Here is a 144179-nt window from a genome sequence, read left to right on the forward strand (position 1 = left end):
AGTAGAAGAAAATAGAAAACCTATTATAATACAAATATGTAATGTTTAATTGCATCAGTTGTTTTAAGAGGACAGATCACATAGTGCTGACTAAATTTTAACATTATTTAGAAGAACATAACATTATTACTGGTTTTTATTTTAGCACCCCATTAATACTGCAGGCAACACTTCAACACTAGTTTCATGCATCATCACACAACAAAGGTGTTTATTAATAGACCATTAAAATATCCATGCCATTTTTATCTTAATAATTTATTTACAATATATGTATGCTTGCCTCTGACAAGTAGGGAAGAGCCATTAATTAAACTGATCATAAATGATGCAAATGTTGCTTTAAGAAATATAACAAATGAAAGCATTTTTCCTCAAATGTGATATCTGTTCTTGGTCTGTTTATTCCTTTCAGTACTTCTAGGCTCATTATTTTGACTATATATGTTCTCCATAATGAACCCAATGTACATCTTAGACATTTATTCCTACAAATAGCTGACATTTGATTAATGTCTTTTAAAAATAGTTATATTTAGAAATGTTAATATTTTACTATATATTAATAACTTTATAATATAAAACAATCTAATTATAATACATAAGGATAGAACATATCCTCCATAAGCCATTAACTCAATTCAAAAGTAAACTTGACTTATATTACTCTTTATTTATGTAAATATCCTTGCTTTATTTATGTAAATATTGAAAAAAATACATTTATTTTCCATATTTCAGACGTGTTACAAATGTAAAAAATGAATTCATGTCCCATATATGTCCCATTCCAGCATTTTGGGGAGCCAAGGCAGGCGATCTCTTGAGGCCAGGAGTTTGAAACCAGTCTGGGCAATATAGTGAGACCCCATCTCTACAAATTAAAATGCATTCATGTAAATCCATCATTAATAGAAACTCTCACCATTAAACAGTACATGTGACGCCAAGAAAGTACATTGACATTATCATCACTTTTAAAGTTGAATGTAATTTTTACAATGCCATTGCATAATTTGGTCATCTTATAATTAATTTATTTTGAGAATGTTCTAGGAAAGATGTTGAGGCACTGAAGGGAACAAGTATTATGTATTTACATGATTAGTTTAAATACTTAAGGGGACTATAGACTCAGAAATGTGAAAAAAAAGAAAAATAGAGATATGAAAAAACTAAAAAATAAGTAAAGAAATTCTAACAAATACTTGAATGACTATCAAAGTATAGCATAGGCCCTCCAAGAAGCAAAACCAAGACGGTATTAGCTGTGCAAGAGGTTTACTGAGGGAAATGGCAGGGAGGAAAAATGAAAAGTGCCCACAGAAGGCTAACACACCTTCAGAGTGTCAATTATGATTTTTACAGGAGATTTGAATGGTATATTTCCATTGTCACCATACTACACTTCTTATCTCAAACAAGTTCAGGGCCACCTACTCCATGATCCCCCAGGGCCTCTCTTTCTAAGAAGAAATAAGAAAAGAAATGACAGGATAAACTACAGCCCTTTGGCTGCAGTTGATCTCAGACCAGCAACTCCTTCTCTATTTCTTCCACAATTCTTCTATTTCTCAGAGGTTGAAACTCTCGGATAACATATTTTTTTTTTCTGGTTGGGATTTCTGTATGAATTTGTTCACAGGTATAATGGGGAGAGGGAGTTGCAGGGCATATAGATGTGAATCACCTAGGTTCCAAATATCCTTATTATTGTTCCTACTGTGAAAAGCAGTCCTACATACTCTTGTAAATGAGGGTTGATTACTCCTGCCAGATGATGACTCCTCTTCTTGTCTCCAAATCTCTAGGAACATGTGTCCAAAGTGCCCTGGCAGCATGGTGATGTATAATTCTATAGGCACTGTACTGTGTCTGCTGTCAGGAAGGTAACTATAGGGACCAGATTTGAGGGGCAGGAAGAACAAAATCTTCCAGTGAATCATTGGAAGTGATGGTAATTGCAAACACTAGCACTTTCCCCCTTAATTACCAGATTATATATTCTTTCTATTGGGAACAATGTACCATATAGAGATATCTAATTTCATGCATATACTGCATCCTGAAGGGTGGCACCCATCCTTTCAGCATGTTGCCTCTGAACTGGTGCTTAAGCTGTAAAAGGCTTTCCTAGAATTGTGTGAGAGAGACTGCTTCTGCATAGGGAGATATACAACACAGCTAGTGAATCTTACGGTTTTTGTCTGTTTCATGCATGTCTTTCACTGCAAAGTCTGTCTCCTGGTTAGATGGTATGATATGCTTCTGTATCATACATTCTATAAGTACCTACACAGCAGTGATGGCTGAAGCTTAGTAGGAAAGGCAAATCAATACCCGGAATAGGTGTCTATCCTTAGGACAAACTGATGGCCTTTCCAGAAGGGAAGGAGTACAATAAAGGTGGCTTAAATAGCTGGTTGGTCTCCGTTAGAAGAGCATATTTCTCTGTTTCTGTGAAGTTGTATCAACCTTGGTAAGTTGGAGGCCATGCTATTCGGCTAATGCTAGGCGCCAGCCATCTCTGCCACTGTAGCCATTATGCTCATACACCCATCATATCCGTTTTGGAGCACTCAATGATAAAGGGTTAATAATGTCAACTGACTCAGTCATTTTGTCTACTGCCTTCTCCACTAGAAGGTTGTCTAGTGCCTTCTCCACAGTGAATGGATGCTTTGTGTGGGTGTTAACACGTGAAACAAAAATATTCATATGTTATGTTCACTTCTATACATTCATTTTTATGCCTCTCCCTCAGACCTCCTTGCTTTTGAATTTCCAGGTTTTATTCTTCCACACCCCTAACTAGGTGACCATACCATTACCCACTTCCTAAACACACACACACACACACACACACACACACACACACACACACACACACTAACTTCAGGCCACTTCTCTTTCCACACAAACTGAATAAACAGTTTCCTAGTAGCTCAGTTGCGAATCTACTGCATGGAAAAAATTTTCCCTCCTCACCATTTTATACTGTGTTTTGTTTGTGTGTTTGTTTGTTTGAGAGATGGGGTCTCATTATGTTGCCCAGGCTAGAGTGGAGTGATTATTCACAAATGTGATCATAGCATACTATAGCCCTAAACTCCTGGGCTCAGGCAATCCTCTTGCCTTAGCATCCTGGGTAGCTAGAATTACAGGCAAATGCTACTGCTCAGCTTCCAATGTCTTTTCAAAACCACCCCTGAATAGTGTTACAATGCAACCACCGTCCACTTATAGTTTGCATTGAAACCATATCTAAACTCAACATGTTTTTTTGTTGTTGTTGTTATTGTTGGTCATTTCCTCTATGTGATCTCCTCTATGTCCATGGGTATGAGCTTGCCATAAAATGTATACCATGTATTTTTCCACCACTGACATTTCCCAAGCCAGAAATATGGTCCAAGCAACAGGTTTATTGTGTTGCAACTGTACCCGCAGCAGAGCCTTTCCTCCTCCAGACTTCACTAGAAACCCTTTCCTCCTCCAGATTTCACTGGAAGCTGGCAGACTTCTGTGCTACCCAGAATGTAGGCTAGAGCCACATATCTACACATAGAATGTGTTATCTCTAGAACCCAAATAGTCCAATGAGATTCTGTGTTTCCTTCTTTTTGGTAGAAGATACATACAAAGCAATTTCTCTTTTGCTTTGACTGTGGTATCCTGGCATCCCTTGACCGTTCGACCTCCTAAACACATTACTGAAAATAGGTAATCCCTGAATCTTCATAGAGTTTATCTCTCACCTTTTGGAGCTACTGTATGTTAAGGAATCCTTGCACCAATACATATATTTTTTGCCCCATCCACTTAGCATGATACCATCAATGCCAGTATGATATTCTGCAGTATGTCCAGGCAGTCCAGATCCTTCCAGATTATATTATGACATAGGGAGGGAGAATTTGCTTAGACATGCGGTAAAACTGTAAATAAATATTCTTTTGTGTTTCACTTAAATGTATGTTATTTGTGATACTCCTTTCTCATTAGAATCGAGTACACAAGTATACTCTATAGGAATAGAATATAAGAATATAATTGCAAATCACTGGCCATATCTCGCGTGCCTGAGATCTTATTAATCTGCTCTAAAATGATACCATGTTTAGCACAACAACTGGGACAAAGGCCACTATTTAATTGATGCTGTGAGAGTCTACAGTCATTCTCCCAGGTTCATCCGGTTTCTGTAGGGCAAGACCGGTATATTTCATAAAGATATAACGTGATAGGAACCACAAATCGTGCATGCTTGTGCAATATAATAGAGTTACTTACCTCAATTTTTTCCCATTTCCAGGAGTTAATATTGTTTTTGATTTACTATCTTGGATAGGGCAGTTTGAGAGGTTTTTCATCCAACTTTCCCACTATGATCAATCACTCTTACCTCATAAGTCAGGGGAATCATGTGGGGGCTACTCCAATCGCCAAGTATATAAATTCTAATTATATCCTTTAAAAATGGGAAAATTATCCTGGTGCAGGTTCATGAATCCAGTGAGGATATTGCGAGTTGGTCTTTGGTCAGGAGTTAAGATTCCAGTTATTGTCTGGATCCTATAAGCTCACGCTAATATGGGTGGAAGTGAAATAATGATGCTTTGCGTCTGCAGGTACCAATGTCAGCTCAGACCTTTTATCTAATAACTCTCAAAATGTCTCCATGTCCCCCTTCTCCTAGTGTAGTATATGCTCGCAATAGCATAGTTGTGTAATATCACCTAGTGACCCAGTGGATTTCTGATTTGAAAACTACCTCAGTATTAGAAACTTGACAAGAGATTGCACATATTATTGGTATTTTCATCACTATACTTTTACTTTTTGCTTCTTGACTTTTTGTTATTTTTAATGTTATAAATATTAATCTCATTTATTTTGTCCTTAGGAACACCAAGCTCTTCTAGCCATCTCTACAACTAGCTGAAGGTTAAGATCCCTTGCTTGGTCCTCTGACTTTGCCAGTCTTTTAGGTAATTGTAGCCTCCTGCTTCTCTGTGTTAAGCTGATGCTCCCTAGCTTGTGTTGCTACAGGGCTATATTATCCATATGGGTATTAATTAGCCCAGCTCTGACTATTTGTCCCATTGTCAGTACTGTACTGCAGAAGAGACACACGACAGCATCTCAGGGATGCTGGTGCCCCCTCACTAGCACTTTTCTAGTGGCCTTGATGAATGTTGTGTTCTTTGGGCCCTCCCATGTGATATAATCTTCCGATGAGTTTTCTAGCCTAACGTCCATTCCCAATTGCCCGATTTCCTCAGCCTCTCTAATTTTCCCTTTACTACCTTCTGGGACAACTCGGGCATTTCCACTACTTTAGGCTTTGCCAGTATCTCCTCCAGATTTCAAAGAGCTACCACCACAGCAGCAAGTTTGACCCACCACCAGGAAACTTTTCCATAATGTCAAATTCTGTATCTTGAGAAAGTTCCCCAAACCTAATACATTCTGGCTTATTCAAATATTTAGGCTTTCTCTGGTCAAGCAATCTCATAACCCAATCCCAATATTACTGCTTTGATTTTTGCTTGTACATGTTACCAAATTCTTACAATCCTTTTAGAACATAATCATTTTCAGGACCGTAATGTTCCCAGGTGAGTTATGCTTAAACTTACTCCTACTTTTCAGCCTGAGAGCTAAGAGAAGAGGTTGAGAAAGGTCTTGAGGTGATAAAACGATGTACTTGTTTCCTGCTGGAAGAGGCCTCTGCGGTGTCTTGGAGCACAGGATGATAGTCTGGTAGAGAAAACCTGGGGTTGTAAAACATGGGATGGGTTTATCTAAAGGGATGCCTCTGAGCATGCTGTATGCAGATCCCCGTGAATGTTCTGGGTCTGCAAGAGTAGACCCACCTGTTCCTAGTAACTGTTGGCATGCTTTCTGTGCTTCAAGATATCCTAGTGGCTGAACACTCAAATATCTCTTGAGCTTTGCAACTCTATTGTATTTACATCCTGTTGCTCAGCATTGTCAGCTCTTCTCTGGGGAGAAATAAGGCCTGTTTTGTAAGCTACCGTGGGGAACTCCTTACTCTCACACAAGTAGCCATTATCTGATTGTAAGTGACCCTCAGTTCTTAGTTTTTGAAGGGAAGAGGTTAAAGACAACTTGGTAGTCAGCTAACTCCACTGTAGCTATAAGCATTGCTTACCCAATTATCATTCAAACGCCCAAATGATCACACTTGTGAGAACATTCCCCTCAACCTGAATATTTTCCAAGGCACCTTTGGTAAAATTTTTAGCAACTGGGGCCCTACTTTAGGCAAGAAACTCTCCTGCCTCACCTAACAACTTAAATGGTGTTCTTTTTGCCTGTTGGCTAATAAGTGAGCTGGTCCCAAATTCCAATCTTAATATCTGTTTTCACATATCCACTTGTGTTTTTCTGGGTCCTCCCAAAAGTAGACGACAAGACAGGATTATATGTACAAGATTTTTTTGGATGAAATGCTAGTGAGGGAAAATAGGGAGGTACATAATGAATGCTGTGAGAGCCATTAGATCCTGTTACAGGTCTGTTCATTGACAAGAGAAAAGAAGGAGAAAAAAGGCTTCATGGAAGACTCAGACTGCAGTGCATTTCTAAGAAATTTTCTGCAATGCCAAGTCTCTAAGCCAAAGTTGTCCATCAGAGGAGTTCTGTGTCTCACAGAAACTAGCCTACCTTAGTATGCCATCTGTTTTAGTCCATTTTCTTTGCTTATAACAGAATACCTGAAACTGCATAATTTGTAAAGAAAAGAAATTTACTTCTTACAGTTATTGGAATGAGAAATTCAGGTTGCAATTTATGAGATCCTTCTTGCTGTAGGGACTCTGTGTAGAGTCCCAAAGAAGCACAGGGTATTGCATGAGGAAGGGACTAAGCATCCTAGCTCATATTTTACTTCCTTTTCTTATAAAACCACTAATTTGACTCCCATGATAATCTAGTCATTCATTAACTCAGTAATCCAGTAATCCAATAACCCATGCATGGATTAATCCATTAATTCAGTAACCCATTAATGGAGTAATCTATTCATGAAGGTAGAGCCCTCCTTACCCCATCACCCTTTTAAGGCCCCACCTCTCATTGGGGAATGAATGTCAACATAAGTTTTGGAAGGAACAAATATTCAAAGCATTTCACCATCTACAAACTTTCACTGCCCGAGAGCAGCCCTTGAGAAGTATGGCCTCAACATCAATGTGGCAGTGGAATTTAGAGTGCAGCAGCTGGGGCCATCAGTCAACTATGCAAGCACTACTATGAAGCCTGAGAGGGATATTTTCATGGGTACCACATATTTATGCCATTTATATAAAGACATTGTTTTTTAATAATATAGACAATTTTCTTTTTGCATAATGGAGGAAAGTTTTCTATCTTGGTCTATAGACACAGCTAGGATTAACCCTGTTGGTTTCATAAACATGATTAAATAGCATTTACAGCGGAAAGCACTGATGTTGAAATAATAATATGTGATGTATAATAAGAGGGAGAAAAAATGATAAAATTTGATTGATGAGCTTAAAATGACAGAATGGAAGATATGCAGGTAAATGTAGCACTTAAAATGTGAATGGATAGTAAATTTTTCTAACGCTGTTTCTGACATTTCTAAATGCAGTTTTTGTCCTTCATTTAGCAGGTCATGATATCAAAGATAAAAGAATAAAAGAACTCAGAACCATTATGCATACTATATTAAGAGTTTAGTTAACCTCTAATTTCAGTTATCTCAAGCTATCCAAAATAACACAAGTAAGTTATAACTTACTGGAAAGTTTATATTTTCCAAAATTAGCCCTATTTAATCGGACAAAAAATTTATCATTTCAATCTTATAATCAGAGAGTTTCTGTGTCAAATTATGTTTCATTAAACATAAAGTGTGTATTAAAATTATTTTATGTGCAAACAGGAGGCAGTTTGTCCTGAATAAAATTCCCTTTCAACTATATGTCCTATCATACTCTGCCAAGATACTAACATTCTGCCCACATAGTATTTTTTTAAATAAATGCTGAAGAGCCAATTAGCCCATCTGGCATGAAAGGGAAAAAATAGAAATGAATAGATGCCTAAGTAATAGATATGGAATGAACAAGTACATATTCACTTCAGAATTCAGGTATCTCAAAAAATGTCTACAACTGGCTTTTATGAATAATATCAACTTCATTTTATTTAGCTGAAATGCAATGGAAATTGTTCCTTCTATAAAAATATTCTAATAGTGGTCTTAAGAGAATATGGTTTTGTTATACATCTGGATGTAATATATTGCTATTGTGAAAGGATAATAACTTTGTTCTCTTAGAGGCATTTTAATAATGAATGAGTTATATATTGTTCATGTGATTTGTTTGTTTTAACAGTGTGTCACCGAAGGCTTATGATCACAGAGAGCCTAGGAATACATTTAAATACAGGTCATTAGCGTCATAAAGAAATTGAGTTCTGGGTGCTGTGTATTGTGTCTGTATGATGTTTTCATACTATGCATATAAATATTCAATGGTAACTGAGCTCACTGGCTTACGTCTCAGGATCAATGCCATAAAAGCCACTTTTCTCTACTGAAATTGATAAGTAGGAGATGCATATTTAATACAAATTTATTTTTCACTATTGTAGAAGGAAACAAAAGGAGTTACATTATAATAATGTAAAGAATCTGTATAAAATGTGCAAACTTTTAGCTTTTCAAGCTGCAAATATACAGCTATACTAATATCAGGGTTTATTGTGGTTCCTTAGCAGAGGGCAAATTGTGTCTTTTCCTTAAAATATTGCACAACTATAACAGGTACAATAACCATAGGTGGAGTAAAATTTTACTTGTAAAATTAAAAACACCAATAAAAGATATCTTTGGGTGGGTTTAATTAGAATTATGCCAAAGATTATATAATTTTATATAAATAAATAAAAACATGAATATAGATACATATCCATACAATTTTTGTTCTAAAATTGTATTTTTACAGTAAAGTGTTTTTTGGACTAAAACTTGGCTGACAAGCTTTCAGTCCATATGATAAAGGAATTTTAAAATTAGGTATAAAAATAAAACATTGTTTAGAAAAGCATTTAAAATAAAAGAACTTTGTAATTTTAGAATGCTTTCTTCTATTGTTTTTGAAGAAAATTCTACCCCATAAAATCATGGTTCTTAATTCAAAATGCAGTTTCTCTGTAAGCAAATTTGAATAGATGGTAAGGACTATTATTTAGGTAATCAAAATAAATAAACATTCAAAATAAAAGTGGTTTTATTGGTTCAAATTTTTTAGAGTGAATACATAAATTAATTAAATTAGTTAGAAATTTGTCCAACACTTCTCTTTGCATGAGTGGATAAAATCTGAATAATAAAATAATAAGGATATATAAACGGTATACCACAAAAATATGTGCCTCCCTACAAAGAAAGTTTGGGGGAATGTGAAACTGCACAATCATATTTTAACAAATGAGTGAGTCAAGTAAAAATAAACTAGTAAATATGCCCATAATCTTAATAAATCGTGTCCATTACACCGACTCCTACCCAAGGTTTTAATTTTCTTTAACCTAGGATATAACAGAATAAATGTAACCAAATAATGTTCAAATAACTATACTTTCAACGTTACAGAAAATTGCAAGTCAAACAGGCTCTAGGTCACAGTGTTGTATTCTAAATATAAATTTAAGATTCACTTACTGTGACTCTGAAAGCATTTTCTCAGGCCAATATTTTAAAATGATTGACTCAGCCTTATTTACTTGTTAACATTGTTTCCCCTTAGGCTGCACACATACTTTTGCCAACTCTTTTTAAATCATTTGTTATGGTCTGAATGTTTGTGTCCTCTAAAATTTAATGTTGAAATCCTAACCTTGAAAGACGTGGTATTAAAAGGTAGAGCACTGGGGAGGTGATTAGATCATGAAGCAGAATCCTAAGGACTGCGATTAGTGCCCTTACAAAAGAGACCCTAGAGAGCTAGTCTGCACCTACCACCGTTTGAGGACACAGTAGAAGTCAACCATCTATGAACCAGAAAGCAGGCCTTCACCTTCACTAGCCTTGAATTTGCCAGCACCTTAATCTTGGACTTCCAGCCTCCAGAACTGTAAAAAAATAAATTTCTATTATTGACAAGCTACCTAGTTTATAGCATATTTTTACAACAGTCCATATGGATTAATGCACCATTGGAGTACACAAGGGAGATCAGAGCAACAGTTCTGAATTTCAGTCCCCACTCTGTTACTTAATGTTATGTAAAATTAAGCAATGTCTCATTATTTTATTTGTGAATATTAAATTATATTATCTACAGTCATTTTAAAATATTTATTTTTATCATTAAAATAAAAATAGCAAGCATTTTAAAGAAAACAAAGTTGGAAACAGTAATTGTTCAAAAAATTATTTATTGTAAAGATTTATTTAATTTCCTATTGTTTTATCAAGATAATCTTATTGAAGACTATAGAGATTAAGTGTATAGAAACATAATTCTGAAACACAAAAAACATAGTTACTATAGTCACATAAAATCAATGAAAAATAATATTGTTTGTTTGTTTTGTTTTTCTCTATCTGCAAATAAATAGTAAACTCTGCCATGTTGAAAGGAATACAACCCAACATGGAGTAGAAACAAGAAATCAAGATATACACTCTAGGAAAATCAGCAATAAGAATTTGACTTAAAATCGTTATTTAGCATGTATTATAGTTAGAGTTGCAACTGGATTTTATGTAGTTATGAGGGAACCCTGAAAAAAGTACCATTGAACAGAAATGAGATTTGGTTTCAGGACTTCAGCCCAAATGCTATTAAATCTTTTGCATTTCTTGAACTATACCCCTTGTGTCTTTCTCATAATTTTTCAGAGGTCTTCTCAGTCAATATGGGTTCAGTTTACATAATCCTGTCAACTGAATAAAGTAAATACGCATGAGGCTTCTAAGTAAAGTGTAATCATAAGCATTGCATTGATATAAGATACATAAACTCAAGGATATAAAGAAACAATTTTTTTGTTCGTTTTGTTTTGGTTTTGTTTTAAGTCAAAGGAAAGGTGTGGTTCAGGAGTGATAAATTGCAACCTGGTGACCAAGAAGATTTAAAATTTATCTCAACTTTACTAAAGTCTTCCTGACTATAGGCCCCTGACCACTCTTTTCTTAGAGCACTTACTTCAGAAAAATTGCAAATGTTAATTTTTTATTTGCTGATGATGTAATTCTTCTAGAACCCAGGAATATCTGTCTCAAGTATCTGGGAATCAACAATTTGAAAAGTAATAAGAAGGAAAGAGTCCTTATCTCCTAGTTTCAGTGAAATGATAGGCGTCTTAGATAAATACCAACTAGCAACACAAATGGCCTAATAACATTGCACAATCTATTCGATAATATCATTGTCTTCCAGTACTTTTCCAGTAGCTTCCCCTGGTGCTTAAGAATTCACCCAACTTCTGTTTGAGTGGAATTGAGTCATTCTTTCTCCTTCACAATAGTGTTGAATAAAGCCTCACTTGACTCTTTAACTGGTCTGGTAAAATTTTTCTTTAACACTGGGTGGAGATTGCTATAAAACCAACCATCTCCTCTTCCTTTGTCTCTCAGTCAATGAAAAGAAAGTATAAATTGGTTAAATAAAACTGAAGAAGTAAAGAAAACATAGATTGCATTACTGCATCTCACGAAATGATTTCTATGTACTTTGTGATTAAAAATAACTCAACAGCCTCTTGTAGGTAGAAGATTATAGAGAAACTGAGTATCCATTTTAACTACTTTTCTTCATTGTATATGCATATATATTTAAATAACCAACATAAACAACACCCTGCTGGTGAAGTGGAAAGAGTAAAAAATCTGGTGTAGTTTACTACAGGTTTAAGAGCTAGCATTTGTGCTTGATGGCTGCCTTTTAAATAGTGTTTAAATACTTACTTGAAGAGATGCATACAGATGTGCACTGCATCTAATTATTTAGTACACAGTCTACCACTGAGAGAAATTTTCCAATGTTTATAACTTTCATTCAAAACGCTGCAAAAACAATTTTGTTCTCTTACTTGAAAAGTTTATATACTAAAAGGAAGATTAGCATCTAAGGAGATAAGGTAAAATAAGATATGCAATAAAAATCTTGTCAAAAGAAGGGATAATGCCAGAAGAAACAGCAAGTGAGAATAGGTCAGTTTCTAAGTAGAGGTTCTAATTGTTCTATATTGTTTTCTTCTGATTATAAAATATATTTACCCTATATTTGTGAAAAATTTGAAATGCACAGAAAATTCTAAAGAAAAAGTAAAAATATTTACACATTAATGTAACATACATGTATTGAAAAATTATGGTGTAACGAATCTTGTGTTTAACTCTGTGGATGCTATAATAAATGACAATAGATGGACTCTGCCCCTAGGGACTTACATATAACAGTGGCAACAGCTGGATGAATATATATAGTGTCATATAATAATTGCACTTTGTTTTAGATAGGCTTCCTTAGGGAGATGAATCTCAAATTATTTCTTATAAAATAGGTAGTGGCTGATCAGATAGAAGAACAATGTAAATACATTTCCAAAAATTTAGTTGTACTGTATCTTTCTGTCTTTAAGTATAATACATAACTCTCATATAAATTTTCCACCAAGGTAATGCCAATGTACTTCAATATAATGCAAGAAGAATGGCTAATCCCATCATTATGAACAAAATTTTCCAGGGGGGAAGTACTGTATGTAATACAGCCACATCTTAGAGCTGTGGAAGAAGGACATTCCTCCCATTACAGACTCCTCTTGTCATCTTGTCACTGCCTGAAGTGGAAAGGGTGGGAGCTATAAAGAAGAAGCTCTGTAAAAATCTAGGCCAGAGATTTAATTGGAAAGTTATAAAATACACCCCCTCTCCCACAATTTATCACCACACCAACGTTGCATCATTGAACTAAAAATAAAAGAGATGCATGACACAGACTCTTTTTCAACAAGAAGACTTAGGGAAGACTGGAAAGGAAGTAAGCACAAGGACATTATAGGAATTTGAAATCTCTGACACCTACAGTTGTAGGAAACATTAAATCAACTCATAGGCAGATTAACATAAAACTTTATACTATAGTTCTACATTACTCAGTTCCTACCACCCAATGCAACATGTCTGGCTCTTAATAAAAAGTTAACAAGGCTAACCAAAAAGCAAAAACAAAAACAAAAACATAGTTTAAAGAGTCAGAACAAGATTTTGATATGACACAGGTTTTAGAACTATTGGACAAGGAAGCTGAAGTAGCTATGATTAATACATTAAGGGCTTTACTGGAGAAAGTAGATACCATGCAAAAACAGATGGATATTGTAGATAAAGAGATGCAAAGCCAAGGAAGGATGAGACACAAATATTAGAGGTCAAAATCACTGTAGCAAAAATGATGAATACCTGTGATGGACCCATTAGTAGACTAGATACAACTGAGGTGAAAATCAGCATGCTTAAGGTGTGTCAATAGAAACTTCTGACTAAAATGTAAGTAGAAAAAATGATGAAAAAGAAACCAGAACATTCAAGCATTGTGTCACAATTTCAATAGATGTAATATATGCATAATTGGAATACTATTGGGAACAGAAAGAATGAAGTAGAAGAAATACTGAAAGGATAATACTTGAGAATTTTCAAAAGTTAGTGAGACACACCAAAACAAAAATACAGAATGCTCAGAAAACACCAAGTAAAATAAATGCCACAAAAGCTATACTGAGCCATATTACATTAAAAATGCAGAAAAATAGTATCTTAAGCTAGAAGGGGGAAAATGATTTATCTATACAGTAACAAGAATAGAGAATTACAAAACACTTTTCATCAGTAATCATGGAAGCAAAAAAAGTATAGTGAAATATTGAAAGTGTTGGAAGAAGACAGCAATAACATCTGAGAAGTATATATCCAGCAAAATTATACCATAAAAGTGAAGGGAAAATTAAAACCTCCTCAGACAAACAAAATGGGAGGTAACTCTTCACCAAAAGACCTACCTTACAAGAATTATTAAAATACCTTCTTCAGGTAGTATAAAAATGACATTTTTCAGAAACTTAACGGTACATATAGAAAGGAAGATTTTGTTATAAGGTACTTGCACTGCACATGAGGCATTATAGTGCTATTTGAAGATAGGTTACCTGTAAATATAAACTGAAAACTCTGGTATAAACAATAAATTTTAAAAAAATAATTTGGCTGATATACCAGGGAAGAAGATAAAATTAGTGGAAGAAAAATTAGAAACAAATAACAAATGGAACACATATAAAACAATTACATACCACAGTAGATATTACCGCAAATGAATTAATAATTGCATCAATAATTATTTTAATTTCAACTTGTCTAAATATCCCAATTAAAAGACAGAGGTTTTCAGAGTGGTTTAAACAAAGTAACCAACTCTGTGTTTTCTACAAGAAATCCATCGTAAATATAAAGACTCTGATAGATTAAAAGTACAGAGATTAAAAAATACCTACTATGCAAACACTAATCAAGAGAAAGATAGAGTAGATATATTGCTCAAATTAAGCAGATTTCAGAAAAAAAAATGAAAACTATAAAAAAGAAAGGTGTTACCTGATAATAAAGAAGTCAGTTCTTCAAGAAATCTTAACAAACCTAAATATTTAAAAATCTAATAGTGGAAAATCAAAATACAATGCAGCAAAGACTAGTAACTGATAGATTAAACATATGGAAACAATTGAGATTTGAAATTTTTGAAAGTAACCTTTCTAATACACTCCCCAAGTTAAATGCTTAGGTATAAATCTAACAAAATGTAAGCAGGATCTACATGCAAAAAATCTACAGAATTCTGACAAAAAAGTCAAATAAAATCTAAGTAAATTGAAAGATATTCCATATTCACAGAATGAAAGACTTAATTGTGAAGATGTCGATTTTTTTTTAAATTGATGTATACATTTGATAAGGTTTGGCTTTGTCCCCACCCGAAATCTTATCTTGAATTTTAATGCCCATAACCCCCACATGTCTAGGGCAGGACCAAGGGTGGAGGTAACTGGGTCATGGAGGCAGTTTCCCCCATGCTGTTCTCATGTTAATGAATGAGTCTCTTGAGATTTGACGGTCTTATAAGATGCTGGCATTTCGCCTGCTTGCACTCATTCTGTCATGCCATCCTGTGAGGAAGGTGCCTGCTTCTCCTTTGCCTCCTACCGTGATTGTAAGTTTCCTGAAGCCTCCTCAGCAATACAGAACTGTGAGTCAATTAAACCTCTTTCCTTTATAAAATATCCAGTCTCAGGTATTTCCTCATAGCAGTGTGAGAACAGACTAATACAACATTCAATTGCAATCCCTCTCAACATCCCAGAAAGCTATTTTGTAAACATAGACAAACTGATTCTAAGTTTTATATGGAAAGTAAAATGTACTAGAATAGCCAAGAAAATAGTGAAGAATAACAAAGTTGAAAGATTATACTTTAAGATTCCCAGGCATAGTTTATGGCTACAGATTAAAAGACAGTGTGGTATTGAAAAAATAGACACATAAGTTAAGGCAACAGATTAGAAAGAGCAGAAATAGAGCCATACACAAACAGTCATCAGATGTTTAACAAAAGAGAGAAATCAATTTGATGGAGAAAGGATAGTATTTTCAACAAATTGTACCAGAAAATTAACAACCATATATTTGTTTAAAAGAGAGGCTTTATACTTCACAAAAATTAACTCAAAATGGACTATGGAACTAAATGTAAAAGGAAAAACTGAAATATTCTTGAAGAAAAAAGGAGAAAAACCTACATACCTTGGAATTGGTTGTAAGTTTCTTAATACAAACCAATAGAACAAGCTATGAAGAAAACAATGATAAGGAATTTATTAAAGTTAAACCTGCCTGTTATGTGAAAAGCATATTTAAAAGAAGATTTAAAAACAAGCCACAGGCTGAGAGAAAATGTTTGCAAAAACACATAGCTGATGAAGAACTTGTATGAAAACACACAAAGAACTCTTAAAACTCTTTACTAAGAAAAGAAGTCCAGTGCAGTAGCTCACACCTGTAATCTCAGCCCTTTGGGAGGCTGTCAGGAGACTCACTTGAGGACAGAAATTTGAGATCAGCCTGGGCAACATAGGGCGCCCCATCTCAAAAAAATAAAAAATAAAAATAAATAAATTAGCCAATCATGGTGGCATGCATCTGTAATCCCAGTACACTTTGGGAGGCCAAGGACGGGAGGATTGCTTGGGCCTAGGAGTTTCAGGCTGCAGTGAGCTATGATCACACTATGGCATTTCAACCTGGGCAACAGAGTGAGACCCAGTCTCTTAAAAATGAACAAAGGGAAAAAAACCACGAAATTTTAGAACAGGCTAAAGACTTGAACAGAAGGAATACCAAAGAAAATATTTAAGCAATAAATCAGCACGTAAAAAAATACTCAACATCATTTGTCCAGAGAAACTGCAAATTGAAACAAGGATCAATCAGTACATGGCTATTAGATGGTTAAAAAAAAAATCGACAATAGGAATAGCTCTTGAATATTCAGAGCAACAGGAACTCTTATTCATTGCAGGTGAGAATGCAAATTGATTCAGACACTTTTAGAAGACTGATAATTTCTAACAAAACTAAACACATTCTTACCCTGTGAAATAAGAATTGCACCCTAGGTAGATGTTGAACTGACTAAAATCTTATGTTGACAGAAACAAAGAAAAAAACAACATGTGAATGTTTATAGCAGATTTATTTATAATTACCCAAAATTAGAAGCAAACAAGATGCCATTTAATTAGGTAAATGGACAAACCGTGGTCCATACATACAATGGAAATAATATTCAGAAATAAAAATAATGGGTATAGGAAGAAAAACCCCCAAAGAAATATACAATACTATGAAATATAACAAAAGTCAGAGAATAGTGTATTAACCAGCAAAGTCAATAAGTGATAATAATGTAATCAGGCCAGGTGCAGTGGCTCATGCCTGTAATCCTAGCACTCTGGGATGCCGAGGCCAGTGAATCACTTGAGGTCAGGAGTTCGAGACCAGCCTGGCCAACATAACAAAACCCTGTCTCTACTAAAAATACAAATATTAGCTGGGTGTGATGGCATGTGCCTGTAATCCCAGCTACTCGGAAGCCAGGAGAATCGCTTGGACCTGGGAGGTGGAGGTTGCAGCGAGCCAAGGCCACACCACAGAGTGAGAGTACATCTCAAGAAAAGAAAATAATGTAATCAACTAAGATTTGGAAGGAAAATTATTTAATGCATTTACTGCAAAAAATTACTGCAATTGTACTTTTAGTAAAGTATAGTAGAGAAACAGACACCAGATTCCTGAAGTTCGATAGAAAACAAAGTACCAACTGTAGTAGATGCTCTAATGTACCAATCAGATCCACAATCACAAGAGAAAAGGGAGTTACTCTCCCACCTCTTCGTAGTGTTGACGAAAAAGCCTTCAGACAGACGCAGAAGGCTTTCAGATATTAGTCTTCTTTGAGGATTTCCTCCACAGAAGAAAACTACTTTGCCCAAGTTCTCCATAAAATCTATATCTAGTGACTGATCAATGTGAGGTATAATGCCGGATAGTTGCTCAAACTGCATCAACTCTGTAACTGTATCCCAGTTGCAATGATTTCCATGAAGTTGGCTGAGAGCTTCATCATAGTTTACTCTCTCTTTCTGCCAAATTCTACTATCATCCTCTGTCTTTCACAGATGTTAATCTCAAGTGGACTCCCTCATAGACATTAAACTCTAACTTGTTTCTTAGACTGCTATCCAGGGAATTCAACCTGTGAAAGTTATTGTCAGCAGTGATATGGGACAGCAATGTAAGATGGGCTTTTGAAGCAGATCACCTGATGTAGTTGTAAATGAAGACCTCTTCATTGGTGGTGAATAAGGCACAAATAATCCTCAGTAAAATGTAGTAGTGAAATTGCTAAATGAACTGTTTTCTCTTGTATACAAAGGGAAATGCATTTGCTCATTTGATGTTTCAGGTATTTGAAAACTATGGGGGAAATAATTACTACATAGACAGTAGAATTGACTCATGCTGAACTTACTTGATGCTCTGGTAAACGAATCAAAAACTGGGAGCTATTAACTCAATTAAAAGCTATATATAAAAATCAGAGGAATATCTTGGTAACATGAAAAGAGGCTCTCATCTCCTGCAGTAGGAGGACATGTTTCAGGAGATTCACAAAAGGTTAAACTCTCAAGGGAGGGAGATGAGTAATAGCCAGGTCAGGGTCTTAGTTGGGAAAAAAATAAAAACATAGCTCTAGATATTTTAATTAAGGCACCCCCAAATCTTTTAAGTCCCACAATTCCCTGGATCCTGAGAGTCCTTTAAATTTCTCAGCTATTTGATAGCGGAATTAATGCTCTCGACTTGATTCAAGACTATACAGAGATTTCCCCCCTAACTGACTACACATACTCCACATCCTATCCTACTAGGACAGTATGAAAAGTCACAAAACACAAAGCCAGGGACTTTCTAAGCTTACTAACAAGGAGATAACCTTTTCCCAGTGGAGCTATAAGACATAGACATGTACAAGCAGATGCTAAAGGAGTAATGATGGATCAAGAGAAGTTGGGACATCCACTTGAGTAAGAGTATTTTTCAATATGGAAGCCCTCTTTCTAGATACAGAATTTAATGCCTTGACCAGTTTCCAAAATAATGGTTCAAACATGCTGCTAGAAAGGCACCTAGAAACATGAGATGCAATGCCCCTACACCAATTGACATAGCAAATGGTGGAAGAAGGTATTAAAAGCAAAGAAGTGATCATGTCTGAGCAGATACATTAAGCTGAAAACTCACCATATGGTTTATTTCATGAAAAGTCTTGAATGTTGTATCATCATACCATTTCTAATGTGATAAGAAATGTTCTGGTGAGGATAAAGCAGCATCACTAAGAAGTTTAGTAGTGGTTCTCCTTGGTAGTCCAGGGATGACCATAAAATAATTTGTTTGAGGACTGAGCTTAGCAATGGGAATCATGTTACCAAAAAAACCCCAAATCAAACAAAAACAAAACAAAAAAACAAAAATCCTAAAAACAACAACAAATAACAAACAAACAAAAAAACAGAGTCCAGGTGATGATGCTCAACTGTTAGACATCAAGTATATAGAATTATTGTAATAAGAAGTAAAGTCCAAGGGGCAGACAAGGAAAGTGGGCATTTAGAAAGCTAAACACATAAAAATCCCTAGACTCAGAAGAGTATTGCTCAATCTGCACAATAAGGAATTACTAAGGATGGGTAGGCAACAAGCTGAGGGCAACGTTCCTAATAGAGACTCATAAGCCATTATCCTGTTTGTAGACTTGATCCAATTTTATAACTGGACCACATTGAATGAGAGGCCAGGTCTTTAGGAGTAAGGATCCTAAAATACTGTGGCAGTGTACATAATATTGATTCTCCAATAATTCCCTAAAACAATTTACAACTAATGATTTGGGTAACTGACCATTTGGAAAAATGATTATTCAAGTATTGTAAAACTTTTTGGACACAGTGTTCTATTTGATATTTATACCTGGAGATCAGAACATTACTATGGGCCCTGTTAGAGTGGAGGTATATGGAAGTCAGATAATAAATGGAGTCCAGGCCAAGGTTCATGTCACAGTGGGTCCACTGAATGTGTAGGTTCACCTGCTAGTCATTTTCCCAATCCCCAAATGTATTATTGCAATAGACATATTTGGCAGTTGTCATAGCCTCTACAGTGGGTCATAGACATTCATAGTGAGTGGGAATCTCAAAAATTCTCTCTCCCAACTACTGGCCAAATAATATCATACTCCAGGCAGAATGGTAAAAAATTAGCACCACCCATAAAGACCTAAAGAATGCTGGCAAAATGGTCCACTTTATTTTATATTATTTACTTTATCAGTTTGCCCTACAAAAATCACACAGATCCTGAAGGTCTGTTTGTGTTTGCAAGGACACAGATGATGATGACTGCAAACCCAACCAAGAAGTAGCATTGATTACTGCCTCTATGCTAAATATGGTATCCTTGCTACAGGCGATTAATACCTTCTCAAGCACATGGTATGTGGCTACTGATATGATGAATGCATTTTTCTATGGTGGTAGAAAAGAGGATCAGCAATCCTTCGCATTCCCTTGAAATGAAGGACTGTGTGTATTCAAAAATTTTTCTTTAGGCTATTTTAAACTTCTTTCCTTCTTTTGTAATAGAATCTTATCATATCTGGATACTTGAAACATCCCACAGAACATCAAGTGGTCTGCTATATTAAAGACATAATGCAGAGCAAAAAAGACTAGCACACTAGAAGTCTTGGTAAGACACAAGTATTGCAGATATTTGTCTATAAACCTTATAAAATGCTATGGTTTGAATGTGTCCCCAAAGTTCATATGTTGGAAACTTGATCCCCAATGTGGTAGTGTTGGGAGGTATAGCCTAATGGAAGGTGGTTGAGTCATGAGGGCACTGGCTTCTTGAGTGGATTAATACCACCATTGTAAGAGAGGGTTTGTTATCACTGGAGGGAGTTTCTCGTAGAACATGTTCAGTCCCTTCTTCCTTTCTCTCCTAGCTTATGTGTACCATTCTGTCTTTCATCATGGGATAACGCAGCAAGAAAACCCTGGCCAGATTTTGGACCCCTATTCTTGTACTTCCCAGCCTTCAAAATTGTAACCGAAAAAATTTCTGTTTATTTTAAATTACCCAGTCTGTGGTATTCTGATCTAGTAGCACAAAATTGACTAATACATAAATATTTAAAGACCTGGCATAATAGAAATTTTTTTTTAGAAATTCAGTAGTCTGAAGCATGCACAGACATCCCTTCCATAGTAAAGAACAAATAATTGCATTTTGCAACTCCCACACAATTCCAGACACAATACTGTCTGGAAGGGTTATTTTGGTTATGGAAGTAGTATATTTCACACCTGGGAAAACTAGGTCAAAAAACATACCAATCCATATGTAAAAAAAAAAATCTGCTAGCTTTAGTAGGGTGCAGTGTAGAAGTCCTTGGTTATGTCTGATCTGCCAAGTTTTAAGGTCAGAGAGACCTAGCACAACCACCTATAAAATGGAAGCACCATATCCACGATCAGAGGGCACAGGCAAGCTACCCAGTGGGCAGTTCAAAACCCTATGTCATATACCATTGTTGCATCAGTATCTCTTCCTCACACCTGCATGAGAAATTCTTTATGACTCTGAAGGAAGAGAAAAAAGACCAAATTTAGTTGATTAATAGGTCAGATTAGTATGTAGGTACAGGCCAAATGCGGACAGCTATTAAACTAGAGTTTTACTCAGGGAAGTCTTGAAAGACAGTTAAAAAAAAATCATCCAATGGGCAGAGCTTTGTCTTGTGCACCTGTTTATCCAGTGTGTGACAAAGGAAGTGATTCAAGGTTAAGGTATATATGGATTCATTAGAAAATCAGGGTCATGAAAATATGAGGTACAGGCAGGTGGTTGGACACATGGGAGTGAGTATACCTGAGGACATTTGTATTGCACAGTAACATGCAATGTATATCTTAAAATTTTTTAAAAAATATATGGTACAGTGTCTCTAGTAGGTACACTATTTTGCTCCTGTAAACAGGGGCTAAAAGCAGAAGTGGTTCCACTTACCATCACTGCCAATAACTCACTTGGAGAATTTATGCTTCCCATTTAGGCTCCATGAGTTCAGAAGTTCTGGTTCTCAAAGAGAGAACATGTCCACCAAAAGCACTGCAAGAATCCCATTGAATTACAAGTCATAGCTGCCACTTGAGATTTTGGGATTTTCATGACAGAAAATCAGCAGGGAAGAAGAGTCAACATCTTGGTATCAATAATTAAGGTGATAGAGAGGCAATTGAAAACATGGATGACGTTACACAGTGGAAGCAGAAAAAATAGGTTTGATATATAGATAATTTACTTGTGTACTTCTTGGTGCTCTCTTGCGCATTTGACAGTAAGTGAACAAGTGTGGACACCCTGTTTGAGAAGGGTACTGTGACAAAGGGTACAGATAACTTAAGGATGAGAATTTGAATCACACTACGAAGAAGACCATTAAGACCAGTAGGGGTGCTACCTGAGGATGAGGCAAATATAGAATGGATAGTAGATAAGAAAGTGGATGAATATAATTTGAAGTCTTGTGACCAGTAGCAGTAGCTGGGACTGTAGTTCATCCTGTTCATCTTTCTTTTCTAAGATTCTTTCAGGAAGAGAAGCACTCTGGAATCCTAGAGGAACTACTTAAACTCCTGCAGAAGAAAGTGGATCTTAGCAACATAAGAATCAACTATGGTGGTACCTGTGATGCCCCCTCCTGAAAAAAAGCCAGCACTAATTTGAAGTGACGAAGCACATAGGGCACAGAATTTAAGGAGATACACCCTCTCAAGGTCATACGAATGAGCATTTCCTTGAATTTGTTCCTTAGGCACTTCAGTCGATTCACCCTAGTCCCTGCTTGTTCCAGAATTGTCTTTCAAAATGGAAGACTTATCCCTTAGCTACTGGGAGTGTTGTCAGAAGAAAATCTTTATCTAAGCAATCCATAGGATGGGCTTTGGTTGAAAAAGTGTCCATCCAAAAGTCAGAACCGCTACCATTGGCAGCCCATAACCCAAAACTACTGATCAACTAAAAAAAGTAAATGCCTGGCTTCCTCTCCCCAAATCAAGACAATTCTGTTGGGCCATCTCAGCATCAAAGCTTACTGTGAGGTTGCTGAAAGCATCACTGGGACTGCATCACAGCTCAACTTTTTCTTCATCTTAATACTGCTTCCTTATCCTCCGCACAGGTGTTCATCACAAGAGAAATTTCTAATTACTTTCCTTTTCACTAACCTGTATTTCAGAGTCTACTTCTTGGAGGAAATTTTGTGAAACCAAAAATAAATAACAAATACATTATGTTGTTCTGTTAATAATTTTCAAGAGTTTAAGGCAAAAAATATTATCACTCATCAAAACATCCTATGTACTGGATCCACTCAATTTTATTCATTGTAATTTTTCCCTCACACTCTCCCACCTCCCTTCCTCTCCTCTCTCCTCTCCTCCTCTCTCTCCCCCAGTTTCTCTTTTCCTCCCCCTTTCTTCCTTTTTTTTTTCTTTTTCTAAAGGTGGCTACATGGCTATATAGGCAGTTCTCAGATCAAAACAGGTACATTATACGTCTAACTATAATTCCATTACAGGTACAATCTACATTACTCAAGTGCCTGGACATACTCAGCCTTAATATTAAATATAAGAGCTATTTAATTTGCTAAAACTTGTAAGTCTGTAAGGACATATGAACTTATTCATGAAAATCCTCCTTATGAGGAGAATTCATCTCTTTCAGTCATATGTATGTAACAGTGATCTCTCGATCTATTTCTTATGTAATTTTTATGCCCTATTTTTTCAAGGTTCTATGTACAGACAACACAAATATTAGCTAAAGTTGAACAGCTAGATGTAACTAAATTGACACTCTCCCCAGAATAAAACTAGTTAGAAAAAGATTTGCTCTCTAGACTGAATAATTAAGAAAATGCTCTACTTCTTTTAGGCTAAGCTAGCTTGGAGACATGGCCATGGCTGGGAGCAGGTTTCTTGCTAGCTTTCATGTACTGTGGCTAGAATGATTTGTTCAAATACATACAGCACAGCATCAGAGCGTATCTGATTCCTATTATCCCTTCTAAAAATTCTGCTTATAGACAGCCATAGAAGTTTATTGGATTATATCTGGGTGATAAAATATGGTTAGATGCATTCAAACAAAGCCTTCATTAATATTCTAGCAAGCTGTACCTGTGACTTTATGTGTGTCCAATTATGGAGGCCTTTATAAAAATATATATTTATAGTGTGGTTTGAAGTCAGCTTTTCCAAAAATCAATAATTTTTGTTCAAAAATTTTTTTTTGCTATCACATTGTTTTGGAAATCAGATTTTTAAAAGACTGGACTGTGAGGCTTAGTGTGATGTAGTTATTATTTAAACCATTCAGAAAAACAAACAAACAAACAAACAAAACTAATGTTGCTTCATGATTTTATTTCCCGTAGAAATCTCCCAGGAAAGATTGCAAAAAAGAACATGGATTCTAGTGAAAATATAAGCTCTTAGCTTTGTTAATCAACCAGAAAAAAATGAAAATGTTTCTGTTATAAAGCACAAAAACAGATTTTCTGTCTATAAAAAATTTGCAGTCTAGACTGAAATTTTTAACTTGAAAGTTGTAACCATTATTTGAATTTTCTCCTGCTTTGCAATTAGTCATAGATAGACTTACAGAGTTGGAGGAGCTGAAGTTTGGCTTAGTTGACCATATGAAAAATTGGATATTCGCCAGTTGCCGCTCTGAATTATCCTGACATTTGAAATGTTTATCCAAACCAAAATTATGTTTCAGCAGGTGCAGATACCCTTATTTACCAGATAAATGAGCTTTTCCTTTTCCCTTGTCTTTTATTATCCTTTAGCAAATATCTTTTAGGTTCTACCCATCTCTCCAATCAGTAGCTTGACAGGAGAAGAAAATCAGTTGATCTATGTATCATATGACAACACTTAAGGGCTCTGCCTGTGTTCATTACAGGGTGATTCCTGTTTATATTTCCAGCTGAGATTGTGAAAGTCTGGCATGAGCAAAACTTTTACTGAGAGGTCTTACATCACAAGGAAATTGGTTTTAGCTTTATTTGGGATATATTTTTAAGAGAATCACACTAATATTCTAAGCTTTGTGAAGGTTGAGACGGTGTTTAATTTGGTTGTTGTTGTTTACTTTTATATCCTCAGTGTCTTGCACAGTGACATCTAGCAGATGCTCAGTAAATACGTGACACTCAATGAATATATGCCTTCTTTTTATTTATCTTCAAAGGTTGAGTACTGCTTTAGAATTAGATTCATATTCCACTCAATATTTTTCAGTCCCTCTATGCATCATGTAGTTTTTGAGGTGTGGTCATATATATTTACTCTTTAAGTCTCCCCGAATGCTTCAAAAGAAAGATATTCTTGAGTTTAAGACTAGACATAAGAACCACAGCAATAGTACGTTATGGCCTCAAGTGATCATAGTCAGGATACAAACCCAGGTTTTTATTTTTATTAAAAAGAGAAACTGTAATGGTTTCTCTTTTTAATGTGCGAATTTTGTTTTATTTTAACATTTTTTAATTTTATTTTTTTGTAGTTACATAGTAGGTATATATATATTTATGGGGTACATGAGATGTTTTGATATAGGCATGTGATGCCTAATCATCTCATCACGGAGAATGGGTTATCTACCTTCTCAAGCATTTATCCTTTGTGTTAGAAATAATTACATTATGTTATTTTAGTTATCTTAAAATGTATAATTAAATTGTTATTGACTATTGTTATCCTATGTACTACCAATACTGTCTTATTTATTTAAACTATTTTTCTTTTACCCATTAATCATCCCCACCTCTTCCTCACTCCCACTGCCACTCCCAGTACCCTTCCCAGCTTCTGACAACCCTCCTTCTATTCTTTATCTCCATTAGTTCAATTGTTTTGACTTTTAGATCCCACAAAGTAAGTGAGAACATGTGATATTTGTCTTTCTCTGCCTGGCTTATTTCATTTCACATAATGACTTCCAGTTCCCTCCATGTTGTTGCAAATGAAGATCTCATTCTTTTTTATTGCTGAATATGTAATGGCTTCTGAAAGGAATATAGAGAGTCTAAAAAGGATATGAATCCACTATTTTATTTAATATTAAGGAAGTTATGGAATGGCAATATTAAGGTAACAAAAGGAGAAAACTTTGATGGAGTTAGGTTTTAAAAATAGGGAGAGGGAAATACAGATGGGACTAAAGCACTCAAAGTTAAAAGGTGTAAGAAATGAAGATCTTGGAATGATAATCTACCAGTAGGTGGAAACGTTCAGAAAATATATAATTGAAAGGTGGAAGTAAAATGCTAAAATGAATATTTGGCAAAATAATAGTTTAGAAAGAATTTGATAAAAATGCCTTGGAAATAATCTATGGTAGAAATAACTAGTTGTAATTTTCTCTTCTGTCTCACTCTGAGCAGCAAATGCTTTCAGGTTCTTCATTATGTCCACAGGTGATTCAGATGCCTATATAACCTCATGGTGGTTGTATTAGTCAGGGTTCTCTAGAGGGACAGAACTAATAGGATATATATATATCCTATTAAAAAATCAGGAAACCTATCTATCATATGACAACCCTTAAGGGCTTATGTAGATATAAGATATATCTATATCTATATCTATCTGTCTATTTATCTGTCTATATATATAGAGAGAGATATCTCTAAAGAGGAGTTTATTAAGTATTAACTCACATGATCACAAGATCCCATAATAGGACCTCTGCAAGCTGAGTATCAAGGAGAGCCAGTTTGAGTCCCAAAACTGAAGAACTTGGAGTCCTATGTCCAAGGGCAGGAAGCATCCAGCAGGGGAGAAAGATGTAGGCTGGGAGGCTAGGCCGGTCTACTCTTTTCACATTTTTCTGCCTGCTTCATATTCTAGCTGTCATGGCAGCTGATTAGATGGTGCCCACCCAGATTAAGGGTGGGTCTGCCTTTCCCAGCCCACTGACTCAAATGTTAATCTCTTTTGGCAACACCCTCACAGACACACCCAGGATCAATACTTTACATCCTTCAATCCAATCAAGTTGACACACAGTATTAACCCTCACAATGTTATTGAGAAGAGTCTTTAATGTGTGCTCTGGTTTTGGGGTTCTAAACTTCTGCCTGAGTAAAAATTAATGTCTGCTTATGAGTGCTATAATTTCTCCCATGCCAACTGGTCTCTTACTAACTTTCTTTCCTACGGCATGTATAGTTTCACCAGATTTACTGAACTCTTGGGTATTTTGATCATCTAACACTTCCCTTTTTTGGGGATCCCCATTCTCCTCTTATATAAGGCTACCACAGAACACATTTTCCAGGGCCCTCCCTCTTTTGATACCCTAACTTGAGCTACACAGGCCAACATGGTCTCCATGTTACTATTTCACCCTATGTGTTAGACAACATGCCATGTAAGTATACTTTTACCCTTAGTTTACTTTGGCAACTTTCAGATCTCAAATTCTAACTTTGCCATTGTCTAAGAGTTTAAATAAAACATAGGATAATCTGACTGACTTAATCCATATCATATTCCCACTTACCTAACTTTCTAAACAAAATAAAATAAGCACTCTGAGTATTTCTACCTCCAGCAGGGCCTCAGCTTGGTTGCAATGTGGTCATTTGGCTGAATGCTACACCTCCAATGTAGGAGAATGTCACCACATTCAGTGGCTGCATAAGGCACGGATGCATGATGGAGATACTAATATTGGAGTCACAGGAAGTATGAGGACTCAGTAATAAATAACATTATGAGTATAAGAGATAGCATCAAATATCCAGGAACTCTACTTTTATTGTGGCCATTGAGGACACCATGTAGAATCTTGCTATAAATGTTTTTCCATTTTAGAATCTGATTCTACTTCAAACAATTTTTTTAAAATTTCTACTTCTAGGATTTGGCTGACAAACCACCTTGTTGGTTTCACAGATTTAGATTCTCCCATAGATAGAAGAACCTCCATATTGTTGCAATTTGGCTGGGGAGTCCCATTTTACAACTCTTGTCCTATTGTCGCATCAAGTTTAGAATGTATTTCAGATTTTTTTCATTTGAAATTAATAGACATTAATAACAAAGCACTTTTAATTAATAGTAAATCTGAGTTTTATAAACATCCATTTTGTCCTTTCAGCTTCTGCCTAGTGGTCTTGTATACTAATGGGAGATACAAATACATTGAACAAAGTTTTCAATTTTACAGATGTCAAACCTGAAAGTATAAATTGCCCATTTCCTTTTTCTCACCCTTTCTAGACACTACATTACTAACACCTCTCTTCCAAGAATAACATGAAAGAGCATCACTCAAAAGGGTTTGTGCTCAGATGTAAGCAGCTCAGCACTGCTAAGTCCTTCTATTGTCTAAGCTGGTGGGAAAAGTAATTTATGCTGTGGCTTCTGCAGGAAATATGTTGTACCAACCAGTGGGCACATGTCCCATGCCTTGGCCTTTAAAGTGTGTGCAGCCACCATGCCAACATTCAGCAGTCAGTGAGAAAAATGAGGAATTATAGGTTAGGTGTGTATGAAATATGTTTGGTAAATAGGATTTCAGTAGTTCTGTCTTAGAACCTATAGAAAATATTCTGGATGCTATTGCTACAGAGATTTTGACTTTTACAAAATGCTGTAAGACTATTTATTTATTTTTACTGATTGTAATGTTATTTTTAAATGTTATAACTTTTTAGGTAGTAATAAATTAAAAATATAAAAGGGCATATTTAATGAAAAAATCAAACACTAAGTTTGTCTCCTAAAACATATTAAAAATAAATGAATAACTGTCTTTAAATGTATGCTGACATTTATTATCCACCGTTGGTACCAGAGTGACATCATTAATCACATAAAGCTCATAAGACACCCAATTTCACAATTTGTCTATATAATAAACTTACTTATGTAACCCTGAACCTAAAATAAGTTTTTATATATATATATATAGAGAGAGAGAGAGAGATCCAGGTATGACTATATGATTATATTTTAAAAAAAGAAACAAAAAGACCATAAGAAACAAAAATGCTGAAGCAATATTAGCATCTGATTCATATGTTAGAAATTATTTTTAAACAATTGCATTCAAAGACATGATTTAACATATCCAGCTACAGAAGTTGCGTATAGGAAAAGTATGACTTTAAATTAAATGACCATGGTTCTAAATGACTACTGTACACTTTTTATTAAAAGTTTTAAATACATTTTTATAATATGAAATGATGGCTTTTAAGGTATTAGCTACAGAAACAGAAGAATACTTTTTCAAATAGTTAAATAATGTCAAAATTGTATAAGTATTATCAGGTAACTAAATAGGAAATTAGTAATTTCTAAGATTAGCTTGACTTTTATGTTTTAAGAGTTACTACAGTTGACATAAACTGCAGATATTATTGTGATTGTACTACTGCAAAAAAAGTTAAATTCAACATTGAAGATAAAATTGTCTTTATAGTGATTATATAAATACACATTTTATTAAAGCATATTGTTATGATAAAAGCAATAATCCTACTAAATTAAGAAGGTTTCAGAGCAGAAATATACTTAAAATTGATTACAGTAAACATATACATGTATAATTATATTCACATAGGCTTTAATAATCTATCAATTAAAATCCAAGTTTATAGATGTAAAACATTTAAAACATTATGTACATAAAGAAACTGAACTAAAATATTTTGTGATATTTGATGTAAAATTTCATAAGTATGTAAGTACATAATCAGTAAGATAGTATATCATTTGTTGTTTTAGGACCATCTCTAAGATTATAGAAAAGTCTAGGCAGTTGAAAAACTACTTTGCATATTAACTTAAATGTCATACAGTGGTATTGGACCTCATTAGATCTATCTAGGTTCCCTTTGTAACCCTACTATTTTAATCTACCGGGTACCTTATAAACTAATACTCAGATTTAATCATTGATATCATCAGTCCTGGATTTCTCTACTTTTGAATGATGAGGATGTCAAAAGTAGTTAATTAAAAGGATGCTAATATTGCTGTCACCTAAGTTCAGTCTCTTGACTTTTAGCCAAGCCTCCTGGGTTCTCATGAGTCCTACACTACCATTAATGGCAAGAATTTAAGATTTTGCCATGAAAACCACAGAAAAAATTTATTTGTGGCCCCTTTTCTCAAAAGTCTTCCATATATTTATGTTTTAATTCTTATCCTCTACCCTCAGTGAAATAATCTTTAAGCATAGATCATTTCTCTTTAAACATTGTACTCCTCTCATTCAAAGGGAGCATTAATCATAATCACATGAATAATTTTCCATGTCTGGACCAGTAAACTAGATTTCCTCAAGGTAGTTACCCAAGTTATTTTTTAAAAAATATGTCCCCTCCCTGACCAGAGCACTACAAGATATGTGCACTGCTCTGAAGAATGCCAAGAAGCAGTAATTATACAGATGTGAGGATGATCTGGCCAAAGCATCTGGTACCCAGTGATCCATAACGCTCCATGTGTGTTCGTCTGGAACCACTCCGCTTAGTCAATGAGGACTAGACAATAATATATAAATTGCAATAACATACAAATTGTTTTTCTTCTAGAACTCCTAAGATTGAAAAATACACATAGACACAAAAGAAACTCTAATAATACACCCCCATTAGAATCCCCATGCTCAGCTGCACAACAGTTGATATTCCCCTCATTCAGCATATTATCTCAGAGTGTCAGATGTGATGAGCATTAAAGGGTAACTGCAACAAAGAGATTTCCTCTTTCTTTTTTTTATTTTATTTTATTTTTGCCAGAGTCTCGCTCTGACGCCCAGGCTGGAGTGCAGTGGCACAATCTCAGCTCACCGCAACCTCCGCCTCCAGGGTTCAAGCAATTCTCCTGCCTCAGCCTCTGGAGTAGCTGGGATTACAGGCGCAGGCCGCCATGCCCGGCTAATTTTTTGTATTTTAATAGAGAGGGGGTTTCACCGTGTTGCCCGGGCTTGTCTAGAACTCCTGAGCTCAGGTAATCTGCCTGCCTAGTCCTCCCAAACTATTAGGATTACAGGCGTGAGTCACCGAGCTTGGACCAAGAAGTTTCCTCTTTCATTCATTCACTTAGTTAAGTAGTCAATAAGTTTTTATAGAGCACCTAAAAATGTTACTCACTTTACCAGAACTAAGAATATTATATTGAATAAGAAATACTTGGTTTCTATCCTTCTTGTTTAGTGAATAGAGTAAATAAACTAATAAATTCCAATGAAGGAAAAGATCAAAGAGTCAGAGAATAAAAATATAAAGGTGTACATTTGTGTTGGGAAAATGAACTACTTAACACTGAGTGATGAGAAAAGGCTTCTCTGACAAGGTGATCTTAAATTTGGAAATGAAGGGTGAGATGAAGCCAGCCATGCTATAGCACGAGAAGAGTTTTTTAGCAAAGAGATTGATTTGTGTAAAGGCCGTGAGGTTGAAAAGAGTTTGCACTATATTAAAAACTGAAAAATGCTTGTTAGGCTGAGGCGTAGTAAACAAGGTGGATTTGTGGCATGAGATGAGGCCAGAGAGTTGAGCAGGAATCACATGAAGTAGAATCCTGTGAGCAATGGAAGAAGAATGTGATGTGTATTTTAAGCAGGGAATTGATACAAACTTGTTTACATTATTGAAAGATTCCTTATTACCGTGTAGAAAATAAACTAGGGGAGATGATGGACATGGCAAGAGAGGTACTTAATGGAATAAGCCCATCCAGCGATAGAAAATTAATCTCTGCTTAAAACCAAACTGAGAGTCCTTCTTTAGTACGTTTATTTACAGTCTTATTCCATTTAGAGATCTGAGTTATCTGTTATGTATTTATATAACAGGTAAAATGATAAAATTGAAAATAAGTTACCATTCACACTTCTATTTATTTATGTAGAAATATTTTCACAATATAAATACTGCAGATACAAGCTGTGTTGTTTTTCCTATTGCAAACACTTTGTAATTCAAACACATCTGATTTATATTGATTTTAAATTTAGCACTGAGAGAAAACACTTACATGCTCTATAACATTGTTAAGCATCACAAATAAAATTAGAAGATGAATTATCATTGCTTTTCTAAGTTGTAAATTAGATGACTCACCATGTAGGAAAATGACTCCATGATCATTGACTAGTTTATAATTTGAATTATAAGTTAGGCACCATGATGTGTTTTCTGTTACAAAATTCATGGTCTGGCATTAGATCATGTATTCTTATCTTGCGTTCAGTTAAGCAATAAAATACTGAATTTATTTATTGAATAAAACTTAAGATATAGCAGCTGGCTTTCCCCCAAATTATGGTGGTTGTCGACTGTGCTGATGCTGTATCATCTATGAACCTCCTGTTTCATTTCATTACCTGATCATTTCAAGTCATGCAGGTCCAAAATTTCCCCACTGTTATATTTATACACTCTTTTCAACTGTATTTAAAAGTCCTCATTTATTCTAGAATATAAGATTGATAATAGACATGTGTCATTATGAAAATTTGCTTGGCTGAAAAAAACAAAGTCCAAAAAAAGGACTGTGTTTAATTTAATCCCCCAGCCAGAGAGATTTAATTAAAAATAGTCAGAGTTACCTAATCCTGTATCTCTAAGTTAAGTTGCCATGAGAATGTCTAGTGCTTAGATACTGTTAATTTTTTAAGAAAGTATTGTTTGCTTTAGAAAACTGTGGATCTCTCTTTGCTTTGGTTCCATAGATCAATGTTTTTCTTCATGGCCAGGCAGCCGATATTTTTCTAGGGCACTAGATAAGGTGCTGTTAGGAAATCAAAAAATAGACCCAGCCCATGACTCAAAATATTTTTGCTGTTGGTAGAAATAACTTTTTTTCACATATAAAAAAAATTACGTCATTTCATAGAGTGTTCACAGAGTTTATATTTAGAGCCCAGTGTTTGTTACCACTAATATGTATGAGTGTATATACCTTTTTGCAATGAAAGATAATACATAGAGATCATGATACATACTTTTAGTTTATTTCCATATGTCAGTAGGATATGTAGGAAATGAGGTGACTAACTGAAACCACATCAACTTTCCATGCATCAGACTTTGAAGCTTCAGACAATGGTTTTCTCTGCCTGAAATGCCTTCTCACCCAGTTTCACTTTCTTAGTCAATTGCTAATGATTTTTTGGATCTCAACTCGGTTGTCTCTTGCTCAGGGGAGCCTTTCATGCTTATTCAAACTAGGTCAATGCTTCTGTTTTAGATTCATATAACAACACTGTAGTTTTCTTTAGCATGTTTTATGAAAGTTTTCAGTGTGTGTAAATATTTGTTTATTGCTTTCTCCCTCTCTTGACCATAAGCTCCATAAAAGCAGTGGCCAGGATTCTTTTTACACACCTCTGAAACGCTAGCTGTTAGCATTATGCTCAACACATAATGAGCACTCAACAGTTGGGCTAAATGCTGAAGGACAGACACTTGTAGAGCCAGAAGTGAAAGAATACATTTAAAGAATATGTTTTATAAGGCATAATGGAGAGAAACATAGCCTGATTAAATCAGCTAATGGAGGTTCCATTATTTAAAATCTGAAATCAGAATAAATGTACATTAAATATTCCGTGCTACAGGTATAAAGGCTATTTTTGAATTCCAACCTTGTAGGATAAAAATAGTATGAGGCCGGGCGCGGTGGCTCAAGCCTGTAATCCCAGCACTTTGGGAGGCCGAGGCGGGTGGATCACGAGGTCAGGAGATCGAGACCATCCTGGCTAACACGGTGAAACCCCATCTCTACTAAAAATACAAAAAAATTAGCCAGGCGCTGTGGCAGGCGTCTGTAGTCCCAGCTATTCGGGAGGCTGAGGCAGGAGAATGGCATGAACCCGGGAGGTGGAGCTTGCCGTGAGCCAAAATCGCGCCATTGCACTCCAGCCTGGGCGACAGTGTGAGACTCTGTCTCAAAAACAACAACAACAACAACAACAACAACAAAATAGTATGAGACACACAAAATTATATATGTATGTATATATATATGAAAGATAATACATAGAGATAATGATAAATACTTTTAGTTTATTTCCATGTGTCAGTAGGATATATATATCACTAATGCGGGAAGAATTTTTAAAAAACAATAATATACATGATCAGAACATTAACAGATCTTAATCTTAATCCTACCAGAATAAGACTTTATACAGGTTTTTAGTGAAAACAGAAAAGGAAAAGAGCTACTGGCATCTCAATGTAGGACGTAAGGTCTTTGGTCAGAATATTACATTAGACATACATTTCAGCACCAAATTAAGATATTCATCTTTTCTCTTTTGTATGCAAAAGTCTCTACTTTAATAACCTCTACAATTTGTTTTCTAAATAGATACTTAGCTAATATGGAAATTTGTCACCAACATCCTTGGACCTAGAGTAAGTAATAGTACCTACTGTCATTAGTATCAGCAAAAATCTAGATTTCAGTCGTAAGCGACCTTCATTCACAGAAGCTCTTGGTGGTGCTGAAGGTCATCTTTCACATGCAATGTACACTGCAAGGTAGCAAGGGCAGTGATGGTGACAGGAAGGCCTATCTATCCTCCATAGTGAGGTTTGCGGATAATAGTGGCATGGCTTTTGAAAAGCTGGACTTTAAGGACTTGGAAATGTACTGGATAGGCATGAAATTCTGTGTGTGTTCCAGTTGTTAAATGGCAGTGAGTAGTGAGGCAATGGGAGAGGCGACCTAAATGAGTGTATCAACTAGACAGGAAGCAATAATAATGCTGCGTTAAGTTAGCCTTGACTTCATACTGTGTAGTCAAATGCATTTCTCACCAATTTAGTTATCTGAGGAAAGAATAGTATGGTAGGCTGTATAAAGGTCCACCAAAAATGTCCATGTCCTAATGTTTCTTAATCGTTGGTATCTGTGAACATGTTACCTTACATGGCAAAAGGTACTTTGTAGATGTAAGTAAATTAAGGACCAGGAGATAGATAGGATGATTACTTTTAGTTTGCACAATCTAAGGCTCCTTACAAGAAAGAAGTAAGAAGGTCATAATTAGAGTCAGAGATGGAGAAGAACACAAAAAAACAGAGGGGTGTGTGTGTGAGACAGAGACAGAGAGAGAAAAAACAAGAAAGAAAATAGGATTTGAAGATGCTCCACTGCAGGCTTTGAAGACAGAAAATTCGAAGATAGAAAAAAGAGCCAAAAACTAAGGAACTGGGGTGGCTACTATAAGCTGGAAAAGACAAGGAACAAAATTCTCATCTAGAGCCTTTAGGAGAAATGCAACCATGCTAACCTATTTTGGATTTCTGACCTCCAGAACTATAAAATTTTTAAAAAGTATGTATTTATTTAGCCACTAAGTTTGTTAAGATTTGTTAAAGCAGCTGTAAGGGACCTAATACAGAGAGAAAGAGTTTCTGTGAGATTTATATGGAATACAACAGAAAAAGGAATAGTGAGCTCAAAGTTGTTATGTCTTCAGGACCTGATTACCATGCCATGAATCTTTCTAGCTAACAGAGTGCAGGCAGCAGAAACCGGCAGAGTCTTTTCTCAGCGTAGAATAAAGAGACAAAGAGAGATGCATAGCCATGTTTTAGAAAGCCAGATAATTATGAATATGAAAGAAATGAAAATGAGATTAAAGTTGTTTGATACGGATGTAGTTTTGAAAACTAATATTTGATGTGTGCTGTGTTTCTTTGAAACTTCAGAGTTTGCTGTCTTAGGTTCCACAGAAATTTTTGAGAAAGAAGCATGATTAGAATTCCAGCCTTAATAAGTAAACAAACTGAAGCCCAGAAAGAGTAAGACATTTGTGCAAAAGTGCAAAATGGCTTTCTTCTGACTCAAAATAGAATGATATTTCTAACAGAGAATAATTATCTCTGAAACGATTTTAAACTATGATTTACAATGCAATAGGTATGTAGCCAATATGTAAGCATTAAAGGGGTATGAAATAAGTGAATTGTCATAATGAGGATTAGCTGGAATGAGTATTCGGTGGGGGATGAGTTTTGAATTACTAGCAAGTATAGTACAAAGAAAATGACAGTTGGCTCTCCTTGGAGTACCATCATTAAGTTTGCAGTGAAATATGCAGCATAACATTCTTTTTGTTTGAGTTTTCCCAGATTTAACTGTGAAAATTATCCCAGTCTATGAATTTTTCTTTAAGTTATACCTCTGCCAGCCCCTTACCCATTCCTGGTAGTCCCCTGGAACACTACTGAATGTCTGAGTCAGTCTGGATGTCTCCCAGCCCAGCTGCCCAGAGTCTGACATGCCAAAGGGCACAAGACATCATGTTCTCAGGTGACTGTCACTCTCAGGATGTGATAAAGGCAAAACCAAGACCCTCTGAACCGGCATCAGGACGTGAGGGCCTGTGTTGGTTTCTCAACGTATGAGCAGGAGAAAGAGACCAAAGGAGTTTCTTGGCACGACTTGAATCATATTCATTCCAGAGATGCAAAAAAAAAGAGCCATAGTCTATCAATTTCATTGATACATCTGGAAATTGAAAGACTCTATTTATTTACTTAATTGCTGCACATTTCTTGGCCAGACCTGATGTGACATGACTTTACAGTAATAATAAACAAAACAGACAAGGTCCTTGATCTCCTATAGTTTACAGTCTCATTGGGAAGAAAGTTAATAAACAGGAGAATGGTTAAATAAATACATAGTTACCATTGAGGAAAATAATTGAGCAGATTGATAGGAGAGAATATATAGGAATAGAAACCCAATTTAGCTTGCATGGTCAGAAAGGACTATTCTGAGAGAAAGACATTAAAATTGGGACCCAGTAGGGAAAGAGGAAACAAGTAATGTCAAGATGCCTGGAAAGATATCAGAAAGAGGGGCTAGCATTTTCAAAGGCCTGAAGAAGGGGCTTGAGGTTTTAAAAAATATTCTGTGTGAAAAAGAACATAGTGAGAAAAGGTAAAAGTGGTATGATAAAAGATCAAAGAGTAGGTAAAGATGAGTTCATGAGAGGTTATTGTAAAAATGTAAATAAACTAGGATTTATTCCAAGTTCAGTGGAAAGTAACGGACAGTTTTTAGGCACAGCCTTCACTTCTAAAAATGAGGTTCTAATTAAAATTCGTAAGAGTTGTGATTAGTCAATGTGCAACTTGTGGTGGTAGAAAGTAAAGGTGCCTTATAAACTATTTTTAATGTTTTAAATTTCAGTGCATAGTGAAGTACCTAGCAAAATGTATTAAATATTATATGATTAATGAAGTAAAGTAAAAAGGAAGGAAAGAAGTAAAGATAGAAGGAAGGAAGGGAGGGAAGGGAAGGGAAGGGAAGGGAAGGGAGGGGAGGGGAGGGGAGGGGAGGGGAGGGGAAGGGAAGGGAAGGGAAGGGAAGGGAAGGGAAGGGGGAAGGAAAGAAGGAAGGAAGAAAGGAAGCAAGGAAGAGAGGGAGGGAGGGAGACAGAGAGGGAGGAAGAAAGGAAGGAAGGAAAGAAGGAAGGAGAGAAAGAAGGGAAGAAAGGAAGAGACAAAGAACGAAGTGAGGTTCTTCTAAGCACAAATTGGTAAAACCAAAGTAACAACAAAAACCAAAACTTAGTAAAGTTAAATTGAGATAGAAATAAACAAATTAGGCAATATATACTGAACTGTTCACTACCACAGGAAAGGAAGGGAAAATGACAAAATAATTTGATAAATATACTTATGCATCACCTTTAAAAGCATTCAGGTTTTGATCTTTCAGTCACTCAACAACTACTTACCAAACATTTAGTAAATGTCAGATAGTATGTTAAATATGCCCTGTCTTTAAGAAACGTATAATTTGGGAAAGAAAATTAATCATGAATAACTACTGTAACATTGGGCTAAAGAGCTGAAATCAATGGCATTGTTACTATCATGAAAGAACTGAAAGACATTCCATATGAAGAGAGGAGAAATAGCAAAAAAAGAAGGATGTGAGTGATGAAATGTTAAAGATAGGTCTTGTAAGTAATGGTCACATTTTTATAACTTAAGGGAAATAGAAAAACATAAAATGGACTTAAATAGTGGAGTGACAAAATTAGATTTCTGTTTTCAAAAGATACATTTGTCTTTAGGGGGCAGTATTAAAAATGTAAGTAAGAAAGTAAGAGGGCTGGGCATCGTGGCTCACACCTATCACCCTGGCACTTTGGGAGGCCGAGGAGGGTGGATCACTTGAGGTCAGGAGTTCTAGATCAGCCTGGCCAACATGGTGAAACCCCATTTCTACTAAAAATACAAAAATTAGCCTGGTGTGGCCGTGCACACCTGTAATCCCAGCTACTCCAGAGGTTGAGGCAGAAGAATCTCTTGAACCCAGGAGGCAGAGGTGGCAGTGAGCCAAGATCACGCCATTGCACTCCAGCCTGGGTGACAGAGCAAGACTTTGTCTCAAAAAATAAATAAATACAGTGAAATGCTGATGCTGTGGAGTGGAGTGGTGGCTGTGGATTCGGTCAACAGGAGAGCAGGTTGAAAAAGGACTGTCAAAGTGTCTCTGACTGAGGAACTAAAAGGATGTTCCTGCGTTTCTAAATGGTGGAAATGCAGAGGAAAAACAGGCTAAATGAGTACATGTTTAAATGCGTGTTTTTTTTTTTTAAGTTTCCTGAGAGCTATCCAGAAGGATGTCTCACATGCCTACAGCTCAGGAGGGATGTCTGAGTAGCAAATATAATTTGTTAGCCATCAACACAGTGAAAAAAAGAAAGTTAAAGCCATATTTTGGATTAGTTCTGCCACAAAAGGAGTTCAGTGAAACCAGGTTGTAGATCAAGTCTCCATGATTCATCAGTATGTAATGTTTTGATAGATGAAGTATTAGAATAGCCAGGACCACAAAAAAAGACACTATTATTACAGTATGAGATATGCCAGAGATCATAAGTTCTTAGAAACCAAACAAAGAAAAATGTGTAATCAGAAATATGTAGTCAACTGTTAACTGTTGTTTTAAAAAAGTAAAGATATTAATTGAAATTGGTACCTTCAATTAGCAAATATCAGGGAAAACAAAGAATTGGAATTTAAAATTTAAAAATAGCATGTAAAAAAGCATAATTTTTAAAAATAACTACAAACCCTTGGCTATGGGGAGTGTTATGAAATTGTGAGAAAGTGAGATGCTGATGCTTTGGAGTGGGCTAGTGGCCATGAGTTCAGTCAACAGAAGAGCAGGGTGAAGGAGAGGGAGTGTTAAAAGTTTTCTTTGTATGTAGGGTAGTGAAATAGCTAGAACCAGAGGAAAGAACAGGGAAATAAGCTAGAGATATAGCCTGGAACTCATGTGCTAACACAGTGACTTTTCTTAATTTCAAATATAATGGATATGTTACAGTTGGGATGTGCCGCAATTATACTTGTATTTTTAAAAAATTACTCTAATTAATCTGAAAAAAATTTGGAAGATTGTGTCTGGAGTGAGCAAAAGGGGTGTCTGAACCAATTTTAATAAATCAGATGAGTAGTTAGAGGGACACAAAATAAGTCAAAGCATATAAGAAAGTAAGAGGAGGGGCCGGAATGACAAATGGTAGGCAGGAATGTCAAAAATGAGTCTTGGTTTTAAAACTTGGTACAGACTAGAATATAGCATTGCTACTCACCAGCACTGGGAACCAGAGATCATAAAGTTCATTGATTTCTTCATTCAGCAAATGTTTATGGAGCTGCCGCAGTGTTCAAGGCAACAGTGTACAACAGTGAATAAAATACAAAAAATTTACTAAACACATGATATTTTCATATGATAGGCAGGAAAAGCAGTACCGTTTTATTGATCTCAAATTGGTCAAATAACATCCCTACTTTGTTAATATCTCAAAATGAATGGCTCTTTGGGAGAAGTTTTGGAAATTGAAGATTTCCCTTACACAGTTCAATGTTTTACCATGCCATTTTATTTGGAATAATTGCAAGCAAATCAACTTTAAATACGTTTTAATAACTGAAAAAGGGCCAAATATTCTGAAGCTAAAACAAAAATTATACTTGCCTTAAATATACATTGAATTCAATCTGCCCTGATCCTACACAAATAGTCAGTAACTAATAATGGTAAACCAGAAACCCCTCAACTTCTTTCAGAGCCTATGGTGTTGGCATTTGCTTTCTCTGTCTTTTACTCTCTGATGCTTTTATTCTTTTATGCTATGCTTTCTGCATAATTTGAATAAGTTTCTAATTCTGGCTCTGTTAAAATACACTGATTTTAACATTCAAGGCGGTATCTTAAGAATTCAAGGTATCCACTATCCCTAATCCTTAACACGGGAGAGTTCAGGCAAATAGTGTCTATATAAATCACAAAGGACATTCTCTTCTTGACACCACTAGTGGTCAAATATTTATTAGCATAGTGGGTTGCATTTAAACATCCCTAACTGAGTCATGATAAAGAGAATTTGGAAAGAAACCAAAGAGGAGTAATAAAAATGATTAACAATTTAAGAAATGTGTCGTAGGAGAAAAGGCTAAAGGAACCAGGTTTGTAAAGCCTGGAGAAATAAATGTTAGAGCTAGAAGGGCAGCTTAAGCACTATAAATAATCAAAAGACTCTTTGTAGTGATACAGAGCAAGTGTTATTTCCAAGAAGTAACCGTAGGTATAGAGATTACAGTAAGGCATTTAGCCTGAGAAGAGCCTTATTGATTTAATGGATTCTAAGAGTTAGGTATATTTTCTAGTTTCCTAGTGGGACTATGTTCTTTTTCCCATTACAGGCATACATTTATATTGACAGTTATCCTACAATTGTGTAACTAAAGGCACAGAGGGACATCTAGAATATTTGGAATCCCTATAAATATCCATAATATTTAATTGAATAGATGTGGTTTGACAACTAGTAAGGGAGGGGAAAATATCTCTCAAGAAAAAATAATATTTAACTATTTTCATTTAAATATCTTGGCCTTCCAATTATCTTGGAGCTATTGTTGTACTACAAATGCCGTAAACTTCATGACTTTTAAAATGTCTCTCATATATTTGTGACTTTAGGAAAGAATTTATTTGGTATTAAATGGCAAAATGTTTGGGAATTTAAGAATACCTTAAATGTAAAAAAAAAATATCTTTTTTCCTTTATAATATTACTAAACAATATTCAATGCAATTTATTTTCTGTTTTAGCCCTTGACTTGAAATGTGGGCATTCAGTGTCTACATTTAAAGAAAGCATATCGTGTGTTTATAATCCAAATGGCAATCTTAGTGCCTCGTATAAAAATACCTAAGCAGCCAATTCTGCATGCTGAAGCAATTAATAATATTACATATTTTACTTAATAGTTTTGGGCCTCTTTATTAACATTAATGATATATTGATGCTATATCCCAGCATGGAATTATTCCTATTTGCAAGTGTTTTTAACAGCCGAATTAATATATTTATTTTCTTAAAAGTATACCTATGGGGGCATTATATTAATTTTATGATAGTAGGCTATAGAATCAGATATTACATGAATATGGAGTGTTCATGCAATTTATTCCATGCTCAAATCCAATTTACTGCATTCAAAGTAACAGAACAATATTGAAGGAAGCACTATGCAAAATTACTCAGTCACAGAAATTGTTTGATGATATTATCGGCATTTGTTAGTTGTACCTCCGCCTGTATTACCACCATGTAGCGAAGCTAACATTAATCCATTTAGAATGTTAGTCGAGTCCCAGAAGAGCCCTGACATTAATTATTCAGAACAAAGTAAAAATTTGCTCCATTTTAAATATTTTTCAAAAATGCTTATAAAATGTGATTTTATAAAATCTCCAATGTTTAACAATGTCGGATTCAAGAATTCTCCCCAATATTACAAAGTCCTTTTGCTCAGTGGGAAATGACACTTTCTGACTATAGCCAATAAGAGTTCTTCAAATTATTGACAAACACTGGTAAATGGAAAATTGGTAGCGTTATATATTTTATAAAGTGGCATAATCACTCCTTCTTTATTTGTGCTTTTTGGCGTAAGTATCCAGCTCTCTTGTAAGCCCTCAAGACAGGGCTTCACCATGTCCTTTGTAAACACACTTTCAGTAAGAGATTAACAAGAAGAAATATAAAGGGAGAAATATAAAGGGAGAGTTACATTTATTGAAAAATTATGTATCAAATATCTAATATACAATTATGATATTAGTTAATAAGAGGAAAACAAAGAAAAAAGTAACAGTACTGTTCTTGTCCTTAGAATATTGTGTGTAAGTTTGAAAAATAAAGCATATACAAATTAAGCAATTAGTTATAACATATGTAGTGAGGACCTATTATGTGCAAGATAGTATAATGAAAAGATCACTTTCATTCTCTCATTAAATCCTTACAATGACATTTTGAGATATTTATTATTGTTGATATTTTGAAGATAAAAGGGAAAAAGGCTAACTTTTATAAGATTATACAATGAATAATTAGATGATTTGGATTTGAAACACAGATTTGAGTCCCACACTTGGGCTTTCCATAGAAGACTATGCCATCTCCCCTACTAATTAAGAAACAAAAAGCTTAAGAAATTATGGAAGAGGAAAGGACAATCTTCCAGTAGCTAGATGAATTCAACTCATCTTACAACTGAGGTCTCCTTTTCTTATCTTTCTGAAGACTAAATTGTTGCTGGGTGTTCCTAAAGTTTCCTTCCATCTCTAGAATTTAATAATTCTATAATTCTATGGTCTCCATGTGACTAGATTTATTGGAGTGGTATTTCTGAAATAAGCAAGACCCAAGCTAATTCTTGAAGAATAGGAATTTTGGGGACTGGTGGAGGGAAATCCACGACATTTCAAAGGGGTTTGAAAAACAGAAGGAATTCAAGCTCAGCAGCAAGAAAAAACAGAAAAAGGCACATATAACTTGATCACTATGTTTTTGTTGGAGCAGAAGATGGTATTGTTGGCTAGGTAATGTGCAGTCACATTTATAAAAAGTTTGAAAGCAAGGCTGAGGAGTCCCAAGATCAAACAAAAAATGTTAATACGGTGGTTGGCCTTGAGATGGTGATGAACAGATACTACAGACCTCAAAAGCAGCCTGTAGTAAAATGCAGAGTATTTGGAGATGATTAATCCTAGTGAGAACAAGCTGAATCAAGAAAAGGAAAGTGTCCAAAACAAGGGCATTGATGAGAAAGGATCAAGGTACTAGACAATTAGAATCTGGGCTAGAAACATGCAGAAGGGAATTAAGAAGAAAGAAGATGAAGAATAAGTATAAGGTCTCTAGATTTCATCTACATAAAGGAGTGCCTTGATGTTATCCTAAGAATTCCTTTCTCTACATACTAATACTGTTGCCGTTTTGTATTTTTTCAATTTACATAACCATATATATATATATATATATGGTTAATATGTAACTGATCTTTGCTTTAATTTCTATTTATGATATATTTTGTCTAACTCAGATGAAATATCTAACATGTATTTATTGTTCATGCCCCACTACCTCACCCTTTGCTTCAGATCACTGTTCAAATTTCAAAAGGCTACTTTCACTGCTGATTTTACCTATTATTCAGCCTTCCTCATGCATCTTCAGATGTTTTTCAAACTTAGCCCATCCTAGTCACTGAAGAGAATGTTAGCCCCCTGTGAATTCACAATTGCCTTCTAGTAACTACGTTTTCCTCTATATCTCCTTTGACAGAGATCCTAGAATAAATAGTTCTGATTGCAGTTCTGCCTATTTATTATGTGTAACTCTACAGCTCTGTAATTTCAGACCTTCGAATGATAATAACAATATATGAGAAAGTTGAACATTTTCCTAAGCTAAGAGCAACTAATTCATGTGATGCTTAACCATAACATATATACAGTTATTTCACTCAGAAATGATTGTTTGAGAAATTCTCCCTATTTTGGAATTTGACAATCTGCAAGGTGTACTTCACATATATTTAAGAAAATGTTGTTGAATGCAACTTTGTATTTCATGGACATTTATAAGAAATATTTATTAGCAACTAATATATGACATGGTATGTTACTTTGCACAGCTGTATTTCATTTAGGTTATATTTTTCATTATTTTCCCATATTTTTAAAGTAGGTTTTTAGGATTTTCAGATAATGACAATAGCATGTCACTCTCAATAAACTGCTCTTACAGGAGATAAACTCTCTCTTTTCTCTTGAGACCCTTGTAGCGTAATGTAGAAGGTGTCAAAAATAATTAAGATGAATGAATGTATATCCAATCAAATGAAATTTATATTTGGAATTTTGACATTTTTTCTATGCTGTGCACGATTTTAATAAGAGCAAATCAAGCTTGCATTTTCTCAACAGGAGTAGAAAGAATATTATATATAGCAGTTTTGAGTAATTAGTTGGTAGAATAATATAGGGAGTTCAAATCATTAGCAGCCTCTCTGTTTCAACTGTTACATAAACATGGTTAGGGCTTACCGCCTTTGATATTGGTAATTTGATAATCTTGCCAAATGAAAAGAATTTCTGTGACTTACATGAACATAAAACTAAGTCTGTCTGAAAAAGAATGCTGTTGGGTAATAAAAACAAGTTTTGTAATTTAACTTATGTATTGCAACCCTCTATTTGTTCAGGAAATTATAGATATCTCTAAAAGCTTCAGTAAAAATGGTCAAAATACTTCCAGAGAATATCTTTTTCTATTGACGTGAGTATGTTTTACTATGAATATTTTACTCAGTAGTTAGTTTTCTGAAAAGGACTCCCTGCAACTACAGTTTCCTAAGATTTAGATTTGGTCATATCATTAACTCATTCATTCAGTTATCCAAAAGTCATTTGATATGCATAGGAACATTTCTTCAAAGTAAGTATGCTCATATTTGTTTTATATAAGGTCACTGTCTTGTGGATCACAAATTTGGGGATTCATTTGCCCCCATTTTCAAGCTGTATCATTAAAGTCCTCATGTACTGAGAAGGTGATAACATTAGAAAAATTTGCATGTTCATGCTGGTATTTAAAGCTGTGGTATCACTCTAATTCCTTGCTATCCAAGTTTCTCCAAATCTAGAGGTATGTCCCCAAGGAAAGAATCTAAATTCTATGATAGTGCATTCTAGCCAAGAAGTTGAGGCAGCCAAATTGTTCTCTGGTTTTCAAAATTTTATTTCAAATGGTCTCAGGTGTCATATGTAAAAATTGGTCTTCTACTTTCAAGGAAAAGATGTTGCATTTTTTATCAGCATAGAAAAATTATATCTTGTCCACCACATATAGCCAGAATCTGAGAAATGATATAGAGCTCCTGATTCATTTTCTCCACATTGCTGGAAATTCTCTAATTAGGTACATGTACTCATCATCTCACACCATCAGCATGTGGATAAAGAGAGGATCCTAGTCAGAGGAGGTAACTAGCCAAGGCCATGCCAGGATAAGAAATGCATACACTCCTGCAGCTGCCTTATGGGATCCCAACGAGTCTGCCTTTTTAGAAATGTTATGATAGTGTCAGTTTGAGTCACTAATGGCTACACAGAGAACGTACATGATACTAGCAACGTGACTAAGAGTGGTAATTAAATTTTATTTTCTGATGTCAGTATAAAATGATATAAACTACTATAGAGTAAAATAATATCTCATAAAATATGTTTTGCATCATAGCTAATATTTTAACAATCAGCAATAGTTACACTGAAGAATTTGGCAACTTACTAGCCAAAGTGAGCTTAGCAAGTATGTCAGAGTGAGGTGAGACTTACATGAGCTAATGCTTGTAAAGTGGTCTAGTGCAAGGTGTAGCACTTCTGAAGCACTCAGCAAATATTGATTTCATTATTACATGTATTAGGCCTTCCTCAAACTATACTTTCAAAGCTTCCTATCTTCTGGCCTATAATTCTCCACGCTTGATAAGCACTACTTCAAATTTTTGTGACATAAAGTGGCAGAATTTTGCACTTATTAAACTGGTCACAGGAGTGCTTTATTACCTTTATTTCTGGGTTCTCATTCTGCACCTTTGGTTTATATGTCTTTATGTCTATACCATAGTGCTTTTATTATTATAGCTTTGTAATATATTTTGAAAGTAGAATGTGAAATGCCTCAAAACAAATTAAAAACTGAAATGTAAGACCTGAAACTGTGATATGCTTACAAGAAAACAGTGAAGATACTTCATGAGTTTGGTCTTGGCAATGATTTTATCAATATGACACCAAAAGCACAGGCAACAAAAATGAAAATGAACAAGTGGGACTACATCAAACTACAAAGCCTTTGCATTGCAAAGGACATAAGTCACAGAATTTGAAAAGGCAGCCTCTGAAATGGGAGAAAATATTTACAAACCACATACCTGATAATAAAAATATTTCCAAAATATATAAGGAATTCCTACAAGTCAATAAGATAAAATAATCCAATAAAAATGGACTTGAATAGGCATTTCTTTAAAAAACATACAAATGGTAAACAGGTATATTTTAAAAATGCACAATGTCATTGATCATCAGATAAATGCAAATCAAAATTACAGTATATCATCTTATAGCTGACAGGATAAATAGACACTATCAAAAAACAAAAGACAAAAAGTGTATTCAAGAATATGGAGAAATTGAAACTCTTTCACACTGTTGGAGGAATTGCAAAATGGTTCAGCTGCTATGAAAATAGCATGGAGGTTTCTCAAAAAAATAAAAATAGAAATACCATATGTTCCCACTTTTGAGTATTTATGCAAAAGAGTTGAAAATGGATCTCAAAGCAATATGAGAATTCTTATGTTTGTTGGAGCACTATTCACAATAGCTAAAACGTGGAAATAATCTAAATGTCTATCAGCAGATGATGGATAAAGAAAATAAAATGTTATTTATTCTGCTTAAAAAACGAAGGAAATTCTGCAATATGAAACAAAACAGATGAAGCTTAAAGAAATCATTCTTTTTTATTATTATTATACTTTAAGTTCTGGGATACACCTGCAGAACATGCAGTTTTGTTACATAAGTATACACGTGCCATGGTGGTTTGCTGCACCCATCAACCGGTCATCTACATTAGATATTTCCCCTAAAGCTATCCCTCCCCTAACCCCCCACCCCCCAACAGGCCCCGGTGTGTGATATTCCCTTCCCTGTGCCCATGTGTTCTCATTGTTCAGCTCCCACTTATGAGTGAGAACATGAAGTGTTTGGTTTTCTGTTCTTGTGTTAGTTTGCTGAGAATGATGGTTTCTAGCTTCATCCATGTCCCTGCAAAGGACATGAATTGATCCTTTTTTTATGGCTGCATAGTATTCCATGGTGTATATGTGCCACATTTTCTTTATCCAGTCTATCATTGATGGGCATTTGGATTGGTTCCAAGTCTTTGCTATTGTGAATAGTGCTGCAATAAACATACATATGCATGTGTAGAACGATTTATAATCCTTTGGGTATATACCCAGTAATGGGATTGCTGGGTCAAATGGTATTTCTAGTTCTAGATCCTTGAGGAATCACCACACAGTCCTCCACAACGTTTGAACTAATTTACCCTCCCACCAACAGTGTAAAGCATTCCTATTTCTCCACATCCTCTCCAGTATCTGTGGTTTCCTAACTTTTTAGTGATCACCATTCTAACTGGCATGAGATGGTATCTAATTGTGGTTTTGATTTGAATTTCTCTAATGACCAGTGATGATGAGCTTTTTCACATATGTTTGTTGACTGCATAAATGTCTTCTTTTGAGAAGTGTCTATTCATATCCTTTGCCCCCTTTTTGATAGGATTGTTTTTGTTTTTTACTTGTAAATTTGTTTAAGTTCTTTGTAGATTCTGTATATTAGCCCTTTTAGATAAATTGCAAAAATGTTCTCCCATTCTGTAGGTTGCCTGTTCACTCTGATCATGGTTATTTTGCTGTGCAGAAGCTCTTTAGTTTAATTAGTCCCATTTGTCAATTTTGGCTTTTGTTACCATTGATTTTGGTGTTTTACTCATGAAGCCTTTGCCCATGCCTATGTCCTTATTGCCTAGGTTTTCTTCTAGGGTTTTGATGGTTTAAGTCTTTAATCCATCTTGAGTTAATTTTTCTATAAGGTATAAGGAAGGGGTTCAGTTCCACTTTTCAGCATATGGCTAGCCAGTTTTCCGAACACCATTTATTAAATAGGGAATTCTTTCCCCATTGCTTGCTTTTGTCAGGTTTTTCAAAGATCACATAGTTATAGATGTGTGGTGTTATTTCTGAGGCCTCTGTTCTGTTCCATTGTTCTATATATCTGTTTTGGTACTAGTACCATGCTGTTTTGGTTACTGTAGCCTTGTAGTATAGTTTGAAGTCAAGTAGCGTGATGCCTCCGGCTTTGTGCTTTTTGCTTAGGATTGTCTTGGCTATGTGGGCTTTTTTTTAGTTCCATATAAAATTTAAAGTAGTTTTTTTTCAATTCTGTGAAGAAAGGCAATGGTAGCTTGATTGGTATAGCATTGAATCTATAAATTACTTTGGGCAGTATGGCCATTTTCGTGATATTGATTCTTCCTATCCATGAGCATGGATGTTTTTCCATTTTTTGTGTCCTCTCTTATATCCGTGAGCAGTGGTTTGTAGTTCTCCTTGAAGAGGTCCTTCACATCCCTTATAAGTTCTATTCCAAGGTATTTTATTCTCTTTGTAGCAATTGTGAATGGGAGTTCACTCATGATTTTGCTGTTTGTCTGTTATTGGTGTATAGGAATGCGTGTGATTTTTGCACATTGATTTTGTATCTTGACACTTTGCTGAAGTTGTTTATCTGCTTAAGAAGATTTTGGGCTGAGGCTATGGGGTTTTCCAAATAAGCAAACATGTCATCTGCAAACAGAGACAATTTGACTTCCTCTTTTCCTAAGTGAATACCCTTTATTTCTTTCTCTCACCTGACTGCCGTGGCCAGAACTTCCAATAGTATGTTGAATAGGAGTAGTGAGAGAGGGTATCCTTGTCTTGTGCTGGTTTTCAAAGGGAACGCTTCCAGTTTTCGCCTATTCAGCATGATATAGGCTGTGTATTTGTCATAAACAGCTCTTATTATTTTGAGATATGTTCCATCAATACCTAGTTTATTGAGAGTTTTTAACATGAAGGGGTGTTGAAAGCCAGCTGTGGAAAGACAAATACTGCATAAGTCCAGTCATACAAGGTCTCTAAAATAGTCAAATGGATAGAATCAATGAGTGGAATGGTAGTAACCAGAGGCTGAGAGGAGGGGGAAATGAGGATCCCTACTCAATTAGTATAAAATTTATATGAAGCAAAATAAATAAACTTTACATGTCTGCTGTGTGTCATTGTACTTATAGTCTACAATTAGGTATTGTACACTTAGAAATTTGTTAAGAGGGTTGGTCTCGTATTAAATGTTTTTAACATAATAAATATAAATCTCTCTCTCACTATCTCTCTCTCTCTATATGTAATTCTGATGATAATGACATTGAACATTTATTTCATATACCTGTTGACCATTTGTTTTTGTTATTTTTAAGAAATGCCTATTTGAGCCTCTCTCTCTATCTCTCTCTCTCTTTCAGAGAGAGAAAATGGTACAATAAAGGTAATAAAATTCATTCCTTATGCTTACATAGGGATGTACAACAAATTAGAAAAATTAATCTAGAACAAGGAACAACATACTTTTTCTGTTTAGGTCTAGATATTAAAAGTTTTCAGTTTTGTTATAGTGAAAAAGAGTTTTCTAAAAGGACAAAATTAAGGTCGACTATGAAGAGTGTTTTGGGGGGCTCCCCTTGAAATCCTGCTGTGGAGGTTTAGTAGTTCCTTTGGGAATTAATCCCAAGAAACTAAAGTAAGAGACCTAGAAGAGTGAGTCAGGGGAGAATGAAAACACAATTCAAGAGTGCATTTTTATTTTTACTGCTGTGTGCAACAGAAGGGACTCTGCCAGACATCCTGAAATGTACAGTTGCTTTACAGAATTCTCTGCTTGAAAGGCTAATTAATCCTTTAGCTCCTACCTCCTGTTCATTGAGGGCACCCCCAAGAACATTAACTCCAGTACTTCCAGGCTGAAGTGCATATGAGTCAAGGAGGCTCCTACGGCATTAGAGAAGGACAAGAGGCAGAAAAGTGTATCTGTGCCTCTGGTGTTGTGCTGTAAGTTTGAGATAAGCCTGACTTACATAGAGCAGTTCAGCATTGCTGCTACTGAAATAAAAGGTGAACCAAAGAAAATAAAGGAAATAAAGACTGCTATCATCTACTGGTAACACAGTTCAAATTTACAAATGGGGAAACACTTACTGTACATTCTTTTTTCCCTGCTCAAATTTATTGAGGTATAATTGATATATAAAAATTGTATATATTTAAGGTGTACAATGTGACGTTTGGATATATGTATATACTGAAATAACAAAACCGAACTAATTAACCTAATTAACCTATCACCTCATATAGTTTCAATTTTGTGTGTCTATTTGTGATGATACAATCAAGGTTGACTTTCTTAGCAAGTTTCAATTACCTTGCATTATTATTAACTGTTCTTGAAGTGTCTTTGTCAGGTCCTCCTTCAATAATCTCCTTTTAGATCAGCAAGATCTTAATCTAAAAATAGGCTCAGAATTGGAACTGGTAGGGAAATCACAATATTGACACTATGGTATCTGACATCAATTAATTTTTGCCAATATAATAGGTAAAAAGCAACGACAGTATTAGTTTATTATTTTTTTCTCTTATGAGGAGAATCCAGAATATTTTCGTAAGTTTAACAGTTAGTTGTATATCTGTTTTTGCGAATTGTTTATTCATGGCTTTTGCCCATTTTTCTATCAGGCTTTGAGAGTTATTTTTGCTATCAAATTATAGGAATTATTTTTAGGACGTGTGAATGGCTCATACCTGTAATCCTAGAAATTTGAGTGGATCTGGGGAAGAGACTGCTTAGGTCCGGGAGTTTGAGACCAGCCTGGGCAACATGGTAAAAACCTGTGTCTACAAAAGAATACAAAAACTAGATGGGCATGGTGGTGCATGCCTATAATTCCAGCTATTCAGAAGGCTGAGGTGAGAGGATTGATTGAGCCCAGGAAGTCGGAGCTTCAGTGATCCATGATAGTGCCACTGCACTCCAGCCTAGGTGACAAAGCAAGACCCTGTCTCAAATAAATAAATAAATAAATAAATAAATAAATAAATAAATAAATAAGAATGATTTATATACTGGAGAGATTACCCTTTTGCACATAATCTGTATTGCAAATACTCTCATTTTGACATCTCTTTTTAAATATTGTTTATGGTATTTGTTGCTACCATACAAACTTTTTTTAAAAAAAGTAATGTAATTTGATTTTGAATTTGAATTTCGAAGCACAGTTAAGTTTTTCCCAGGACACTTAATAGTACTTGTATGTTTGACATGTCTTAAACTAACAGCATTAAAATTCATTTTTAATATATTTTGTCAGTCTCTCTGTATTTTCTGTAGCATCAGATTGTAAGAAATATATACATTTTTTAATATGGCCCAAAGATCTTCAAAATCATTTATACCACATGAGAAATCTGACCTTTACTTTGTAAAGCATCTTTCTCTTCTTTCATTTCTTTTGGCTTCAATTCAATCTTGTATGCGACTAGGTTCACAATCGATGCTTTTTTACTATCTCCATTTGCCATGCACACTCTTGCCTACAGAACATCTCTGATCTGAATTTCTGTAATAGCATCCTGACTGGTCTTTTGTGAACTACTGATTGTCCCCTAAACTTTGTTTTCAAAGCATCAGCTGGAGCAATCTTTGTAAAAGTTAAATCATAGTATGCCATTCCTCTCCTTAAAGGTTTGCAACAGCTTCTTGTGCCACTTGGAGTAAAACTCAAATTCCTTAAAGATGGCTTGAAATATCCTAAGTGTTCTGGTCCCTCACTGCCTCTCTGGAATCTTCATCTACTCCTTGCTGTTCCTGATCCAACTACATCAGCGACCTTACTGATCTTTGGGATTCCCAGTCACATTCTCACCTCAGGGAATTTACACTAGCTATGCTCTTTAGTTACCACACCTCTCACATATCTGAATAGCTGATTCCCTCAATATCTTCAGATCTTTGCTGAAATATAAAATTTAAATTCTTCCTTCATCCCCTTTTTCAATATTACAACATGACCCTGATCCCTCTCACCCTGATCTACGTTTGCTAATTTATTATGGTTATTGTTACTGTGCCTCTCCCTACTAGAATGAAGGCACCAGGAGGAGAGGGATCTCACACAATTTGTTCACTGACGTGTCCTAAGAACTTAGAAAGACACCAGAATGTAGTTGGACTCTGAATAATATGTGTTACATGAAGGTCTTTTTCCCCCTCCTACTAATCTTGCATCATACAGATATATTCTTCTTAATAATGCCAGTGATCTTTCAAAGCATCATAGAACCACACTATCTCCTTTATTTAAAACCTTCTAGTGACATCCCATCACCTTTAAAGTGAAACTAACTCCCCTAGCCTGAGGAGCAAGGCCCTTTATACTTTATTCCCAGGCTCTCTAATCTTTCACAATTCCCATCTCACATTCTGAATTCTAGCCATGATAAATTGCTCGCATTTTGCCAAATATGCTATGTTTTCTCACAACTCTCTGTCCCTGCCCTTAGGTAGGGTGGCTATATAATTTATCGTCTAAACCAGGACACTTCTGAGAGTTAAAGTGGGTGTTATTCATAATTGCACCAGAACATCAGGCACAAAGTAGGACATTCTCAGACAAACAGGGATGAATGGTCAGGTATGTTACCCTCAGGTTTCTGCCTGAAATGTCCTTCCCAATTTCTTCGCCTGATACTGTCAAAACATCTTTCGTGTTTTCAGCTTCTATATCACATCCTTAAATAAGCCTTTTCAGATCTCTGATTCACATCAGACATCCTTCATTCATACCTGATAATACCAATCACTCCTTTTATCATAATTACCATTTACTTATCTGGGGGTCCATATGAGTGTACGTGTGCTTCTTGAAGGCAAGGAGCTTCTATCCCTGGCACTAGACACAGAGTATACCAAATAATAGATAATATATTGTGAGAGTGTAAGCTTAGGAGTTGAGTTTATGGGCTGTGGTGCCAGATTAATGAGTTTAAATTTGGGATTTTCCAAATTTTAGCTGGGTGTCCTTGAGCAATTAAATAGTCTGCCCGTAGAATGGTTGTGGAAACCAAATGAGATAATACCAAAATGAATAAGCATAATGTAAGAACTCAGTAAACCTTAAATACTTCAGCAGTAATTCAGTAACAATTCAGTGAATAAATAACTTTTCTACCAAAAAAATTAATCATATAAATATTATAACTAATATTCTCACTGGAATCTTAGATAGAACACCTATGCACATAATATTTCAACTGATCACTCCCTCAAGAAAACTGCTAGAAAGAACTAGCTCATACATTATAGTATTTTCTATTCATAGTGAGAAAGCTCATTCAAAGCATTAAATGACTTGCACAGAAATTGAGAGAATTGGGAGTTAGTATGCAAATTAACTGCAACACAATCCTGTGTCTTCACCCTCATCCATGTGCTCTCACGGCCTAAAATATTCCTCCCTTTTCCCCCAGCCAATCTTCACAATGCTTTAGGATGAGATTTCACTTCATCCGGGAACTTTTCTAGTTTTGCTCTTGCCTCCTCCCAGCCAGGCAAGGTGCCCGTCTCCTGGGCAGCGCTGTGCTGGACTTTGCTATCTGTGCTGTTTTGCCATCTAGGCCAGGAATTGTGTCTTTTTTGTTTTTCTCAGAATCTGTCTCTAGGAGCTAGCTGCTATGCTTGATATTTAGTAGCTGCTTCACTAAACCTGACTCTAAATCTAGTTATAATTTCAATATTCCAAGTGGCTGCTGAAAATTGGCCTTAGAAATTTTTGCTACAAAATGAACATGTGCATGCACACACACACACACTCACACACACACACTCACACACACACATGCACAAAAAACTGCATGTTAAACAGAAAATGAGATGTTAGTTGGAAATACTGATTTGAAAAATAATACTGGCATTTATTAAATGTTTGTTCTGTGCCCAGCACTCTGCTAAGAACATCATACATGTTTTTGTTGTTGTTGTTGTTGATTTTCCATTTTTGACTTACAGTAACCCTATGGACAAAGTATGGCCTTCCACCTTATAATTACACTATCATTCTCATTCTACACATGAAGAAAATATATTTATACCATTCTTTATGTTTTGTTTGTTGCAAAACTTTAGGTCTATATAGAAGAAAATATTTAAAAAGAAAAGATGCAATTCTAACATATATCCATTTATCTTAGAAAAATTATCAGATGATACATTAGTAGTAGGGGGTAGGGAGAAGTTTTAGAATGAAATACATGACTGCGCCATTTCTATTTTCTCATATACATAAGGAAAGTCTTTATGTTCTACAAACACATTACAAAAGAAATATCTCCTCACATTATTATGTAGAGATGGTTCATTCATATACTTTTGCTCTCCAAAATCATCTTTTATTATAGAGTCCCCTAATGAATAGTATTGAATACATCTGATTTTTCTTTTCAAGACATTTCTTTGATTCTTCCAGGATTCTTAGTTTATTCCTCAAAATCATATATTTTCTACTAAAACTTTTAGAAGTTAATTTAGGTTTTCCTTTATATTTTGCAATATAAAACATCTGATTTACTAAAATTAAGTGTATCATTTACTACATACTGTTTATTTTTACAAACATTTCAGAGTGGTACACCTAATACTTTTCCTATGCACACCTATACATCTATTTCTAAGATTTTATGTAATGTGTATATGTGTAAAAATACCATTAACATTTTTTCTCCGAGATCACATAGAGTATTTGAATCTGTTTAGATAGTGACATACGGGCTGCTGACATGTGACAGTGGATTCAGAAGTATATGGTAATAGCCTTTGTTGACTTCCATGACTATACTCACTAGAAATAACTAAAATTTATTGCATTACAGTGAGTTGAAAATGATACTAGCATTTAGTTTGGATTTGACATCTTATTGCCCTTTTTTATATGGATTCATATTAACTTTAAGACTCTTCCTAGAGCAGCAAATCAGCCCCATAATTTCCTCCTTGGTGCTTTGCAATGGCTCTTGAGCCTTTTTTCCCCCCATCAATATTGCAAGTAAGTTTGTGCTTCCAGGAAAGAAGAAAATTAAACTCTAGCATCACGATGGCCTCTGTCTCTCTTTCTCCAGCCTTATAGTTCTTATATCCCAACAGTTTGATCTTTCAGTGATTTTAGAATACATAATTTAATTTACACAATCCACAACAATTTCATGACTTTGGAAATCCTTCAGAATTCAAGACTAACACTACTCCTATCATTGCTGCTGTGGCAGGAACTGCTGACTATTAGAAAATGAAAACAACAAATGAAGAGGGATTCTTTTGCTCCAAAATTTGAGAAGAGTAAGAAAGAAAATCTGTTTCTATTGCTTTATGATTCTTTTCATGGTTTATGTGTAAATTTGTTAGAAAATGATTAGATAATTTAGAAATGACTTATTTTAACATCTATAGATGTCAGTTAGCAGACATGTTATAAGAAACTTCACAAAGACATAAATAGGAATTATGTAAAAGTTAATGAAACATAAAAAGTATGTTTGTTGGCCGGGCGCAGTGGCTCACGCCTGTAATCCCAGCACTTTGGGAGGCCGAGGTGGGCGGATCACGAGGTCAGGAGATCGAGACCATCCTGGCTAACACAGTGAAACCCCGTCTCTACTAAAAATACATAAAAAATATCCAGGAGTGGTGGCAGGTGCCTGTAGTCCCAGCTACTCGGGAGGCTGGGCAGGAGAATGGCGTGAACCTGGGAGGCGGAGCTTGCAGTGAGCCGAGATCGCTCCACTGCACTCCAGCCTGGGCGACAGAGCGAGACTCCATCTCAAAAAAAATAAAAAGTAAATTTAAAAAGTATGGTTTTTTTTTTCTCCATGTATGTATGCATGCTCTTATTTTAGAGAAGACTTAATTAGGCCAGGTGCAGTGGCTTATGCCTGTAATCCCAACACTTTTGGAGGCCAAGGTGGGCAGATCACCTGAGGTCAGGAGTTCCAGACCAGACTGGCCAACATGGTGAAAACCCATCTCTACTAAAAATACAAAAATTAGCCGGGCATGGTGGTGCATGCCTGTAATCCCAGCTACTCGGGAGATGGAGGCAGGAAATCACTTGAACTTGAGAGGCGGAGGTTGCAGTGAGCCTATACCCGCCACTGCACTCCAGCCTGGGCTACAGAGTGAGACCTCGCCTTAAAGAAAAAAAAAGAAAGAAAGAAAAGACTTAATCATTGGTCACTGTTTAGTAAATAGGTAGTTTTGCTTTACTGATTATTATTTCTTATTTGGGAAAGGGATATGTTTAAAGGTCCCATCTTCTACTCTCTACATTTCAGGGTGGAATAATTACACAAGCATAGTTAAATGTATGCAAAATGCCAAATCCCTATAAAATAAGAGTTATTGTCTTTTCATTTGACAGTGGTAATGAAACTGACATACTAAAACTGACTTTTTAACTGTGTCTGCACATGCTACTCGTTCAAGTGGATTACTTTCACTCGTATATCAAAGTAAACAATTGTTCAATTCCACTAACTGGCTTTTAAACTGTCTTTATAAAAATTGGCCAGTGAGATTATTGAAATGTGCAACTGCCGAGATAACTTGATGAAACAATTTTTATGGTGATATTATGTAGTCTGATATCATATTACATAATAAATTCAGTAGATGAACTAGAATTTAATAGTTATTTCTATAACAATTTTAAAAATGAAATGAAAGATGGATTGATCTAACCAGAAAATAACAACTATAGAGAAAAAAAATTATGAGTTTATTCTTATGAGATGTAGCCTGCACTAAAGTGGAAGTTTCAAATATTTCGTCCATTCATTTATTAACTAATTATTATGTTTTAATGAATTCATATCAATTTTATTTTTATTGTATTGGAAATAATTTATTAATATCTACAGAATCATTTATTTAATAAAATAACTCAATTTTGTGACCAATCTATAATACAGATGAAAGTGGAATCTAATGGCTGAAAGGGGAACTTTAAGGGACCCCACATTATAAGTTTCCTCATTTCTAGGCACAACTGAAGAAAACTATAAAACTCAAAATTTTAAAACCACTACATATGTTAATATTATTGATCACTACCATAATCACTGACATTTTAATTTTTACAGGACAAAGATGATTCAGTATCTTAGTCTTCCCTTGACCCTCATGATATTTTATATAGGTCCCTTCTTTCCAGTAAAATATGTTAAAATAGTTGCTAGCTTAAAAATATTTCATAAACATTCAAACTATAAGCAAAGTTTTTATAGGAACTCAATACAAAAAATTCCCTTCTCTGCTCCTTATAGATAATGGATTCATCAATACAGTTAATTCACATAAAAAAATTACTTTTCTGAAACACAATGTTGAGATTGGCATAAGTTTCAATATAGTGCAAGTCAATAACTAATTGGCATATATAGAAATATTTCATAGCATATTTTCTTGACACACCTAAGTGAATTAACTCTATAAATATTACATGTTTACTTTTGATATCTCATTAATCATAAAGAAATTTTATTATTACCATCAACATTTGATTTAATAGACCCAGAAATTTTAAACTTAGGATACTTGAAATGTCAAAAACAAAGAGATTTCTGAGACTAAATTTGAATTTATAATTTAAATCTTTCTAATTGCATGTTCACATCATGTTTTTGCAAGATAAAATCTTTCCTTTTGAGAAAGTAAGCTCTATTCTGGGGGACTGTCAATACTTTAAGGAAAGAAAAGAAAATGTAGTAGGCTAAGAGAAAAGAAAAAGAAGGCTTTCAATTCTGGGAACGAATGGAGGGCAGGAGCGAAAAAAAGAGAAGAAGAAAGAATGAGAAAACATGAATGATCGAGAAGTTTTTCTTGCCTCAGATTCCATGTAGTACAATCTACTAAGATACTGTTCAAACATTCTTGAAGCATATAAAGAGTACTCCACCTGAGCAACAGTTTTATGTGAAAAATAAAAATTTTTAAGTAGTTAAAAGATATATATTTTTTCCATTAGAAATATATATTTTTTATCAGAAAAAATGTCTAATAACCCACATATTAAATACACAGGAGCTGAAGTGAAGTAGAAGATACTTCTTGGACTGAAATACAGGAAATAACCTTGAAAACTGAAAGTAAAATTATTAATTTCCTTAAAAAATAATGGAAATGCATATTAATAGGTATTGGTGGATCATTATTTAAGCATTAAGTAAATTCTTTAATCTTGTGCCTAGAAATGTAAATTTAGTTTTTGAAAAGCCTTCAGGATTTGGAAACTTAACTGACTGTATACATTTTTCTTAGCTATTATAAAATTCAGATTCGCTGCACATTTTAAAATTCTAAAAATAAATTTAAAAGTTTCTTCTTACTTTTCTTCTTTCTGGTTCAATCTTGATTTTTTTCCAAAAATGTTTTGTTACTTACACACACATACATATGTGTGCAAGTACATGTATATATATATTTTACCATATTAATATTATAAGCTTCTGTATATTAAAAACACCATTAAATAGTAGGCAAAAAATACAACTTTGGAGAAGATATTTCAATGCATATAATCGAAAAATAATTGTAGTATATATTATACAATAACATTGTGTACATTGCTTTGGTTTGATTGTGTCCCGTAGAAAATTCAAACATTGCCAATATGATAGTTTTAAGAGGTAGAGCATTTAAGAGGTGATAAGGTCTTGAATATGCTTTTCTGATGACTGGCATCAAGGCTCCTATAAAGGGCCTTCCTCACATAGTATTTGTTCTTCTGCCTTCTGCCATGTGAGGACATGGGATTCCTGTGTTGTGGCCTTCTCCCTTCCACCATGTGAGGACACAGGATTCCTGTGTCTTGATGCCTGATGCAACATCAAAGCAGCATCTTGGAAAAAGAAAGCAGTGCTCACCAGAAAACCTAACCTGCTGGTGCCTTGACCTTGGACTTTCCAGCCCCCAGAACTCTGATGAAATAGAATTTCTGTTCTTTATAAATTACTCCATCTACCGCATTTTGTTACAGCAGCACAAATGGACTAAAACATACATGAAAAGCAGAAAGACAATTGACATAAGATAGACAATGGCAAAAATATAGACATTTCCCTGAAAAAAATGCAATAATATTTAATAAATACATTAAAAATGTCAACCTAGTCAGTAATTAGGGATTTGTTAAATAAAACCTTAATGAAAAAAATTCAAACGACCACAGCTGGCAGCGATAATTTTGTCAGATAATATTAGCATCTGTGAAGAAATGTAACAGCGCAGATCCTAATACACTGCTAATGAAAAGTCAACTGATACAACTACTATGGACAGCAAGTTGATAAGTATTACGTAAAACTAAATATGCACATTCCAATAATCAACACTTCTACTGCTAGGTAGATATTTTTACTAGATACTTTTAAGCAAGTGTATAAGAAGCCCCAGAAAATAATACACAGTCATAGGTTATAAAAATATTTATTGTTCATAACAAGTCCAAAGATGAAAGGTAATAAAACAATCTACAAACAAGAGAATGGAAAAAATATATATCATTTATAATAGAAAGCTTTACACCTGAGTAAACAACAATGAAGAACAGCTTTGTGTATCACCATGAATGAAGCTTAGAGAACAATACAATGAAACAACTGAATTGATACCATATATACAAAGCTCAAAAAGTACTTAGAACTACCATTCAACTCCAAAAATCCCATTACTAGGAAAAAACCCAATGGAAAATAAATCATTCTGTCACAAAGACATACACACTTGTATGTTTATTGCAGCACTATTCACAATAGCAAAGACATGGAATCACTTAGGTGCCCATAAACGGTGAATTAGATAAATAATATGTGGTACATAAACACCATGGAATACTACACAGCCATACAAAAGAATGAAATCATATGCTTTGCAGCAACATGGATGCAGCTGGCTATTATCCTAAGCAAATTAAATCAGGAACAGAAGACCAAATACCACATATTCTCACTTAGAGTAGAAGCTAAATATTGGGAACAAATGGTAATAAAAGTGGGAATAATAGACATGTGAGACTAGTAGAGGGGGGAAAGAGAGGGGGGACAAGGGATGAAAAACTACCTGTTGGGTACTATGCTTACTACCTGGGTGACTGGATCATTATTAGTACCCTAAACCTCAGTGTCACCCAATCTTACCATGTAACAAACCTCCAGATGTACCTTCTGAACCTAAAATAGAAGCTGAGCTTTCTTTTTCCATTTTTTGTTTCTTTTTTAAGAATGTTTAGAAGAAGGGAGGGGTGCTCCTCATATTGAAGTTCCCTTGTTTCACTGGAGGGCACAATATGGAGGTTACAATCATTGGCTACAGATTGTAACATATAGGCTAAAATGTCTACAGGTAAGACAATCAGTAAAACTTCGTGATTCAGAAACAAATCAGCATCTTTCTCAAATTAGCTGCTCATGCATTAATCAGTATATATGCAATTTGAGGAACTCAGAAATTTTTTTTTTTTTTTTTTTTTTTTTTGAGAGGTGGAGTCTCGCTCTGTCACCTAGGTTGGAGTGCAGTGGTGCGATCCCGGCTCACTGCAACCTTGCAACCTCCATCACCCAGGTTCAAGCCATTCTCCTGCCTCAGCCTCCCGAGTAGCTGGGAATACAGGGGCGTAGAAAATATTTTTTATCCCAAGGTTTTCTTCACCCTAAGGAAAGGATGTCATTATGGATCACACCACCTCCCAAGACAGGTTAATTTGGAAGTCTGTTTACTTTTAAACTGCCAAAAGTAACCTAAAGGTTAGTTTTACAAATGTTAATAGGTTTGGCTTTACTGTATCAACAAACAGAAACCAAGACTTAATGACAAGTATGAGTATCTCCAGAAGGGTTAGGGTAAATTAGTGTCAATAGGATTATTTTTTAACTGGAAACAAACAAATAAGCTGATAATTCAACTAAATAAAAACACTGGCTATGACCATAAAAGTCACTTAACCTCCCTGAACCCATCTTTCCACTCATTGAAGTGCAAGCATTATTTCTATTATTTTATTATTCTAAGTTAAAAACCATGTGATTAAACAACAGAATGTATATCTAAAGTTCATAGGTTACTATTCATATGAATTCCTTCTCTTTGTGAAATATGTGTATCTAATTATGACTTTCAGGATATTTATTTCGGTTTCTGAATCCAAGGAGGTAGGATTTTTTCTTTTTAATTTCTTTAAGAAGGGCAAATCTTGATGCCGGGCTATACATTATTCCAAATAATCATGCTAGATTGAGCAAGATCATTTCACAAGTTAGCCAAACAACATATCATTCTTATTAAGAATCACTGCAATGGTTTTTTCCAAAAATGGTATACAACTCTTTCCATGACAGCATATACAAGATAAGCAAACCAAGGCCCAAAGATCAAACCTAGTCTGCTATTAATTATTGTAAATCAAGTTTTATTGGAACACAGCCATACCCATTTATTTGCATAGTGCCCTTGGCTGTTCTACAGTGGCTATTTGAATAGTAAGGATAGAATCTATCTAACTTGCAAAGGCTAGAATATTTGCTGTGTGGCTTATTATAGAAAGTGTGCTGAGCTGGTGTATTAATTAGTCCATTTTCACACTAATATAAAGATACTACCTGAGAATGGGTAATTTATAAAGGAAAGAGGTTTAATTGACTCACAGTTCCCCATGGCTGGGGAAGTCTCAGAAAACTTACAATCATGGCCGAAGGTGAAAAGGAATAAGGCACGTCTTATGTGGTGGCAGGAGAGAGAGAGAGAACACACATAGGTGAAAATTGCCACTTTTAAAGCCATCAGATCTCATGAGACCTCCTTCACTATCATCATAACAGGATGAGGGAAACTGTCCCCATGATCCAATCAATTCCCAAAAGGTTCCTCCCTTGACATGTAGGGATTATAATTTGAGATAAGATTTGGGTGTGGATACAGAGCCAAACTATTTCATTCTGCTCCTGGTCCCTCCAAAATCTCATGTCCTTTTCATATTTCAAAACCAATCATGCCTTCCCAACAGTCCCCTAATGTCTTAACTCATTCCAGCATTGACTCACAACTCCAAGTCCAAAGGCTCATCTGAGACAAGGCAAGTCCCGTCTGCCTATAAGCCTGTGAAATCAAAAGCAGGTTAGTTACTTCCAAGATACAACGTGGGTAAAGGCATTTGGTAAATATTTCTACTTCATATGGGAGAAATTGGCCAAAACAAAGGTGACACAGCCCCCTTGAAAGTCTGAAATCCAGCTGTGCAGTCATTAAATCTTAGAGCTCCAAAATCTCCTTTGACTCTGTGTCTCACCTCCAGGGCACACTCTTGCAAGGGGTGGGCTCCCACGCCCTCGGGCAGCTCTGCCCCTAAGTCTCTGCAGCCTCTGCAGCGTGCAGCCCCTGAAGCTGTTTTCATAGGCTGGTGTTGAATGCCTGTGGCTTTTTCAGGTGCATGGTGCAAGCTGTTGGTGGATCTACCTTTCGGGGGTCTGGAAGATTGTGGCCTTTTTCTCATAGTTCCACTAGGCAGTGTCCCAGTGGTACTCTGTATGTGGGCTCCAACTGCACATTTTCCCTCTGCGTTGATCTAGTAGAGGTTTTCCATCAGAGCTCCACTGCTGTAGCACTTTTGCCCAGACATACAGGCATTTCCATGCATCCTCTGAAATCTAGGCATAAGCTCCCTAAGCTCAACTCTTGTCTTCTGTGCACCCCCAGGCAAAACACCAAATGGAAGCTGCCAAGGCTTGGGGCTTACACCCTCTGAAGCAACAGCCTGAGCTGTACGTAGGCACCTTTTAGCCATGGCTGGAGCTGGAGTGGCTGGGACACAGGCTACCAAGTCTGGAACCTGCACAGAGCAGCAGGGCCCTGGGTCCGGCACACGAAGCCATTTTTCCCTGTAAGCTTCTGGGTCTGTGAAGGGAGGAGCTGCCATGAAGGTCTCTGACATGACCGGGAGACATTTTCCTTATGGTCTGGGCTATTAACGTTCAGCTCCTCTTTACTTGTGATGCAGATTTCTGCAGCAGGCTTGAATTCCTCCCCAGAAAATGGGTTTTTAATTTCTACCGCATGGTCAGGCTGCAAATTTTTCAAACCTTTCTGCTCTGCTTCCCTTTTAAACGTGTTCACATTTCAAACCATCTCTTTGGGAATGCATGTAACTGAGCACTTTTGGAATAAGCCAGGTCACATTTTGAATACTTTGCTACTTAGAAATTTCTTCTGTCAGATACTCTAAATCATCTCTCTCAAGTTCAAAGTTTCACAGATCTCTAAAGCAGGGACAAAATGCCACCAATCTCTTTACTAAATCATAGCAAGAGTGATATTTGCTCCGGTTTCCAATAAGTTCCTCATCTCCATCTGAGACCACCTCAGTCTGTACTTTATTGTCCATATCACTGTCAACCTTGTGGTCACAACCATTCCACAAGTCTCTAGGAAGTTCCGAACTTTTCCACATGTTTCTGTCTTTTTCCGAGCACTCCAAACTGTTAAAGCCTCTGCCTGTTAACCAGTTCCAAAGTCATTTTCCTTATTGTCTTGGCTATTAGCCTTCAGCTCCTCTTTACTTATGATGCAGATTTCTGCAGCAGGCTTGAATTCCTCCCCAGAAAATGGATTTTTCATTTCTACCACATGGTCAGGCTGCAAATTTTTCAAACCTTTTCAGGTTGTCTTTATAGCAGTGCCCCACTCCCAGTACCAATTCTCTGTATTAGTCTGTTTTTACATTGATATAAACGTACTCCCTAATAAATTAGAATAGAATAAACGTAAACATTTAGAAGACTGGATTGTTATAAATTGTTTTATTAATATGCATGTGTAGATGGATATTTTCAGGATCTAGAAATGATGGGGGGTTATGCAATAAGTTAAATTATAATAAAAAATCATTTGGGCACAATTTGAACAAAAATGCTACTATTCACTTATCATTATGTAATGCCTAAGGTTCTTGCCTAGCCACGCCAAAGAATTGGTGTGGCGGCTGACAGTGATGAGTGATAGAGACACAGACCGAGAGAGAAAAAAGCTGTAGGCTTTCTTGAGCAGAGTGAAAGGACAAAGCTTCTACAGTGTGGAAGGAGTCCCGAACGGGTAGCCAGAGTTAGATTATGTGACTGCCTTTTAAACTCTTTAAGGTGGGAAATACGTGTGGCGATAAGATGTTACCGGAGTGAGAAACAAAGGCAATTAACCATTTGTAACATGTCTTAGACCTTGAGGAAAACTGGAATTGCAACTTAGGTTTTACCTACTTTATGAACTTGCAGCAGCATGGCAAAGGAGACAGGATCTTACAGGACTTTGTTACAAAGTATGTTTTCAAGGAATTGGAATTGAGAGGATAGATAAGGTCTGCTGGTCACAGAAAAACAGGCAGTTAACATTCCTTTTACTTTAGTTTCAGGGGAGGCGGAAGGGAAAGAGAGAGAGGACACAGGGAAACTTACAGCAAAAGTTTCGCTGTTTATAGCTTTCTTGGGGAAGAAAACACATGCACAAATCCTGGTGTTAGGAATATTTTAAGCATGTGTCTTCAATATTACTCATCCAGGACCGAAGTAGGTCCTGATGCAGGAAATGAGTGAGTTTCACAGCTTTCTGAGCCCCTACTCGACCCAGGAAGCCCAGCTGGCACCTCCTCTCTATCACAAGGTTTTTTTGTTTGTTTGTTTGTTTGTTTGTTTTATCATATTGGCATTGTGTTTATTTCCTCTCTACTCTTCTAAGTGCCTGCAGAGTAACAAATGCACATCTAAATGCTTGTGTTCTGCCTCTTTGCTAGCTTGTACATTGTTCTTTCTCCTCCCCTAAACTCAGCTCCATATTACCCATACATACCTCTGAAATACATCTGATTGAATATATAATTATTGCAGTGACACAGATTGCATGGTTTCATGTTGATGTAAATGTTCACCCTGACCACCAGTCTAACATATAATCAATGTTTTCATTTTACTTAGTAACTGTTATTTTTTCCTATAGACGACAGAAAAAAAAAAAAAAAACAACACCTAAGTTCACTTGCTTTTAAATTCACTGCAGTTGTTTTTAATACCCTTAAAAAACAGCCTTCTACCTTTTCAACTTACCCTATTTTGTACCCAAATCAAGTGATATGATTGCAATTGGGTACATGACAGAATACTTTAGGCTGACTGTAATAAGGATAGGAATATTGTATATAATGTTTTACATAATTATAAGCACTCAGTAACCTTTTGTTCAGTGGATCCAGTGATAATTTCATAACTAGTTAAATGAAGGAACTACCCTGATTAATTACATAATTCCTCCAATTAAATCAAGCTTGAGTTCTTGACTGGATTAATTTAGCAACATTAAAAACAACAGCAACAACAACAATGCCCTACAATTCAGCAAGATATTTTGAGAATATCAACAAATGTAAATAAATTTAAACATATGTTTACATGGAAATGTAAGAGACCCAGAATAGCCAACTTAATACTAAAGGAGAATAACAAAGTCAGAAGACTGACACTACCTGACTTCAAGACTCGCTACAAAACTACAGTGTTCAAAACAGTATTGCATTGAGGAAAAATAGACAAATATATCAGTGGAATAAAATACAGTTCTCAGAAATAGACTCGTGTAAATCCAGCAAACAGATCTCTGACAAGAGCAAAGGCAGCAGCATGGGAAAAGGATAATCTTTTCAACAAGCAGTGCTGGAATAACGGAGCATCTGTATGCAAATGAGTGAATCCAGGCACAGACTTTATACCCTTTTCAAAAATTAATTTAAAATGGATCACAACCTAAATGTGAAACATATAACTATAAAAATTCTGGAAGATAACGTAGGAGAGAACACAGATGACCTTGGATGGGGATTACTTTTTAGATAGGACACCAAAGGCATGATCTATGAAATAGACAATTAATAAACAGGAATAAATTAAACTTAAAAGTTCCTTCTCTGAAAAAAACAAAAACAAAAACAAAAAATCACTGTCAAGAGAATAAAAAGAGAAGCCACAGACTGAGCGGAAATATTTGCAATCCACGTATCTGATAAAGGACTGTTAAAGAAAATAAACTCCAATTTTCAAAAATGGGCTAAGGACCTTAACAGAAACCTCACCAATATACATAAATATTGCAAATAAGCATATGAAAAGATGCCCCAAACCATATATCATCAGAAATATGCACATTAAAATAACAATGAGATACCATAACACACCTACTGAAATGGCCAAAATCCAAGAAGAACACTGAAGCCACCAAATGCTGGGAAGATGTGGAGCAACAGAGACTCTCATTCATTGCAAAATGAGACAATGATTTTGGAAGTTAGTTTGGCAGCATTTCACAAAACTAAGCATACCCTTATTATAAGATTTAACAATTGAGCTTTTTGGCATGTACCTAAAGGAGCTGAAAAAGGTATGTCCACAGAAACATCAGCACATGAACGTTTAAAGCAGCTTTATTAATAATTGACAAAATGTGGAAGCAACTGAGCTTTCCTAAAATAAGTTAATGGACAAACAAAATGTGGAACATCCAAATGACGAAATGCTATTTAGTGCTAAAAAGAAATAAGATATCAAGCCATGAAAAGTTATAAAATTAACTTATTAAATACTGTTAAGTGAAAGAAGCCAATCTGAAAAGACTAAATACTGTATAATTTCCATTTATGACATTCTGGAAATGGTGAAACTATGAAACAATGAAAAGATCAGTGATTGCCAGGGGTTATGGAGGAGTGGGGGATGAATAGTCAGAGCACAGAGGATTTTCAGGGCAATAAAAATCAGTATGATTTCATAATGGTACATACATGTTATTATACATTTGTCAAAACCTACAGAATGTAGAGTACCAAGAGTGAACCCATATGTAAACTATGGACTTTGGACAATATGATGCATCAGTGTAGTTTCAACAATTGTGATAACAATATACCACACTGGCGGGGGAATGGTAAAAATCGGGGAGGGTTTTTATGGGTAATCTCTGTATCTTCCTCTTAATTTTGCTGTGAACCTAAAACTGCTCTAAAAACATCATCAAGAAAAAAAAAAAAACCCACTTCCAACAAGGGGTAAATAGAATAATCTTTGGGTTAGATTTTTGTAGGTGGAGATAAAGAAAATAAGTACAAAAATAGCCAATTTATTTAGGAAAAAAGATAATCTGATTAGGCCGGAATTGCTATTAAAAAAAAAAAAGCCCCTCTACTATATTCTGAAGAATATCTGATTTAATGTAAAGATATTTTAATACATGCTTACAACTTACTAACTCTGTCCTTAACTTTGCAAATTGCTTCAAAAATCACACTAGAATCTGCAGGAGCAAAAATAGGACACTGCATGTTGAGCTTTTTGACATAGTACAAGTAGTGGCAGAATAATCGGATTTCTTTTGTGCTGAAAAAAATAACCAATGAGTTTCTGGTAATCCTAAAAACATCTAATCTAAAGATTCTCATTCAGAGAAATAAGCTTCCTGCTGTAGGAAAGTTATCATGAATTCCAGGTTGCAATTTATATAATTGGATGTGAACAACAACTATTTATATAATAGGCATAATAAATTTCTCCAGAATTCTCTTGAGTGATTTAGATAATACAGTAGATGGAACATTTATACTCAAATTATAGTCCAACATTTTTATATTGAGGGTAGGAAAGCAAAAGAGATTTTTACAGTTATTAAAAGAAAATATAAGTTTTAAAATGTTGAGTACTGAACTCCATTTGCTGTGTAATTTCTGGGCAATTGTAAGCATATCAATGTAATGAATCAATAGCACTTCAAATATTAAGAAATTAAACATTTTAAGAATCAATATCCTCCGTTATAATTTTTCAGTGCCTATAATTCAGTAATTATGTCCAGAAAAATAAGAAATTGGAAAAACAAGATATAGATTTAACAAAAGATTATTACGTAATATATGGTTTAAAGCATATTTAAACTTAAATATTTTAAATGGAATTAAATTAGTTTAATAATCCATTCCTTTTCCAAAATTTGAGATCATATTGATTCTGTAAAATCAGGGTAAGCACAACAGTGAGGTTGAGTGAGATGAAGGAATCAACTCTTCTGGAGGCAGCAATGTGCAATACCACCTGAGTTCTTGTCCTGAGCTAATGTCACTCTTTCCACCTTGCATTCTATTCAGAGTTCCAGCAATTTCTGCTAATATCTGGGTCCCAAAACGCTCCAGGGTCATGTTGAACAATAATAAAATCAGACTCTGGGTGAGTTCCCAACTTGTATAAAATCCTGATTTTTAACTGATAAGAATATTTTGAGACAATGTAAACCTTATTTAAACATTTGTTAGCTTAAAATAATAATTTCCACCAGCTTCTGCAGGAGTAGTATTTGAAAATATCAGTTTTCAAATTGAGAGATTTATGACAAAGCAAGCTATAATCAGGATTGGTTTAAGCAAGATAAGACTTGAAATAAGTAATATATTTGCAATCACTTTTATATACTCACACTCTTTAATAATTAGACTAAAGAAATACAAAGAGAAACTGGAAAGGGGCCAAAGTAAGAGTATTATTTCATAAGAACTAAATGGCAGACAAGTAAGTTGGCTGTTCACTACTCACTCAGATTCTCAAAGGATATTGCTATCATCTGAGAAAAAAGAGATAATCACATTACATCTACTTTTATAAAAATTTCAGCAAAATTCCGCATTGGAGGTTGCTATCTGGGTTACAGAAACGGGAAATAAATCGAAAGTTCAGAATATTAAGCTGACTGGCATAAAGAGGTTATCATAAATATATGCTGAAATGCAGTGATGTCTTAACCTAGAAGCTTTATTAAGAAAAAAAAATAACTACAGAAAATAGAACATGTCCTCAGGTAACTTTTTCTATGTGCTAGTTTGGGTCTCTCAAGTGTTTTCTTGCCTGCAAAAGTACGTGCGTGTGTGCATTCCTGTACATACTTGCTAACTATATCCATAATGCTAATGCAATTTCATATTGTAGAAAATAATAATGTCTGACTTAGCAAGATCTTTCACGTGTTTTTCCTTATACTTACTTTGAGTTTTTGATTTCTTGAATATCTCAGGACAACTTCTCATTCTCTATGCATGAAGTACTATGCATTTCTGAATTTCTCAATATAACTGCTCTCTGGTACTGACACCTAATAAAGCACCTTAAAGTGACTAGTACAAGAAAGTAAACTGTTCCATTGGTCAATGTGTCAGTTTTCATGCTAGTACCATGTTGTTTTAACTACTATCACATTGTAGCATAGTTTGAAATCAGGTAGTATGATGTCTTCAGCTTTTTTTTTTTTTTTTTTTTGCTCATGATTTCCTTGGCTATTCACATGTTTTTTGCATTTTCATATGAATTTTAGGATTACTTTTTTCTATTTCTATGAAAAAACACATAGTGTTTTGTTAGGAATTACATTGAATTTGTAGAACATTTTAGTAGTGCAAACATTTTAACAACATTTATTATTCCAATCTAAGAACACAAGATATGTCTCCATTTATTTATATCTTCTTCAATTTATATTAATGTTTTATAATTTTCAGTGTACAGCTCTTTCACCTTCTTGGTTAAATGTATTTGTAATTATTTCATAGCTATTGTAAATGGAATTATTCTCTTGATTTTGTTTTGGTAAAGTTCATTGTTAGAGCAGAGAAACGTTACTGATTTTTGCATGTTGATTTTGTATCCTGCAACTTTACTGAACTTATCAGTTTAAACAGTGTTTTCAGTGGAATATGTAGGGTTTTCTATATATAAATTCATGTTATCTGCAAAAAGGGAGAATTTAACTTCTTTCTTTATAATTTGAATATCTTTTATTTTTTTCTCTGACCTCACTGCTCTGGCTAAGACCTCTAGTACTCTATCAAATAGACGTAGTACAAGTGGGCATTCTTATCTTGTTTAGGATCTTAGAGGAAAACTTTTCAACTTTTCCACATTGAGTATGATGTTAGCTGTGGGTTTTTCAAATATGGCTCTTACTGTGTTAAGATATATTTCTTCTATACTGAATATTTTTTCCTTTTTTTCCTTCTAACCCTAATCTTAACCCTGCCCTTAACCCTTAATTTGTTGAGAGTTTGTATCATGAAAGGATATTGGATTTTGCCAAATGCTTTTTTTCATTGTCTAGTGAGATGGTCATATGATTTTGCTTAATTCTGTTAATGTGGTATATCACATTTATTGATTTGCGTATGTTGAATAGGAAGCTCAGAAAAGAATCCATACTTTGGTGATCAATTGGTCTTTGACAAAGGTGTCAAGAATATACAATGGGAAAAGGTCAGTCTCTTCAATAAATGTATAGGGAAAATTTGGTATCCACATGCAAAAGAATGAAATTGGCCCCTTATCTCACATTGTATACAAAAATCAACTAAAAAATGGATGAAAAACTTGAACATTTTTCTGGGTATATACCCAGTAATGGGATTGCTGGGTTGAATGGGAGTTCTGCTTTTAGCTCTTTGAGGAATCTCACACTGCTTTCCACAATGGTTGAACTAATTTACACTCCCACCAACAATGTATAAGTGTTCCCTTTTCTCCACAACTTTGCTAGCATCTGTTATTGTTTGACTTTTTAAAAATAGCCGATCTGACTGGTTTGAGATGATATCTCATTGTGGTTTTGATTTGCATTTCTCTAATGATTAGTCATATTGAGCTTTTTTTCATATGGTGGTGGCTGCATGTATATCTTCTTTTATAAAGTGTCTGTTCATATCCTTTGCCCACTTTTTTATGGGGTTGTTTGTTTCTGTCTTGTAAATTTGCTTAAGTTCCTTATAGAAGATGGATATTAGACCTTTGTCAGATGCACAGTTTACAAATATTTTCTTCTATTCTGTAGATTGTCTGTTTAATCTGTGGATATTTATTTTGTTGTGCAGAACTCTTAAGTTTAATTAGATTTCACTTGTCAATTTTTGCTTTTGTTGCAATTGTTTTTTGTGTCTTTGTCATGAAGCCTTTGCCCATTCCTTGTTCAGAATGGTATTCCCTAGGTTGTCTTCCAGAATTTTTATAATTTTGGGTTTTACGTTTAAGTCTTTAATCTACTTTGAGTTGATTTTTGCATATGGTGTAAGGAAAATCATTCTACCATAAAGACACATGAATGCAAATGTTCATTGCAGCATATTCACAGTAGCAAAGACATGGATTCAACCTAAATGCCCATCAATTACAGACAGGAAAAAGAAAATATGGTACATATATATCATGGAATATTATGCAGTCATAAAAAGAATAATATCATATATTTTTCCAGAACATGGATGGAGCTGGAGGCTATTATCATTAGCAAACTAATGCAGGAAGAGAAAACCAAATACTGCATCAAGTAGACACTGTGGTCTACTAGAGGGTGGAAGGTGGGAGAATGGAGAGGAGCAGAAAAGACAAATCTTGGGTACTGAGCGTAATACCTCGGCAATTAAATAATCTTTACAACAAACCCTCATTACATAAGCTTACCCATGTAACAAACCCTAACATATACCCCTGAACATAAAAGAAAAGTTAAAATAAAAAAAGGACTTAAACTTAAGACATGAAACTATAAAACTACTAGAAAAAAAAAAGAAGAAGAAAAACCACTTGACATTGGGCTGGTCAATGATTTTTTAGATTTGACCTCCCAAAGGGCAGGCAACAGCACCAAAGAGAGAAAAATAGGATTACAACAAAATGTTTTAAAATTTGCCTATCAAAGGAAATAATTAATAACAGTGAAGAGACAATCCTTGGATTGAGAAAAAATATTTGCAAGCCATACATCTGATAAAGAACTAATATCCAAAACATAGAAGAAACTCAACTCTATAAAAGAAAAACAAATAATTTGATTAAAAAACAAGCAAGGGGCATGAATAAACACTTCTCAAAAGAAGACAAAGGAATGGCTAACAGATACATAAAAATGCTCAACATTGTTAATCATTAGGCAGACATAAATTAAAAGACAATGAGATATCACCTCAAGCCTTTTAGAATGGCTTTTATAAAAAAGACAAGAAATAACAATGGTTGTTAAGAATGTAAAGAAAAGGGAACACTTGTACAGTCTTGGTAGAAATGTAAATTGGTATAACCATTATAGAAAACAGCATGAAGTATCATTGAAAAACTAAAATAGAATTACCATATGGTCCAGCAATCCCACTTCTGACTATTGACCCAAAAGATTTGAAATCGCCCAGGTGCAGTGGCTCATGCCTGTAATCCCAGCAGTTTAGGAGGCCAAAGCAGGTGGATCACCTGAGGTCAGGAGTTCAAGACTAGCCTGACCAATATGGTGAAACCATGTCTCTACCAAAAATACAAAAATTAGCTGGACGTGGTGGCAGGTGCCTGTAATCCCAGCTACTCAGGAGGCTAAGGCAGGAGAATTGCTAGAACCCGGGAGGTGGAGGTTGCAGTGACCCTAGATTATGCCAATGCACTCCAGCCTGGGGGACAGGGTGAGACTCTGTCTCAAAAAAAAAAAATAGATTTGAAATCAGTATGTATTGCACTCCCATGTTCATTGTCACACTATTCATAATAGCCAAGATGTTAATTCAACCAAAGTATCCATCATGGGGTAGATGAATAAAGAAAATGTGGGATATTTACTTAGTAGACTACAATTCAGCCTTATCAAAGGGAGAATTTCTGTCATTTGCAACAACATGGATGGAAGTAGAGGAGATTATACGAGTGAAAAAAGCCAAACACAAAAAGACAAATACTGCATGTTCTCATTTACATGTGAAATCTAAAACAATTGAACTCACAGAAGACCCAAGTAGAATGGTAGTTTCGAGAGGCTGAAGGTTGGAGGCAATGGGGAGATGATAGCTAAAGGGTACAAAACCTCAGTTAGATAGCAGGAATAAGCGTGACTTCTTTTCAAAAGCATAGCATGTTAAATATAGCTAATAATTGCATACTGTTCATTCCAATATTACTGACAGTTAATTTCTAATGTTCTCATCACAAAAGCTGTTAAATAGTTGAGGTGATAAGTATGTTAATTAGCTTAGTTTAATCATTCCACATTGTATTCAAAAATTATAGCAATACCCTGTACCTTGTAAATATATACAACTATAATTTGTCAATATACAATTTAAAAAACAGACTACACTGACCCATAAAATGGGAATCTTTGATAGATATTAACTAAAATCAACTTTGGCATTTGAAATATACCTTAGACCACATCTGCTTATATGAGTCTCATGGACATCCATCACCAAAAGTATATTGCCTCGCTTTGGTGATGTCAATACAGCAGACAGAGGCTCTATTTCACTGGGCCAGTGTAATAACAGAGTATGACAAAACTTCCAGTTAAGCATTCCTATGTATCAGAAGGACCCTAGTCAGCAGTTTTCCCTTTTACCCCTAAATTTGTTGCAGCTTATATGTAACAAATAAACCAATCTGTGATGTGAGTAGCATTGCATCAAGCCCTTAGGGTAATAACCATAATTTAAATCAGCCAACTGTTTCATTCTGAGAAGAATTTACTAATGTGTGAATTTCATTGGCTAGATGCAAATAAAAACCTTAATTTGTGATTTAATGCATTGCTACCTACACACAGCCAAATATCACACACTTTCTTCAGGTAAAAGTGCCTGGAAATATGCAAAAACAAGACGAAACAAAACAAATTGGTTTTGAAGATTTTTTAAAAAGACTGAATAAATGAGATTAATTTGTTTAAAGCAATTTTTCTATTTTAAGATTAGTTTCTCATACTCTGTGTCTACCATGTAAGGCAATTAAATTATTAGGATTATTTGCACTGGCACCATGTTTTTAATTTTTTACTTAGTAGACTTCATTTTTCAGAGTCGTTTAAATTTATAGTAAATTTGAGCGGAGTGCAGAGCTTCCTTAAACCGCCTGGCTCCCATCCCGATACCTGATTTTTCCCTATGATTAATATTTTGCATTCGTGTGGTACATTTGTTATAACAGATGAGCCCACACTGACACAATATTTTTAGCTAAAATCCATAGTTTCCATTTGCATTCACTTACTGTGCTACACATTTTATTGATTTTGAGAACTGAATGATATGTATTTGTTAGTATTTGTTGTTATATTATCATCCATAATAGTTTCACTGTCCTAAAAATACCCTGTTCTGCATCTATTCATCCCTCCCTTGTACCCCCCAAGCGCTTGGCAACTACTGAACTTTTTATCTTTCTGTATTTTTGTCTTTTCCAGAATGTCGTAGAGTTGGGATTATATAGTATGTAGCTTTTTCAGATTGGCTTCTTTCACTTACTAATATGTATTTAAGTTCATAACTTTTCAGGGCTTAATAGCTCATTTCATTTTATCACTGAATAACATTCCACCATTTGGATATACAAGTTTCTTTGTTCTTTCACCTATTGAAGGACATCTTGGTTACTTTTAAGTTTTGACAATTGTTAATAAAGCTGATATAAACATTTGTGAGCAGGTGTTTATGTGGACATAAGTTATCAATACCTTTGAATAAATATCAGGAACACAATTGCTAGACTTTATAGTAAGACTATTTTTAATCTTGTAAGAGACTGCCAAACTACTTTCTAAAGTGTCTGTTCCATTTTGCATTTCCACAAGCAATGAATTGTAGTTTCTGTTACTCAACATCCTCGCCAGCATTTAGCAATGTCTAGATTTTTCATTTTAACCATGCTAGTAGGTGTGTGATGGCATCTGTTCACTGTTTTAATTTGCAATTCCCTAATGACATATGAAATAGAGCTCTATTTATATGCATATATATTCTTTGACATGCATGCATATAAATGGAAGATTTATTCTATTTATTGTTTATTCTATTTATTTTTCTATTCATGTATATATCTATATCTATAGCTATAGACAGATAGATAGATAGATAGATAGATAGATAGATAGATAGACAGACAGACAGATAGATAGATATCTCCTTTGGTGAGATGTCTGTTTGGATCTTTGGTCGATTTCTCAATTGAATTTCTGGTTTCTTATTTAGTTTAAGAAATTATTTTTACATTTTAGATATACAAAGACTTTTAGGTTAGCTTTGCATTTTTCATTTTTTTTCTCCCAGTTGGTGATTTGTCTTGGCTTTTCTCTCTTAACAGTGTCCTTATCAAAATTGAAGTTTTTAATTTTAATAATGCCCAACTTGATTTTGATTTATAATGGTGCTTTTTTTTTATTCTAAGAAAACATTGCCAAACCCAAGTTCACCAAGATTTTTCTATGTTATCTTCCAGATTTTAGATTTAAATATTTTTTGCAATCATTTTTATGCACTCAAACTTCAGAAATTGGACTGAAGAAGTACGAAGTTAGAGAAACTGTAAAGGGGCCAAAAAGAAAACTACTATTTTACAAGAACTAAGGAAAAACAAAGAAATTGGATGTTCACTACTCATTCAGATTCTCAAAGGATATTGCTCTTACCTGAGACAAAAGATAAATTCATATCACACCTACTTTTAGAAAAATTTCAGCAAAATTCTGCATTGGAGGTTGCTATTTGTGTTTTACACTTAGTTCTACCATCCATTGAGAATTAATTTTAGTGAAAAGTGCAAAATCTGTATTTAGATTTATTTTTTGCCTATATATGTGTAGTTCAGCACTATTTGTTGAAATCACTATCCTTTCTCTATTAAATGTCTTTTACTCATTTGTAAAAGATCAGTTGACCAGATCTATGTGTTTCTATTCCTGGGCTAAATTCTTTGGCTGGTAACATATTTTTAATTGTCAGTATTTTTTTTTACTTTATTTTTTATGAGTATAGCACTATTGTACATTGGTATGCAAAATTGTTACTATTCTTTTGTAATTATTTTTGAAAATTGTGTGCATTATTATATAATTAGGTAAGAATCAAGTACCTTATTTTATTTGTTAAGTAAAAAATAATGGTTTTAGGGAGAAAATAGTATTTGCTAAAAACAAACTCACTTTATAGAAAATCTTGGATCATGTTGAATTTAACTAGAGATATCTATAGATTAATATACTTATCTTCAGATCTATAGATTGTGCTATAAAATAATTCAGAATAATGATGTAAATGTTTGCTTAGTAACACTAAGAATAATAGTTAAGAGGTATTGAAATATTATTATGTATGTGACACTTTTATAAGATTTTTTTTTAATTCCTTAGGAATCTTTTCAAGTCAATGGGTTTTCAATATTTTTAGTCACAGACATCTAATAAAGAAAAATAATCTCTCTCCACATGAAAGCATTTAAATAAACCCAACTGACTGTATACAATTTGAGGAGTTGATAGTTCCTTTGAAATCCATCCATGGATGCCAGAAATGGAACCAACAAGACCCAACATTCACAAAGTGTATTCTCAGAGCTCAGCAAAATATTAGTAAGCATTAAGTGATTTTCTGGTTTCTGTAGTCTATTACATTTTTAAAATGTCTAGTTTAGCAAAGTTAAGACTTTTCTTAACTACTACCTATTAGATTCTTGCAAATATTAATGTCCATTGTGACTACTAAAGCAGGGCATGGCTACACAACATTTCTAAAGCTAATTTGAAATTGAAGTCTTTTTTTATCTTATTAAAAAAATTACTGTGATATTATTGAGCTATTACTTAATATTAATAATAATATTACTGAGCCAGTCTAAGGTCTAGTAGTCTCTCTGATAAATAGATGAGGTATAAAGAGATGAGGTAAAATTAACTACTAAGTTGAATGTTTCTTTGTCATTCAGCATCGGAGTTTCTACTATGAAAGTCTGAGCTCCTAGAAAGTGCCATATCAATTTAGCTTTATTTTTGTAGCACTCAATATTTTAACATACATATTTAAATACTTTATTATGAAATTCATTTCAAAAATTAATGATATATTTCATGCCCCCTTCCAAAATGTTGCATAAAGTATTAAATATATTCAAATATCTTCCAGTTGTGGTTACTATAAATTATGCTAAGATGGTTTTCATGTTCACAGAACATGCACTGAGAAGTTTCTCTTTTGAGATATTTTTCTTTTGTTTGAATCAGGAAGTTATTTGGAAAGCTGAAAGCTGGGTCAAGTTTTTCAGCTCAGGAGAAATGTTTGTGGAAACAGATTGAGAATATTAGAAAGAATGAAGACCCATTTCTCTTTCTCTCACTGTATTACATCACCGGGAATCCATTCATTTAGTTCAACATCTTTCTCTTTAGAAATACATATAATGGCTGAGAGAATAATTTGTTTCTCATACATATAACGTCTATCTCTGTTAGCTTATCTGCTTATGTCATCTAATAACTGTACATTCCCTGACATTTCTTTTAATCTGGGAATATGAGTAAAGCCAAGCATGCACTGAATTGTTTGAATGATAAATGAATCTTTGTCAACTAGCTGACAGGAAGTTATCCGAAAATATTAACGCTGAGAAGTAAATAACAGAAGGATAATGGACTTGAATGAGATGTAACGGTGTGTAGCAGGAGGGCAATGAAAGCTTCCCTGCCAAAAAAATGCACAAGTTCTTGCCCCGTCATGGCAGCTTAGGCTATTATCTGCTGATAAATGTCTTATAGTACATTTTGGGTTAAAATGGAAAACTCAAGTTGCTGATATTATATGGATAAAGATAAGTATGTATGTAATAAAATGTAACAGAAATGAGAGTTCAAAGAAAACAACATAGAACTTTGTAGAGAATAATTACAAGCACGTGAATTGTCTTTGTTCTAAGAGCTTTTGAGATTTTAGACCCTGTCATTATGTGAAGGGAGCAGGTGTATTCATTTATTTTATTTATTACTTTCTCTTGCCTTTCATCATCTATCAAAATTTTAAAGTGAAATTCATCACTCTAAGTTATATAATAAAAAGCTTTCATTTGAATAATGATTAAATAATTGAAATATGTAAAGGGGCAGATCTTGAAAGATATATTATGAAATAGCTGCTGAAATTACTTACATTAAAAAAACAGTGTCAATAAATGAAAAATACTTTCAGCAATGCCTTTGGCATATAGTTACATTTCTGGTAATTACAGAAACTGGGGCTTCTTATCAGTCTTCTCAATTTGAACATGTTCCAAAAGAAAACATCTGGGAATCTAGTAGATGCAAAATCAGGGTGTGAATACAGCTATAAAGGAGCAATACACTGTCCTGTCCGTGAAGTTCATCACTCTAAAATTATTCCTTTGTTGAAATTATTCATAACACTAAACCATGGTTTATGAAGCATAGTCTGTAGGGTACTACAAAAAAGATATTCTTAGGGTAGAACTAATGTTACCCACAACATACCAGTCTATAAATTCCAACCAAGTTAGCAAACTGTTATGTGACTTGGGAAATATGAATTCATGCAGCAGTAAATAAGTTATCTCTTTTACATTCTTCCTTCAGAAACAGCCAGTGAAATATATGACCATAAGTAAGCATGTACAGGATGACTTCACTGGGTGAGATTTGCCAGATTTTCTGAGGAACAGAAATAGGAAATGAAATAAGAATTTTAAAAGAAAATGAATTCTCAGTAGAGCTTTGTTAAGTATTGTTTGTATAATTTAAGGGAAGTTATTTCAATATGTTTGGCTTTTGTTAGACCTAGAGTTTTCATTTTGGTAATGATTTTTCAGTCATAAAAATAATTTAATTTTCTCTATGTTCAAGTGAACCTGGATATTTCAAATAATCTTTCTTTTGCTGTAAATTACAAGACTTTCCAGTTTGACCACTGGCACTTAACCTACCTACATACTGAAGGTAAATAAAAGGACTTATTAAAAGGATCAGTTGAGAAGATATGGAAAACACATTCTTGGCCCAATGTTGAAGTGTTTCAAAAATAGTTACTAGCATTTAGAATTGTTTTAACAAATTGCACTATTTGCATAGAGATTTTGTAAGTTTTTTTACTTCAGTAATTTTTAAAGTTTATTTCTTTTATTCAGAAAAAAATACTTATAACAAATTTTAAAATTTTGCTTATATTCAAAAATTACCAATGCAAAGGTAAACATGTTCTCCAAAAGCTTTAAAAATGAGTTTCCAAACACAAATTCAACCTTTTTTTTTAATATAGGAATGATAGTAAAAATGGTATAATTTTACATTCAACCACCTTATTGCCTCTTCTAAGGTAGAAGAGTAAAAACAAAGAGAAAAAAAAAACTTTTTTTCCTGTTTGTGTCTTCTGGAATGCTCTTACCAAAAATGAACTCAGTTTTTCTGCATCACGTATTCCACATCTATAATATCAGGAATATAGAAAAAAAATTTAAAATGTGGCTGAAGGTCAAAAGAATATCTTTGTTTAGTTCACTTACAATATAGTGTCACTGGACATATCATAGCTAATGGTATCCTTTGTCCTTTTCAGTGTTGTAAACCTGGGACAATATCCACCAATGTTAAAAGTATCTTATGATGACTCAAAATATCTAAAGAGCTCCCCTTTTGAAATATCTTCTTAATAACATTATACACACACACACACACACACACACACACACGAAACATCTTATTACATTAAATATTATTTGCCTACAATACTATCATGTATTTTGATGTTCACCTCAACACAATAAATACTTTTGAAATTTTTTTTCTTGTTTGCAAAAGTCAAACCTGGCATCCAAAATAAAGACTTGCTGCCTGAAAAGTCTTTTCAGATTGCCTATCAATTACAATATATCTTAAGCACAGGCAATATCCATGGTTTAAGTGGCTACTTTGAAGAGCTGATGCCTCTTCAGATGCATAAATTCTAATTTATTAAAAATAAGTCATCTTGTGTCTTTATAGTAGAATGATTTATAATCCTTCAGGTATATACCCAGTAATGGGATTGCTGGGCCAAATGGTATTTCTAGTTCTAGGTCCTTGAAGAATCGCCACACTGACTTCCAAAATGGTGGAACTAATTTACACTCCCACCAACAGTGTAAAAGCTTTCATATTTCTCCACATCCTTACCAGCATCTATTGTTTCCTGACTTTTTAATGATGGCCATTCTAACTGGCATGAGATGGTATTTCATTGTGGTTTTGATTTGCATTTCCCTAATGACCAGTGATGATGAACTTTTTTTCATATGTTTGTTGGCTGCATAAATGTCTTCTTTTGAGAAGTGTCTGTTCATATCCTTCACCCATTTTTTGATACAGTTGTTTGTTTTTTTCCTTGCAAATTTGTTTAAGTTCTTTGTAGATTCAGGATATTATCCCTTTGTCAGATAGATAGATTGCAAAAAATTTCTCCCATTCTGTAGGTTGCCTGTTCACTCTGATGATAGTTTCTTTTGCTGTGCAAAAGCTCTTTAGTTTAATGAGATCCCATGTGTGAATTTTGGCTTTTGTTGCCATTGCTTTTGGTATTTTAATCATGAAGACTTTGCCCATGCCTATGTCTTGAATGGTACTGCCTAAGTTTTCTTCTAGGGTTTTTATGATTTTAGGTCTTATGTTTTAGTCTTTAATCCATCTAGAGTTAATTTTTGTATAAGGTGTGAGGAAGGGGTCTAGTCTCAGTTTTCTGCATGTGGCTAGCCAGTTTTCCCTACACCATTTATAAAATAGGGAATACTTTCCCCATTGCTTGTTTTTGTCAGGTTTGTCAAAGATCAGATTGATGTAGATGTGTGGTGTTATTTCTGAGGCCTCTGTTCTGTTCCATTGGTCTATATATCTGTTTTGGTACCAGTACCATGCTGTTTTGGTACTGTAGCCTTGTAGTATAGTTTGAAGTCAGGTAGCATGATGCCTCCAGCTTTGTTCTTTTTGCCTAGGATTGTTTTGGCTGTACAGGCTCTTTTTTGGTTCCATATAAAATTTAAAGTAGTTTTTTTCTAATTATTTGATGAAAATCAATGGTAGCTTGATGGGGATAGCATTGAATCTATAAATTACTTTGGGCAGTATGGCCATTTTCACAATATTGATTCCTCCCATCCATGAGCATGGAATGTTTTTCCATTTGTTTTTGTCCTCTCTTATTTTCTTGAGCAGTGGTTTGTAGTTCTCTTGTAGAGGTTCTTCACATCCCTTGTAAGTTGTACATGTATGTTTATTACAGCACTATTCACAATAGCAAAGACTTGGAAACAATCCAAATGCCCATCAATGATAGACTGAATAAAGAAAATGTGGCACATACACATCATGGAATACTATGCAGCCATAAGAAATAATGAGTTCATGTCTTTTGCAGGGACATGGATAAAGCTGGAAGCTGTCATTCTCAGCAAACTAACACAGGAACAGAAGACCAAACACCACATGTTCTCACTCATAAATGACTGTTGAACAATGAGAACACATGGACACAGGGAAGGGAACATCACACACTGGGGCCTATCAGGGGGTGAGGGGCTAGGAGAGGGATAGCAGTAGGAAAAATACCTAATGTAGACGACAGGTTAACAGATGCAGCTAACCACCATGGCACGTGTACACCTATGTAACAAACTTGCATGTTCTGCACATGTATCCCAGAACTTAAAGTATAATAATAATAAAAAAAGAAAAAAATAAGCCATCTTACTTATCAATCTTAGAGATAATATTTTGGAAGGTAAAATAAAACAAAAATAAGACATATCTTTGGGGAGTAAAATGATAAGTCTAGTAAATATGCAGCCAAATAATTTGGGCTGCTCTTTGGAAAACACCCAAAGACCTGGGAGGCAGTAGAGTCCAAGGGCTGACAGAGCAACATGTGAGGGGCCAGGCTACCTGTATTTGTGTGCTAGTTCTGACACTAACTAGCTCTATGATCTTAGACAAATTATGTAACCTTTATGTGTCTCAATTTTCTTATCTACCAATGGGCATAATGTCTCACTTTGTTGTTAAGAGGATTAAATAGGTTAATAATTAAAGCATTTATACGGACTTATACAGTAGCAATTCTTAGCATGAGAACAATTCTTAACACATAGTAAGTACTTAACAAAGAAAAGGAGACTTGAACTCATGCTCAGCAGTGGCTATATATAACCATATATATATATTTTTTTCCGGTGATCTGCATGCCTATTAAATGAGAAGGTTGGATTTGTTGAATTATATTTAAATTAATCATGTTAAAATTCTTAAAATGTGATAAGCAACCAGGATAAAGAAAATTAAGAATGGTTTTTGTATGCTAGTACTTCAGAAAAAGAATAAATCCCATTATTTAAGAGAAAGATGTTCCTTTCTATTCCTGAATGAATGCAAGTGAGCAACCTTTAAAAACGGAAAATAAATTAGAAGTTTATTTTAAAATTAAAAAATGGGGACTAGGGCTAGCTCATAGAAGAAAGCTATAAGAATTACCATGAATACATGTACACTAGTATTATGTTATAGACATATAACATATGAATTTCTAGGCATAAATATATTGAGGAAAATGATCACTTACATGAATAGCTAAGTTACAGCACTTTATTTTTTTCCCCAACTCACTGGGACACTATATTAAATGTTATAACTATTAGGAACCTAAGTAATAAAGTCACTTATATTTATTATACCTATTTCCTCTAGTATTGATAACCACTAGAAATCTGATTTATTACCTTCCACATTAATCCCATTTCTTGGGAAATTAACTGTGGTTAACAAGCAGAACAGGAATTTGGAGTGCCTGTTTTGTGTATCCCTCAAAATTAATGGAGAAATTACTACAGGACCATCTTAGAGGACCAAACACTGAATACAGAAACAAAGGCCAGAAGGCTAGATCATAACTGCCACTGCTATTCTGGTGGGTCACCATGGACAGTGTGGCAGTGCTGCTACCATGAAAAGTAAATTCTAAACTGCCTTTGCTTCCTTGTGACACTCCCTACAGATTCAAAGGCAGGTATAGCTGATGGGCCAAATCTAAGTTATGGGCCATATCTAGCTGTCGCAGAGTAAAGAGAACAAGTATTTGAACTTTCCACCATTCACTGTGCAAAGCAGGGAACAATGTAGTAGTCTGGTAACATAAGTTCAAATTGCTGGGTGACCAAAACCAAAAAAACATACATTTATTACATTTATCAAGATGAGGTAATTGAAAGAGCACGTATTCCGAAGAAAGACAAGCTAAGCTTGCATCCAAATCAGGAATCAGTAATTGTGTGTTATTTCACAATGTAAAAAAAAAAACTTCAGACTATGACTTTTCCAAATGTAGATCACGTGTAAAATATTGGAAAACATGTGAAAGCCTGTTGTGAGAACTAAAATAAATAATTCATCTAAAAGTGTGAGACTAGTAGACGTTATCTAATGCATGTTAATTAACATCCATAATCTACTTTCACTTTTCTTTGCCTTTACAAAAAAGAAAAGCAAAGTGTTTGATATTGAGAATTTTACATCTGGAACCGATACTGAAACTTCTGTTTTACATTTTTGGTTGACATTAATAAGACACTTCAAGCTGGTGTGGGTGGATGTTCTTTCCTGTTGAAAAGAGAACAAAACCCTCAACAAGGAGCAGCTGGAGACAAACTTGGAGCGAGGAAAAGCAGAAAGTGTTGCGTAGCGTAATCATTTAAATCACAGATTAAGTCAACATAATAGCAGAGAAAATGCAGGAAATTTAAAATGTTTGACTATAGTGGCAACCTCACAGAGTCTTTTCATTGGGATCAACAGAGAAAATGAGCTAAATGAATACAATTTTATATCTCCTGACATAGAACTAAAGGATTCATGAGCAAATGTTTTATTTTATACTATAATTTTTCAAATATTTCCTTTAAATACAAAGCCTTAACCAACAAAATATAAGCATTAGCTTCATGAAAAACAATAAAAATAAGAGCTATTAACTATTACACTTTCTTGATATTTCATTATATACGTATCCAAATTAATTTGATTTAAGAAATATCATTTTTATTTTTATTTGTAACTTGTATTTTAAGTTCAGGGGTACACGTGCAGGATGTGCATGTTTGTTACATAAGTAAACATGTGACATGGGAATTTGTGGTACCGATTAAAGAAATAGTATTTTTAATTATCTCGTGTACACCATGAATATATACACCTACTAAGTACCCACAAAAATTACAAATAAAAAAAATTTTAATACCATTTTTTCTGCAATCATTGAAAAGCTAAAATCTAAATAATAGAAGCCAAATAAATGTATCAGAGAAAGTTATATTTTCCCCCCAAAATAAAATTGTAAGTGAGAAATCAGGTACCATTATATGATACAGCTAGAAAATGAAGTAAAGATATATTTTTAAATGAGTTTTTCACAAGACACTGATTCTGATGTGCAAAAAAAAAAAGAGAGAAAGAGAGTGAAAAAAATAGTAACTTTAAATTCTTGGCTCCTGCTACCACAGGCTAATACTAGTTTAAAGTTTTCAAGTTAATGGTTCAAAAGATCACAAGCTCTCCATCTGTCACCCTTAAGTCAAGCTGCATGTAATGATGAATACCTGTTACCTTGCTGATATAAAAGTTTCATCTGAGGCTTTCTCCCTCATTAATTAATGCAATAGGAAACTGGCATGGCTCTAGAGAGAAACCTTTGCCATGCAAAGGAGGAAGTTAGCTTTATTTCAAAATGAATCAACCCTTCAGTATTTTTACAATTTTATTTATGAATGTGAGGACTTATATACGTATTAATTATTTATTCCCTCCTTATTCTAAGAATGAGTTAGGAGCTTTGCCTTACAAGGCAATGTGAACAGGGATTTTATGGAAGACTTTATTTATTTAAAAAAGATATTTTTAAGAGAAAATGGTTGTCAGCTTCGTATTTTTTACTAGCTAGCAGTCATGGAAGTTCCAAGTGACTGGTAAATTTATTTTTTTAAATTAAGACAAGGGTGGAAGTTGTTTTCCTTTTGTTATTTGTTCATTCACATCTTCAACTGAAGCAAAACCTCAAAATGCTCAGGTTCATGGAAAATCTAAATTTGTTGCATATTTGTATTACCAGGAGTAATTTTCCAAAGAGCATCATCAACTTCACTATTTGGTTTGAATGCAAACTTACACAGTATTTCTTGAAGATGAAATGAGATGTGGAATTGTTTATGTGCTTCTTGGATGCCACTTCTGAGCATAACTATGATGACAGATTTGAGAAGATCGGTAAATAATGCCTAGGCAGGCTTACAGATGACTTTGTCCTTGGACTAAATCTTTAAAACCGGAGACCTAATGACTGAATCTATATTGCAGACTTCATCTTCTTGAATCTTGAAGTCAAAACACATAGACATAGCACTTTTCACTTTGCATTCCCTTTTCTCCACTTTATCCTCTGCCTTTCAAAATAAGACAGAAAAAAAATAAGCAATTGAATCTTGAACACAGTGTTTCATTTATTTATCACTTCTGAAATACCAAAATCTTCAGCAGATGTTAATTGAAACTTTATCATCAACAATCTTCTCTGTCTCTGTATTTGGAGTAGATAATGGAGTATTCAGGCAAGATAACAATTAGTAACGATATTTTCTATTAACTTTCCAGAAAGTTTGTTTTAAGGCATAATTATCCTCATTGAAGTAAAACTTCAGGAGAAACACAACTTATAAATTCATTTTATGAAAACAAATTTAGCATTGATATCAAAACATTGTAAAAATTACACACAAAAAATACAGGTAAATGTTATTTATAAATATTTATAAAAATTACACATCATGACCCAGATTTATTCCATGAAGAAGCATGCAGTTGAATATTAAGAAATGCATTACTATAACAATTCATATTAATAGGTCTAAGGAACACTAGTAAAATACATATTAATTAATAAATACTTAAATAACATGCTAAAGAAATATATGCACTTCTTTACATATCAGGCAAAAATCCAGCATATTACATGAGAAAGGAAAGCTAAAGTCAATTCTAGTAATGTCAGAAAAAATACAAGGTTGGCTACTATAACTAGTAATATATTGAACATATCTTCAATGTAATCAAAGCAAATAGAGGCATTAAAAATCAGAAAAGATATAAAATATTCTCCAATTTAATGAAATAAAATGAGAAATTAACTCAGAAGTTAATAGCCTTTATATGTGCAAGTAATAGCTAACTAGATAACGTAATGGATTAAAACATGACATTTAAAATAACTAAAATATCTAAATATAAACTTATCAAAAAACGAAAGTCATTTCTGAAAAGCAAAAACATAGACTTGAAAAAATGGAAAGACATACCATACTTGTGAATAGAAAATTCAACATCAAAAAGCTGCTTTAAGATAAATACAACAGATGAAAGTTTATTTTTTATTCTGTAGCTTAAAATTTTTATTTAAAATTTTCTAGGAAAAAAGAAAGAAAAATACCAGAATAGCTAAGTAAACACTTAGATTTACAAAATGCAAAATGTGTGTTTGTTTGCATGAGTGTGTGAGAGACAGAGTTTGGGAGGTAAAGGTGGGTAGAGCTAGTCTGTAGGATGTTAAAGCATACTATAAAGGCTGCATAATTAAATGAGTATGGTACTTATGCATAAATAGACAACACAGACCAATAAAACTGAATGGAAATTATAGAAATCGATCCAAGTGTATGGTGAAATTCAGTATAGGATAAAAATGGCATCTCAAATATGCAGAGAAAAAAATAGACTTGTAGCCGGACATGGTGGCTCACACCTGTAATCTCAGCACTTTGGGAGGCTGATGCAGGCAGATCATGAGGTCAGGAGATCGAGACCATCCTGGCTAACACAGTGAAACCCCATCTCTACTAAAAATACAAAAAATTAGCTGGGCGTGGTGGTGGGCGCCTGTAGTCCCAGCTACTCTGGAGGCTGAGGCAGGAGAATGGCATGAACCCGGGAGGTGGAGCTTGCAGTGAGCCTGGGCAACAGAGAGAGACTCCCTCTCAAAAAAAAAAAAAAAAAAAAAGACTTGTTAATAAGTAATCCTCTCCAGGAACAACCGGATAGATATTTGAAGTACAAAGATAAAATTAGATCTGTTCTTATGAAACATATTCTACTACAAATGCCAAAAATATCAATAATCTAAATAACGGAAAAGGAAAAAACACTATACAAGCACTAAAACACTAAAAGAAAACAGTGGCAAATTTGGTTAAAACCTAACAGTAGGGAAACATTTCCTTGTAGAGTTGCCACAACAAAGTACGACAAGCCAAGTGGCTTAAACAACAAAAATTTAACAGCTTACATTTTTGAAGTCTAGAAGTATTAAATCAAGGGGTTGGCAAGATTTGCTCCAAGGGCTGGGAGTGGAAAACCTGTTTCAGGCTTCTCTTCTTGGCTTATCCACAGTGATTTTCTCCCTGTGTCTCTCCACATCTTTCCTCTATGTGTGTCTCTGTGTTTAAATTTTCCCTTTTTCTAAGGACGTGAGAGATTGAATTAGAGCCCACTTTAATGACCTCATTTTAATCTAATTATGATTAAAATTCTGACACATCTTTTTTTTGAGAGCGGGGAAAAATTCAACCCATAACAACTCCAAAGAATAACAAAAAATACAAAATCAAAATACATAGTAAATTTGAACTACATAAAAGTATAATAATTCTATATATGGCAGACAAGTGATACCATATCTAAATGACAATTGACAATCAGTGTCACTAATGCAAAAAATTGGTACTAAAAATGAAAATAAAAGACAGGTAACCCAATGGAAAAATAGCCAAGAATATGTTGAGATGGATTACAAAAAAATTATCCTTGGAAATATGAGAAGTTAATAAAAGAAGAAATGCTTATCATTTCCCACTTATTAGATTGATCCAAACTGTGACAGCATTTTCTGTTAGTGAGATTGTGGGGAAATGACTACTATTTGCTCTGGATATGAAAAATAAATAAGTGAAAGAGACGTGGCAAACTAGGTAGCAAAATTATCTAAGCATTTATGCATTGATCCAACAATTTCACTTCTAGAAATCTAGCCCCAATCATATAGCAAAAATATGAAAATCTTTTACACAAGATTATTCATTGTGGCATAACTTGTTAGTCAAAGAATGGAAACAATCCTACTATCCATCATAGAAATATATTAAGGATAAATGTAATTAGAAAGAAATTATGAACTCTATTTAGTTATCTTATTGTTAATAATATTGGAAGAATGGAAATAATGGAAACAATCCTACTATCCATCATAGAAATATATTAAGGATAAATGTAATTAGAAGGAAATTATGAACTCTGTGTAGTAATCTTATTGTTAGTAATATTAGCAAGAAAACTTATTTCAGTTGCCAGCAACTCATCTCAAGTATAAGTTTACATCTTAAGTCTTTTCCTAAGCACACATATTGCAAAAACTGCACACAAATACTGCCTAGAATTAACAGTGAGAGTGAGTCAGGGAAGTGGTTGGGAAAAATAGGGTAGAAATGCAGGGGTGTGGAAGATTAAAATCAGCAGAAACAATTCTTAAACATAATGAGCAAATAACTTGAATGAGAGAAGTTTTCCACACAAAGAGAGAAGACTTAAATTTTCAGAAGCAGGAGGGATACCAAGGATGAAGAATAAAAAGAAGCAACAAACCAATCCAGCAGGAGGCCACCAATGTCCTGTGAGTGAATATGATGGAGTGGCAGAGATAAAAGCTGCACTACAGTGAGTTGAAAGACAGATGTGGAGAACAAACCATTTTTAAAACAAGTTTTATATTGGAATCAGAATACAATGGGGTGGCTTTGTAGCCAAAATGGGAGGAAGGGACAAAGAAAATTATCTTTTCAAAAATGATAATAATATCCATTTCAGGCTGGGTGCAGTGGCTCACGCCTGTAATCCCAGCACTTTGGGAGGCTGAGGCAGGCGAATCTCTTGAGGCCAGGAGTTTGAGACCAACCTGGCCAACATGGAGAAACCCCATCTCTGCTGAAAATACAAAAATTAGCTGAGCATGGTTATTAATGCCTGTAATCCCAGCAACACAGGAAAGTGAGGCAGGAGAATCGCTTGAACCCGGGAGGCAGAGGTTGCAGTGAGCTGGGATCATGCCACTGCATTCCAGCCTGGGCTACAGAGCCAGACTCTGCCTCAAAAAATAAAAAAAAAAAGGAAAGAAAAAAAAAAGATTTCGTGGTATTTGGAATATTCAGAATTATATTTACTTTTATAAAATGCCATAAAATCTACTATAACATATTTTACTCTGAGATGAGTTTCTTATCTTGCCCCTCAATCATGATTTCCATAAAACAGGGATTACATGGGTGCTTTACTTAAAAGCATTAGGCCATGGACTATGAAAACACGCAGTTTCAATCAACCAAGACACCTAGGCAAATTAACCTCTCTGAGCAGTGATTTTTTTTTTTCACTTATAAAATGGGGCTTCTAGTAATATACAGGATGCTGGATAAGAGGATATTTTGTCAATTGTACAAAACTTTCTTCTGAATACAGAGAGTATATAAACTTAGTCTGGAAGTTAAACTTCATCACTCCATTATAAAGCATGTTAAAGTCATAATAATGATTATAATAGAAGTAGTGGTAGCAGGTACAAAATTTTGAGATACAAAATTATACAGACATTTTAGATATGTTATTTAATATAATGTTTTATTAATACACTAAGATGTTAATAAAATTCCACAGGCAGATTAGTACATTATCATGCTCATAGCATAACTACCCATGAAATGACTTACTAAACCACCATGGAACTGCATCTTTTGTAGACAAGTTTTGGCTCTCAGCCTAACAAGTAATATAGAGATAATAAGCTGTAATCACTAAAACTAATGCTAATAAATGGTCAAGGTATTGGTTAGAAAAAGAATGTAAATAGGTAGACTCATATACCTTCAAAGAAACTAGGTCAGACTAATGGTAATTCTTGTTTTTGAATTTACTATGATCCTACTAAGTTTAATTGATGTATAGCTCAAATAAGCACTTTAGGAGATTATTTTTCTCTGTTGTTTATTTTACCAAAAAGGCAGAATAAAATGTTAATCTCTGAGACTTTGTTACACTGACAAAAACTGACTTAGAAACTCTTTGAAGAAAAAGTTTTGGTGTTCTGTTACACAGTGGTGTGATTATAGCAAGTAATGATATACATCTCAAGATAGCTACAAGGTTCTAAATGTCACCACAAACAATGATAAATATTTAAAGTGATGAATATAGTAATTACCTAAATTTGATCATTATACCATGTACGCATGCATTGAAATATCACATTGTACACCATAATTATGTACAATTATGTGTCAATTAATGTACAATTTAAAAAACTAAAAATGAAAACAGCAGTTGATAGAAATGGTTCATCTGCAGGATTATGAATGACTGTATTTTTTATATTGGGAGATTTGCAAACATATTAATATTTAATATTAGTAAGTAATAAAGAACATAGGCTTAAACATTGGACCACTTGGGCTTCTGTATCGGTTCTGCCAATTGCCAGCTGTGTGATTTTTGGCCACATATGTGATCTTTCTTGCCTCAGAGTTCTCACTTGTGTGAAAGAAAAAACGTTTTTTGTTTTTTTTTAATACCTTACAATCTTTTTATTTGAAAAGTTCCTGCATGATAGGAAATGTTCAATAATAGCAGTCTCTCATTCCTTACCATATGATGTGAGGAAGTAGAAAACAATGTGTTAAAAATAAGCTTATACCTGAAAATTAAATGAAAAGTGGGATTCTGTATTTGAATCTGGAACAGAAAAAAAAACATTAATTTTAAAAAACCTTGGTAAAATCTAAATAAAGCCTGTAGTTTAGTTAGTGGCATTTGTCAATATTAATTTATTAGCATTAATAATTTTACTGTGGCTATACAAGATGTTAACATGAGAGAAAGCTGGTGGAAGTGCATACAGGAGCTTTCTGTACTATTTTTTGCAATTTTTAAGTAAGTCTAACATTCTTTTTTTTAAAGTGCTTAAATCTTATAGAAAAATACGTAATCATATGGAAATATTCTCAGCATATAAATTTTTATGTGAAGGATGCAGGTTACAGAAAATGTACAGAATGATGTTGCATTTGTTTAAAAACTAAATAAATGGATGAAAAGGCAAGGAATAAATAGAGCAGTAGGTTCATATTGGTTCTCTTTCTATGATGAGAATATGAGTGATTTTTAAAAATGTCTTTGCCTATATTTTCTAAGTTTTCTGCAACAATATTTTTATTTTATAATAAGAAAAGTTTGGAGACCAAAAGTCATTTGTTTTAACATATAAGATATACCTTTCTTAAATTCAGTACAATCATTTGGTTTTCATTTTGTTCCAATAACATTAAATTAGTTTATATGCATAATATTTTCAGCTAAAACTAAAAGTTACTGAGAACAATTTTATCATTTTATTTCAACTCATGTATTTCTATTTGTAGAAGTAAATCAGTACTTCAAATGACGAAACATTAGAAAACATATGGATGTCTAAAATATGTATAAGATTCAGTGTTAAGATCAAATAAATACAAATAAATTGAGACTCAAGTAATCATTGTTTGAAAATATTGAACATAAATGTATTTGTCTAGTTAATTTTTCTCTAACATTGGAAGTCTAAATCAGGCCATTCTTTAGAATAATATGCTTTAAGACAAACACTGATAAACAATATTTTCATGCTACATGTTTCCCTGGAAGAGAAAATTCAAAAGTGAGGAAAACTTGATCCTAATCCACAAATAATTATACAAATATGGGTATGTATGCAGGCAAATAATTACAAAAGAGGCAAGAAATGGGAGGGCATCATTCATTCTTTCAGTGCTGTGGTGAAGTCAGAAAATTTCATAAAGGAGGTGTCAACTGAGTTGTTTTGAAATGTAGATCACAATTCTTAGGAAAGACAAAGAGAACACCATTCTAAGCGGAGAGAAGAACACCCAGGAATTCACAAACAAAATGGGGCATGCTCACTTATGAATTCTTTAGGCTACAAGTAACAGAAAGCCTCACTTATGGGAGTTTAAATTATAAGGTTATTTATTGATTGAATGCAAGTAATATAATTAGTTACAAAGTTGGTTCAGCAACTACACAAGGTTAGGGTGTTGGAATAGTATATTTCCTACTACTTTAACATTTCCTGTATCACTGCAAGATGACAACCACACTCCCGGGCATCATATTCCGTTCTTTCTGTGAGCCTTACTTCATCTACCAGAAAGAAAGCATCTTTCACAGAAGCCTCATTAAAGTTCCAGTGAAATTGTCAACAAACAGATCTGGATGATATTGTTCTTTTTAGATTCAAAGGATTCTAGGAATAAGATCCAACCTCCTTAATCAGTGATAGAGAAAGGAAGAATAAATTTGTTCAGACTATATATGAGGTTTGACCAACAGTGCATTAAGGAGAATTAAATGCGTCAGTACTGCTGGACAGTAAACAACGGATAGGAGAGTATCAGAGGCTGATTCTGGAAAGATCAGCAAGTTTCAGAATATAAAAGAGAATACTGGGCTTTGCCAGAGTAGTCAGGGACAGCCAATGAGGAATTTAAAACATCAGCATCATATTTAAATTTCCAGAGGCACACGATGGTGTTGGTGTAAAGAAAGAAAAGTAGGTCAGTGAAATCAAAGTAGTTATAAATAAATAGAGATGTATTTCATGTTCACGGTTAGGAAAACTTAACATTTTTTAAATGTCCTCCCAACTAATTCTAAAGATTAAATGAAATGCCAATCACAATCTCAGCATGTTACTTGGATACTGATAAAGTGAATCTGAAGTTTATACAGAAATAACCAACACGATATTGAAGAACAAAGTAAAAAAAAAATTGATGCTGATTCTAAGCCTTAATATAAAGCTACAGTCTCTAGACAGTCAGCGTAGTAGTGGTTAAATAATAGATAAATAAGTGAATGAGACAGAATAGAGAGCCCAGAATTATATCTACACGTGTACAGTCAACTGCATTTTGACAAACAAAGGCAATCCAATAGAGAATGAATGTTTTCAGCAAGTGGTCCTGGAGAGACATCCACATGCCACAAAAATGAATCTAGACACTAACTTTATGCCTTTCATAACAATTAATTTAAAATGAGTTATAGAAGTAAAATATAAAACTATAAAACTCTTAGAAGATAACATAGTTTTGGCAATGTTGACTTTGTAATGAATTTTTAGATACGACACCAAAGTCTGATTCATCAAATAAAATTGGTAAATTGTACTTTATTAAAGCTAAAAGGCCCTATTCTATGAAAGACATTGTTAAGAGAATTAAAAGCCTAGCCACAAACTGGGAGAAATTATTTGCAAAACATATATCTGATAAAGGGTTGCTTATTTGCAAAATATGCGAAGAACTCTTAAAACCCAACAATAAGAAAAAGCCAATTAAAAAATAAGCAAAAGGTCTTAAAAGACACCTCACTGTCAGGCCTCTGAGCCCAAGCTAAGGCATCATATCCCCTGTGATCTGCATGTATAGATCCAGATGGCCTAAAGTAATTGAGAATCACAAAAGAAGTGATAATGGCCTGTTCCTGCCTTTACTGATGACATTACCTTGTGAAATTCCTTCTCCTGGCTCATCCTGGCTCAAAAGCTCCCCCACTGAGCACCTGTGACCCCCACCCCTGCCAGTCAGAGAACAACCCCCTTTGACTGTAATTTTCCACTACCTACCCAAATTCTATAAAACGGCCCCACCCCTGTCTCCCGTCACTGACTCTCTTTTTGTACTCAGCCCGCCTGCACCCAGGTGATTGAAAAGCTTTATTGCACACACCAAGCCTGTTTGGTGGGCTCTTCACACCGACACGTATGAAATTTGGTGCCGTGACTTGGATCGGGGGACCTCCCTTGGGAGATCAATCCCCTGTCCTCCTGCTCTTTGCTCTGTGAGAAAGATCCACCTATGACCTCGGGTCCTCAGACCAACCAGCCCAAGGAACATCTCACTAATTTTAAATCGGGTAAGCAGCCTCTTTTTACTCTCTTATCCAACCTCTCTCATTATCCCTCAACCTCTTTCTCCTTTCAATCTTGGTGCCATCCTTCAATCTCTCCCTTCTCTTAATTTCAATTCCTTTCCTTTTCTGATAGAGACAGAGGAGATGCATTTTATCCATGAAACCAAAACTCCAGTGCCAGTCACGGGCTCAGGAAGACAGTCTTCCCTTGGTGTTTAATCACTGTGGGGATGTCCGCTTGATTATTCACCTATGTTTCAGAGGTGTCTGATCACTGTGGGGATGCCTGCCTTGATCCTTCACCCTTAATGGCAAGCACCACTATTTTGGGGGGCAAGCAACCCCCACCCCTTCTCTCCATGTTTCTACCCGCCCCTTTACACTTTCCTAGGGGGCAAGCACCCCATACCCCTTCTCTCTGTGTCTCTACCTTCTCTGTTCTCTGGGCTTGCCTTCTTCACTATGGGCAACCTTCCACCCTCCATTCCTCCCTCTTCTCCCTTAGCCTGTGTTCTCAAAAACTTAAAACCTCTTCAACTCACACCTGACCTAAAACCTAAATGCCTTATTTTCTTCTGCAACACTACTTGGCCCCAATACAAACTTGATAATGGCTCTAAATGGCCAGAAAACGGCACTTTCGGTTTCTCCATCCTACAAGACCTAGATAATTTTTGCCGAACAATGGGCAAATGGTCTGAAGTGCCTTACATCCAGGCATTTTTCACACTTTGTTCCCCCCCTGGTCTGTGCTCCCAATGCGATTCCTCCCAAATCCTCCTTCTTTCCCTCCCGCCTGTCCCCTCAGTCCCAACCCCAAGTATTGTTGAGTCTTTCCAATCTTCCTTTTCTACAGACCCATCTGAACTCTCCCCTCCTCCTCAGGCTGCTCATCGCCAGGCTGAGCCAGGTCCCAACTCTTCTTCAGCCTCTGCTCCTCCACCCTATAATCCTTCTGTCAACTCCCCTCCTCACACCAGGTCCGGCTTACAGTTTGGGTCCATGACTAGCTCTTCCCCACCTGCCCAACAATTCTTCTTAGAGAGGTGGCTGGAGCTGAAGGCATAGTCAGGGTACATGTGCCTTTTTCTCTATTAGACCTCTCTCAGATCAGTCAGTGTTTAGGCTCTTTCTCATCAGACCCCAGAGGAAGGCCATCTTATTCTCAATATGCAAGTTATACTCAATCTGCTCCCAACATTAGAAAAAGCTCCAAAAATTAGATTCCGGGCCTCAAACCCCACAACAGGACTTAACTAATTTTGCCTTCAAGGTGTACAATAATAGAATGGAGGCAGCCAAGTAGCAACATATTTCTGAGTTGCAATTCCTGCCTCCACTGTGAGAGAAACCCCAGCAACATCTCCAGCACAAAAGAACTTCCAAATGCCTAAGCTGCAGCAGTCAAGCATTCCTACAGGACCTTCTCCATCACGATCTTGCTTCAAGTGTGGCCAAGGAATGCCCGCAGCCTGGGATTCCTCCTAAGCCTTGTCCCATCTATGCAGGCCACTGGAAATCAGACTGTCCAACTCACCCAGCAGCCACTCCCAGAGCCCCTGGATCTCTGCCCCAAGGCTCTCTGACTGACTCCTTCTCAGATCTTCTCCACTTAGTGACTGAAGACTGATGCTGCCCAATTGCCTTGGAAGCTTCCTGGACCATCACAGATGTTTTTGGTAACTCTTACAGTGGAGGATAAGTCCGTGCCCTTCTTAATTAATATGGAGGCTACCCACTCCACATTACCTTCTTTCCAAGGGCGTGTTTCCCTTGCCTCCATAACCATTGTGGATATTGACAGCCAGGCTTCTAAACCTCTTAAAACTCCCCAACTCTGGTGCCAACTTGGACAATGTTATTTTATGCACTCCTTTTTAGTCATCCCCACCTGCCCAGTTCCCTTATTATGTCTAGGCATTTTAACTAAATTATCTGCTTCCCTGACTATTCCTAGGCTACAGCCACATCTCACTGCCACCCTTTTCCCCAGTTGAAAGCCTCCTTCACATACTCCCCTTGTATTTCCACACCTTAATCCACAAGTATAGGACACCTCTACTCCCTTCTTGGTGACTGATCATGCACTTCTTACCATCCCATTAAAACCTAATCACCCTTATCCCACTCAACACCAATATCCCATCCCACAGCAGGCTTTAAAAGGATTAAAGCCTGTTATCACTCACCTGTTACAGCATGGCCTTTTAAATCCTATCATCAACTCTCCTTACAATTCCTCCATTTTACCTGTCCTAAAACCAGACAAGCCTTACAGGTTAGTTCAGGATCTGCACCTTATCAACCAAATTGTCTTGCCTATCCACCCCATGGTGCCAAACCCATATACTCTCCTATCCTCAATACCTCCTTCCACAACCCATTATTCTGTTCTGGATCTCAAACATGCTTTCTTTACTATTCCTTTGCACCCTTCATCCCAGCCTCTCTTCGCTTTCACTTGGACTGACCCTGACACGCATCAGGCTCAGCAAATTACCTGGGCTGTACTGCTGCAAGGCTTCACAGACAGCCCCCATTACTTCAGTCAAGCCCAAATTTCTTCCTTATCTTTTACTTATTTCAGCATTACTCTCATGAAAACACACATGCTCTCCCTGCTGATTGTGTCCAGCTAATCTCCCAAATCCCAATCCCTTCTACAAAACAACAACTCCTTTCCTTTCTAGGCATGGCTAGTTATTTCCACCTTTGGATACCTAGTTTTACCATCCTGACTAAACCATTATATAAACTCACAAAAGCAAACCTAGCTGACCTCACATATCCTAAATCCTTTTGCCACTCCTTTCCCTTCTTTAAAAACAGCCCTAGAAGCTGCTCCCACACTAGCTCTCCCTAACTCATCCCAACCCTTTTTCATCACACACAGCCAAAGTGCAGGGCTGTGCAGTCAGAATTCTTACATAAGAGCCTGGACCGTGCCCTGTAGCCTTTCTGTCTAAACAACTTGACCTTACACTTTTAGCTTATCCCTCATGTCTGTGTGTGTCAGCTGCCACTGCCTTAATAATTTTAGAGGCCCTCAAAATCACAAACTATGCTCAACTCACTCTCTACAGTTCTCATAACTTCCAAAATCTATTTTCTTCCTCACATCTGATGCATATACTTTCTTCCCCCCTCCACTACATATCAGCAAGCTGAATTCATTGCCTTAACTCAAGCCCTCACTCTTGCAAAAGGACTATGCATCAATATTTATACTGACTCTAAATATGCCTTCCATATCCTGCAACACCATGTTGTTATATGGGCAAAAAGAGGTTTCCTCACTACACAAGCATCCTCCATCATTAATGCCTCTTTAATAAAAACTCTTCTCAAGGCTGCTTTACTTCCAAAGGAAGCTGGAGTCATTCACTGCAACGGCCTTCAAAAGGTGTCAGATCCCATTGCTCAGGGCAACGCTTATGCTGATAAGGTAGCTAAAAAAACAGCTAACATTCCAACTTCTGTCCCTCATGGCCAGTTTTTCACCTTCTCATGGGTCACTCTCACCTACTCCCCCACTGAAACGTCCACCTATCAATCTCTTCCCACACAAGGCAAATGGTTCTTAAACCAAGGAAAATATCTCCTTCCACCCTTACAGGCCCATTCTATTTTGTCATCATTTCATAGCCTCTTCCATGTAGGTTACAAGCTGCTAACCCATCTCTTAGAACCTCTCATTTCCTTTCCATCATGGAAATCTATTCTCAAGGAAATCACTTCTCAGTGTTCCATCTGCTATTCTACTACTCCTCAGGGATTATTCAGGCCCCCTCCCTTCCCTACACATCAAGCTCGGGGATTTGCCCCTGCCTAGGACAGGCAAATTGACTTTACTCACATGCCCCAAGTCAAGAAACTAAAATACCTCTTGGTCTGGGTAGACACTTTCACCAGATTGGTAGAGGCCTTTCCCACAGGGTCTGAGAAGGCCACCATGGTCATTTCTTCCCTCCTGTCAGACATAACTCCTCGGTTTGGCCTTCCCACCTCTATACAGTCCGATAACGGACTAGCCTTTACTAGTCAAATCACTCAAGCAGTTTTTCAGGCTCTTGGTATTCAGTGGAATCTTCATACCCCTTATGGTCCTCAATCTTCAGGAAAAGTAGAACAGACTAATGGTCTTTTAAAAACACACCTCACCAAGCTCAGCCTCCAACTTAAAAAGGAGGACTCTTTCAAGGATAGAGTCCCAAAACTCGCCAACCAAGCAAGTAATTATGCTGAACACCCTTGGGCACTCTTTAATTGGATGTCCTGGGTCCTCCCAATTCTTAGTCCTTTAATACCTGTTTTTCTCCTTCTCTTATTCGGACCTTGTGTCTTCCATTTAGTTTTTCAATTCATATAAAACCACATCCAGGCCATCACCAATCATTCTATACGTCAAATGCTCCTTCTAACAACCCCAGAATATCACCCCTTACCACAAAACCTTCCTTCAGCAAAATCTCTCCCACTCTAGGTTCCTATACCACCCCTAATCCTGCTCAAAGCAGCCCTGCAAAACATCACCCATTATTTCTCCATACCACCCCCAAAATTTTTGCTGCCCCACCACTTCAGCACTATTTTATGTTGTTTTTCTTATTAATATAAGAAGACAGGAATGTCAGGCCTGTGAGCTCAAGCTAAGCCATCATATCCCCTGTGACCTGCATGTATACATCCAGATGGCCCGAAGTAACTGAAGAATCACAAAAGAAGTGATAATGGCCTGTTCCTGCCTTAATTGATGACATTACCTCGTGAAATTCCTTCTTCTGGCTCATCCTGACTCAAAAGCTCCCCACTGAGCACCTTGTGACCTCCACCCCTGCCAGTCAGAGAATAACCGCCTTTGACTGTAATTTTCCACTACCTACCCAAATCCTATAAAATGGCCCCACCCCTATCTCCCTTCGCTGACTCTCTTTTTGTACTCAGCCTGCCTGCACCCAGGTGATTAAAAAGCTTTATTGCTCACACAAAGACTGTTTGGTGGGCTCTTCATATGGACATTCGTGAAACTCACCAAATAAGATTTATAAATGGCCAGAGCATATGACAAGATGTTCAACATCATATGTCATTAGGGAACTGTAGACTGAAAGAGCAACAAGATACCAATGAGAATGGCTAGTATCCAAAATGCTGACAACACCAGATGCTGGTGAGCACATGGAATAACAGAAACTTTCATTCAATTTTGCTTGGAATGCAAAATAGAGCAGTCACTTTGGAAGATGGCTGGGGCATTTCTTGTAAACGTAAATGTACTCTTATTACACAATTCAATAATCATGCTTCTAGATATTTACTCATCTAAATTAAAAACTATTTGACAAAAAATCCATATATAAATGTTTACAGATGTTTTCTTCATAATTGACAAAACTTTGAAGAAATCAAAATGTATGTACCAAAAGCAAACTGTAGTACATACGTAGACTAGAATATTATTCACTGATAAAAATATGGAGTTGTTAATCCACAATAATAGAGAAATTTTAAGTGCATATTGTTAAGTGAAATAAGCCAATCTGAAAGGCTACGTACCATATGAATCCAACTATATGACATTCTGGAAGTCAAAATTGTGGAGATAGTACAAAAATCAGTGGTTGTCAGAATCTGGGGAGATGGGAAGAGAGATAGATGAATAGATGAACCTCGAAGGATTTTTAGGTCAGTGAAACTATTTTTATAACACTGTAATAATGGATATATGACATTATACATTTGTCAAAGCCCTAAAACAGTTTGACACAAGAATGATCTGTAAATTATGAACTTTAGTTAACAATAATCAATAACAATATTGATTCATTAATATCAATATTGGTTCATCAGTTACATCAAATGTATCATGTTAATGTGAGATGTTACTAATAGAGGAAACTGAGGAGCAGACAGAAGTATTTGGGAACTCTCTGTACTCTCTGCTTAAGTTTTCAGTGAAGCTGAAATTCGAAAGATAGTGTGTATTGATTGAGAAAATAAAATTTTGGCAAGTTTGAAAGCCACGGAAGCTCTTGAGATTAGTAATGTAAATAACAAATAATAAAGTTCAAACAAGGACAAAGGTAATAAAATTAGGGAAAGGAGAATGATTTGGGTGATGTTAAAGGTCTAGCATCAATGTCACTTAGGGTTCAATGGTATCATGGAGATAGGAAGCAATGAGGGAAAAAGTAGAACCTGGAATAACTTTTATAATCCTGACTTGCATGCCTGGATGACTGTGATCATGGTAGGGAAGAGAAGATTATGACAGGGAACAAATGAAGCTTTCATCTTTGAACTTGTTGAAATTTACATGATAGTGGCAAATAATAAAGAAGACAGCCTGCAAAAATAACATGACTTAAAAATAAACAGAAGCTCTCTCTTGCCAGAGATTTGAGGGATTCTGTATGTTTGAAATAGGCTTTCCCTCTTTACTAATCTTCTGTGCTATGCAAGCCAGTTTTAGAATGGAATGAGAAGAGAACAATTTTAAAATCTGCTTACTCACGCTAATGAGAGCAAAAGTAAAGGGGATTGATATTTTAATGACTAAAAATAGTCAGTCATTGTGAAAGAGCAAGTACTAAGTATTATTTCCAAATTATTAGGTAATCTGATTTTGCAAAACACCAGTAGTGGAGTGGGACAAACTTAGACATGAAAGCACTACAAATCTCAGCATGAGATGCTTCAATTTTGTCTCTGAAAATATTTTGATTTTTTAGTGTAGGTGCTACTTCATATTATTGCCTCTAACTAAATACTTACAACGCTCTTTAAAAATTGAGCTGGTAGTTTAGATAGCATATCATAACAAGTGTAGCAAAGCAGGAGAATATTAAATTGATATGCAAATTAATTCATGAATATGAATAGTATCTGAGGTTACAGATACTGTCATAACATCATAAAGCTAAAAATAGGATTTTATTATAAAGATTCAAGGTCTGTAGAATAAAATAAAAGTGGCAAACTATTCGTGGAATTCTAGTTTCATGAAAGACAGTATTCTATTCAATTTTTTATTGAAAATGACTATTCTAAGTACTGATTAAGTGTAACAGGTAGAATATAAAAACTTACTTGGTTAAATGGTAATAATTTTTAATATTTTAATAACAATCTATGTTTTTCACAAGTACCACCATATAAATGTGTCATGGGCTATTTGATTCTTGCAGAGTAAGTAGGGCAGGTACTAATATCTCTATCTATAAAGGAGTAAACTGTGGCTCAGGAAGCTTAAGAAAGTTGGTACAATCAGAACCTATACTGGGTTCCAAGTCTACACAGAACACTTTATGTCATATGAGTCTCTTAGGGTCTTCTAAAGATTCAGTTTGTGGTTGTCATTTTTGTTTGTGTTATTTATTTTTGTTCCACTCTACTCTGCAAGTCTCATGGATCATAAGAAAGATCTCTCTGAATCCCCAAAGTTGCTTATCCTGAAGGCAGTATACAGGCATCCTTGAAGCATTGAAGAGAATTACCCTAAAGAGAAGTGTGTAGGTACTCCATGATCTGGAAAAGTAAGTTGTGGTGGTACAGTTGTATGAAGAATATGTAAAGAGAAAGCTATAATAGTTTACAGTAAGTGCTGTGAGAGAACTCAGTGCTAGTTATGGGTCAGCATTCTATAGCTGTTTTACATAAACAGGATTACACACATAAGTAAACATCTTTGTAATAAAATGACTAGTGGCCTTAACAAACGACTTCCCTAGACCTTCACAAAAACAGAATTTATAACCAATGAAGGAGCAAAGAACCATACCATTACCTGACCCATCTGAGAAACTTTCATTTATGATTATATGTGATTCAAATTTAAATATATATGAATGGTTATACAAATGTCATCCAGCTAATCTCACCATTAACCCCATGTGGTTTAATTTAGATAAGCTCCTATTGTTCTGTAATTTTACCTTTTCTCATTTCATTCTATGTGTTTCCCCTAGGTAGTTTCATACATTATCTTTATTGGAAATCTTACCTATATGCTGAAAATCATAAATCTCTTCCCTAAAATGAGACAGAAAACACCGCTGCCCTTAGGATCTATTACATCACTCTACACACAAAACAGATTATACAAATGGGGTAGTAAGTTTCTTAAAGGAAAAGTGTTGAGGCCCTGCACTACTCAAAACCAATTTCCATTTCCCAAAGCCTACAGGGAAAAGAAATCTAAATTCTTACAGGACAGTCAAGGTTTTTCATCATGTGGCTTTCCCCTCCTTCTGTTTCCAGCCATTAAACTAGACCCTTAGTCCGTCTTCTGCCACTGTTCTGAACTTCTTGCAATTCAGGAGTAAATAAGCTTTTTATTTTCTGTCTCCTGGCAGAGTTTGTCTTCCCCACTTCACAGTTTTCTGTCTCTAATAGAAATGCCCTTTTATCCCTTTCTCACCAAGAAATTTTCTATTCTTGAGTCTCAGTGCAAATGTCACTTTCAATGGAAAGCCTTTTTTTCTCCTTTTTTTCTCCTTTTTTTCTGCTGTAACTGTTCTTTGTATATAACTATATTATATCATGTTTCAAATAATATTATTTTTATCTGTTATGTGTCTAAACATACCCAGTTTCATCTACATGGTCTCACTGAAAATAATAACTAAAATAGAGCTGCACTCCTTAAATTCACTAAGTTCGCAGTGTATTGATGCAGCTGCTTTAATTAGAAGACATTTTAAATTGAAATGAAATACAAATTATTGAATATCCAACTTCTGCCAACATTGGCAAAATATCCACAAAATGGCAGTAGAACGCCACTCCAGCATCTCATCTCATCCTGGTGTCTATAGGGCAAATGGTCAGATGCATAAAAATGGCTAAGTTAAACCAGTTATGTCAAAATGGGATGCTAGAAAAAAAAAAAAAACAACTGCATGACTAAGGTATTGAGAATATTTTTAGATAAGAAAGGTCAGACACATTAGATCCTACATAACTATACCTATGTAACTATGAAGATAAATGTATATGCAATATGTATATATATATATATCAAATATATACAGCCTCCGTCTCTGAAGTCAAGTCGCCTCTCCCTGACATCCAGCCGCTTCTCTCCTCTGCCAGCTGAATCTGAGGTCTTTAGAGACACAGGATGGGTGGCATGGTGGGCCATAGGTAGTTCTGGAAAAGGCAACATTCCATTGTTAAAAAGACATCATTCAGAAAGAACCAGTCGGGAGAGAGTGGGCACGCAGACATAGAAGTTCTCACTTTGGGCCGTGGGTTTCAGGTTTCTCAGCTTAAGGTAGGGTATTGCCAATCCATTAATCCTATAGACCTATGTTTCTAAATTTTTTAAAAAAATATTAGCTTCTGAGCAGGCTTGTTAGACATTTTGTCTTAATCCCTCCCAGGAAATTTTAATACTACAGTTGTACTGTATATCTATTTATACAATTTATGTATATCTGTGCTTTACACATGAGAATAAGGTATTCTTACATCCCTGAGGAAATGGTATTGCCTCCATTGAGAAAGCATAGAGTAGAAAAGGATCAGAAAGAATACTCAGTTTACAATTTTGCCTAACCGTAGACACAATGTGAATTTTTCCACTCATTTCCTTTAGCATAATATGACAAACTGAAATTTTGTGAAATGTGACTAAGATTGGTGTACTTCAGATTAACCATCAGTTACCGGAGTCCTCTCATGTTCCCTGCTAGCTCTAGCAAAGTTTCCCTTTAGAATATTTCTGTGCTGCACTTCTAAGCAAGCTGGAAGTTCTCAGGAAGATATGGGCCAAGCTGGTAATCAGCTTTTCTGCTAAACTTGAAAGGAGGGCCACTCAAGGGTCTGCTTTCTCAACATGTATATTCTAGGGGTGTTAGAATATTAATGGTGCTCCTTCAGTTAATGGTGCCTAGATATTTATGTGTCTTTTGGTAGAAAGTTGGGGGCAATATAGGATGAACATCCATAAAAAAAAGCAATAAAGAAAAGACATCTATACAAAAGTTTTAGAGTACATACACAGACACAGGAGGACTGGATATTCCCTTAAATGCTAAACTCTTGAAGGTGTTCCCACAGTTATAGGTGTCTAAATCCATCCTCCTTACAGGCACACAAACAAAAACAAACAAACAATTTCACATCAGTTGTGTGATACAATGAGCCTGTAATTCACTCAATAACACATATTTATTGTGTAATGCTTTAGAGATTGAAAGCCTACTGTATCACACAAGATGTGATTTTGTAAATGTTGAAAACAATAAGACTAAGGGTTTTCAAGTTCAAGGCAGGTTCAAAACATTTCTCCATCCAGGGAATTTCTTTTTGATCACAAACAGAGATTTAGTACCTCACTGCCAGAATCTCAGTTTATTTTATTTTATCCTATGTTGACTATAGTGAAATTTATCATAGGTAGATTTGAATGCTAATGGTGATTTTCTTATTAACTCACACACTAGTCACAGAACTCTCACAGGCAATTTTCACTCCAGATCATGCTGTGTATGCCTAACTATAGGCAAGTCACATAACCTGGAGAAATTTATTTTTTTGCACTTGTGAACTGGAGACCATCTTGCCTGCTGTATAAAAACTGTTCCATACCTTTTAGTTCAAATAGCTCTTCAAACGTTTCCTATTTTTGTGGGTCACCTAGGCAAATTTCACAATTTTGTGGCAATGACAATGGGGCATAAGAATAAAAATAACCAACTACTTGAAATGCTAATGCTACTAATACCTTCTAGTTGGGGGGAGGACTGGAAGGGCAAAATCTAAAATAGGATAGTTAGGACATCTGCAGTTCAGATCTGTGATTACACAAAAAACAATTTGCTCTTACGTGTTTTCATGTGAGACATAACGTTTACTGAATCAGAATTATATCCCAAGAATGATACTGAGAGAAAAGACTCTTAAAACTAAGTTTCAAACCTCTTAAAGAGAATACCTTTATTACTTGAGAAAAAAGATATACCATGGCTGGCCTGCAGGTGTGGTAGGAAATTCCCCTTCATAGTCAGTAGCCTTGTGCAGTCAAAGTATACTTCATCACAAGGAAGAATCCTTGGAGAACATTACTTCCTATATTTCTAATGGATGGAGTCATCAACACTGACATATTTTCAGGATGCTACTCAATCTTGGGTGGAAGCTACGACATGTGACTGAGAAGTTGCTGAAATGGCAATTGTCAGACTAACCTTTCTAGTGAGCACAAAGCCTGGAAGTGATTCTTTAAATACTTTAACTGAAGTCTGAAGAAGAAGAAGAAGTTTATGTATTGAAGTTGAATATCTTGCCAGGGCATACCTGGGCACAGGATCACTGGATTCTAAAAAAAAGTGATCAAATACCAGTTGGCTGTCAGGCTGGGGCTATTTTAAGTGGACATGCCATTCAAAAATTAACCAAGAATGTTTTTCCCAACGTAAAAAGGAGGTGATCATGACCTGGCAGGGCGTTGGTGTGATGCCTGCCATAGTTGTAGCAGCTAATCTAGATGAGTACAGATCAAAGTTGATGAAAACAATAGCAACAAATCTACAGGCTTTTGGACAATGTCATAGTAGTGCTATTCTTTGAAAACTTAAGAGCCTACTACTAAAGAGATGGAACCTTGATACCAAATATAGGGTTCACAGCATATGTACTTATATGGTGTGATTTTGAAAGTCTAGCTTGTAAGCAGATAGATTGTGATAGGAAGCAGTCTTTCAACTCTAAGTCTTAGAGCTCGGAAAACTAGGAAATCCATGGAAAAGAGCAGAAAGCCAATGAATGAGCTTTTCCCAGGACACAACAGAATAAGCTGTCCTGTACATATATAAATACAAAACTGTCCTGTCCTTTTCCATTCCCCAAATGAAGGTGGATACAAAAATAGAAGAGACCTAGATAATGGGTTACTACAGATCACAGTGATCAAAACATTTTCTTAAAAGTATCAGAGCCACTTTCTATTGCAGATTGTACATGCAACAGGTCTATGAGTTTTTAGCCTAGAACATGTTCTTATCTAAATTGCATGGTTATTAGAATGAAATTTCCTTAAAGGCTTAAGTTGACAAATGATGCTGTAGAAATTTTTGAATTATATTTTATAAATCTTGGATGCATGGAAGAACATGTGGACCTAAAATAAAATATTTTTGTCTTTTAAAAAATTAGTCAGGCTGGGTGTGATGGCTCACCACTGTGATCACAGCACCTGGGGAGGCTGAGGCCGGCAGATCATTTGTTGTCAGTAGTATGACACGAGCCTGACCAACATGGTGAAACCCCATCTCTACTAAAAATAAAAAATTAAATTAAATTAATCCAGTGTGGTGGTGTGCGCCTGTAATATTAGCTGTTCGGGAGGCTGAGGCTAATATTATTAATAATTAACTATTATTAATTAGTACTATTAATAACCATTATTAGCTATTAATTAATATTATTAATAATTGATTATTAACATTAGTTTCCATGCATTTTCTTCTTACAAATTTTTCCTTAGTTTTTTCTTTTCAAATAATTGTGATGATACTGGAATTACATGTTTTTATCATTTGTTAATAAAAATTCATTGACCCTGGAATGATGGTGATATGAAAAAAATCTTGGAGACAAATGTTTCCCACAGGTGGTCTTCCTCAGATTAAAAAAAAAGAAAAAGAGAAAAAGATGTAGCTTTTTTGATAAAATTTAAAAGATACAGAAAGCAATTCTTATTTTCCCTGGTGATAAAAGTGCTCAATTTGTTGCCTTATGTAGCTCTGCTTTCATGATGAATACAGGAGAAAAGCTAGGAAAGAAAGAGGAAATAGGAGAAGAAATGTCTGATAATTCTCTCAACATAGTAATTTGGATGTATCAATTGTTTAGCTATTACTATTTAGTAAGTGCTGGGTTAGACAAGTACTGGTTACTTTTGTGAAAGCTTATATGTACGTCAATTGCAGCTTGAAAAAGATCTAAAGGATGTGGCTTGATCTCAAAAGATTTGATTTCCAGGATCCTTGATTTCCAGGATCTCAAAAGAGTAACATTTCAAAGAAACGGTTAATTTGATCTCCCAAATTTACCTGAAAACACATAAATAACTAGATTTCTCATTTGAGTAAAGGAATGCTAGTCCTTTTAAACCAAAACTTTCCCTTTCGATTTATTTTTTCTTTAATGAGAGTTTATCCTTAAATAATTTTGTAGTGTCTGATAATATATTTCGTTTCATTAATATTTGTTATTTTAAAAATATTTTGTTTAATTTCCCCTTGACTCTATACCCCTGTTAATCTATCATTTATGTATTTATTCTCATTTACATTAAAACTTCTTAAAATAATTGTCTATACTTAATCTCCTTTCTTCCCTGTCCATTCTCTGCTTAAATGAACTCTTCTTAAACAAGAAGGATTCTCTGCTTAAACAAGTAGGATTTAGTCTCCACCACTTGAAAGAAATTCTTCCTCCCCAGGCAAGGTCACCATTGGTCCTAATAACATTGCCAAACCCAGTAGTCAATCCACTACACTTATCCATCCCATATTGGATAATTAACTCCTTTTAGAGAACTTCCTCCTCTGTGGTTCCAGTATTATAAGTTTGATTTTTTCTCCCACCTTTAGGTTACTTCTCAGGCTTCTTGGCTGTGTACACCCCCTCAAGGGACTTCAAGTATGTGAGTGCCCTTCCTCCCTCTCAGTGATTGCTTTTCTAGGTATATTCCCTTAGGTGATACCATTCAAACTAATATCCATATCACTATGATGATGACATGAAGTCATTATCTCCAAATCTTGCCTCTTTCAGGCCTTCCATGTCTACACTGGGTATACAATACGTTTCTTAAACTTAAGGTGGTAAAACATAATTTATTTATCTATCCCTATATCCCAATCTGTTCCTTACCAAAGTTTCTCCCTTTCAATTAGTGGTGGCACTCTTCAACAGATATGCTCAGGCCAAATTCATGGAATTATTTTTTATTTCTTGCTTTTCATCAAATGCCATAAACTCTCTCTCAGATATATATTTCTCCTATGACTAGCTTTCATCAGGATTTGTGCAACAATTTTTATAGATGCTGTGCTTTATACCAGGAGTTTCTTAGCTGGCCTCACTCTTCTGTTTCCTTTGCTTCACAATCTGTTTTTGTTGTGTTTTTTTCATTTTTTTTGTTTTTTTTTGAGACGGAGTCTTGCTCTGTCACCCAGGCTGGAGTGCAGTGGCGCGATCTCGGCTTACTGCAAGCTATGCCTCCTGGGTTCACGCCATTCTCCCGCCTCAGCCTTCCTAGCAGCTGGGACTACAGGTGCCCGATGCCACGACCGGCTAATTTTTTGTTTGTTTGTTTTTTGTTTTTGTTTTTGTTTTGAGACAGTGTCCTCACTCTGTTGTCCCGGCTAGAGTGCAGTGGCATGATCTAGGCTCACTGCAACATCTGCCTCCCAGGTTCAAGAGATTCTCCTGCCTCAGCCTCCTGAGTAGCTGGGATTACAGGCACGTGCCACCACCCAGGCTAATTTTTTTTTGTATTTATAGTAGAGATGGGGTTTCTCCATATTGGCCAGGCTGGTCTCAAACTCCTGACCTTGTGATCTGCCCATCTCGGCCTCCCAAAGTGCTGGGATTACAGGCGTGAGCCACTGCACCCGGCCCACAATCTGTTCTTTGTTCTTTCTTTACCTTCTGATTGGAGAACTCTTTTTCCAGTTCTTCACCTGACAGTTGTTTTATCATAATGCAATGCTCTACTATAATGTTTAATTTACTGTGAGACAGTGAGACACATTGATGGACTCCTCTCATTCTACCTTCAAGCTATTATCCTTTTCTCATTCCCAAAGCCATATTAGCATATATACATATATTAGCATATACACATATATTAGCATATATATAATTTATTGACTGAGTAAACTTAGTGAACCTAAAATTTTTAGGTCACACAATCATTATTGACTCCTGCAAAGCCCTTTCTTAATTTATGTTTATATCCATTACTTTCTCCCTGCAATATGTAACCATCTATATCTATATATCTATCCATACAGATAGATACCGTTTCTTAAACTTGAGGTGGCAAAACCAATTATAAGCTTGATTTTTTTTCTACCTTAAGGCTACTTCTCAGGCTTTAGATATAGATGGAGATCATTTCAGTGTGTTATTACAAAATCTATATTGTCCTTTCGTATAAATGAAACATTTCATATAAGTGTTCTTCAAATTTACAAAAATGGAATTGTGTTATGTATGTACTTATCTATTCTGCTTTAATCACTAAAGACCATATGTTAAACATCCATTCCAGTTGTGTGTCTATCCTGTCTGTTGCATATACTTCTTATATAATACTCTAGAAAGTATATATTTCAAATGTTACCTAATCAATAATCCTCCAATGACCCACTACTACAATCAATGCCACCGTGAATACCTTACATGTCCTCATATAAAACAATGGAAGACTCTCCCTGTCATACCCACCCAAAAATATAATTGCTGTGTATTAGAATATGCCTATGTATAATTTAAGGAAGAAGTATTACATTGCTTTCTAGAAGAGCTGATCCAGACTACATTATCAACAGCAGTGCATGAGGAACACCATATCTCCACATCTTCTTCACAGTTGGCTTTAAAGAACATCCTAATTTTTGTCATTCTAACAAGTATCAAGTAATACGCGTTGTTCAAAAAGGTGTTGTCTAATTAAAATCATTTTGACCATATTCTCTCATGTTTGCTAGCTTTGAGGAATTTTCCTTCTCTATGTTGTCTGTTCAAACAATTTTGCTTTTTTCCTATTGTTTTAAAAATTATTTTTATACTCTGGATATTAATTTTATGTCTAGATATTAATTTCAGGCATTGTAAATATATTTTAATATTTTTATCTTTAAATTAATGGTGTCCATGGTATTTTTTATTGATAGAAATTCTTACTTTTTAAGTTAAGCACATGCATACTTTTTTTCTTAGGGGTTGAGCTTTGGAATTTCTTTAAGAATCCATATTGCCTTATAGATAAAATAAAAATATCATTTTTTGTCTTGTTTTTGTTTAGTTAACATTATAGCTTTACAATTTATATTTCATTTTATTTTATTTTTTTATATGGTGTTAGATAGGAAAACTTTTTTACATTTATCCTTTTAATGTGCCAGGTTTCTAACACTTTTGCTAAACAATCTACCTCTTCCCTTTTGATTTGTGGTGTTACCATTACTTATATTAAATTTGTATATATACATAGAGAAATCTCTCTTCTTTTCCAACATTTCATTTGGCTTTGCTTGCCCCAACACCACACTGTGCTTTCTTTTTTTTTTTTTCTACAAATCTTTTAAATATTTTGTTCTTACAATTTCCTGCTACTTTTACAAAGTTAACCTTTCTATTCACATTTCTCTTCTGCCATTTACATTTTAGACTCCATTGTCAAGTTTCTAAAAATGTACATTGAGAATATTGGAACTTCATTTAATAGGTATATAAATTTGAGAATAATTAACATCGTTAAAATGCTAATGTCACATTCAAGGGTATCAACTGTCTTCTCATAATTCAGCTTATCTTCTATTACCTTTATCATGTTTTATATTTTCTTCCATAGATGTTTTATGTATTTTTAATTAGCTCCTAAATAATTTTTTAGTTTTTGTTGTAAATTGCTTCTTATTTTAAATTATAGATTTAATGCTATTTGTTGTTTCTAAGCTGTAGGCATCTGCCAGGTCAGCTCCATACTCTATCACAGATTTAGCAAGAAGAAAGAAGCCTAAATGGATTTAGACAATTTATTACTCATGACACAGCAGAACACATATGCTCCATATTCCCATTGGTTTCACTTTCTCTCCTATCTACTGGGCCAAGGTAGAGTAGACTCATGTGGATGATAAACACATGATGGATTAGTGACACAGCTGAGGAAATACTAAGCTTAGGACTCCTTCAGATCTTACAGGGATGCTCTGGTAGGCACGCACATTCTCCCCTCCAAGATGTATTATCTTATTACCTTGGAAAGTAAGCATATCTCATCCTGGGAGGAAAAGGAAGACTTTAGCTTTAAATTTCTGGAATGTCTTGTACAAAAAAATCTTAAATTCTGTAATTTCAGCACTTTGGGAGGCTGAAGCAAGAGGATTGCTTGAGCCCAGGAGTTTGAGACCAGACTGGGCAACATAGTGAAACCTCGTCCCTACAAAAAAATAAAAAGTCAAAAACGAAGCAGAAGGATCTTTTGAGCCAAGGAGGTCGAGATTGCAATGAGCCGTGATCGTGCCATTACACTTCCACCTGGGTGGCAGAGTGAGACTCTGCCTCAAAAAGAAATAAATAAAAACAAATAAATAAAAAATAAACCTTAAATTGACTGTAAATGCTTTTGCTTAGAAGACCTATATTGTCTAGGAACATAAGAGATCTACAAAGAACTGTATCCAAATATTTAGTTATTTCTGATAGGGTTCCATTTCTCATTTTCAGAGAAGGCTGCCAGGATATGATCAGTGTTCCTAACAGTTCTTACTGATTAGAACTTCATCAGGAGTTAGTATTCAACACTCTACTGTACTGTAATATAATATTTTTCTGCCTCTACTGCCTCATGCATCCATTACAGATGGGATTCACAAAAACACAGAGAACAAATATTTGATTCCCAGAAGATAGTAATTCCAAATTCAACTTAGAACAAATATATTTTTATCCAAAAGTCTAATCTTTGATTTTGTGTGGTTCACTTCATCAATTTATCATTCTAATATTCTTGCCGACCTCTGGCATTCTGAGAAGTTCACCTTCCATTCGTATATAAAAAGAGGTCCTCATGTGTTTATAGTGTGGCTGTGAGTCATTGGGTGGCACCAACTCTTTGTGCCATTTCATTTATCTATTTTAAATCAAACTTTCATCTGATTAGATTTACTTAATTTTGTTATAAATAGTCCTTTCATCCTATTGCTGTTTATAGAGTATCCTTCAGTGTATAAAAATAAAGGCAAATATAGCTATAATATATTTTAGAAATACTCTACTATTACCTTTTCACTTAACATATTTTTATACAATTATTATCTGGAACAAAGTTTCTCAAGCTTTGGTCGACATTGCTATCATCTATGAATTTTTTTTCTTTTATTCGCAATAAATAGAGATGTTCATATTTACAGAATCAAAATAAAAAACAGTGGAATATATATATGTATACATTTATTTTAAATCCTTAAAAGTATTGCTGATAGGCATGATAGTTTGAGAGCAAATAGCTTGCATGTAGAAAATTTTTAAATAATAATGAAAACCTGTAATTCCGTAATGACTATTTTTAATCATGATTATATTTTTTTTAGTGTTCAACCTGTCACCCTGCTTTTGTCTCAATACAATACATTCATTATTACTACTTCTAAAACACTTCTTCACTTTCTATTTTGCACATAGAAAATTGATTTTTCTCTCCATCAATTTATAAAAAATAGAAGTCATAAAGAACATTTTAATGACATCTTCATTGTCACAATTTAATTTCTATGCTTGATCTCCAAATTTTACAGTTAATTTTTTCTGTGAATTTTTTTAAAAGATTAAAAATATAAAAAATTAAAATCTATTGTAATTACAACCAATCATACATAATTATAAATATATTCAACTCCTTTGTATATGCATCTATTTACAATTCATTTTACAAAAATAATAATAGCTAACATGTTAAATGCTACTTTGTAAGGATATTTAATACCAACAGCACCACTGTGAGGTAGATTTATATTAATTTAACCTAAAAGGCAAGGAATCTGAATCAAAGAGTTGTAACTTACCTAAAGACCCATGATTACTAAGAGTAGGACTAGGCAATGAGTTTGGCATCTGATTCTGAACATTATGCAGTCAATTACTATATTGCCTCCATATGCAAGACATTTATAACTTGCTTTTTTGTTGTTGTTGGCTTTTAAAAATATGTTATGAACATATTTGCATGTTATTAAATAAGCTACCACCACAATATTTTTAGTATTTGTATAGAAGTACCATTTATCTTATTAATCACTTACTATAGCACTAAATCTACAAGTATATGCTTATGTATTAATTATAAATTCTCATAATTGGGTGATTTTGTCAAAAATAAATATATTTTAAAGCTTTTGATGTGTTGTGCCCCAAAGAAAAATTGTACAATGTATCACATCACCACATCCTCTCATTGTTGCATTTCTTCATTTGTCATATACCCCTACATTAATTTTAAACAATATCATTTTTCTGGATTTCTTTCTTAGTGTTCTTTCATCTTTTATTGCCTCTTTTTACTTTAATTTTTTAAGTAGACAAATAAAAATTATATATATGTCTGTGGTATACAACATAATGTTTTGAAATATGCATACCTTATGGAATGGCTAAATAAAGCTAACTAATATATTCAGTATCTCACAAACCATTATTACTTGGATGAGAACACTTAAAATCTATTCTCTCAGCAATGTTCAAGAATACAGTACATTTTTACTAACTGTAGTCACCATGTAGTACAACAGATCTCTTAAACGTCTATTCTTCAATTAGTAATTCTTAGCTTTGAAAATCTATATCTATATCATTGGGGAGTATATAAAGAACACTGAGCAAAATTCTCTTTCTGTTTAACACACAGACATCCTATTCCATAGAAATGAGACTATTTAAAAGTCCATAAAATGAAGCCATTTAAAAGTCCATAAAATGAAGCCATATAAAAGTCTCAAGGTTTTGTCTTTCTTTTTCCTCTATACAGTTGTGAATAAGATTATGTATTCCCGAAGCTTCAGATACTAAGAGACACTAAAAATAAATATTTCACTTAATTCTCTGCATACATCCTGAACTCCAGAGTCATGTTTTCAACTACTTTACCTATGTTTCTACTTGTATGAGCCAAAGATATCCACATGTGTCAGGGAAACCAGCCCCAAATATTTCAACGTAGGTTCTTTTCTTTTTTTTTTTTAATTATTATTATACTTTTAAGTTTTAGGGTTCATGTGCACAATGTGCAGGTTAGTTACATATGTATACATGTGCCATGCTGGTGTGCTGCACCCATTAACTCGCCATTTAGCATTAGGTATATCTCCTAATGCTATCCCTCCACCCTCTCCCCACCCCACAATGGTTCCCAGAGTGTGATGTTCCCCTTCCTGTGTCCATGTGTTCTCATTGTTCAATTCCCACCTATGAGTGAGAACATGTGGTGTTTGGTTTTTTGTCCTTGTGATAGTTTACTGAGAATGATGATTTCCAATTTCATCCATGTCCCTACAAAGGACATGAACTCATCATTTTTTATGGCTGCATAGTATTCTATGGTGTATATGTGCCACATTTTCTTAATCCAGTCTATCATTATTGGACATTTGGGTTGGTTCCAAGTCTTTGCTATTGTGAATAGTGCCGCAATAAACATACGTGTGCATGTGTCTTTATAGCAGCATGATTTATAGTCATTTGAGTATATACCCAGTAATGGGATGGCTGGGTCAAATGGTATTTCTAGTTCTAGATCCCTGAGGAATCGCCACACTGACTTCCACAATGGTTGAACTAGTTTACAGTCCCACCAACAGTGTAAAAGTGTTCCTATTTCTCCACATCCTCTCCAGCACCTGTTGTTTCCTGACTTTTTAATGATTGCCATTCTAACTGGTGTGAGATGGTATCTCATTGTGGTTTTGATTTGCATTTCTCTGATGGCCAGTGATGATGAGCATTTTTTCATGTGTCTTTTGGCTGCATAAATGTCTTCTTTTGAGAAGTGTCTGTTCATATCCTTCACCCACTTTTTGATGGGGTTGTTTTTTTCTTGAAAATTTGTTTGAGTTCATTGTAGATTCTGGATATTAGCCCTTTGTCAGGTGAGTAGGTTGCGAAAAGTTTCTCCCATTTTGTAGGTTGCCTGTTCACTCTGATGGTAGTTTCTTTTGCTGTGCAGAAGCTCTTTAGTTTAATTATATCTCATTTGTCAATTACGCTTTTGTTGCAATTGCTTTTGATGTTTTAGACATGAAGTCCTTGCCCATGCCTATGTCCCGAATGGTAATGTCTAAGTTTTCTTCTAGGGTTTTTATGGTTTTAGGTCTAACGTTTAAGTCTTTAATCCATCTTGAATTAATTTTTGTATAAGATGTAAGGAAGGGATCCAGTTTCAGCTTTCTACATACGGCTAGCCAGTTTTCCCAGCACCATTTATTAAATAGGGAATCCTTTCCCCATTGCTTGTTTTTCTCAGGTATGTCAAAGATCAGATAGTTGTAGATATGCGGCATTATTTCTGATGGCTCTGTTCTGTTCCATTGATCTATATCTCTGTTTTGGTACCAGTACCATGCTGTTTTGGTTACTATAGCCTTGTAATATAGTTTGAAGTCAGGTAGCCTGATGCCTCCAGCTTTGTTCTTTTGGCTTAGGATTGACTTGGTGATGCGGGCTCTTTTTTTCTTCCATATGAACTTTAGTTTTTTCCAATTCTGTGAAGAAAGTCATTGGTATCTTGATGGGGATGGAATTGAATCTATAAATTACCTTGGGCAGTATGGCCATTTTCACAATATTGATTCTTCCTACCCATGAGCATGGAATGTTCTTCCATTTCTTTGTATCCTCTTTTATTTCACTAAGAAGTGGTTTGTAGCTCTCCTTGAAGAGGTCCTTCACATCCCTTGTAAGTTGGAATCCTAGGTATTTTATTCTCTTTGAAGCAGTTGTGAATGGGAGTTCACTCATGATTTGGCTCTCTGTCTGTTATTGGTGTATAAGAATGCTTGTGATTTTTGTACATTGATTTTGTATGCTGAGACTTTGCTGAAGTTGCTTATCAGCTTAAGGAGATTTTGGGCTGAGACAATGGGATTTTCTAGATATACAATCATGTCATCTGCAAACAGGGACAATTTGATTTCCTCTTTTCCTAATTGAATACCCTTGATTTCCTTCTCCTGCCTGATTGCCCTGGCCAGAACTTCCAACACTATGTTGAATAGGAGTGGTGAGAGAGGGCATCCCTGTCTTGTGCCAGTTTTCAAAGGGAATGCTTCCAGTTTTTGCCCATTCAGTATGATATTGGCTGTGGGTTTGTCATAGATAGCTCTTATTATTTTGAAATACCTAATTTATTGAGAGTTTTTAGCATGAAGGGTTGTTGAATTTTGTCAAAGGCCTTTTCTGCATCTCTTGAGATAATCTTGTGGTTTTTGTCTTTGGTTCTGTTTATATGCTGGATTACATTTATTGATTAGCGTATGTTGAACCAGCCTTGCATCCCAGGGATGAAGCCCACTTGATCATGGTGGATAAGCTTTTTGATGTGCTGCTGGATTTGGTTTGCCAGTATTTTATTGAGGATTTTTGCATCAATGTTCATCAAGGATATTGGTCTAAAATTCTCTTTTTTGGTTGTGCCTCTGCCTGGCTTTGGTATCAGGATGATGCTGGCCTCATAAAATGAGTTAGGGAGGATTCCCTCTTTTTTTATTGATTGGAATAGTTTCAGAAGGAATGGTACCAGTTCCTCCTTGTACCTCTGGTAGAATTTGCCTATGAATTCATCTGTTACTGGACTCTTTTTGGTTGGTAAGCTATTGATTATTGCCACAATTTCAGATCCTGTTATTGGTCTATTCAGAGATTCAACTTCTTCCTGGTTTAGTCTTGGGAGAGTGTATGTGTCTAGGAATTTATCCATTTCTTCTAGATTTTCTAGTTTATTTGCGTAGAGGTGTTTGTAGTATTCTCTGATGGTAGTTTGTATTTCTGTGGGATCAGTGGTGATATCCCCTTTATCATTTTTTGTTGCGTCTATTTGATTCTTCTCTCCTTTTTTCTTTATTAGTCTTGCTAGTGGTCTATAAATTTTATTGATCCTTTCAAAAAACCAGCTCCTGGATTCATTTATTTTTTGAAGGGTTTTTTTGTCTCTATTTCCTTCAGTTCTGCTCTGATTTTAGTTATTTCTTGCCTTCTGCTAGCTTTTGAATGTGTTTGCCCTTGCTTTTCTAGTTCTTTTAATTGTGATGTTAGGGTGTCAATTTTAGATCTTTCCTGCTTTCTCTTGTGGGCGTTTAGTGCTATAAATTTCCCTCTACACACTGCTTTGAATGTGTCCCAGAGATTCTGGTACATTGTGTCTTTGTTCTCATTGGTTTCGAAGAACATCTTTATTTCTGCCTTCATTTTTTTATGTACCCAGTAGTCGTTCAGGAGCAGGTTGTTCAGTTTCCATGTAGCTGAGTGGTTTTGAGTGAGTTTCTTAATCCTGAGTTCTAGTTTGATTGCACTGTGGTCTGAGAGACAGTTTGTTATAATTTCTGTTTTTCTACATTTGCTGAGGAGAGCTTTACTTCCAAGTATGTGGTCAATTTTGGAATAGGTGTGGTGTGGTGCTGAAAAAAATGTATATTCTGTTGATTTGGTGTGGAAAGTTCTGTAGATGTCTATTAGGTCTGCTTGGTGCAGAGCTGAGTTCAATTCCTGGGTATCCTTGTTGACTTTCTGTCTCATTGATCTGTCTAATGTTGACAGTGGGGTGTTAAAGTCTCCCATTATTATTGTGTGGGAGTCTAAGTCTCTTTGTAGGTCACTCAGGACTTGCTTTATGAATCTGGGTGTTCCTGTATTGGGTGCATATATATTTAGGATAGTTAGCTCTTCTTGTTGAATTGATCCCTTTACCATTATATAATGGCCTTCTTTGTCTCTTTTGATCTTTGTTGGTTTAAAGTCTCTTTTATCAGAGACTAGGATTGCAAGCCCTGCCTTTTTTTGTTTTCCATTTGCTTGGTAGATCTTCCTCCATCCTTTTATTTTGAGCCTATGTGTGTCTCTGCACGTGAGATGGGTTTCCTGAATACAGCACATGATGGGTCTTGAGTCTTTATCCAATTTGCCAGTCTGTGTCTTTTAATTGGAGCATTTAGTCCATTTACATTTAAAGTTAATATTGTTATGTGTGAATTTGATCCTGTCATTATGATGTTAGCTGGTTATTTTGCTTGTTAGTTGATGCAGTTTCTTCCTAGTCTCGATGGTCTTTACATTTCGACATGATTTTGCAGCGGCTGGTACCGGTTGTTCCTTTCCATGTTTAGTGCTTCCTTCAGGAGCTGTTTCAGGGCAGGCCTGGTGGTGACAAAATCTCTCAGCATTTGCTTGTCTGTAAAGTATTTTACTTCTCCTTCACTTATGAAGCTTAGTTTGGCAGGATATGAAATTCTTGGTTGAAAATTCTTTTCTTTAAGAATGTTGAATATTGGCCCCCACTCTCTTCTGGCTTGTAGAGTTTCTGCCGAGAGATCAGCTGTTAGTCTGATGGGCTTCCCTTTGTGGGTGACCCTACCTTTCTGTCTGGCTGCTCTTAACATTTTTTCCTTCATTTCAACTTTGGTGAATCTGACAATTATGTGTCTTGGAGTTGCTTTTCTCGAGGAGTATCTTTGTGGTGTCCTCTGTATTTCCTGAATTTGAATGTTGGCCTGCCTTGCTAGATTGGGGAGGTTCTCCTGGATAATATCCTGCAGAGTGTTTTCCAACTTGGTTCCATTCTTCCCGTCACTTTCAGGTACACCAATCAGATGCAGATTTGGTCTTTTCACATAGTCCCATATTTCTTGGAGGTTTTGTTCATTTCTTTTTATTCTTTTTTCTCTAGACCTCCCTTCTCACTTCATTTCATTCATTTCATCTTCCATCACTGATACACTTTCTTCCCGTTGGTCGCATCGGCTCCTGAGGCTTCTGCATTGTTCACGTAGTTCTCGAGCCTTGGCTTTCAGCACCATCAGCTCCTTTAAGCACTTCTCTGTATTGGTTATTCTAGTTATACATTCGTCTAAAGTTTTTTCAAAGTTTTCAACTTCTTTGCCTTTGGTTTGAATTTCCTCCTGTAGCTTGGAGTAGTTTGATTGTCTGAAGCCTTCTTCTCTCAACTCGTCAAAGTCATTCTCCATCCAGCTTTGTTCCGTTGCTGGTGAGGAACTGCATTCCTTTGGAGGAGGAGAGGCAGTCTGCTTTTTAATATTTCCAGTTTTTCTGCTCTGTTTTTTCCCCATCTTTGTGGTTTTATCTACTTTTTGTCTTTGATGATGGTGATGTACAGATGGGTTTTTGGTGTGGATGTCCTTTCTGTTTGTTAGTTTTCCTTCTAACAGACAGGACCCTCAGCTGCAGGTCTGTGTAGTTTGCTAGAGGTCCACTCCAGACCCTGTTTTTCTGGGTATCAGCAGCGGTGTCTGCAGAACTGCGGATTTTCATGATCTGCGAATGCTGCTGTCTGATCGTTCCTCTGGAAGTTTTGTCTCAGAGGAGTATCCAGCCGTGTGAGGTGACAGTCTGCCCCTACTGAGGTGTGCCTCCCAGTTAGGCTGCTCAGGGGTCAGAGGTCAGGGACCCACTTGAGGAGGCTGTCTGTCGATTCTCAGATCTCCAGCTGCATGCTGGGAGAACCACTGCTCTCCTCAAAGCTATCAGACAGGGACATTTAAGTCTTCAGAGGTTACTGCTGTCTTTTTATTTGTCTGTGCCCTGCCCCCAGAGGTGGAGCCTACAGAGGCAGGCAGGCCTCCTTGAGCTGTGGTGGGCTCCACCCAGTTCGAGCTTCCTGGCTGCTTTGTTTACCTAAGCAAGCATGGGCAATGGCGGGCACCCCTCCCCCAGCCTCACTGCCGCCTTGCGTTTGATCTCAGACTGCTGTGCTAGCAATCAGCGAGACTCCGTGGGCGTAGGACCCTCTGAGCCAGGTGCGGGGTATAATCTCCTGGTGCGCCATTTCCTAAGCCTGTTGGAAAAGTGCAGTATTCAGGTGGGAGTGGCCCGATTTTCCAGGTGCCGTCTGTCACCCCTTTCCTTGACCAAGAAAGAGAACTCCCTGACCCCTTGCGCTTCCGGAGTGAGGCAATGCCTCGCCCTACTTCCGCTGGCGCACGGTGCACTGCACCCACTGTCCTGCGCCCACTGTCTGGCACTCCCTAGTGAGATGAACCCGGTACCTCAGATGGAAATGCAGAAATCACCTGTCTTCTGCGTCGCTCACGCTGGGAGCTGTAGACCGGAGCTGTTCCTATTCGGCCATCTTCCAACGTAGGTTCTTTTCTATTTTCCTTAAGTGTCAGCCAGTCTGAAAAATAAAGAGAAAGAGTAATAAGAGAGAAATTTTACAGCTGGGCCTCTGGGGGCGACATCACATATTGGTAGGTCCTTGATGCCCACCTGAGCCTCAAAACCATCAAGTTTTTATTAGGGATTTCAAAAGGGTAGGGGTGTACGAATAGGGAGTAGGTCACAGGGATCACATGCTTCAGAGGGCAATAAAAGATCACAGGGCAGAGGGTGAAATTAGAATTACTGATGAGGTTCCATGTCCCCCTGGGCACACATTCTCTTGATAAACATCTTAACAGGAAACAGGGTTCAAGAGCAGACAACCAGTCTGACTAGAATTCAACAGGCTGGAATTTCCCAATCCTGGTAAGCCTGAGGGCACTGCTGGAGAGCAGGGAGTATTTCATCACTTATCTCCAACTGCATAAGACAGACACTCCCAGAGCAGCCATTGATAGACCCACCCCTGGGAATGCATTCCTTCCCCAGGGTTATTCCTTGCTGGGAAAAGAATTCAGTGATATTTCTCCTACTCACTTTCTGCAAGAAGAAAAATATGACTCTATTCTGCCTGACCCCGCAGGCAGTCAGACCTTATGGTTATCTCCCTTGTTCCCTGAAAATTGCTGTTATCCTGTTCTTTTTCAGCGTGCCCAGATTTCATATTGTTCAAACACATGTTTTACGATTTGTACAGTTAATGCAATCGTCACAGGGTCCTGAGGCGACATACATTCTCAGCTTACAAAGATGATGGGATTAAAAGATTAAAGTAAAGACAGGCATAGGAAATTATAAGAGTATTGATTGGGAAAGTGATAAATGTCCATGAAATCTTCACAATTTATGTTCTTCCGTGGCTTCAGCTGGTCCCTCCATTCGGGGTCCCTGACTTCCCGCAACACATATGCCCCCCTATTTCCTTGCTTTTATTTAGAAACAAAATGTCTGACATAAAGGAGCAGTCAATATTTGCTGAACTTAAATAGAGATGTTCATATTTACAGAAGTGAAACTGTTAAAATAAACCTTGCCAAACATATCTTGATTTCAAAGTAGTGCAGCTTGTAACTGAAGTCTAGTTACTTTATATAAAATTTTACCCAGGATTTCCTAGTGTGTATAACTGTTAATGATAATATTCCTCAGGCAGAAACACAGTAGTGCTGGCCACTCTAGTCCCTTAGCACTTTTCTGCTCTCCTTCCTTGGAGTATTCTTGCTTTTTGAACATTAGAGCTCTCTGAGGTCAATGCCTTACTCCCATGACTTTGTTGACTATCTACACTGTATTATCAAGATTTTTGGACTAATGCAGAAGTAGAATGATATGCTTGAAAAACCTTATGTGAATGTCTTTAAAAAACAACTCAGGGGAGTATTTAGCTTCTCAGGCAGTTGTATTTTGATAGTACCACAAATGGCGCAGGATCAACCACTCATACTTGCTGCTAGGGACAATGCTCTTCCAGAGAAATAAAGTAAATAAATACGTTAGAAATTCTAATATAATTAAATATGTACATAAATTGTATCTTTATCATGCATTAGAGAAAAGTACACACATTCATTAACTGATAACATTTTAAAGATATTTCATTATTTAGAAGAAAATTGTTTTTGAGAAGCCTGAATTTCACAAAATAAAAGAATTATAGATACAAGGAAAAAAATTACTTTTAATTTAAAAATATTTCCATAAAATGCCTTTTTAGTTACAGTGAAAAAACCCCAATATTATGAAGACATATAAACTTTCTGTTAATGCAAAATTGAGGGCACTGAACAAACCACAGTACTTATTTTTATTTGCTGACTTTGTGGAACAAAATAAGAAGGGAACATACAAATTTTTAAAGGAGGCTGTGCAAGGTGGCTCACATCTGTAGTCCCAGCATTTTGGGAGGCCAAGACAGGAGAATCACTTGAAGCCAGGAGTTAGAGATGAGCCTGGGCAACAGAGTGAGAGTGTCTGTTGGCCCAGCTACTTGGGAGGCTGAGGCAGGAGGATCCCTTGAGCCAGGAATTTAAGGCTACATGAGCTTTGATCATGCCACCACACTCCAGTCTCGGCAATAGAGCAAAGTCCTATCTCTAAAATAAAAAGTATATAATACAATTTAAAAATCAAAAAATAAATTTCTGAAGCAAAAGAGGCATCAGAATAAAAAAAAGAACTAGAAAGTTCAGTGTTGATTTTGGTGTACTAAAAGAAGTTTCAGATTCATGGTTGTAACTCTTTGGATAAATAGCCAATTGTTCAACAATTATTAAAATTATGCTCAAGAACTTGTTCTCTTCAGTTGCAGAGTACAAGTTCAAAGCAAATCAAAACCACTTCCTATTGCAATAGAATTTTGCTCAAGAGAAGAAAAAGAGAGAGAGAGAGACTATTCAAATCTCAAAGTCAAAGTCAAGAGGCTCTGGTGATGAAACAGAAAATTAAAAAAATCCCCACTGTTTGTTCTTTCTACCTTCTCCAAGCTCATTGTAATAATCCTATAACTTTACACAGCTGTTTTGTTAGCCAACTCAGACTCAGGCTGAAAAGAAAAGATTATAAAGTTAAAGAAATTAGGAAAATATTTTTTGCTCCTTCTTACCACTCTGGGAAATGTTGTTTTGCACTAAATGATCAAAAGAGGGGAAAAGAGAACAAAGCATTATGTAACTTATGTTGGCTACAATAATATTAAACATGAATTGTGGAAATAAATCACTTTGTGCTTAGTTGGGGGAAGATAATGGCCATTTTTGGCAAAAATGATTGAAACTGGCGGTTAACACTCACTGTTGTATTTTCTTGTTAAAAATACAGCAAAAAGAAATAAAATTGCTGCTTTCTTTATTCATATATTCCACTTGTTTCTTTCATGCTGCAAGTAAACTTAGATTCCTTTCTCAATTTTCAGCCACTGAAGTGAGTAGGATTTACTTCAAGTAGTTGTTTCTGAAATTGTTTTCAATTATCTCAATAAGCTTGTTTCTTCAGGCAGCTGAGAATTTTACTTTCCAGAGGCCTCTATTTGAGATAAATTGGCTCACCAATGCCTAAGCCTCAAGAATAATACATCAACTCAGACATTTTTTCAGGGTTAAGGAGGAAAACGTGACTGCTTCAGTAATGGTAGACAATCCACTTGACAACAGACAAGCTCCTTTATTCAGTGGTGATAATTCAGTAAATATTTACTGAGTAAAAAGGGCCAAGCTCAATGTTGGGTAGATAATGGCAATAAAATTATTTATGTTACAGTATCTGAACTCAAATGAAAACACTGACACTATCTTCAACAAGTAGAGAATTCTTCATTGCAAAACCCATGGAAAAGGTTTATTGATTTATATGGTTGAATTGAGATACAACGGAACATGAAGAGGATTAAAACTTGTACTGTAGCTGAGAGATACTGTAATTATAATAAGGGCAATAACATTTATTACAGGCTATCCTAACTATGTCACTGAAATTGCTTTTGCAATTCCTGTTATTAAAGGCAATGAATAGTATTATTTCCTTATTTTGTCAAATCCACCTGCAGCGTTTACTATGTTTACTACCTTACCTACTTCAAAACATCATTTGGCTTTCATATATCAGTGTGTCCCTTTACAATTCTCATTGTTCCCTCATAGCTTAACTGAGAAACTTTCTTCTACTTTATAACACCCTTAGACTCAAGCAAGAAGTTATGTGCTTTGGACTCCACAATTTGAGAGCTTCTTGCTTTTCTCCAGGTGCACTGCTCCTCACAATGAAAGAAATGGGTGAAAGAGGAAAGAGCATGACCACCCGGAGCCCATGATCCCCCTTATACAACAAATTCTAGTGGTTCAGAACCCCAGGAATCCCTGCCCCATAAATACTCTTGCTTAAATCAAAGGACATCATGAGCCATTTTTTTCCATTTCCATTCTTCCATGAATGGTCTGTGCACATTCATGCACACGTGCAGGTTGGAGAAGTGCCAAAAAACAGCTGTTTGGAATAAAGGAGATGAACAAACAACATGTTTGCAGGCAAAGGTGAGCACCATCATCTGCATGCATGTAAGCACCATATGGTATGAGAAGAAAGCATGAGTAAGAATGGGCTGTAAATTTGGTTCTGCAGACTTTATATTGCACAAGAAACTGGTAAGAGTGGATGCCTCTGAGGTGTTAAATCTTTCATTCACATTCCACTAAAATAATAAAAATTAAATATATTGTTAGAAAGTCTGGAATATTATAAATTTAAAAACATATTTTTGAACAAAAGTAATGAAGGCACCAATAAAAACAGAAAGATATTAATTTACAGAATTATGCCATGATCAAAAACTCTGAAATTTCTACCACAATGTCATGTCAGTCTTCAAATAACTTGGCAAGGTAATCCTAACTTCCTAATAATGTATGAGAGTGAGGAAGAGTCAAGATGATGCTGAAGAAAAATAAGAGGGGTAAGTTAACCTACCAAATACTACGCATGTACTGTAGGTAGGCTATAGTAAATTAAACATTATTAACTAAAATCAAGTCATGGAAATGAAAAGAAACATAAATCCAACTCATTAGTATTTTTGGATCCTGGGGTTTAAGAGTTGAAGTCTGGATGTGTCTGATTGCATCCTTTAAGGGAAGTTACATGTGTTTCTCAGTTCTATGTATTTGACAGCTAGATATGAAGACTTGATGGAACTCAAGTGTTTGTATGTTTCTTCATTAGAAGGCATTTATACATCTGTTTTTGTTGCTTTTGGAGAAAAGTAGCAAAAATGCTGATGATGTTCAATGCCTGTCTATTCATTGCAGAGGTGGGTACAAAATGGCAATATTCTATCTGCATCATTTTGATTTCATTTATTGGTTAGGATAATTTTATCATATGCTGCTTGTATCTATTATTTCTACAAGGTTTCATTTATGTAGGAAAGGTAGAATAAATGCTCAATTCTATCCTGTAATTTTCTTATTTTTCAATTTCTCTCCTACCTCTGAAAATCACCAATTAAAATGTATAAGCTCAGAGATTTAAACATATTTTGTTGCCTTGACTCTACATGATTGCAATTCTTACGCATATTGAAGTACAAAATGTCAATTCATAGGCCAGTGAGAATCCCTTCAAGTTGACTGTGGTGTCCTTTTCATAAAGCCCTCATTGACTTTAAGAGCTTTATATCTCTATCTAGTATGTCAAGATGTTTCAGGCTTATCTTGAACATTTTCCCCAAAATACCTTATATTTTGGTACTAAATTATGTTGCCTAACCACAATTTCAGCCCTATGAACATTAATTGCCATTGTTGCTAATTGGTTCTAGAATTTTTAGTGAACAAATCTGGGGATAAGTATATATATATATATATGTATCACACACATATACACACACATATATATACTGTCATGATATCACAGATACATAAAATAATATATATAATCATATCTGTTTATTCATAAATGTGTGTGTGTGTGTACACATGCATTTGTCGTGATGTTTAGGGTGATTTCAAATTCAGGACTATGTGGTTTGCTTAATCCCCTCTACAAGATATCTCTATTGCCTTCTTTCACACAAATTTCCAAAGAAAATTTCCCAGCATTTTCAATGAAAAAGGGAATAATAAAGAATACAACATACTTGCTTACTCATTTGCTTAATCACACTTTATGATACAATTTATAATATAACATTCTTGAAATAATAATACAATGTTAATACTATCACCACCTATTACTGCTCTTATATTGATGTCTCTCTAGTTATTTTGGTTGTCTAAAATTTTGTTTCTAGTGTATTTTTAGAATGAGCTTATGGGGCAATATTGCCTGAGAATACTCAGGGAAAACGTTTAATAATAGTTTGTGTCATTAATAACTGAAACTTTAATTTAATTGCTGAATATAGATAGATGGTAAATATATAAAAAAGAGATAAAATGAATTATAATTAAACAATATTATCTTTATGATATGTAATAGGCATTTACATTGTCTATTTGATTTTGTATTTGTTTAAAACTTGTGAAGTGAACTAAACTGATCTCACTATCCATGAGTAGGTTAGATTCTAAAGAACACCACATCTAGAAGTTACAGGTAATGGGATGACTTTCTGGAACCATAAAATTAAACATACCAGAGCAACAAATACTGGTTTCTTTTATATAATCAATCTACTCTTCTCCTATTGTCCTCTTCCACTTCCACTTCCCTATTTTAATTGCCATTCTTACATTTCTCCTGCCACTCCCTCCCAGTTACTCACCGCTACCCTGCGTTCCTGCATAGACTTCCATCAGAGAGAACATGTTAGGAAACTTAAATTGCAGTAAGCACATCACAGCAATGACGAGGACAGGTACTTTTCTAGGAAATACTGGAAGACAGCTGGAGAGGATTCTGCTGCTGTGAAAGCACCTAAAGCCTCCTTGACTCAGTCTCACATCCTATCTTCAAGAAAACATCATATTGTTATTATATAAACCTCTTATGGGATTTCTAAGGTTAATTTCAATATATAAATGGCTACTCAACAGAATCAAAGTAATTAGAGTTTGCTTATATACAAAAAGAGTTGCAAAATGTCCCCTAGAAAACAGAATTAACTATAAGAACCTGAAATTTGCATTTCATAACTTTAAGGAGTTTAAATTATCAAGATTAATATTGCACTAAAAAGTTTGTGCATTCATGTGTGATCGAATATGAAAACACATGACCTGTGAACTGAGCAAAAGGTATGCTTTCCGAAGCATATACTCTGGGTGATTAGGTCACTGATGCCATTAAAATATGTAGATTAAATATTAAAGCTGCTGGTTCTCTGAGTGTTTTCATGATCTCACCAGATTTTTTTTTTGTACCATTCACTCTTTTTTATTTAAAAGACTTTCAGTTGTAGTCTAAATAAAATTTCAAACATTTTAGTTCTGGAATTTCACTTATTCTCTACAAGTTATTATTACTACAATTTAGTACAAACTCTCATTTTCATAGCTTACTATTCCAACTTCTCCTAGTATGTAACCCTTATGCTCTATAACTGAAAACATTCTGATAAAAGGAATCAGCATGCTAATACTATTTTAAACACACATCCTCATTCTCTTTCCTATTATTCATAAAACTAGAAAAATAAAAAAGCACTTTTCTTCCAGCAGTAGATAGAAGAAAAAGAAACGCAAATTTACAATTTAATTGTCATGGGTCACTCACTTGCAGTGACTTGCTCTAGTTGCTTCTGTTGTTTTAATGCTAAGGTAAGATGATGAAGATCTGTTTTGAGTAAAGTAAGCTCCAGATATGAGCTTTGCACTACTACCATTCTTAATTTATGGATCATATCAATGTTAGGAGTTGAAGGTTTAATTTGCATTTATTTAAATAAATTATCCCTAGACTATAACTTATTTTCCAAATGTCTCATTCATTCTCTCATGTTTATCTTTTTTCTTGACATTCATTTCTTATACACGCATTCATCAATATTAGCCATTCTATGTGGATATACTAATTCATATTTACTTCAATCCATTAATATTTGCATTCTAATAAAATTCATTGCTTCTCTACAATAGATAGTTCAAGCAGAACTTATAGTTTTGGCCATTAATTTCTAGCTACAGATTGCAGAAGAGAAGCAGCACATAATAAAGTATATCCTAGTCATGTTTGCATATAAATACATACTACATTGCACAGAATAATTGTTACCCTCCTACAAAAGCCCAGAATAAATTAAAGATATAAAACCAGTGATATAATTCAGTTTTGTTTTTCAATCACAATCCAGTTTCTTTCTTTTTCTGATCTTATAGCCTGGGGGTTCGTCAAAAGAAAACGTTTTAGAATAAAATTTTATTTTCTATAAACCTAAGGATATAGTGCACATTCATTGATAGAACAGGCATCAACTTCTGTTTCTCTGATCTCATTTCACTAGGGCTTACATTTTCAGCCATATCACTAGGCAGAACTGTGAAAGCAATCCTGTATTAATGTTCAAAGACTCATTTTTTTTATTAGAAAAGAAACACGTTTCGTACTTAGCCCTATATCCTGTATCTTCCCCTCCCTTCCTCTTTTGGTTTTTCTTGACCTATAATAAAAAGTACTAGAATATCCACTGGATGTATTGTTTATAAATTAAGTAACATATTGTTCATATAATAAAATGATTCCCTGCCCCACATGATTTCATCACCACTGTCTCTTCCTAAGTGTGACAATTTTAGTCATTGTCTTCTGCTTACTTCAACATTAAATATTTTATATTTACTTCTAGATTAATAAACTGTAGACCCTACCAATTGTCTCTATAGAAGATTACTAATTTGCTCATTTATATAATACTCATATTCTCCTTTCATGTACCTTCCTTAAATTTTAATAGTTGCATTTATCCTTCCAAGTAGCATTCAAACTTTAAATATAAATACATCTCCATCACTTGTTCCCTCATTTACACAATACTGCCTAATTATTTACTACATAAGACAGTGGTCTTATAACTATATTTTTCTCTATATCTCTTGTAACAACTTTCAAACTGGAATTTTTGACAGATACCATTTCTATATATAGGTGTACAGGACCTGCTAATGCTGAGAGACAAAAAAGAGAACAGAAAGGACCACTCTTGCTGAGACAAAAAAGAGAACTGGGAGGACAACTCCTGCAGGCATGTGGACATTCATAGAAAATACAGCCTTCACCATCCAAGACTTGGGACAGGAAAGCAGAGCAGAAAAAGATAAACATAAAATGAAAGGGCCAGATGGGAGAATAAACTGTGTAGAAAAGCTGACAGGTTCTAAAGCACTGTGATATCTCCTACTGTTTATAAAACAGGTATATGGACTTTAAACCAGGAGCAAATCTCTGGAATATCTCTGGTTATCAGATTTCAAATTTTGATAAAAAGAAGACTGATTCCATTCTCAAGTAATTTCAAGACAGTAGTGAACTAAATTTTAGACAACAAAAATGCATATTCACCTTCTACAGAGATAACTGTCTCAGAAATACTTGCTCAATACTAGAAGCCTGACAAAAAGAAAAGCACATATTTTGAGGGTATACATATCATTTAATATAGTTTCTACTATTTTATGCACAAAATCTGGTATAACCTTTAAATAATGCAATAAAACCAAGCAAGAAAATATAACCAATTGTCAAGAGAGAAAACATTTAATAGAAAACAAGCAACGGATGGCCAAGATGTTGGTTTTTATCAGGTGTATAAATAAAAATATGTATGAAAAAGTCAAAAGATATATATGTGTGTGTGTGTGTATTTGAAGAATCTCACAAAGATGGAAAATATGAAAAAAATTCAAATAGAAATTTTATACCTGGAAAATGTAGTATTAGAAATAAATAGCCATAGCAGAGAAACTTGAAGAAAAGACAAGAGAACTGAATTTATTTGAACTGAATTAAAAATTAGAAACATACAGTGATCTGTAGGACTATACCAAATGTTCTAACAGATGCATAATTGAAATTCACAGAAGAGGAGAAATAAAAAGTATGTAAAAAATCAAAGCCTGGTGGTGTGGCATGGGCTTCTCAGGAGGCTGAGCCAGGAGTATTACTGGAGCCCAGGAGTTTGAGACCAGCCTAGGAAACATAATGAGACTCTGTCTCAAATAAAATAAAAAAAAAAGAGAGAGAGAGAGAGAGATAATATTTAAATTTTTCTAAAGTGAAAGACACACTGTAACCACCAGAAACATAAAACCCAGTGAACTTCAGAAAGTATAAGTAGAAACAAAAACACACTTAAATGTATAGTGGACAAACTGGTAAAAACCAAGGATAAAGAATGGATCTTAAAAAGTCACCACAGGGTAAAGGACATTGCTTCAGATCAATGGAGGTCAGAAGACAATAGAACACATTTTAAGGGGCTGCAAAAATATTGCCCTGTGGAATTATTCCATGTTCAGTAAAATATGTGTTCTCCAAATGAAGGCAAATTAAAGTCTTTTTGATGAACAAAAGACATGAGAATTTTTATCCAATCGATTTGAACATCAAGAAATATTTTTTAAAATGTTTTTTGATGATAAAAAATTAAAGCATATCATAAGAAAGACAAGTCTTCAGGAGTGAATGAAGAAACCAGAAAGGATAAATATAAAAATAAAACTTCAAAGTTCAACTACTAAAATTTTTATAACATAGTATTGACTATATAAAGTAAAATTATCGATGTTGCACAACTGATACTATATGCAGATGTGAATTATGTGTTATTAGACCAAAAAAGCAGAAGGATGATAAGAAAACCATATTACATCGGGTTCTTACATTACTAAAATATGCTTTTCAACAAAGATAGTAATAGGATGAAAATGGACATTATAATCTCTAAAGTAACTCACAAAAATTAATAATTCAAGGATGCATAATAAAACATAAAAAATAAATAGAAGATAAAAGTACATGACTTACTAAAAAAGAAGGCACAAAAGTGGGAACAAAGAAAAGAACAAATTAATCAAAGAGAAAATAAACGCCAATGTGTTAGACTTAAACTTAACAGTAGTTGCATAAAAAATTAAAATGCAGAGATTGTCAGACTGAATAAGAATGTGAAGCTCAACCGTACACTGTTTGCAAGAAAAAATTTTAAACATAAATAAGAGATTTTTAAAAAGGGATAAAAAATGCATACCAAATTAAATATACATAAGAAAGCTTGTGTCTATATTGGTGTCAGACAAATTGAATTGTAAGAAAACAGTAATACCAAAAACAAAAGGGACATTTCATAATTATGCAATAGTTTATCAAGATGCTGCAGTAAAAGAAGTCATAACATGAAAATTTGTGATGTATATGAGGAAACAGAAAGGTAGAACATCAATGATATTTCTGCATGAAAATGTTAGAAAGCAAATAACAAATTATAATCAACATAGGTAGAAGACAGAAAATATAGAAATAAAAACAAAAAAATTAAAACAGTAGATGAACAAAGAACAGAGAATATCAACATTTTAAAAATTAAGTTTTGAAAATATTAATGAAATTGATAAATAAATAAGAATAATCAAGAAAAAATAGGAGAAAACATAAATTATCAATATCAAGAATAACAAAGGAGTCTTCACTACAGAATCTGTAGATATTAAATAGACACTAGCCGTATAAAATTAACCACTTTACGCTGGCAAATTTTACAACTTACATAAAATAAAATAATTATTTAAAATCACAACCTGCAAATACTGACAACAAAAGGAGTTGAAAACCTAAAAATTTCTAAACCTATTAAGCACAGTCATGCACCACGTTAACACCCTTTTGACCAATAATGGACCATGTACATGACAGTGGTCCCACAAGACTATGATGGATCTGAAAAATTTCTATTGTTTAGGGATATTGTAGCCATCATAATATCATAGGGCAATGTATTGCTCACATGTTTGTGGTGATGTTGGTGTAAACGAGCATACTGTGCCACCAGTCATATGAAAGTATAGCACATACAATTATGTACACTATATTATATTTTACAAAGATAATAAATGACTATGTTACTGGTTTACACAATAAAAACTATAGTTTTTATTGTTTTTTTGGTGTACTACTCTACTTACATTTAAAAAAATTTTAACTGTAAAATAGCCTGAGGTAGGTCCTTCATGAGGTATTCCGGAAGAAGGCATTATTATTATAGAAGATGACAGCTCCATACATATTTTGCCCTTGAAGACCATTTAGTGGGACAAGATGTGGAGGTAAATCAGTGATATGGATGATCGTAGCCCTGTTTGAGCCTACCCTAATGTGTATGTTTGTGTCTTGATTTTTACTGTTTTATTTTTATTTTTATGTTTTTTTCAGACAGGGTCTCGCTCTGTCACCCAGGGCCTAAAGTGCAGTGGCATGATCAGCTTGGACCTCCTGGGCTCAAGCGATCAACTCTCAGGTGGGAACACAGGTGCACGCCACCACAACTGGCTTTTTTTTTTTTTTTTTTTTTCTTTTTACAGTTGTAGAGAGGAGGTTTAACTATGCTGCCTAGGCTGGCCTTGAAGTCTTGGGCTAAAGTGATCCTCCTACCTCGGCCTCCCAAAGTGCAAGGATTAAGCCAACACACCGAGCTGTATATTGATTTTTAACGAAAAAAGTTTAAGAGGTAAAAATAAAATAAAAAATAAAAATTTTAAAAATATTAAAAATGTATAAAATAAGGTTATAGAGAAAGAAAATATTTTTCTACAAGTGTACAATGTATTTGTGTTTTAAACTAAGTGTTATTGCAAGAGTCAAAAAGTTAAAAAATTATTAAGTTTACAAAATAAAAAAGTTTCAATAAGCTAAGGTTAATATTGCTAAAAAGAAATTTAATAAATTTATGATAGCCTAAGTGTACAGCATTTATAAAGTCTACAGTAGTGTACGTTAATGTCCTAGCCCTTCACATTCACTTACCACTCACTCACTGACTCATCAAGAGTAACTTTCAGTGTTGCAAACTCCATTTATCATAAGTGCCCCCAGCAGGTGTGTAACATTTTTAATCTTTTATGCCATATGTTTACTGTACTCTTTGTATGTTTACATGTGTTTAGATATACAAATACCATTGTGTTACAATTGCCTACATTATTCAGCACATTGACACACTGTACAGGTTTGTAGCCTAGGAGCACTAGGCTATACCAGATAACCTAGGTACACAGTAGAGTATACCATGGAGATTTGTGTAAGTACACTCCTTGATGTTGGAATGATAAAATTTTACCTAACAATATACCTCTCAGAATGTATTTCATTGTTAAGCAACACATGACTGTAATAAAACTAATTACGGAGTCTTTACACACACTGTGCACACAAACACACACACTTTTACATACTCAAGGCCCAGATACCCTCAATGGTAAATTATTTCAAGCCATTTACTGAATAAATAATGTCAATATTACACAAACACAACAAAAACAGGGTGAACACTCCATTCTCCCATACTCAATTTAGGAGACCAGCATGAACCTGAAATGGAACTTAAAAAACAAATAACCCCCTTCTCCAAAGTACTAACATATCTATAAACGTAAATGCAAGTGTATTTAAGAAGTACTTGTAAATTGAATCCAGTAGTATGTTGAGGAATAGTGTCTCCTGACAAAGTATATTAAACTTCATCAAAGCTTAAAACACACTAAAAAGTCATTAAGAAAATAAATAAAAAAGTCACAGTAGGATAATATATTTGCGATACGTAGAACTAACATCTTTTAGTGCTAAAACTTATTTAAATCTATTTGCCTCTCTCTCCATCCATCATCTTCTGCAGCTCAATAATAAAAAGACAAGCAATAATACAAAACTATGAGCAAAACCCTTGTATAGACATTTCACAAAGAAAGACATAAAAATGGCCAATAAGCATGTGAAAAGATGATCAAAATTATCAGTTATCAGGTAAATGAAAATAACAACTAAAATATATTACTAATTATCTTACAAACAAAAATGGCTTAAGAGCATCTGACAATAGCAAATGTCAAGGATGTAAGGCAACAAAAACTATCATACATAGTTGGTGGGAGAGCAAAATCATATCAACATTTGGAAAATTTTTTGGTGTTTTTTTATTTTTAAATTAAGCACATATATACCATCAAGACACAAAAGATTTCAGCCCTAGGTATTTACCTAAAATAAATAAAAATCTATATTCATAAGGAAAAATGTGGACAATAAATGTTCACAGAAACTTTATTCATTATAACTTAAAAGTGAAAAGTACCCAAATACCCATTAACAGGTGAATGCATAATAAATTGTATATTCATACATTGGAATACTATTAGAAATAAAAAGGAACCAGCTAATAATACCACAACATGTATAAATCTCAAAAGCATTTTACTAAAAGTCACAAAAAGTTACATATAGTATGATATTTTAAAAATAAAGCTCTATGGTGAATAAAAAAATTGGCAGATTTTTATCAAAGATGGTAGAAATCAGAGCAGTAGTTGCCTAGGGTTGGGGCACAGCTCAACAGTTGCTGGGAAGGTACACCAGAGAGCTATCTAGGGCAATTAAAGTGTTCTACATCATGATAGGGATATGGGTTATATGCATACCTATGTACATTTTCAAAATTCATATAACTTACACTTAAGATCTGTAAATACACTCTATATAAATTATGCCTCAATAAAAGGGAAATAAATGATTTGTTTGTGATTGTATAAATATTGTTTACTACAGAATAATTTGCATACTTCATTCTACTGGGTTGATGTTGATATGACCTTTCTAGAATAATAATTTTAGCAAAAAGGAGATACATTTATTCTTTTCTATTAAGTTAGTTGATCAAAATAAGAACAGATTTTGGTTTGCTTCATATTTGAATCAGAAATGCATAATTTATGCATGAAACCACAACATTTTTCTATATTTTAGTCTTTCATGTTTTGCTAAGTAATGAAACTCTCCTGTTCTTTATAACATTATTTTCAGCTAGGCACAGTGGCCCACACTGTAATCCCAGCACTCTAGGAGGCTGAGGCAGGCAGATTGCTTGAGCTTAGATGTTTAAGACCAGCCTGGGCAACATGACCAAACCCAGTTTCTATAAAAAAATACAAAAAATAGCCAGATGTGATGCTGTGTGCTTGTAGTTCTGGCTACTGGGGAGTCTGAAGCAGGAGGTTTGCTTGAGCCTGGGAGGCAGAGGTTGCAGTGAGCTGTGATCCTGACATTGCACTCCAGCTTGGGCAGCAGAGCAAGATTCTGTCTCAAAGAAGAAAAGAAGAATAAGAAAAGAAAAATAAGAATAAAAAAACCCCAACACATTATTTTCAAAATTTAACTGTCCTAAGTTGGGCTCACCACTTCCAAAGCCAGCTGCACAGTGATCATTCTAAAACATTTTCACACTTAACTGCATTGCATGCTCTCACTTTGCTAATATGTTCTCTTGGAAGCTGCTTTAGTTACATACATGAGCATTGGATGTAAATTTATTGAGTTTTTTTTAGAGTCCAGTGTTAATAATAATCTGAAGCTATTTCTTTCGAAGTCACCCATGTTTTATCTACCACCACCCTCCTCCTGATTTGAATAATTTTAGTTTTTCCTTATTATCTTGTGCATTCAAAAAATTTACAACAGATCTGGGTGTGAATTTTAAAACATATATTCTATATGTCATTTGGCAGGCCCTTTGATCTAGACTTGTGTCTTTCTTACGCATGAATGATTCATTTCTTCTCCTCCATCTCCCTTCCTCTCTCCCTCTCCCTCTGGCTGTCATTTTCTTTCTTTCTTTTTTTTTTTCTGATGAATTTGTTCTTCAGTTATCCTTGCCTAGAACATCATAGTAAGATGTCACTTCTTCTAGATCAATCATCTTTCTTGTTTATATTTTTTCATACTGTCTAGCCTATGCCCTATATTATAAGAGATATTTTCACCCTGAATACTCATAAAACTGTATCTTCTGGCTTCCTCCTGGTCCGTTACTTTATTTTTTATTAGCTTTGTTCTTTCATACTAAATTTCCTTATGTATCTGTTGTTTCTTAAGTCTTTTTTCATACTTAAGGAGGCTCTTTTGCTTTTTCTAAGTTCAGGTTAAGAGTCCTCTGCTATTGCTCTGCTTTGCTAAGGGGTTTCTACCTTAAAGGAAATAGTGACTGGAATTCTGAATAAAATTGACATGTTTTCCAGGCTTGCTGCATTATACACTTTGTTTAAACATCAGAGTGTGGGCCGAGCCCAATGGCTCATGCCTGTAATACCATCACTTTGGGAGGCTGAGGTGGACAGATCACGAGGTCAGCAGTTCGAGACCAGCCTAGCCAACATGGTGAAACCTCGTCTTTACTGAAAATACAAAAATCAGCCGGGTGTGGTGTCAGGTGCCTGTAATCCCAGCTACTTGGGAGACTGAGGTGGGAGAATCTCTTGAACCCAGGAGGCAGAGGTTGCAGTGATCTGAGATGGAGCCACTGCACTGCAGGCTGGACGACAGAGTGAGACTCTGTCTCAAAAAAAAAAAAAAAAAAAAAATCAGAGTGCTTGTCTGCATAGAAGCCTAAATATATCAAAATAAAGTGAGCCACATTCCGATTAACTGACTTGTTTTTAAAAAGGACCCCAAGTAATTTTGGTTTTCTTTCATTTTTGGTTATAAGTACCAGACTGCTTGGCTCTCTTGGTGAAGGGTTGAGAGGCAACTGAAGAAATCTCTCTGGAGATAAACTTTCAATTACTTCATTTCATTTCTCATACTCGGTACCTAGCTCTTAACCTGTTCTCTATACTGATTTTCATCAGGAAGATCACCACCGAATAATAATGCAGCCCCCTCCTGTTCACAATGCAGGCTATAGTCATCTCTGTTTTATGTTTCTGTAGAACTGTTTTCCACTATTTTTCACATCAAAAAATTGTTAACATATAGGTCTATCGATTCACTACACCATCACTCCAATAAGAGATGTTGAGAGTAACATGTGTGCTCAGTCCACAGTTTTAAGAAAAAAAATAAAAAGCCTAGCCTACAGGAGTTAATAAACTGTATGATTTCATTTACTCTCATCAAAGTTCATGTGACTGCAGCAGTCTTACAACTATAAACAAAACAATTTTTCTATCTAATGAAACTGAATCAAAATTGATTGAAATTATGTTGTTGGACAAATTATTTTACTTCTCTAAGCCAATTTTCACACTTTCTAAACTACATAGAAATCATAGTACTTCACAGAGAGGTTGATAGGATTAGATTAAATGAAGCTTATAAAGGAATTTAGCATTCTGCCTGGCATTTACTAGCCTTTCAATAAATTTTTAGCATAAATGTTATTAGCCATTACCTCCCCCATCCCTTTGCAAGATTCTGTGGGATGCAACACACTTGGAAATGAACACTGCCTTTTCCTTGATGTCTTCCTACCCTAATTTTTGTATGTGAGCCATAGTTCATTCACTAATCATATTGTTGCCTATCCCTCATTCCTCTGTTCTAAACTTAAAGTCAATTATTACTTTAAAAATAGTCTCATCTCGATTTAGTTGAAATTCATTGTTTTGTACAGATACTTTGTAATGATTTACCTAATATTCTATTTCTGGCTTGTTGCTATTCAAAAAGTGAAGTGCAACCTATTAGTATAAAACATTGAACTCTCCAAATGTATCCCATTTGTCTCATCCTAAATGTATCTAAAACTCCCTGCTACATAATAAGAATGCCTTTCCATGCCATATGCAACACAAAACAGAATAATATTTTCAATGTTGATTGATTCTCAATTGACAGTAATACTTAAGCTATAATTGAAATCATTCTCCACACCACATTTGGCTGATTTGTTTGTTCCTGAGCATAATTTATAAGTTAATTCCTTGCTCTACTCTGTTCCTGTAGTATAATCAAGATGCTAATCTGTTGCCAGTAACTGTACCAAATGGAAAGAATTAAATGAATGTTAAATGGCAAGGACTATGCTAGGTTTTGTGGCTAAAATGGCTTTGATATTTAAAATACAAAGGTTTCCTTTAATCTTTCATAATATGAATTCTGAACTGCTCAAGCTGCTGCCATCTGATAACTTATACAATGCTTGAACTAGAAAACACCCTAGAGATTTTCTAATAAGATTTTACCTGTTAATATAATATATATTTGTTAAACAAAATGTTGAAACTCAAAGAAAAATCACTTATAGTCCATCATTGGAGGACTTATAAACTTTAAATGAATCAACCGAGAAGAAAACAGACATAATGAAAGTTCAAAATAGCTTCTTAGTAATAATCAACTTAAAAGAGTAACAGAAAAAGTGATTCAATTCACAGTAGATAGAAGTCCATGAATTATCTATTATAAGAATGTAAATGTAGAATACTTTCATGACAAGAGAAAACAATGATTAAATGTACTAAAAGGCATAAATAACTTACTGAACAGAAAATGTTGCCACTTAGTTTGTCTTTCCATTCTGGCATAAAGTCAGTTTTATGAAATCATGATACTAGCCACTCATGCTTCATTTTGATTTCAACAAGATTTCACCAAATATTTCCCATTTGAAGTGTGCTATAATTTTTTGTTATAGACAAACCTCTTTAATAATGCTAAGCAACATAGACTAATATTTGGAACAATATTTGGTGGTATACTTGTTGTTTTGGTTTTATATCAGGGATAGCGTAGCAGATTGTATTATAGTTCTCAGGCATAATTTCCATGCCCTGTAGGAGGATTCACCCCAGCTCAGCGTCACATCTTATTCATTGCCTTGTGAGGGGAGTATATTTTGTCCCATTAATGATAGTCATGGATTTGTGATGTACTTGATAAGTGGTATTTGAGAAAACATGGCATATGTTATATATGAGCAGAAGCTTAAAAGGCATTAAAAATTTCTACCAGTTCTCTTTCTTTTTTCCCTCTGATAAGAAAATAATATGTTCAAAATAGGGCTGCCCCTTTAGCCTGGGTTCTGGAGAAAGGAGACATATAGAGCAAATTGAAGTAACCTGTATCTCATTACATACAACATGAACAGGACATAGATGTTTGTTGCTATAAACTAATAAGATTATAAACTAATGGGTTGTTAGCTATTAGCAATGTAGTCTTGAATTTTATTGTATACTTTTACAATAAATGAAGACAAGCATAATTTTGTTTCTTATTTAAGCAATGAGCAAAATAATAACATTTCCAAAATCAAACCATATTCATATTTATATTGATAAAATATTCTTGTAAGTCAAAATTGTTAACTAAAATTTTTAATATTTTTTAGTTTTTTTTCCCCATAATGTTCTATGTTCCAAAGAAGTTTCCACCTCCTGGCAACTATATATTTAGTTTTTTTCCCCATAATGTTCTATGTCCCAAAGAAGTTTCCACCTCCTGGCAAATATATATTAATGAAAATTTGAAAATGTTCCTCTTAAACGATCTTTGCTTCCACAAAATTTCTTAATTTTACTTAAACATTTAAAAATTCAAAAGTTTAAGTGTAGCATAATGAAAACATGCTATAAAAAGATATTTTCTAGTTTTTGTTGTAATAATCTCATAAAATTATATCCTCTAAAACTCTCTACCTCTCATTGGCACCCCACTATCCATGTAGACCATTGGCATCTAACTTTCTTTATTACTTCCTTCAGCTGTTTCTTCTGGTGCAAAAATGTGGTGCAAAAATTGCAACCCCTATATGCAATTGCCCCTCTCTAATACTCTGATTTTTTGAGGGGGAGGTGGAAATATATATATATATATATCTTTTTTTGTTCTTTTCTTATAATTTTTTCAAGTTTCATGTAGGATTGTAAAAGGTAAACACACGTATTTGATTTGCCATGTTTACTATAATGCCTTTCATATACTCATATTCTTTCCTTTCAAGGCTTAGATTTAATGGTGAATTCTCTGTGCCAGATCCCTTGAAATTCCAAAGTGGAATAATTACTCCTTCCTCCATGCTCTCTTAGCACTTTGATTATCATGCTAACATAGCAATCATTAGATTATATTTTAGCTACATTTGGATATAGTTATCTAGCTTTGTAAATTGTGTTTTACTTTGTAAAAATATAAAAGTAATAAAACTTGGTTAAATGTAACTCGGGTTTGAGAAATCAGACATAGTCCTAAGTACACAGAAAAATAGCGGGAGTCGCAGCAATCTGGAGAAGATGGTAATGTCCTTCATTCAGTCAATAAATACTTATCAAGTACCAAGTATGAGCCAGGTACTGTGCTAGGGCATTAGAGATAGAGCAGTGAACAAGACAGACATGGTTCCAATTTACAATATACTCACGGAGGCTCAATATCTAATTTTTTTCCCAGTTTCCAAAGTATTTTATATTAGTTGAACCCTTGAGCCAATATGCTGCTGTTATTTTGATTGCTATGGCTTTAGCAAGGAAAGGCAAAGGCAACAGAAATTGTGCCTTACAATTCATAAAATATGTGATTGAATTTTAAAATAAGGAATCTTGCCAAACTCCTGTAACCACAGATTTATGTGCCACTTACAATAAACACCTATCAATACAACTAATCATTTTACTTCCTTTTGGGATCAACATTTATATTGGAGTTGTTCTCATGATAGTTATGGCAAACACCTGCTAACCTCACTCTGTGAACTGCCATCACCTATCCAAGCCCTACAGCTGCCTCAGTGCCAGCTCTCTAGAGCTTAAAAGGTGCTAGCCACGACCAACACTCATTATTGAGGCACAACATACATTAAACCTAGCACTTGAAATATGTGAGGGAAGAAAATTTAAAAGAAAACTTTAAAGAAAATATGAAGGAACTTTAAAAAATTCATGGAAAATGCATATTACAAAAAACAAGGCAAATTATGTTTGCATCAAAGTAAACTCATACTGCCTTCTAATAACATGTCTCAACAGGATCTAGTTTGAAACATTAAGAAGGATAAGACATCAGTTTGAAAATAGTCCCTATCAGAGCAACATAAATTCTGCTAAAATTGAAGTGAAAACAAACATCAAATTTATGGTGAAGCTTGGATGAAAGAATGGTGAAATCATATATGCTTTATGAAAACTTTATTGGGACAGTCTCCAAATAACTAGGCAGTTTACAAATGGATTTAAACGAAGGAATAGGATGGTGTTGAGGATGAAGCTTGTAGTGGCAGACCATCCACATCAACTTGCAAGGAAAAATTCAATCTTGTTTGTGCCCTAATTGAAGAACACTGATGATTGACAGCAAAAACAATAGCCAATACAATACACATCTCAGTTAGTTCAGCTTACACAATTCTGACTAAAAAATTAAAGGAGAGCAAGTTTTCTACTTGATGGGTGTCAAAATGGTTACACCCAGATCAGCTGCCGAGAAGAGCAGAGCTTTTGATGGAACTTTCAAACAAGTCAATCAAGGTCCTGAAGCATTGTTTTGAATAATTGTATAGTAAAGATGAAACATAGCTTTCCCAATATGATCCTGAAGACACAGCACAATCAAAGCAATGCTTACCAAGACCTGGAAGTGGTCCAGTGACAGCAAACACAGGATGGCCAAGAGCAAAGCTAATGGAGACAGTTTTCTTTAGATGCTCAAGGCACTGTGCTTCTTGACTTTCTGGAGGGCCAAAAAACGATAACATCTGCTTATTATCACAGTGTTTTGAGCAAGTTAGAAAAAGCTTTAGCAGAAAAATGCTCAAGACACCTCGATTTGAGAATCCCTTTCCACCGTGACTATGTTTCTGCTCATTCCTTTCATCAAATAAGGGTAATTTTGTGGGAATTTTATGGGAAATCATTAAGCATCCCCCCTAACCCTTCTGATTTGGCTCTTTCTAAGTTATTTTTGTTTTCTAATCATAAGAAATCTGTAAAGGGCATCCATTTTTCAGTTAACAATGTATTAGGTTGGTGAAAAATTAACTGCGGTTTTTCCATTACTTTTTGGGGTTTTTTTTGAGACGGAGTCTCACTCTGCCATCCAGGCTGGAGTGCAGTGGCACGATCTCGGCTCACTACAACCTCCGCCTCCCATGCTCAAGTGATTCTCCTGCCTCAGCCTTCCAAATAGCTGGGATTACAGGCACAAGCCACCACGCTGTGCTTATTTTTTGATTTTTAGTGGAGTCAGTGTTTCAACTAGTTGGTGAGGCTGGTCACAAACTCCTGACCTCAAGTCATCCTCTTCCTCGGCCTCCCAAAGTGCTGGGATTACAGGCGTGAGCCACCCCACTCGACCTTGCCATTTCTTTTTGAAAGGCAAAACCACAATTACTTTTGCACCAACCTAATAAGAAAAGACTGCATTGACATTAAATTCCTAAGACTGTCAGTTCTTTAGGGATGGATTAAATGGCTGATATAATCTCTCATAATGTGTATTGAGCTTGATGGCGCTTATGTTGAGAAATAAAGTTTAACGTTTATATTATTTTTTAAACATTTTTATCTTTCAATTCAATTTTTCCACAAACTTTTTGGTTTCCTTGTATTTGGGGTGAGGAATTTCCAATGAGATTTATCATACAGAAAGGAAGAGAGACACAGAAAAAGACACAGAGAAAGAGGGAAAGAGTAGGAAGGAAAGAGGAAGAATAAGCAATATTAATACAACTACAAAGTATGATGTATAAACTAAGGAAACCACTGTAAATCAGAATGAAAGAAAAATAATTTTTTGTTTTCTTTTTTTTTTTTTTTGACCTAGTCTTGCTCTGTTGCTCAGGCTGGAGTGCAGTGGTGCAGTCTCAGCTAACTACAATCTCCGCCTCCCAGGTTCAAGCAATTCTCCTGCCTCAGCCTCCCAAGTAGCTGAGATTACAGGTGCCCACCACCATGCCCAGCTAATATTTGTATTTTTAGTAGAGATGGGGTTTAACCATGTTGGCCAGGCTGGTCTCAACCTCCTGGCCTCAAGATATCCACCCGCCTTGGCCTCCCAAAGTGCTGGGTTACAGACGTGGGAGCCACTACGCCAGGCCTAATTTTTGTTTGTTTGTTTATTTTACATTTCCTTTGCGTAAAAATCCAAGGGAGAAACTCTAACAGTATTAGTTTACTATAAATGTGCTAAGATACTTATGACCCTTCCTCTATCTTCTGGATAGGCACACATACAGTTGAATTGAGTTACCCATTGTTTTACTTTTAATTGTAAGCCCTGAAAATATATTTCTCTCTTCAGCTAAAGGTTTACCATGACATCTGACTCATCACCATGTTCAAACTTCCAAGTTCTTTTCAATTCAATTAAAATGAAAACAGTGAGGAAATTTCTCCAACTCCATAAAATTGCTGATTCAACACCTTGGTATTTTACCATATGTAACAGAGACTAAACATGGAGTTAATATAGAGGGAGAAGGACACAATGATTCAGGATAGTACCTTTCACTTTCATGTCAGTAGTTAAAATTCAGTACAAGGCTGTAGTTACTAAGTCTGCTCCCAAGTGTTCCACGGAGGCATATAGGAAAATGAGGAAAGGGAATTTCTCATGGTTTGTCAATTCTGGTTGACTGGTAAATTCCCATGACATAAATGGAAAAAAAAATGGTTGATGGTGCTAAAGATACCAGGGAGTGACTAATGAGGCACGAATATGGCCTTCTTTTAGATTCTCTTTCTGCCAGAAGCAAAGGGCTCTATTTCTATTTGTTGACGCCTGATATGTGAGTAGTCTCTTATATTATTTGACATGATTAAAAATTATTTTGCTCTTAAAAATAACTTAGAACATTCTTGAAATATAAATAATGAGTTTGAAAAAAAGGTTCAATGGATAGTAATTCTGTTTACATTGTCCATAGGCTATAAAACTTAGGTAATTAACATGCTTAGCTTCTTCTATCTAAAAGTCAGTACACATGTGCATTCTGAACATTTGAAATATCTTTAAAATAAGACAGCTCTCATTAACTGAGATTCAAGTTATGATTCAGAGATCTTCTCTTCTTATATTTATAGGTATAAGGCAAATTCACAAACCACTCATTTTCTTTATTAAAGGATATGTGATATAGTGGAGAGAAAAGATTTCATTTAAATTTTCTAGCTTTACGTATGAAATTGTTTCTGTTTTTTTTTTCTTTCTACAAAATTTCATTAGAGTTTCTTTAAAAGGGGGAATATAACCTACTCCTTGTGGGTTTTGCTGCTTCAACCAATGACATATTTATAAATACATACAGTACCATCGCATTATTCACAATTTACTTTCCATAGTTTTAATTACTCATTGTCAACTGCAGGCCCAAAATAGGTGAGTACAGTACAATAAGATATTTTAAGAGAGACCACAATCTCATAATTTTTACTACAGGAATTGTTCTATTTTATTATTAGTTATTATTGTTAATCTTTCACTGCACCAAGCTTAAATTAAACTTTATAATAACTGTGTGTATACAGGAAAAAAACATGGTATGCATAGGGTTCAGCACCATCCATGGTTTTACGCATCCACTGGAAGTCTTGGAACATATCCCCTGAGAATAAGGAAGAGCTACTGTTATACATATCACTTCTATATACATATAAATACACACATGCAAACATAGAAAATAGTGAACATAAGTGAATAAATGCAGCTTTATAGTCCATATTTCCAACCCAGCCCCTTAGTGAATCAGCACGTCTTGGTGTGTCATAGTA

This window comes from Pongo pygmaeus, chromosome 5 (genome assembly GCF_028885625.2).
Source record: "Pongo pygmaeus isolate AG05252 chromosome 5, NHGRI_mPonPyg2-v2.0_pri, whole genome shotgun sequence".
NCBI lineage: Eukaryota > Metazoa > Chordata > Mammalia > Primates > Hominidae > Pongo > Pongo pygmaeus.